Here is a 144,179-nt window from a genome sequence, read left to right as displayed (position 1 = left end):
AAACATACAATAAATCCCAACTGTGATGATAAATGTGAAAGGGGAAAAGGATAATGACCAAAAAGTAAAAGTTTAACACCCATTGCATCCATTACACTCAGTTAAGTATTGTTAAACCACTGCACAAAAAAGTATTTGATGTATTTTGCATCAGTGTACTATACACAAGTGTACTTCATAAATGCACTACAACGTAAGTGCCTATCTGTTGCTTTTCTGCAAAGTCCAAGTTTGCAAAAGCAGAATGAGATTTTTCTGTGCATTGAACATTATGAAGTATCAAAGGGGTAGCTGTGTTAGTCTGGATCTGGGAGGTCCACTTCCTAGATACCATGGTGCAAATAAGTGACTGTCACGTTAATACCACCCTATACCGAAAACCCATCGACCGCTATGCCTACCTTCATGCCTCCAGCTTCCATCCTGGATACAGCACACGATCCATTGTCTACAGCCAAGCACTGAGCTACAACCGTATCTGCTCCAACCTCTCAGAAACAGACCAACACCTACAAAATCTTCACCAAGCATTCTCAAAACTACGATACCCGCATGAGGAAATAAGGAAACAGATCAAAAGAGCCAGACGTGTACCCAGAAGCCTCCTACTGCAAGACAAGCCCAAGAAAGAAACCAACAGAACTCCACTGGCCATCACATACAGTTCCCAGCTAAAACCTCTCCAATGTATCATCAGTGATCTATAACCCATCCTGGACAACGATCCCTCACTTTCACAGGACTTGGGTGGCAGGCCAGTCTTCGCCCACAGACAACCTGCCAACCTGAAGCATATTCTCACCAGTAACTATACACCGCACCATAGTAACTCTAACTCAGGAACCAATCCATGCAACAAACCTTGATGCCAACTCTGCCCACATATCTACACCAGCAACACCATCACAGGTCCTAACCAGATCAGACACACCATCACCGGTCCATTCACCTGCACGTCCACGAATGTAATATATGCCATCATATGCCAGCAATGCCCCTCTGCTATGTACAATGGCCAAACTGGACAGTCCCTGTGTAAAAGGATAAATGGACACACATCAGATATTAGGAATAGCAATATACAAAAACCTGTAGGAGAACACTTCAACCTCCCTGGACACACAATAGCAGATTTAAAGGTAGCCATCCTGCAGCAAAAAAACCTCAGGACCAGACTTCAAAGAGAAACTGCTAAGCTTCAGTTCATCTGCAAATTTCACACCATCAGCTCAGGATTAAACAAAGACTGTGAATGGCTAGCTAACTACAAAAGCAGTTTCTCCTCCCTTGGTGTTCACACCTCAACTGCCAGAAGAGGGCCTCATCCTCCCTGATTGAACTAACCTCGTTATCTCTAGCCTGACTCACTCTTGCTTGCATATTTATACCTGCCTGTGGAAATTTCCACTACATGCATCCGAAGAAGTAGGAATTCACCCACAAAAGCTCATGCTCCAATACATCTGTTAGTCTATAAGGTGCCACAGGTCTCTTTGCTGCATTATGAACACAGGCATGCAATCAAATGTTCATAAATTTGTAAACTCTTAACAGAAAATGTCCTTCTTTGCATGTAGCAGGAACAGAGTATTTAAGTAAGATGCACACTCTCAAGCACTCCTAAATGTATATTAGTAAAATATAGGAACATAGTTATTTTCTGCCTCACTGCTTATCAGTAAATTGGGAACAAGTGAGTAAGCTGAGTTTTAATATTGGGCAACATATTTTTACTCAGGAAAATATACTAGGCAGATTATTATAGGAATTGCTACTCATCACATGTAAAATCAGATGCAAGTTTAGTGTCCTCTGTGTATATTTTACAAAGTGAATAGTAGGCGTGTAGGCATGAGGTAGAGATTTCAGGGGCTGGAAATGGATCCTTTCATCTCAAGGAAGAGGGTTTCTTGTATAAATAACATCACTTGTCCACACATTGTGGTGGGACACTAAAAATTGTACACACAAAGTGCACATTTTAATCATTTGACTATAAACACAGAAAATTCTGTGGCAAAAACAAAACAGTTGAGACATACAAGTAAAAAAGAAATTTCCGATAAAGTTTTTGTAACATCTTTTCTTCAGCTACCTTCTACATTCTGTATGCTCTGTCATGATATTTCACAGCACAGACTGTAGTACTGAATGTAGAGTCAGTTGTCCATTGGGTACAAGAGTATGGCTACGTGCTGGGATTACATAATGGATTTACAAACCCAATGTTGGGTCAGAGCAGGAAGGAGTTAATTGTCTGTCCTGGAGACAGGGATTAAATCAGTGCTTCTCTGCAGCACCTGTCTAAGGCCTGGTCCCCACTAAGCCCCCACTTCGGACTAAGGTACACAAATTCAGCTATGTTAATAACGTAGCTGAATTCGAAGTACCTTAGTCCGAACTTACCGCGGGTCCAGACGCGGCAGGGAGGCCCCCCCGTCGATGCCACGTACTCCTCTCGCTGAGCTGGAGTACCGGCGTCAACGGCGAGCACTTCCGGGATTGATCCAGGATCGATTTATCGCGTCTTAACCAGACACGATAAATCGATCCCAGAACATCGATTGCCTGCCGCCGGACCCTCCGGTAAGTGTAGACGTACCCTGAGTTTCAGGCCTGAAAGGAAGGTCTTCCAGGAATAGTGGATCACGAGGCAATGTAAACGGGAGGCTGGCTGAGGGGACTGCTTTGTCAAGAGGAAGACATGTCTTCCAGGTTGTCGGGGAACTGGATTTGCAGGTTTGAAGATTGCAGATCTCCAGTGAAAGACAAGGGGGTTCCCTGAGAAAGAGAGATCTTCATTTACAGACTGTCTGAGCATTTGCTAGCCTTGGCTTCCAGAGGAAAGGTCTATCTGTGGGTGAAGTGTTTTGGGGCCTGACCTCAGCCCACACCTGACCAAGAGTAGTGGCCCTTGCTTAACTATTGAATTTAAATACAGAATTCTTTCTTTTCCCTGACATTACCCTGGAGCAACATCCATCTCTTCAGCTCCTGCTGTAGCCTGTTGGGTCTCTCCTGAAAGGGTACCCACGTGTATGGGCTCAAATCAAACCCCCAGATCTATATGACTTAGTGTCAGCACTTTTGGAATCCAAACTGACCTAGACTTGAATTTCTCAATTAGCTCCCATCCTTGTAATGGACTAGACCAGGACTATGGATCTACATTTATTCAGACTTGGAATACTGGGAATCTGGAGATCCAAAAGCTCTATCTTCTCTCTGTTTTAGATAACACCTGGGGTGTCAGGTATTTAGTTCATCCCACATTTCCCACTGTGTGGTTCTCATCTTGCAACCTGTAGGTGAATAATATCATCTGAATCAAATTATTTGTGTAAGTAAGTATTACTCCCATCAGCAAGATCTGCAGGAGCATGCCCACACAATTCATGTGCATTCAAGTGAAATGGAAAGACTCAGGTTATTGCCCTGGAGGTAACTGTTAATGGTCGACAGTCTAGCAAAGTAACTAATACTAAAAATAAAGCTTTAAAATAAATTCTAAGGTTCAAGTGTCCCGGTTTACTTTCTTTTAAAAGGAGTCTTCATTGGGTTGTAGAAATTTAAACTGATCTCTTGTTGACTTTTTTAAAATTCCTAGGTAATCAAATTGACTCAGTCTTTACAATAAAATACTTTGATTAAAAAACCACCAAAAGTTATATAAGATTAATATAGAATTACGCATGTAATCAAATAGACTATAATCTAAGAGCTAGTAATTGATAATAAAGCTAAACATATACACAAAAGCAAACTATAATTCTACAATTCCTTACATGGATTTTTATTCCCCACCCACAGAGTTCCCAGCCCATCTGCAGTAGGACGTCTCATCTTTTCATCAAATGAACAACTTCATTAGATTTATTTTTTCGGATCTTCCTTTGCTTTTGATGGAGAAACTTCTGTGCATGCAGGAAAATAGGCTTAGCTCTCAAACAGTTGCATTTGTAGTGTTTTCCTTAACCTCTCCTTTTCAGAAGAAAACAAACTTCAAAACTAGGATTGGATTCTGCCACTGTCACTGAGTGGCTCATACACAAGCAACCCCATTGACTTCAATGTGTGACATCAATGGTATTATTCAACTAAATAACTAGAACTCCTCATGACTGAGCATTGCAGAATGGGGTCATTGTAGTAGCATTGGCTGGAACAAATGAATTTCAAATTATAAAACTACTAGCATGATTTTCTGTTTGCATTGGTTAATCCTAGTTCCTCTGATTCAGCCACAGCTGAGGTGCACTAGAGGCATGTGAGTGAAGCTGAGAGTTATGGTGTAGGAGACTGATTAACCACACAGTGGAGTTAACCACAGACATTTTTGTGACATTTACTTTATCGGATAAATGCCTTTTACTGATATCCAGATATCTAGAGTCAATCACATTTAAAATATTAAAATGTTTATTAAAACACCCTCTAAATATCAATTGCCCAGAACATTAATGATGCCATTTACTTCAGGAGTTCCCAGAGTCATTTGTTCCAGAAATCCCAGCTATAAAAAAACAGCTTCATGTTTTAATAACAACATTTTGTATTTTAAATTGAATATACTGCTCATGAAAGGTGGCAGATAAAAGAATAGGAAAGCCTTTGTTTACCAGTGGAATGCATACTAAATAACTAGAAACAGGGCAAGTGTCCACATCCTGCCACCTCTAAGAGGGAGAGGGTCAGTTTAATTGTGGATCCATGCCATGGCTACACAACAATACCAACTGTGGTTATGACTTGTAAAGGTGGGCCACGGTCCACCAAGAACTGGCCCGCGGCCACCAACTGGCCATCAAACACCCACTGCATTATAACAACTAGCAGTCACTACTGGACTACATTAAAATGGCAAATGAAATGCCATATATGCCATGAGCACTCTTGTCAGCCATTCAGTTCAGCTGATTCAAATTTTTCAAAAAGTTCTAAAATTGTGAATTGAAGTGTCAGCATTTCAAGTCTGTTTCCTACCTTTCAAATGCCTCACCCTAATTTTTTATTGTTACCTGAAATTGGGCCTGCTAGGAAGCTTAGGGAGGACTAATGACCCACCAGAGTTTGGCAGAAAGCAGCATGTTTATTATACTGATAGCTAAGCTCAAAAGAAGGGTTTGGGGGCACACTCACACTCACATGCTCACACTCCCAGAACAGGCACGGCACTGGAGATGTCAGGATCCTTCAAGATAAGTGTCCCACAGCGCAGCAATAGACAGTGCGATGAAGGTAAGTCTTCCCGAGGCACGATGGAATGCAATGTTGCGAACCACTGGCCAGGTGGTCCAGGCGAAGGGCCTTCACGGGAGGTAAAATCTTGTGAGTGCACTCCCAAGCACATAGCCCCTTCCCCTTTCAAGGACCTGCTCCTCATGGCCTGCGACTACAGATGACTTGGCCGCAGCTGGTTGGTCACACTCCACCTCGGGCAGTGTCTATGCATTGGGTGTGTGATTGCTGCCTGATTAGAGTTCCAGACACCTTGTCTACCTGGGAGCTCTTCTGATCTTCCAGCTGCTCAAGCAGCCCATTCATCCCACAAGCATTCCAGGAGGGAGGGGGAGGTAGAAAGCAACTTCACAGGTATTCAAAGAGGGAGAGGAGACAAAGTTGTGGGGGGGAAAGTGTAACAGACCTTTTGAGCATATAGATTATACATAGCATACAGATAACTGCTGCTCCTACAACACTTATGTATCTTATACCTACTACTGGATACCTTCTACATATCCCATTTCACAGCAGCAAAAAAATTGGAAGTCTCAGAAGATCAAGTCTCTTCATGGTCTCTCTCTTATTTATTACACCTGCTTTGTCTTTCAGGATAGAATCCCACATTCAGTCCTTGTAAATTTTGCTGTGTTTATTGCCAGCATCAGATGCAGTGCCAAGAAAATTGGCCTTGCTATGGAAGGGGATTAACTCTGATATTGTTAATTTCTCTAAAATACCCTTGTAACATCTCCAGACAATGCATCTTTCATTGATTATTCTTAGTTTCTATTCCAGACAATGTCATGGAGACAGCAATTCTCCTTGATCAGCATCCTACCTTTCCTGCAGGCTTTCTTAACTGAACATTTTAGCCTACATTTTCATCCTGCCATAGAGTCCTGTAACTGTTTCTTTAATCTGTTTATTTTGGGCCATTTGTTTTCCTTTAGCATGATGCAAATTCTACTGGAACACATACTCAAGGAAGCAATATTTTTGCACTAATCTTGTATTCTTCTTCATCCTTCACACTGTGTGACATCAATTGTTTTTAGTATGCCTGACTTTGGTGAACCAAAACAGATACGGTTTGTGTGAGTTTGCATTGCCTGAAGTTAGCTTGGAATTTGAGGGTTGTATTTGGCTGAAAAGTCCTTGATAACCTGCAGTGAGCAATGCAGAAACTGAGAAATGGTCAGGTTTCATTGGGGTACAACAAAGTGTTGAAATCCCCAGGGTAAAACCAAGAACACATGTGTATCCTGAGGAATCCTGCCATACCATTATTGCTTACAGCAAAAGCACTGTGATCATGAAAACAATGCAAAGTCCACGTGCCCCTCCAGCAAGCTTTGGGAATACTTCAGAGCTTGTACTCATGTATTTATTCTGCAGTTTGCTGTAGCTTCTGCTTTCTTTGAATGCATAGCTGAGAAGCTGATACATGGTATTGTGTTCCAGATAGCTTCTTTGCTTTTCTAAATGCTTCGTTTTTCAGCTTCTCTTTAGCCTGTGTCCTGTGGCACTTCTGAACACGATGTTAAGTTAAACGTTGAAATGGTAGCTTGTTCTAAGGTATTAAAATTCCTACCATTACTGAACATCTATTCTCTACCACTCTCTTGTCAATGCCTTCCTCTTAACCAGGGCCATTTAACCCTGCTCAGAGCATGTCTCCCCCATCACAATAATTAAAATATTTGGGGCTCCCAATGCCTTGTCTATTACTGTGGAACTGCACTGGTGGTACTAATGACTGGAAATTTGAAGCGAAACAGTGGTGTACTGTAGGCAAGGCCATCGTTTGCAATAACTTTCTCAGTAGTCCTCTCAGCAGTAGGAGATTGGTGGAAACAAGTCTCAGACTCATTGTTGAAATGGTTATGAAAATAGTTCTTTATTATCTATGTTATCACTTAAGCTGTTTTCAATACCACTGCATCCTTGCAGCAAATGATATTCAGTAGTGGTTCAATTTCCTAGTGTAGACAATGTTCAACCACTTACTGCACAGATTCAGTCTGTCATGCTGTTTTCCACATTGGGAAGGAAAAGTGACAAGCATGGCATTTGTATTGGTTAGTTCTAATTTCCAGTCCTCCCTGCACACAGTCATAGTAATGAGGCAAGTTGTGTGTGGGCACGTGAACATGATTCTGTCTGTTGTGGTTTGGAGGAACCATTTGAGGAACACTGAAAATACATATTGAATGTCTCTGTGGTACTGTCAAGGAGAGAACCACGTAGCTACAGTCTCAGACTTCTGCTTCCACGAGCATGTAGATGAGATGTGACTTGGTGCCATGCAACAGTATGACATGCAGACTAATGCCAGGAGTAAAATGTATCCCACCAGTAAAGCTTTTACTTTAAGGGAAATGTGTTCTCTTTTTCCCCAGGCTGTGAGAACAATAGGAAAAAAGGGAGACTGTGGGGATGGGGAATGCATGGGAAGAGCAGGAGGGGTGAAAGAGGATTGTTTTCTTGGTCATTAAAAATCCATCAGCATTCCTTTTTTGGAATGCATTTAGGTATTTTATAAGTGAAGCCCTATAGACCTGCCTATTTGTTCTCTCACCTAATGATCCTCAATAGAGTTCCTTCTTTTGCTTCCTTTTCTGCTTCCAGGCACCTTCTCTTCATAAATAATGCTCCTGGCATTTTCCACCAGGTTTCTTTCTGAACCACACACTTGCTTACAACACATTCCATGCCAATGCCCTTCCTGGTTAGGCTTAAAACATCGCTAACTGTATGAAGATTTCTAGAGGCACTAGCACAGTTTAATGTGTCATCATGGAGTACAAGTGATGGAGAAAATGTAAAGAAATCACATTCACAGAACTTTTCTCAAGGCTGAATCTGCCCTCTGATGTATGCAACTCCAATGTGGTGTTAGAGGAGGAAGGAGGAAATTTCAGAGTCAAGGAGTCTGAGTGTGCGAGAGAATTACTTGCACATTCTCTTATCTCCATTGTAAAGGGAAGAAAATCCCTACATGGTGCTGCCCTGAAAGGATGTTTCTTACTTTCATTTTGTATTATTGACATTTATATTCACATGAGAACTTACTTAAATATATACTTAAAAGGAGAAAGAATCTTTCCTTATGCCTTTGAGAACGTGGAGAGTTTGAATTCCGGTTATTCATCAGATATTAATTCTAACCAAGCGAACTTAAAAAAATATATAACCTATGAGGACGGGACTCACCAATCACCAATAGATATTAATGAGCCATATTCTTTCCTAGAGTAATTCAAAATACATTGGTGAAGTTAAAATAAGGATGAATTTGATTCAAAGCGACTGTTGGCACGCTTCAAAAAGCAATATACACACACACATATTCTCGTGCATGCACATAACAATAAACTTTTTAGGGCTATCAATTAATTGCAGTTAACTCACGTGATTAACTCATAACAATTAATCACAATTTAAAAGTTTCATTTACTCTGTTAAACAATAATAAAATACCAATTGAAATATATTAAATATTTTGGATGTTTTTCTACATTTTCAAATATATTGATTTCAATTGCAACACAGAATACAAAGTGTATAATGCTCACTTTATTATTTTATTACAATATCTGCACTGTAAAAATGATAAATAATATTTTTCAATTCACCTCATACAGGTACAATAGTGCAATTTCTTTATCTTGAAAGTGCAATTTACAAATGTGGAGTTTTTTGTTACATCACTGCCCCAAAAACAAAACATCATAAAACTTTAGCGCCTACAAGTCCACTCAGTCCTACTTCTTGTTCAGGCAATCGCTGAATATCAAAGCATGAAGGGACATATGAATCTTTAGCGCATCTGGCACGTAAATCTCTTGCTATACTGGCTACAACAGTGCAATATGAATGCTTGTTCTCACTTCCAGGTTACATTGTAAATAAGAAGCAAGTAGCATTATTTCCCGCAAATATAAACAAACTTTTTTGTCTGAGTGATTGGATGAATAAGAAGTAGGACTGAGTGGACTTGTAGTCTCTAAAGTTTTACATTGTTCCTGAATGCAGTTATTTTTTGTACATAATTCTACAATTGTAAGTTCAACTTTCATGATAAAGAGATTGCACTACAGTACTTGTATGAGATTAATTGAAATACTATTTCTTTTTCATTTTACAGTGCAAATATTTGTAATAAAAAATACTATAACATGAGCCCTGTACACTTTGTATTCTGTGATGTAATTGAAATCAATATATTTGAACATGTAGAAAACATCAAAAATATTTAAATTAATGGTATTCTATTATTGTTTAACAGTACAATTAATCATGATTCTTTTTTAATTGAGTGATTAATTTTTTTATTGCTTGACAGTTCTACACTTTTTGTATGTTTCAACTTTTCAATACAAGAAAAACAGAGCAAGTTTAGCCTGTACTTTTTGTGTGTGTGAAATTTAAAAAAAAAATCATGAAACAATGAAAAGTACAAAAGGTAAATGACTTACAGCTTGCATATGTTACCAAATGCTGCTTGTTTCTTGGGATCTCTGGTAGAATTATGGAATTACACAATTTTACAACTTGTCAAAGCTGCCAGACCGGATAATACTACATAGACATGACATTTTTTTTCTCTTGAAATCACAAATGCAGCTCATATCTGAATGAATATTAACAGGTTTTAGGTGCTGTGTCAAAACCTTTGAAAGGGATTAAGATAATAAGAGAACAGATCACAGGGATGCACAGGCTGTGGTTTAAATAGTTTGGGACCTAAAACAAAAAAGGGAGACAAATATGCTGCCCTTCCTACCTACTTTATAAAGTTGTAGCTCTCTGATTCTGTTTAAGAACCATAGCATTTCCTTTTTGATACACACATAAATCAAAACTCACCAAAGGCAGTCTTGCATAAAGTGACAGCTGTTTATTTAAATTATGCTAGCCTCAATGTACAACCATCTCTCTCTGACAGACATATGTTCAGTTAGTGTATTAGAAATAGATGCACATATTGTTTGCCATAATGTAATGACTAGGGACTGGACAGCACCAGTTGCTCAGACAGTTGTACTATGTTTGGGATGTATTTAAAAAGAAAAATGTTTTTATTTTCTATTTTAATCAAATCAGTATAACATATGTTTCAAGAAATATTTTGACTATGTTTTTGTAACAAGATATGAATAAATGATTACATTAATACTAAGCAAACATGTCAAAAATGTAAATGGCTAGTCTCAGGTTTACTAGTAAGTCAATACCTGGTATGTGTTTGTTGAAAACATGATTTACTGGTAACTTTCATATCTGTTCATATCGATGCATGCAGATTATGTCAGTTGTCCCCATTAGGAAGTTTAATATGTAAGTTAAAGGTGAAATAAAATCTCCATAATTTAAAATAAGTTGTATTGCCTCCTACTGTATTTAGGTATCAAAATTCACCTCCTTATAACACTGTTCAACAATATTTTTCTTGCTCAAAGGACTAGTATATCTGGATGGTTCCATTTCTCAGGGCTGGGTTTTATTAATTTACCCTTTTGTTGGTATTGCCTGAGCTATACAGTATTTGTTTGTCCTTTTCCTTTTCTTGTTTGTGTATGTGAATGTAATGTTAATGAAGGATACTGGATTGCTTGCCCTAGAGAATAAATTGCTCTCTTTACCTACAGAACAGAATCACAGGCAGTGATGATGTAATCTTCCCCACTCTTTTTAGGCAATGTACCTTGCTCCTGACCTTAAGTGGGGAGGTTCTTCTTGAGAGGAGAGGGAGTTTTCAAAATATGAAATCAGCTGGAGTAGATGCACTGGCTGCCCAGCTATTCCTGAGGTTAGCCCTGACAGCTAAAGCTCAGTTTTTGTTACTACTGCTTTTAGTCCCTTATTTGTGTACCTTTTCCTTCTCCCGAACATACCCTTTCCCACTCCAAATACTATACAGAGTCCCAGGCATTATTGGCCAATTCTTTAATATGGACTTATTTGGGGTTAATTCACATTCAGAATAACACTTGGGGTTTGGTGTGTGCAAACCCATACAGGTCAAGCTTGAGGGAAATATTTTTATGAAGCCTTTTGAAATAAAACATCTCTGCTTATCTCCCCTGGCTACCTTTGCTCTTTTCGATTCATACATTGTGGTAAACTGACTAAATAATTTTAGCTGCTATTTTATTCATTGTGTCAATAAAAACTTAATTTGATTACAGGTACATTACTCATTCAGGCGAGAAAAGAATTATGGAGAAATTGGTACTCACGTTATGCTCATTCCAAAGAGCACCTTCTGTATGTGTTATGCCATACTTATTACAAGTGGCTTTCATGATAGGTAATAAGGTGACCGTCTGCACTGATAAAATCATAAAGTTATCAATGGATTCCGAGGTGGGATGGAGTAGGTGGTAATGCATGATCTCAACAGTAACAGTAAAGGAGTATGAAATAAAATGGGAGCTGCTTTTTCGTTGTAGTTAGTAAGTCTTTTTTTTTTTTCTTTTTAGATTCCAACATGCAGCCATCCTAGCTGCACACAATTGCCTTCCAGCTTACCTTTGTCTGCAGGAAGTTACATTATCAGCAGAGAATACAGCAGAGATACTCACACAAAATACAGTGAAAAGTAATAACCTTTCAATCCATTCAAAGTGCTTCAAGGCAGAGTACATAATAATAAACAATGAACAAATATGATATATTTATATCCAAGGATTTTATAAAATACAAAAATATAATAATTGTGCTGGGAAAGAGGCAGAATGTGTCTGTGCAACTGGGCTATTCAATGACCTACTTTTTGTATCATATTTAGCCTCTCTTTCTTCTTCCCTTCCCTCTTCCTCTCTGGTCATGAAGTCAAACACTGTGTAATGTTTTACATTAGTGCCTTCTCATTATTGAGATTTGCTATACAAATATTTAAACAAATTAGAGAGCTTTTGGGGGTTCTCATTCCAAGGTCATTTATATCATAGAGCTACTGCAGAGACCTGTGCAATGTCTTTTGTGGAAATGAAGAAAGTTTTAGTTTTCTCATGATAGCATCGTTTATAGTTCATCTGGCAAAACTTAGATAACTCCACCAGCTCTGCCAACACCAGTTCATCCAACAGCTTGGTGAATCCAGCTTGCTAACATTTGGAAACATTTTTAATATTTCCAGCAATGAGGAGTTTTCTGTCTCGTTCTTGGATACACGCCAGTGGCCTAGACTGGCCACGCCGAGTTTCAACTACCTTTGTTCATAGTAGAGCTGCTCAAAAATTTCAATAGAACAATTTTCTGTCGGAAAATGCAGTGTTGTTGAAATGAGAAAATTTGAAAGCAATGTATTGATTTTGATGCAATTTTTGATGGGAAAAAGTTAAAGCAAATCATTGTAAATTTCTTGTTTCTTTTGATAAGGTAAATATTTCATTTTGAATACCATTTTGATTTAATTTTGGCTTATATAACACTTAATTTTAGTTATAGTATAGCCAATACAACACACAATGTATGTCATATTATGTTTTGCCGTAGTTGTTCTGAATCAAATTGGGGGAATTTTTTGTTTTGTGGGACATTTCAGAATTCAGCTCTTTGTTCCAATTTGGAATGAAAACAAACTTTGAAATGATAGACATTCTGTTTTCTGACCAGCTCTAATCTATAGCCTGTCTGTAAAGTTCACTGAGGTTCTGGAAAAGGTTGCTGCTTTCCCAGTTCCCAGGGTATCAGTTGACCATGAGTTGCCTGAGGCCCATTTTCACGTACACTGGACATGATGCAGGTTGGGGGAAGGATGTAGAGGGCATGATGTTTCCAGTTGTGATTGAGGAGGCCTATCTCCATCTGCTATCAATGCACTATGCAATTCAAGAACATTTCAGCATTGCTCAGGGTTCCTGGAGTCCGAGGTGGTTTCATTGTTAAGAAATCTTTTTTCATGTATGGCTAAGTGTACACTGCGAGCTCCGTGTGTCATTCCCCTGCTAGTGTATACATACTTGCACCAGCTCTCACAGACCTGGCTCGAGTATAAATAGCAATATATCCGTGACAACATGGGTAGAAACAATGGAGGCATGGCCGAGCCATGCTGTGTACATACCCCCGGGTTCAGGCAGGTTTGTGCTTGGCTTGGCTCAGCAGTGCTTCTGCTGCTGCTACCAATGTTATTGTGGCTACACTGCAATTTATATGATGAGAGCTGGTGTGTGTGTGTGTATCGAGCAGGGGAATCACCCCTCTAGCTAATAGTGTAGACATAGCCCAAGTCTTGAGATGATTTTCACCATTTCTCTCAGATGAGGACTTTGCCGCAGGTATCCAGGGCACCTTGAACTCCAGAATGCTTTATCATAAAGCCTTCTGAATTGTGCTGCTTTTCTAAAAACTGCTCAGAAACTACAGCTGGTGAAGAAGGGGTGGACCACTCTCCTAGAGCTAGTAGCTGGTGACACGAGTGTCCCATAATCTGCACTGGCTCTATACTTACTTTCAGGTTCAGTTCAAGCCTTACAACTGAAGTTGTAAGCCCGATGTGGTTTGGGTTAATTATGTGAGAGACTGTCCTTTCTCTGTCACATCAACTGAGACTGCAAAGGGTCAGTTGGCAGTATCATTAGTAGCCTATCAAACGGATTTCCAGTTAATTGAGTACTTGTGACATACTGAGCCCACACCAGTAGAAGTACTATTTCTGAAAGTTAGAGATCTGTGCCTCTTTATTACACTGTTACACTAATCAATTTAATGTAATTCTGCTGGAGATCAAGAAAAAGACCATGACCTTAGCTTTTCTATTTTGAATTCCACTAGGCTAAGTGTGATGTATTCATTATATTTTATTTTTAAATTAAAGGTCATATTTTCAGCCTCGCCCTAACCAACCTCCAATTCTTTTTTTTTTTTTTTTTTTGTCTTCAGTTATAAAAGAGGGTTTTTTAAGATAAGTGTTTGCACACTGGAATTATTTTCAGATACAATGTGTCATTTATAATTTTCAGTCACAAACAGATAGTAAGACATCTATATAGCACAAAATGTGCCTGCAGTTATTTGAGCCAGCAAACTATGAATGTAAAAGATGGAGACTACTGATTGCAAATCATGCCCTTTGTTCACAACAAAGCACCAGGAAAAAATTCCAAAATTCACTTTGTACCACATGTATGTTTTAAGTACAGGCAAGAAGTCTAAAGAGAAACCTAAGCCTATACGAAAAATGAGGCTTTAGATAAGCAGCACAAGGAAACAGGATCCACATTGCTATATGGAGACACTGTAAACCTTCAGGCTATGTCTTCACTGGAGAGTTAACTAAAACTCTAATCTGGATGTTGCCCCTATCTTCCCTCCTGTCCATAAACAAAATCCCCTCACTGGGGTGGTGGTGGTGGTTTCTACCTGGCCTAGTTTGCACAGCTGGGGCTGTGGGCTAAACCTCCACTACAGTTTTCACCCACTTTGCAGTGTGGACCCAGGCTAAATCACTCAAATACTGATAGTCCTCCAATGCCTTCCCACAATTCCCACCATGTGCTCAGAATGAAAAACATGTTTCCCCACAATTCACTGGGAAAAAATCATAGACTTGCTCAGCTTATTGCAGCACAAAGAACCACAGGATAGGCCCCCAGCAGTTCTAGCGACACACACAGGGAAGTGTAGCACCAGTGAGGTCGCAGTAAGTGGCACATCTTTTTGCAATGTGATTGCTCACATCTAGACAAGGCTAACGCAGGAACCAATTACCTGAGTTAACTCGGCAATGAAGACATATCCTTAGTTAACTGGGAGATTGCATAAATTACAATTCATCTTACTTCTCCCTTCCCACCCCCCAGAAAAAAAAATAATTTGAGGCTAATCTAGATAATAAGCACATCTCTATTAGTAAGCAGATATGATAGGTTACAGGCTACTGGAGAATTCCAAAATTTTCAGTAGCTTCCATTGTTAAATGCCTAAATGAGAGCTGTTGGGTGCTAAGCTCCTTTAAAAATCTGACACACAGAGAATTGCCTACATTGGAGACATAGGTATATAATAATATCTAGACTGTGGTGATATCCTTGAGATAAACTGCAGAACCATGTGGTAAATTGCATGTTCCACGTCCTTTTGACTACCTCTTCTGCACTGTGCCGATTTATCCATCTCCCATAGAATGACTTCTAAAAATACCAACTGCTCCACAGCAATTTAGCATGTGTGTATGTGTAACGTAGAAACATGATGCTGTACTAAGTAATGAATGACTGCAGCCTATATGAGATGAGTTCTTATAGAAATGAATTATTTTCTTCTGTAAAGTGTTCATATATGAATAATAGCAATACATTTATATATAAATGCCAACTACAGTGATGAATGCTGTAGAAATGCCTATACATAAATAAAATGCCTCCTATGGTCAAGATATGTTGCAGCTGGGTTTTCCAGTTTAACAAGATAAATTTGATGCCAAGAGTCAGTATTCTGAATAATCCTTGTGAGCAGTACTTTGCAGGAAGGTAGAAGGCCTGTGTGTTTTAAGAATGTAGAATGGTGGGAAAGAGATATTAGGAGCATCTTTAATAAAGGCAATGATCCCAGAAACTCTTGTTGAGAAGACCTGAGATCCTTTAGAACTATCCAATCCTGTTCCCTTTGAAAGCACTGGCAAAACTTTCAGTGATTTCAGTTGGAGCAGGTTCAGGCTCAAAGTGATTAGCCAAGTGATCTATAATTCTGGCCAATCAAATACATTTTCATTTCTGATTCAGAGCATGCCCCTTCCTTTAGTGTCACAGATACTGTATTGCCTTCTAAATATATTTTCTTCCCCATTGGATATTCAGTGCAATAAGGTTAATCATGATGAACCAATGTGTTATTAATGTAATATATATTTTCATATGAACTTTGATAAATGAACCATTGTTGTAAAGTTTTCCCACCTTTCATCCTGCCCTTAAGTACTTTTATTGTATTTTAACATCTACTTCCATTTTTAGGTGTTTTTTTGTATGTTGTCAGGACATGAATAAACTAACACTTCTCAGGTTTGGGGATATCATCCAAGAATTTGTCCAGTTAGGCTGCTTGACCGATTAAATATTTTTCACTACTGTATGGTTTATACTTCAACACAGAGCAGACCCAATAAATCAATACTTTCAAAAAGGTTTTACTATTTAAGCCCTGATCCTGCAAAGAATTGTGCATGCACTTACCTTTACGCACTTGCAGTAAATGAAACTACTGTCAGTGCATAAAGATAACCTGTGGAAGTCATTACAAGATTGGGGCCCATCATTTTCCTTGCCATGAGCTACCAAATGACATTTAAATAAAACCCAAATACCTTGAAAGCCTTAATCCTTCAGATACCGTTTTGCAGAAGATGACAATTTGACTAGGGGTCCTAGAGGCTCTGGTAATACAATAATAAGAGGCAGAGAGTCCCTTCGAGGGTCCTCTAGACATTGCTTGGTGGTTCTGAAGACTTGGTGGTTGAGCACATTGCTGGGATACGCAGAACTGTGAGCCTCTGTCACCTTTCTGCCTCAGCAAGAGTGAGTTTTGCTGGAGATTAGACTGTGTGTCTACTCCCTGTCACACCAAACTGTCGTCCTCATCAGGAAACTCCTCAAGGGTCTTTTGGCTCAACCTTGCTAGCAGGTAACTTGTTTCTTTCCAATTCACAGCCCCTATCACCGTACATTCATAAAGGATACTAAGTTTGCTGCTCTGAATTGGTTTATAGTAAAAGTAAAACAAGTTTATTAACAAAAGAGCATTGATTAGTGATACTAAGTAAAAGAGATAAAGGCAGAGATGGTTACAAGCAAATACAAGTGACAAACACACATTTAATCTACAGAGGGTCCTGTGGCACCTTTAAGACTAACAGAAGTATCAGGAGCATAAGCTTTCGTGGGTAAGAACCTCACTTCTTCAGATACAAGTGAGGTACTTACCCACGAAAGCTTATGCTCCCAATAATTCTGTTAGTCTTAAAGGTGCCATAGGACCGGACCCTCTGTTGCTTTTTACAGATTCAAACTAACATGGCTACCCCTCTGATACTTGACATATAATCTAGCAAGATACAGCCTTTGTTCAAGATGGTTTCTTTTACCCATAGTTTCCTTTCCAGCTTTTTACTGGCCAGCAAGGCCAGGTCCCATCATAGAGATCAAATAATTTGGTTTCTTTGTCTCTTAAGGTAAAGGATAAAGATGGAGACTCTTTCTGTTCCTTATATCCCCAAAGGGAAATCTTTGTCTTACAAATCAGGGAGGGCTCCCGCAGATTCAGTATTTTGTCTCTCTCTGGGATGGAGGAGCCATGTTTATTCTTTATCTTTTAAGTTCAGGAACCTAGTTTATCTTGACAGCTTGTTTTACAGCTAATATGTAAATTGAGGTAAACCCACATTCCTTTGTCTAAGACAAACCTATTTGTGACCTTTATCTGGGCTAGGCTGTCTTGTCTTACACATGTTCTAGTAACACCATACAGAGGGAATTCATATATTCACATATTAAGTTAACACATACATTTTATTAATATCCAGTGCAATATTAACTTTCATTTGATACCTCATAAGGCACAGTTTATACAAATATTGTAGTAATGTGTAAGATGTGAATATAGTTATGCCTAGGGTAACTGTGGTCCATAACAAAATGACAAATAAGATGAACACACATGTGTGCCCTATGGCTAGCTGCTTGGATACCAAGGTGAGATGCACCAGGAAAAAATTCTAAATTTTCCCCCAAAATAATGCTGCTGTAGTATAATCCATAACAGGCCATCCACTATCTAAATTTTACCCAATATAACTAACATATACCATGAAAATCAAATTTGACAAGCAAGATCAGATATAACCATATTTTGGACTAGAATAGCTTTGATCACTCAAAAGAGTAAAAGTAAGAGCTATTCAGAAAGATGTGGCTAATCCTGGTGACAAAGAGAGATTATTATCATTTTACACAGTTTGTAGGAACTGGGTAAAATCCTGCTTCATTGAAGTTAATGGGAAATCTGCCATAGATTCCAATAAGGCCAGGATTTCATCACTATATTTTCTCTCTTCAGAATAAATGGTTTCTGAATTTTGGATTGTCTTATGTAAATATGAGAATGTGAAGGGGGCATATATATGTTTGGCTTCTCTGTGCTTTTAGGAATAAATTGCACCTCTGCACATTGTGCCAGCCCTCATTTGGAACATGAAAGAATAGAGCACACTAAGATCACAGGTTGCTCTTTCTAAGCTCCCCCCTTCTCCCTTGGGTGGAAGCAGTGCTCTGCTTTGCAGCTGGGGGATTGGTTAGGCTGTGGTTGTTTGAACTTACTGACAAGGGGGAATAGAAAGGATACTGTGGGGGTAGAAGAAGACCAGTGAGTATCCAGCCCTAAAATAGAGCCCTTGTGAGGTGCTAGCCAGGTTATGTCCTCCTGGAGTGATGTGGAAAGATTGCTATTAGATATCAACTCCACTTCTCTCTCTGATGTGATTTAAGAATCCTCTTGCTTCTTTTCTTTGTTATTCACCATTATTTTTGAAGTTCAGCTTGGATTGGGGATTTCCAACACACACTATTATGAAAGTAAGTGTTGTTCCTTGATTTAAACACCAAATTCCAACCTTGAACATTGAGAGTTAAGAGGTACGTTTTCCAAGTAGATGCAGTGATGGCCACAGGTTGTCCTTGCCTTGCCCAAAACAGACAGCATATTTTGCTAAATGTACTTTTGTTTGTTTAATAAGCCTTCTAAGGCAGCTGAGCTTCATGGAAGAGAGTGCATTTTTAAAATTGTTTAAAAATGCAACTCCATCCTAGAAGATCAAGTTTTCTGCAGGCCACCTTAGTAGCCTATTAGGGAGTCAGAGATATACAAACCTGACTTGAGGTGATACAACAATACAGTGGAGGTTATGTAGAGGCTCCTCTGGTCTGGAGATGGTTCATTTTAAACTTTATTTCTGGTGCATAAGGGACTTGGTTTAGCCAAATGTTTGATATGTGAGTATGAGGGAGTTGATACACCTCAAAAGATCAGCTATTTGTTAGCCCATCACTAATTCCAACAGAGAAATCACAGAGCATTTAGGAAGATATATAGAATCCATGAGAACTCAGTACAGTCCCAGAACATTCTGTGAAAGTGGTGGGATGAAAAGGCTAAATGCTCATTTAAATCTTTTGAATCATAAAATCTGCAGGATCAGGTAAGATCTGTCAAATCTTTTTCAAAGACCTGGTCTACACTGGTGAGGGGGGATCGATCTAAGTTACACAACTTCAGCTACATGAATAATGTAGTTGAAGTTGACGTACTTAGATCTACTTACCATGGTGTCTTCGCTGTGGTAAGTCGATTGCTGACACACTCCTGCCGACTCTGCCTGTGCCTCTCACCTGGTGGAGTGAGATGGGAGAGTGCTTGGCGGTCGATTTATCACATCTAATCTAGATGCGATAAATTGACCCCTGCTGGATCGATCTCTGCCCATCGATCCAGTGGGTAATATGGACAAGCCCTAAGTGTCTCACAAGAAAGCCTCTCTTGAAATATGAAGCACCAGAAATTTCTTGCTAAACAAGCTTGTGGTTGTAAAACAATGCTGGTGTCAGCATTCACTCTCAAGACAAGAATTTCAGCTTCTCTTTCAAGTTGCACAGAATACATATGAGGACACATGAATAATCTGATTCTTGACACTTTGTTACCCCTTTCCCATATAACACTCAGTGCTTGATCCCCTAGTACAAATATTTACTTGTTGACTTTTTTGTTACATAGCTGAATCATTCTCTGCTTTATACAGTCAAGACTACTCTCTAAGGAATGGAAGACTGGTTATTTCAGATCCAGTATTGCAGTGATTGACTTGGGTGGTTTGTGAATAAAATTCAAGGCACCAGTAGCAGTCAGGGCTTGGTAAATGTCTGGATTTTCAGTTTTCTACTGAAACGGAGCTCACTCCAAAGCACTGAGACTTTACTGTTTCTTGCTTGTGACCTAACATTTGTCCAAGTATGTATCTGGTGTCTAGCAAAGTCCAGACATCACAAACTGTTTAAAAAGAAAAATAATAAATAAAGGATAGAGGCAGTGGAACAAGGAGCTTTGGAAGTTTGTCCAATAATATCAGAGATCAGCAGTTTCGATTTTATTTCTATAGCTTTCAATATTTTTTTCTGAATTGAGGAATGAATGCTGTGTATTTCTATCATTTTCCTTGATTCACTATTCTTGCTTTTCACTCAGTTCTCTTGAATCTTATTGATTCCTACATTAAGAGTTTGAGACCTTTTCTCACCTCTTCCTTATGGCCTCTGCAATTTGATTTCTAAAAATCGATATACTGTAAATAGAGATGTTACTATTCTCAACTTGCCAAATTTAAAAAAACCTATAGCAAATAAAAAATCTGACAGAGAATGAGTAAAACTTACAGAAGAATGTTAAAAGGACATCCAAATATTTTCAGCATGTCAGAATAGTCCTAGGATAACAAATTATGTATACTGTAAAACTGGTGGGGAAAAAAACTTTGACAGGACCATTTTCCACTTGAAAATGAAGTTTTATTGAAATTCAGATGCTTCACAAAACCATGTTGATTTTCCTTAAATTTTGTTTTGGAAAACACTGTCAAAACATCCCAATTCAACACATGTGTGAAGTATTTCACTTTTTCATTTTGAAACTACTTTTTGTTTCAATTTTTATTTTGTATTATATATTATAATTTTAAAATTAAAATTGAGATAAAGCATGTTGAGCATTCTGAATCTGATTTTGTTTTTGAGAATTTAAAATTTTTCAAGATTTGTTCTGAATTGGAACAAACACATTGCAAATCTCAAAATCCTTCATGAAAGGGAATTTCTGTCCTCTGCGCCATTGTGTAGTACACCGCATTTGTCATTCCTGTTTTAGGAGGTGTATATTTGGTTGCAGGCACTATAATTTGTTTTTGACAGTTCAGAAATTTAGTATTTAGACTGTTAAATTAACATTGAGCATCTATCATATAATGGTTGGAGACCCTGTAAATATGAAAAACAAACACAAAACCCACTCCACTCACACTATACAAAAAGAAAGAATCCTATCTTCTGCAGATTCAGGGGAAGTTCTCCTGTCCTAGTGCTAAAGAAAGAGAGGTTTCTAGTTTAGAATAAAAATCATATTAACCCAGGTTTTTTATATATTATTTTATCTCCTATGTAGGGGGATGTTCAAGGTTTTTCAAAATACAAAGGAAAAAAAGTGGAAACATTTACACTAGACTTAACAAATAACTAGCAAAAGTAGCTGCTCGATTGCCCATGGAATCAATAGTGAACATTGTGCAAATCAGAAACCTTAACTCAAGTTCTCTGAGCATTCAGGCAAGCCAAATTGCAATTAATTTTGACTCATTTGTACCCTTAGATGTTGACAGTGCAAAGTGGGGATAACTATGTGGTTTGGGACAAATGGACTTTGATTACCTTGGGTCCTTTTACTGTTTCAGGAAGAGCTATGCACATGACTGGATTAACCCATCTCTGGATCCTAGGGAAACATTCACTTCTGGGGCCCCCCTTCAAATATGAATAACAACAAACAGCCAATAAATGGAAAGAAGGGAAAATACATTTTCATGATGTTCCCTCCCATACATTTCACCTCAGTAAATTCCCATCCCAGCTTGTTCACTTCCTTCTCCAGCAGCAATAAGTTATTTATTTACCAAGTGCTATCTTCTATCCTTTGCTCTGTTGGGAATGGCAAAGTGAGTCACAGCTGTGTGTCTGGCTCTGCCCACTCATCCACTGGTGCAGATGTGTGTGCTTATTGAAAGAAGGTCACTTACTTAAGTGAATGGTGGTGTGATCTTGTATATGAGGTCATAACACCACTTGAATTTGCTCAGCTGCTCCTCTGTCATGATGGAGAAAACCCTGAGCCAAATTTGAGTGGTGTTGTGAGTGCAATCCCATTTGCTAGGTGGCAACACCAGTCACTCAAGTAAGGGACCTTCTTTGTTTTTTTTTTTTTAATAATCACTCTTCCTCTCTAGAATATAGGACCTATGCAATTACCTAATTTGCTTATGAGCTAATATAGCCTTAGTTATGCATACCCACATTCTCAAAAAGAAAAAAAGGGGACCTCAGTCACGTACTGCATAGTTTAGTTAGTGTTCTGACTCTAGTACATAGTTGAATTAATTCCTGATTAAAAAAAATCTTTCACATAGTTCTCAAAATTCCTTGAGGAGACTGAGAAGGGTTCAACCGTTGATTGTTACCCTTCCCAGAATCTCTGCAGTGATCCAGTTAGAATCATTCCACAATAACTAGGTTACTTTAGGTCAGTGGTTCTCAAACTTTTGAACTGGTGACCCCTTTCACATAGCAAGTCTCTGAGTGCGACCCCCCTTATAAATTAAAAACACTTTTTTATATATTTAACACCATTATAAATGCTGGAGGCAAAGCAGGGTTTGGGGTGAAGGCTAACACCTCACGACCCCTCCATATTATAACCTGGCAATCCCCTGAGGGGTCCTGACCCCCAGTTTGAAAACCCGTGTTTTAGGTGGTGTCTTGTCTCAGAACCCTGATTAAAGCCTCAAGAGACTTAATCTGGTTCTTAAATTCCATTGTTCCATACTGACCCCTTTGAACCTCTGAATTATTCCTTTATATCTTCTCTCCTGGGAAGTTCATTGTCTAGAGAAGAACCGATTAATTGATCACCTATAATTCCTAAGATCTAAGGTGCTTGCCAGATACTTTCTGAGACAAACGTTGTTTGTTTTCCACATCATGAGCAAAGAAGTGCAGACTTCCATTAGAAACATCCCTTGGTTGGATGGAAATATTTCTACTCTTCATTAGTGACAGTTAAGGAAGACCGTACAGGTGTTGGCCATGACCTGAAAAAATGGATGTGTAAGAGGATTTTGGTTTGCTTTTTAATCCTAATTTATAGTTTGGTAGTGAGAGAGAAGAGGCATAAATGCACCAACAAACCTATATATTGGTATGTACAAAGGCAGGTGCTTGAATAAACAAGTGGATATGCTGCCAATTATTTTTGGGTCTAATTGAAAATGTGGGACTTATAATAGTGGAAGCTCTTTGGGAAGATGGGCTCAATTAGACCTTAGTTATATAAAAACAATGTGTCCTACAGTGGTGCTTCCAGAAGTTTTAAAAGTCAGGCCTTATCTACACTGGCAAATTTCTGTGCAGTAAAGCAGCTTTCTATGTTGTAACTCCCAAGGCGTATACACTGCCAAGCCACTTAGTGCGCAGAAACTGCGCAACTGCAGCGCTGTAAAAAAAAACCACCCCGACAAGAGGCGTACGCCTTTCTGTGCCAGGGCTACAGTGCCATGGTGCCAACGTAGATACCCTGGTCGATTACAGTGCCGCAATTGGCCTCCGGGCGGTGACCCACAATGCCTGTTCTCACCTCTCTTGTCTTTGGTTTGAACTCTTCTGCCCGGCCTTCAGGTGACCAACTGTGAGTCCCACCCCTTAACTTACTTGGGAATTTTGAAAGTCTCCTTCTTGTTTGCTTGGTCACATGTGCAGTGGTCTCAGTGCATCTTTCCAGGAGACCATGCCTGCTCCACGCACCAGGTGATTCCCTGCTTGGAGCAATGCCAGGCTGCTGGACCTCATCAGTATTTGGGGAGAGGAGGCTGTCCAGTCCCAGCTGTGCTCCAGCTGTAGGAATTATGATACCTATGGACAAATTTCAGTATGCATGCCGTGACCGGGGCACACTGCAGTGCAGGGTCAAAGTGAAGGAGCTGCAGAATGCCTACCACAAGGCATGGGAGGCAAACCACCACTCTGGTGGTGCGCCCATGAGCTGCCAGTTTTACAAAGAGCTGGATGCGATACTTGGTGGTGCGATACTACTGTGAAAGCCACTGTGGATACTTCAGTGGCTCACATGCCAGTTGAGGATGGACCAAGCCAGAAGGAGGAAATCTTGGATGAGGATGTGGAGTGGGAGAGGGACCCAGAGGCAGAGGATGGCTTGGAGGTCAGAGATGCATGCAGCCAGGAGCTCTTCCCTGGAGGAGGCTAGCCTGTCACAGCTGTTGGAACTTGGTGAAGTGCAAACAGGAGAGGAGGCCTCTGGTAAGTGGATTTGATTTTAGGAATTGCTGAAGCAGAGTTGTTGGGGGCAGGAGGGTTGCAGAAAGCAGGCTTGTATCTTTATGATGACATACCACCACATGCCTAGTCTGAGTGGTAGAACAGGGTGTTGATTGACTCCCACACTTCACAGGAACCTGCCTCAGAGATCTCCAGGAAACTCTCATGGAGTTACTGGGCAATCTGCTGCCACAGGTTCTTTGGCAGAGCTGCTCTGTTTCTTACCCCATTAACAGTAACTTTCCCATGCCACGCTGCCTTCACAGTGGGGGGAGGGGGGCACACGGGACCATTGCTGCACACAGACGAGCTGCATAAGGGCCAGGGTGGAAGCCACAGTCTTGGAGAAGACCCTCCCTTGATTCCCTGCTCACCTTCAGCAGAGAGATATCTTCCATAGTGAACACAGCCTGTGGAAAATGTGGGGACAGGAATGATTATAAGCCCACCCCTCCTCCCCCTACACTGCTAGCTCTCCCCAACAGCTACATGCCTAGTATACAGTACAGTCTGGAACACTGATTTCCCCTACCTCTGCAGTTACTCACCACTTTTGCAAGTCTTGTGGCTCATGTAGTCAGCACTGAGGTCAGCCAGTTAGTGGCTGTGTTTTAAATCACTGAATCAATGGTCTCTGTGTTGCAAACAATATTGCTTCTGTAAAAGGTTGTGTTTTGGCTTCATAAATATGACTTTGGAAGCCCATCCTCCCTTTTTGTTATTGCCAGCTGAGGGGCTGTGCAGAATTAGAAAGCAGCCACGAAGAACTAAGGAGGCATTTCAGTGTGATGTCATGATGCACGCCACAGCCGAAAAACAAGAATTGGAGTGGCGGGACAGCGAGAACATCCATCCCTCTGCAGTACTGTACCCGCTGCACTGTACTCGAAAGGAAATGGATATGATACCTGGACATACACAAATATTTAACCGTCCTGGGACCCCACCTCCTCCTGGGACGGGACCCTCCGTTCCCCATCCCTTTCAGTGCTGATGTGTTGTTGTTTTTTGTTTGTCTCTCTCTTCTGGTTGTTGTTTTTTAATAAAATAATTGTTATGGTTTGAAAGCAATCTTTTTTACATTAATTGAAAGCAAAGCCTACAAAGCAACAGGCAATTTTCTTAAACCTTTATAGTGCATTGTCTGCACCAATCACAATCACCTCCTAGCATTACAAGCACTGCACTCCCGAGCATAGCAACAAATATTAGTGGTTATCAGCTTCAAATTGCTGCCTCAAGGCATCCCTGATCCTTATGGCCCCGCATTGTGCTCCTCTACTAGCCCTGGTGTTTTGCTGTTCAAATGCAGCTCCCAACCGCTGAGCCTCAATGGGCCAGCCCTGAGTGCAGCTTTCACCCTTCCCTTCACAAATATTATGCAGCATACATGAATATTGTCATCAGCCAGGTCCAGCTTCCCACATAGGCAGCACCAGTGGGCCTTTAAACAGCCAAAAGCACACTCAACAGTCATTCTGCACTTGCTCAACCTCTTGTTGAACAGCTCCTTACTGCTGTCAAGGTGCCCCAGGTATTGCTTCATAAGTCCCTTCAAAAGGAGTAGCCAGGGTCTCCCAGGATCACAATGGTGATCTTCTGGTCTGGGAAGAAAGTACCTGCTTACAGCATCCCGAACAGGCCAGTGTTCCGAAAGATGCGTGCATCATTCACCTTTCCGGACCAGCCTGCGTTAATGTCAGTGAAATGCCCACTGTGATCCACAAGCTCCTGGAGAACCATTGAGAAATACCCCTTCTGATTAATGTACTCAATGGCTAGGTGGTCTGGTGCCAGAATTGGAATATGTGTGCCATCTATCTCCCATCTGCAATTAGGGAAGCCCATTTGTGCAAAGCCATCCATAATGTCATGTACATTGCCCAAAGTCACGGTCTTTTTGGTGCAGGATGAGATTAATGGCCCTGCACACTTCTGTCAACACTTTCCCACTCCGAATTGGTTAGTGACTGATCAGTAGCAGTCTGAAGTAGCATGCTTCCACAGTGCAATCACCACGCACTTCTCCAATGGCAGGGCAGGTCTCATTCTCATGTCTTTGTACTACAGGGCTGGGGCAAGCTCATCACACAGTCCCATGAATGTGACTTTCCTCATCTGAAAGTTCTACAACCACTGCTCATCATCTCAGATGTGCACAACGATGTGATCCCACTACTCAGTGCTCGTTTTCCGAGCCCCAAAACAGCGTTCCACGGTGGTCAGCACCTCCGTGAATGCCACAAGCAACCATGTGGCGAGATCAATGTCAAACTGCTCTTGCCTTTGTAGTTTATGTAATAACTACACACTGCCACTTGTGACGTGTGAGTGAGAGCGAACAGAATATTAGGCAACAGTGTGGGATCCATTCCTGTAGACCGAAGAGGCAGAGCAAAGCGCACAGTACATACACAAACCGTTGAAAGATGGCGCCAAATGCAGATGCAAGCACAAGGATTGCTGGGATGTGAATCAATGCATCACAGGGTCTTGGGACAGGACCCAGGATGCCCTGCGACCCCCTTCTGCCTTCCCACAACTCTTAGCGCCAGAAGAGGAAAAGATGTTCTGTGGGATAGCTGCCCAAAGTGCACTGCTCTGAATACGGCTTCAAGTGCCACAAGTGTGAACACGCTCCCAGGCAGCTGACAGTGTGAACACACAACAGCACTTTCCCTTCAGTGCTCTCTGAGCAGCGCTGTAACTGCCAGAGCTGAAAATCTGCCAGTGTAGATGTACCCTCAGTATTTAGTAGGCAGTCTAACCAAGTTTTATGCTCCCAACTTAAACTTGTAAAAGGGAGGCAGGCTTGAATTTCATAGGCTCTGCCAAGACCTTTTCCTTTGGTGAATGCCAAGGGATACAAGTCTACATACATAGCTGTACTTCCAGGAAATTGGCTTGCCTCTTTCAACTATTCCTGGCCTCAAGCCACAAAATCTGTCAAGATATATGACTGAGAGTGTGATGCATGTCGCTTGTCACAACTGTATTGGCTTCAAGTGTCCTTTGAAAAGAGAGTGCTATACATGAAATGCAACTTTTGAAGGTTCTGAAGGTGGCAAAGGATACTTAAAATGGCAAGATAGGCTATTATTTTATATCTGACATTATTTATCAATGGGATAAAGCAAGAAATCTGGGGACAAGTATCATCTGGTTTCTTTTAGTTCTGACTTCAGTCCCTCAATAGTCTTAGTCATCAACCTCTCTCTCCTTGGCTTAAAGAAAGCATCCTTAGAAAAGGATATTGTAGCCAGCAATTTTATGTGCAGCCAAATCTAAAGTATGAGGGGAAGAAAAAGTAGGTCATTGATGGTCGATGAGTTAAGGGCAGATTTTAGGACTTAACTAGTGTTTTTGCTTTTGTTGCTTTCTATCAACACCTTTATCTTTACTTAGTACTTTATGATTTAATACTGTACATACAGTATTTGTGAAATATCAAGGCAGCCACAGCATTGCTGAGGGAAGTTTTGCCATAGCCTTTAGGCTAGTGGTTCTCAAACTTGGGCCGCCGCTTGTTCAGGGAAAGCCCCTGGTGGGCCGGGCCTGTTTGTTTACCTGCTGCGTCCACAGGTTCGGCCGATCGCAGCTCCCACTGACCGCAGTTCACCGCTCCAGTCCAATGGGGGCTGCAGGAAGTGGCGCGGGCCGAGGGACGTGCTGGCCGCCCTTCCCGCAGCCCCCATTGGCCTGCAGCGGCGAACCGCAGCCAGTGGAGCTGCGTTCGGCCGAACCTGTTTACTGCAGGTAAACAAACCAGCCTGGCCCACCAGGGGCTTTCCCTGAACAAGTGGCAGCCCAAGTTTGAGAACAACTGCTTTAGGCTACATATCTGCTGAATGTTTCTGCAAAAGTAATAATTCAAGCTGGTTTGTTGCTAAATGGGAGTATTTAAAAATAACTGTGAACAGGCTTCAGTGGTAAATGAAATTAGCAAAAATTGTTTTCTTCCAGTCGGACAAGAGTGGGAGAGGGGAGGTTGTGGGAGCAGTAAATTATTTTATGGAGTGTTTAAGGTATCTGTTACAGGCTGCTTGCTCTCAGGCTGGAGAGCCTGGGGCTAAACAAGATGAGAGCCCCACTTGAGGGGAATCAGATAATTTCAAATGTAGAAGGCAGCAGGAAGAGGTGGGATGGTTGAGAGAAGCTCAGGAATTAGGAGCTACTAACTCCAAAAGGAAGCAGGGCTGAACTCCACTCAGATGGAGCAGTCTGACAATGGAAGAGCTCTGGATGTGGTTGAAGAACTGGAAATAAGTATGAATTCTTCAATTATGATTTTGGACTTTGTCTTGGGCTCATTGAGGATTGTTTGGATTATTTTATGAATAAGGACTCTGAGGTCTAGGTGAACTTTATTTGATATTAAACCAGCACTAGAAGTCTCTAGTGCAGCCCTATTTGGACTGCTTAAAGGGCCCAGAAGAAGGGGCTGGGGGCTAATAGGGACAGAGTGCCTGTAAAGTAATCGGTGCCCCTAAAGGGGCTCTCAATAAGTGACCACAGTGCTACAGTATCATTAGAGTCTAATGTTAACTTGCTGTTATATTTGGCAAGTAATTTCTTTAAATTTGGGGCTAAAGTAAAATAATTCAGACAAAACTGTTTTGTAGTTTAGGTGTTTCCTGTGTTTTGTCTTAACATTTCCAATAATGTTGCCCTCATATAAGAAAACTGAAACAATAAGCTCCAGTGTAAACCAGTTGCCCTTGCTTGATATTATTATCTATGGAGCTATATGAGCAATTTGTTAGTCTGTAGTGCCCCAAATAAATATTTGAATAAAAACCTGAAAAGATAGGTGGGGATATATTTTTCTAATAATAGAAGGAAGGTCATATTCAAACTTACATAATTTTGTCATAGCCTACTCATATGCCTATGTATAGTCGGCCATAATTGCAATAAGATTCACATCTCAGACAAGATTTATATTTTTTGTCACTGAAATACTGAATGAGTGATTAAAGAGAGTATATTAGAAGCTGGTGTGAATTATTTAAGCTTCATTTTGGCTTTATATTTCAGATTTAATTATTCTTCTACCACTTGGTACTACATGGAGTACTGTCATAGTATTGCTTAGAGCTGCTTGAAATTTGTTGACAATTTTTTTCTTACTGGAAAATGTAATTTGAGGGCAATCAAATTTTTCCCATTGGAAAATGCTAATTTCAATAAAACTTTTTTTCCCCCTGAGTGGGGTGTGGAGGGGAAGTGAAAACACCAGAAACCAAGGATTGCTTCTAATCAACCTTTGAAAATTAGAAAAAAGTCTTATTCCACCATTTACCAGTTAGAATAAGTAAATTAAAGTGAGAGTGGATTTGTTTTGGGGTTGGTTTTTGGGGGGGCGGGGAAGGGGGATTAGGGAGGAAAAAGCAGGGAGAACTCCAAAAAGAAATGAAATGTGTCAGTTTTGAAAACCTGAAACAAACAACACATTGGAAAGAAATGTTCATTTGGCTATGAACCAACATTTCAAAATTAAATGAAATGTTGTCACCTATTTCTAAATGTCCCTGTGATGGTGAGGGGGATGTAAATTACACACTGGAAGTGACAGAATCATGGGGAACCAGAGAGCCCAGTTAGCTCATTCTGTGGCACGTGGAAGGCAGGCAGGTAATTAAGGATTAGACCCAGCTGGGGGAAGACCTAAGGGAAGGACTGCATGGCAATACGGGGAGGAAAGTGAGGAGAGAGGTCTTGTTTCCTCTCCCTGGGAAGAGAACCACAGTGGGCTCTGCAGGAAAAAGGAGCTTGTGCCCTGGGACTGTTACAGAAGTGAGTGGGCAGTGGGGGAGAAGAAGGACTCCTTAAGCAGCCCTAGGAGAAGAGAGACTCCAGGGAAAAAATCCTAAGGGTCAGTGGCATAGGAAGAGCTAGGCCTTCAGGAAGAAATAACTTTTTTGTTGTGTTCAGAACAGGGGTGATGAGTTTGTGGAGGACTGAGCCCAGAAAGTGTGGAAAAGTTCTTGATTCTTTGAGTTTGGACATTGGTACCCTCAGGCCTGCCAACAGCAATTCCAGGCCAAAGGGCAGAACAATCAATGGGCCTGAGCTACTGCCAGCTGCGCTGCTGGGCGTGCTCTTCCGACACAGCCAGAGCTTCCATATGCATGCCTGGCTGCCTTAGCCGCCACCGGTACCACCTCATGCGTGCTTAGGAGACCTGCAGCCTGCCCAGGTGATTTTAAAAGGGCCCGGGTCTCCCAGCCACTAACGCAGTGGCCGGGGGGCCCTGGCTTTTTTAAATCATCTGGGGCCCTGGACAATTGCCCACTTTGCTCCCCCCTGTCAGTGGGCATGGGTACCCTGGAAGGGGTGGGACTCTTCATGTGGCACGGCCAGAGGGTCAGGTCACCACACAGTTGGCCCAAAGCTGGAAGAGGATGTATCAGAGGGGCTGCAATGCTGGGTCTAACCACAAGGAGGTGCTCTGGCATGGTGAGTCTATGACAGACCTCTGGAAAACTGAAATTTTCTGATGGGGAAAATCTCAAATGGGAATTTTTCCAGTGGATAATTAAATGGGGAAAAGTATCATTTCCCTGACTAGCTCAACTGGCCTGATGTATCCCAAAATATATAAATCCTTTATTGGGATGTGATTTGGGGTGGCTTTATGATTTGTTGAACCTTAGTTGAGCCTGAGGTGCACAGTAATGGAAGTCAGTGTTGTGCATCAAGGGACACCGAGTGTATCAGTGGTGCTTACTATCCTCTTCCATGTGTCCTGCTGATGGTGAAACACATCAAGGCCATGCAATGAATTTCCTTTTCTTCTGTTTAGTGTCAGGGTTAATGTTAGACTGGTCTGTGGGATGCTAATTTAGTAAAGGTCCTTTTTATGCCTAAAACTTGTCTTTTATCGAATGAAGGCAAAACAGGACTAAGACTTAACACACAATTTGAAACATTCTTAACTATGAATGGCTCTAATGCGAGGTTTCACTGTAATCTTTGTACTTTAGTCAAATCCTATTCTTGGGTGGTTACATGGCTTCCATTGAAGAAAATGGGAGCCAAAAGCAGAATTTGGTCTATAATGTGTCTCCCGTGCAGCATCACTAACATTAACAAAGCTTAATAAATTGAATCTAATCTATTTCTGTGACAAATGCACATTAGAATGTTAGATTTTGAAGAATATTAGAGAAATATACTGTGTATCAAGAGCAGATTCTGCAGGTATATAATAGGATAGCCATAAAATAGTAAGATACTTGAGTTAAGTTAGAATATGGCCATTGCACCATTTTCATATGCACATTGTGCTAGACCTGCAAGACACATTTAACTCTATTCTAACACTGTAAATTTGGGTGTACATTACTCTTTACTATGAGCCTCATTAATGGTTACATGTATTGCTTACGTGAAGAAACTATCCCCTATAACAAATATGCCCACTTAAAGAAAAAAGAGAGCACTTTCTTATTTCAATATAGGGGTTTGTTCTAGAATCCAGTGTTACAGATGTTTGCTGTTTGACACAGGTGTAACTTCTAGAACATACAACTGGATCTGAAAAATCAATGGTTTACTGAAATATTTTATTAGAAGGGTTTGGTTTTCAATATGTGAAAAAATTTCTAGCCTCTCAGAGAAACTTGAAGTTAGGCCGTAAATACTCATTGCTGACTTGTATGAGCTAAGCACTAGCAACCCTTACTAGAATCTTACCTCCATAGGAAACCCCAGATTGCCCTCTTGGCCAAAGAAAGCCGCTCTCCTTTAAAGTGAATACAGATATAATCTGAAATACCGGCAGCCACAGACAGACACATATACCATTTTACTTGGCTGATACCAGTCTAGTAGTATCCATATTGATAAGCAAGATAGGGTAACCTCTCCTCACCAGTATCCTGAATCTTGCTCTGACCAGTGGTTTGGATGCTCACTATGTTGCCCAGGCTCAGCAAGTGGCGCACCAATCACAAGACCATTCCCTACACAGTTAAAGAGTGCTGAGCAAATAGTGGAGCAAAAGATGCTGGGCTGGGCAGGTCAATATCCCAGTACAGTCTACATGGTAGAGAGGGCCATAATAGCATGACAGAGTAGGGTGAAGGGGGGTGAGGCCTGAGAAGTAAATAGCAGACTTTGTTTACCCAGTCTAAAAAGCTGGATATGCTGCTGGCTTTCTCTTTTAACTTGTTCCTAAATTATATAAATTGATCTATATGTCCCAAGAATAGTTATAGGTGAGTAAAATACAGCTGATACTTGCTCTATTATAATTCTTATATGGGATCAGATGGACCTAGCAAACACAACCTCTCCCAGCTCAGTCATTAGGTGAGTGTTAACAATGTAGCTAGGAACATGTGAAAACAGCATTAAAGGCAACGTTTTTTTTCCACATGTAGTGGAAGAATGTGAGCATGCTTGTCTGGACTGAGATAGATATTGGTTCTTGGGTGCCTGATAGCCTGGTGGAAGAGATACTTTGAGTGTAGCCTGGGAGTATTGTGGGTGTGGCAGGGGGTGGGGGTGGAGTAACCAGACCCAGGCACCCAGCAGATTGGGTAAAGGGTATATCTGAAGAAATAGAAAGAAAGGAACTGCCTCTGGCTACAGGTGCGGAGAACTGTATGTGTGGTAGATGGAGTTCTGAAGACAGAGTTTCTCTGATGGAGCTTTGCTGCTGTTGTTGCTATCTTTGTTCAAGGTCGAACAGGAATGCTGTACATATTGTGAATAAAATAGCCCAGGAGGAAATATCCTGAGTCTGTTTCATTTGCTTCTCTTCCAGCGAGGCCTCAACTTGCTCAAAATCCCAAAACTCTTAGAAGCTGAAACTCCTGATAATTATGTATTTTATTTATTTAAGCACCTTGTGGCTGATGGGCTCCTTCAGTCTGTGTGGGAGACCTTCCTCTGTTTTCTGACAATGGGAAACTCGCTTGGCAAGTGCTCTGAATAACAGTGGTTGCATTGAAAACAGTGGCATGAGAGGGCTCATCCTACCTGTCTGTGGTAATTTATCAGATGTATTGAAAGCTTTTATAGCAGCAGAGGAAAGAGAATATTTTCCTCTGAATTTTTTGTGGTTGATGATGAAGATTAAAAATAAATAAATGTCGTGACTTAGAAATGAAGAGAATTTCCTAAGTGTTATTTATAAAGCAATCAGAACATACTGGTAATGCTTTTGATCCAATTGTCATCACATCTGACGTTTGGGGGTTGTTTTTTTGCCCCCCCCTCCTTTTTTTTAAATAAATCTCACTACTTATTTCTAGGATGCTATCAATGTTTTGGGGGTCCTTACATATAACTGTTTTATGAATGTGTACAAAGCATAAGAACATACATCTAAATAGATATGGATAAAGAACTATCTGATTGTAAGATGCTTTTTTTCTTGTTTGTTATACTGCAAGTCTGGTAGCACCATGGAGACATTTTTATACTATTAACACTCCATCTCTGCTTTTCTGAGCTGAGACTGAGGAACACATTGCAAACAAATTTGTGATGTGTATTGTTGAGCACAGCAGCCTGCAATCATTTAATTCATATTCCCTATGACCTTGTCAAGGTCATTCAAAGAGAGATACCAGCCCTGGACCGATAAGAATGTGTTCTCAAAGTGTATTTGTTTTTTCTTTTCTGTAGGTGAGTGTAAAAGGGGGGTGGGAGAGTAATGGTGCTTGCTGACTAAACAGTAAAATTTGTAGCAGTGTAGTGCAGTTGTAGCAGTGTAGGGATAACATATAGATATATAATTACAAGGACTGTGTGACCAATGCACCAAACCCAGCAATTGCTCAGGGCCACGGAATATGACAGCGAACACTGCACTGTAGCAAACGCAGCTTTCAAATTTAAACAAATGAGATTCCATTTTCGACAATGATGTGTCCTGCATTCATTTCAAACAGCCAGTCTCTCATGCTACTTTATCCAATATCCTCTTCTATCTGGAATACATAGATTTTAAAATTAGCTGTGGTCTGTATCCTTTCTCTGTCAAATCATCCTTTTGAAGTACTTCAAAAAACACAGTGCCCTTTATTTTCCAGTGCATCTTCAGTGGCTTTGCTTGTCTTTGAGAATGAGCTTTGCTTCCAGCAGAATCAGTCAAAGCTTCAATCTAATATTCAGTCAAATCCTATTGGGGAAGAATGGGATCAAAATCAGAGTTTGGAAGGACAGCTATACCTGTTTGCATAGTTATGCTTGAATAATGCTACTGGTTTACCACTCTAGAGTGGAGGATGGAAAAATAGGTCCTTTTTTTTTTAAATGATTCAGAACATAACTTTTTCAAGGAAAAAGATAGTCTATACTGTAGATAATTTAAAAATAACTTTTGATGGGATAGTCTTCCCCATAATAGCAAAATGCAGACCTATTAAGTGAGACATTATTGCTTTTCTTTCTATGCAGTATGCCTATGTCTTGTTTGTTTTCATCCTGTATAATCTCTTTCCAGTCTATCTTTTAAAAGCTAGCTCATCTTTAGTACAGTAAATAGTAAATTTTTCAGGCACAGATGAAAACCACTGAGGGACTCAGGAGACCAGACTCCAGCAGGTATGGAAAGCTAACCATTCTTAGATTTTTTTTTTTTTGTAGTTCCAGAATTGCATCTTTAAGAGTGTCCATTCCCCTGCTATTGATTTCTTTCCTGCAAAAACAAGCTGGATTGGATGTCTGCTCTGGTGTTTTTTAAATATAGGCTCTTATGTTCCCAGGTCCTACTCACCCAATCTGAAGCAGGTGTTATGTTTAAACAAAGCATATGAGATCTTTTATAGGGGAGAAGGCAACATGCAGCATTTATTGAGAATACAGCAGTTAGCATATGCTTTTCGTCACACACACACACAATGCACACCGTCCCGCCAGTTGATGTTTATAGTTACCAGTCCAAAGTCTGGATCAATCTAGTGGCCAGCCAGATTGGTCACAGAGCGGAGCCGGACTCTGTTGGTCATGATCCGATGCTCCTGGAGTAGTGGCAAGACGAACCCAAAGCCCCATGGCAAAGCACCCTGTCCTTATAGTCCTTTTTCTCTGTTGAAGTCTATGGATTTTGCTGTTAGTTTATGACCGGTTACTCCTTAATTGGTGTTATCTTTTGATGTTAACATTCCAAAACATCTCTGAGAGGGTCATCCTGTCCCGGAGTGATTTAATCACGTGTCTTTAGGGGTGCCAGCCTCCACCTCAAGGTCGTCAATCTGCCCTTCTTCAATCATGGATGCACGTTGATGGCGCTCTGGCATCAATAAGTCTCAATAATGGCCTTCACACCTTATCTTTTCCTGATGCATGCATTCCTCATTCACACAAACAGTATTTTACAGAGACTTTTGAGAATACAAACAGCAGTATTTTATACCAAGCGAAAAGACATTGTAAATTAAACCTTGCTAAATTTTATAACCAAAACAGTTCACATTGAGGCCCAGGCCTTCAATGTTCCTCTAATCTACTTAGCATAGACACAATACAGGATCCTGTCTCTTACTAACTAAACCTTAAAACAGAGAACTAAAAGGGCCCAATTTGTAATGCATATGGGAAACAAAATCCCATAGTCCCAAAGGGTCATTCCTTTCTGCTATTCAAAAAGGGTGGCTGGCAGAATGAAATCAAATCATACATTAATTCTCCTAGTACAATTATAAAATACTTCTCCAACACAGGGTCCTGCTCATTTTGCCCCTCAGAGCCTGCTGTGTTAATGTTGAATGACACACTTACAGACAATACAGTAAGCAGTTATAGGGGAGACTGTTTCATACTATCCGACTCTGGGACAGACAGTACATTTTGCGTGAAGTGGAGATGGAAGCCAGGTAGTAATTACTGTGGAGAAGGCAGTGTAGGTCCTATCAGTTTTACTTTCACTCTGTAAATGAGCACCTACATATCCCTTGGTTTTGGAATAAAGAGAAGCGGCATCTTCTGTCCTCCTCTACAGTTGTGACTACTGGTAGTCACTTCAGAAGTAGGGGGAATGTTATCCATGCTTGTATCATCAACCTCTCATAAATACTGAAGAAAACCATTGTTGCTTATACAGTACTTTCTTAAAGAGATTATAGATTCCTCTAAAAGCCCCCCAAATCTGGTCTCTTAAAATGTGTAGAACCTTATGAAAAAGGTGATTTCATTTAGTGCTCTCATTTCTGTAAGAATAGTGTCTTTGCCATGTCTTCCCAGTTTAAGATGACAATAACAAAATGACAGTTTAAGGTATGTACATATAGTTAACTATACGTGCCATGTTTGTTCTGCTTACTAATCAAAATACTTTCATCCCCTCACTAAAATCATGTATCCTTCCTACCTGATTCATGTACATACATTTTGGCAGTCAAATACAGTGACAAACTGGGTGAATCTTAAATTACATTACCAGCTGCTATTTATTCATTTTTGTCAATGTTTTGTAAGTTGTATACAGCTATTCTATAGCACTATAAATTTTCAAATTTGAAAGGTGACCACATATTACTGTGAATATACTACCATCATACTCATCACCACTATCATGTTTACCACTTCTGTGCTACTTCAACTTATAAACTATAGTAAGAGAATGTTATTCATAATTAGTGATAGCAGCAGCAGCACACAATCAGTATATATATATTTTGAAGTAAATATTCAACTCTTAAGACAAACCAAAACCCAACTCATGGAGAGACTTGCACTGCTACATCTGAGTTGATTCTGTCTTGAATATTAGTGCATGTGCCTCTGAAATTATTCCAAGTCAAAAAGATAGGAAGGAAGGTGACAGAAGCAAAATTTCCAGCTTAGAAGCATAGTTAAGGTCTGAGTTGGAATCTTGAGATGAACAATACCTATCAGGAGAATGTCAGTCTTTAAAGCATTTAATATAAATTGCATTTCTAGGTTCTTTTGTTTTGAATAAGTTCAATTTACTAATGAAGAAATTGTATCTAAAAGTAATGAAGCACAATTCCAACTTGCTGACAGTGAAATATCCAATTTCAATTGGTCTTCACCCTAGACAGACATATTACCCAATCATTGCTAATAAGTAAGATATTTTAATAAAGGGTTATTGAATTAGCACAGCTTGGCTTGCATATTGAATTATATGCTTTGTAAATGAAGTGATATTTTACATTAATTGGTGCTAATTACTTCAGAACTGTTAACATTAATGTTTTAATTTTGTATGATGGTGACTGAAATTGTACATGAATTTCATGTACATCAATTGCTGTGGTAGTCTTGCATTATATAACTGCTGAGGATGGCAAGACTTTAAAGTTTTGGATATTTGTGAAAGATAAGCATTCCAACAGTAGAGTACTTCTCCATATTCCTTGGATCTGCCAGATAGGGCTGGAAACAGATTTCTAATATCTTTTTGCCATTTGTCTAATGTGTGAAGAACTGTGTGTGTGTGCAATTTGTCACTGAGACACTTTGTAACTAAGGAGTACAGCTGGTTAAATAGTAAACACATTGCGTTGTGTTTAGTTTTTGTTTTTTTACAAATAAAGGTGCCAGGTTTTGGCGTACTCAGATTCATGGACTCCCATTATCATTGAATATTTGGACAACTACAACTATTCATGAAAATACAAATTCTAAAAGTATCTGACATGGAAGCAATACCACATGATGTGGTTGCACAGCTCTGCAAAACAGTAGTCAAAGCAAGCAATTCACAATCAATTGACAGAACTATTTTTGTAAACTATTAAGTGAATTTCAATATTTTTTCATAATTAATCAGGATCTGTTTGACCTGTGCACTAAATAAACAAGGGGCTAACTTAAAAGATAAATGTAAATTAATCAACTTGCTGTACTGGGCTGTACAGACATGCAAACATGAAAATTGTGGGGGAAGGATTATTTCAATTTTTTCAACCTCCATTCAGTTTGTTTAATCTATGTATTTGTTAATTTATCCACATAAATTCTTTCATCCCAAAAAATGTTTAATTTGATCAGTCTCTAAAATGTCAGGGTCCACCATCTCATTTGATAGTCTAACTAATGTAATCATTATAGTGTGAGATTATATCATGTCTTAATACACTGTCATAGAGTTTTCACATAACCTAAATTACATGGTAGGCTTTAAGAATGTACTTAAAGGTCATTTGATTTGCTGACTCAGATACCTAAAAAGGAATGATAAAAGAATATATGCATGGTAAAGAATTTTTGGATGAGCATAGATGATTGTATAGAGATTATATTGGATAGTCTTCTCCTCTGTGTTTTCCCTATTTTGAGACTAATCTGTTACATCACTCTTGTGGCTTGGGCTCTTTGAGAGCGAGAGATCTCTAATTAGTGTTTGATACAGCTGAATGATGATAGTGTTCAGGGAAATATTTTTATTAAGGTAACTATTTGTAGTATTGTGATGTTGTGCATTCTAATATTTATTTTTGCTACCTTTGGCCAGCAACTCATATAATAAACTATTAAGCTTAAGGAGAATACGATGTAAAATAACATAAATAACACTGGTCTACAATTTTTGAGAAGTTGTGTGCTTCAGAGATAAAATGTGCTATTTGTTATGTATTTTGATGTGCTGAACTCAAATATGACAATTACAACAACTGATTGGCTACTGTTTTTAAGATATTTAAGTTTTTAAATTTTATGTCTATGTCTATTGTGTAGATAGTAGAGTTTTAATCATAAATTGTAAACCTAGGTCTTTTCATGTGTTTATGGTTGCTTTACATGATAATATTTTACTGTCCTGTTTATGTAAAACTTTAAAAATCAGCAAAAGGGTTATATAAATAAAATTTATTATGAAACAAAAGGGAAAAAACTATTATGTACATAGTTTAGTCCTATTCAGTGTGTACTCGGAGCTTCTTGGCTTGTCTCTTGTATTCATTAAATGGAGCATCTCTTGTCACTGTCCAGCAATAGTCTGCAAGCATTGATGGGCTCCATTTGCCCTGATAGCGTTTCTCCATTGTTGCAATGTCCTGGGGAAATCACTCGCCATGCTTGTCGCTCACTGCTCCGCAGTTTGGTGGAAAAAAATCTAGATGAGAGTGCAAAAAATGTATCTTTAGTGACATGTTGCAACCAAGGCTTTTGTATGCCTCGAGGAGGTTTTCTACCAACAACCTGTAGTTGTCTGCCTTTTTGTTTCCGAGAAAATTTATTGCCACTAACTGGAAGGCTTTTCATGCCGTCTTTTCCTTGCCACGCTGTACATGGTCAAATGCATCATCTCGAAGAAGTTCACGAATCTGAGGACCAACAAAGACACCTTCCTTTATCTTAGCTTCACTTAACCTTGAAAATTTTCCACTGAGGTACTTGAAAGCTGCTTGTGTTTTGTCAATGGCCTTGACAAAGTTCTTCATCAGACCCAGCTTGATGTGTAAGGGTGGTAACAAAATCTTCCTTGATTCAACAAGTGGTGGATGCTGAACACTTTTCCTCCCAGGCTCCAATGACTGTTGGAGTGGCCAATCTTTCTTGATGTAGTGGGAATCTCTTGCACGACTGTCCCATTCGCAGGGAAAACAGCAGTACTTTGTGTATCCAGTCTGCAGACCAAGCAAGAGACCAACAGCCTTCAAATCGCCACAAAGCTGCCACTGATGTTGGTCATAGTTTATGCACCTCAAAAGTTGTTTCATGTTGTCATAGGTTTCCTTCATATGGACTGCATGACCAACTGGAATAGATGGCAAAACATTGCCATTATGCAGTAAAACAGCTTTTAGACTCGTCTTCGATGAATCAATGAACAGTCTCCACTCATCTGGATCGTGAACGATGTTGAGGGTTGCCCTCACACCATCGATTTTGTTGCAGGCTACAAGATCACCTTCCATGAAGAAGAATGGGACAAGATCCTTTTGACGGTCACGGAACATGGAAACCCTAACATCACCTGCCAGGAGATTCCACTGCTGTAGTCTGGAGCCCAACAGCTCTGCCTTACTCTTGGGTAGTTTCAAATCCCTGACAAGGTCATTCAGTTCACCTTGTGTTAGGAGGTGTGGCTCAGAGGAGGAGGATGGGAGAAAATGTGGGTCCTGTGACATTGATGGTTCAGGACCAGAAGTTTCATCCTCTTCCTCTTCCTCGTCTGACTCAAGTGAAAATGATTCTGGTGCATCAGGAACCAGCAGTCCTTCTCCGTGGGGTACTGGGCATATAGCTGATGGAATGTTTGGATAATGCACAGTCCACTTTTTCTTCTTTGACACACCTTTCCCAACTGGAGCACCATGCAGAAGTAACAATTGCTGTTATGATCTGTTGGCTGTCTCCAAATCATTGGCACTGCAAAAGGCATAGATTTCCTTTTCCTGTTCAATCACTGGCGAAGATTTGTTGCACAAGTGTTGCAGCATATGTGTGGGGCCAACCTCTTGTCCTGGTCTCCAATTTTGCAGTCAAAATAAAGGTGATAGGCTTTCTTAACCATTGTGGTTATACTGCGCTTTTGTGATGCAAAAGTCACTTCACCACAAACATAGCAGTAGTTATCTGCACGGTTCACACAAGTACGAGGCATCTCTGCTCACTTTGGCTAAATAGAAATGTGTCCCTTTGCAAAATCAAACACTGACAAATAAGAGAGCACAACACTGTATGATTTCTAGAGCTGATATAGCGCAATTTGTTCAGCAGAGTGATGTAAGCTTCGTTATGATTGCATCATCCATGACTTCTAGGAATAACATGATGCAATTCATATCCTGTATGACGCAATACCAGCTTCAGATTGCATCATTCATTATTTTGCCTAAAAAAGCAAGTACTGTCCAAACCCAGTCATAGATTTATTCATAGATCCAGTCAAAGATGTATTTTAGTCATTTCTGGTTTAAATTGAGATCCCTTCCCTTTATAACTCACTTATCCTCCGCCATTCCCAACCCAAGGGTCGTATATACTGACCAATAGCATATCTTGAAAACTAGAGCCAATCAACAATTGTAAGCCTCATTTTCGTTCTCAGTGACCCAGAATTAGTAAAGTTTGACTACATTTATTTCAGAAGCATTTTGGCTGTAGAGCAGTGTAATTTTACATCTACAGCATTCTTGCAGAAGAGTAAATCAGGGTTCTTAAGCCTAGGGACAATCAATAAGCATCATGAAACAGTGAACTTCTAAAATTATGTGAAATGTACATGGATGCTATACTAACAAGCTTCACCTTTTCCTAATTTTTTTGGCCTTTAAGTTATGGGTTACAAAAAACCCCAACAACATGCAAATAGAGATTTGAAAAAGAAAATTTGATTGTCATGCTTTTTTTTCATTTTAAAATATTTGTGTTCAGATTCCTATATTATGCAACAGAACAATGGAAAATAATGACCAATGTAACTGAAAGTTGATATCCCATACTACAACTTTGTTTGGTTAGACACCATTTATATATGTGTATCATCATGGATGTGACTGTGTAACTTCATTGTGTATTGAAAGTTTTAGATGCTTTTTGAAACTGTGATGCTAAGACTAACCTTCAAAGTGTTAGAACAGCAAATCTGCCACTGTTTAACACATGCTTGCACACACAAAAAAATGTGGTGGTCTCAATGTCTTCACTTTGAATACTTCCTGGTTTTAGCACTCTTTGCAAAGGGTAGGAGATCTAAGATAGTTGCTTTTGAGTATGAGTAACTGAAACATCTTCTTGCAGTGTGTGATATCTAATGTAGGGCAACTAATGACAGCATTCTCTGCATAATTGCCTGAGGTACAAATGATTATCTGTTTGAAGATTCTAAGCAGCATTAAAAATACAATGGGAGAAACTTGTTGAAGGCAAAAGCTTTTGCACTTTACCGTTGAGTTTAGAATTATAGAAAAGTAGTGCTTATTTAGACTATGAATGTATTTTATCTATTGCAAGAGTCAGTTCTTATTAGATATTTTAAAACTATAAAATCAGCAAAGCCATATTTAAAAAAAAAATCCCCTTCAAAATGCAAGAGAATCTCATCCCCAGCAAAACAAAAACAAAACAAAAAATCCAAAATTATGCATTACGTGCCACTTTCCTATTAGTAGTTTTCTCTAACTGAAGACAGAAGTATGAGAGAGAATTTCTTAGTATATCCTTCAATGGGATTTTTTGCACTTGTTCTGATATTATTCATGGGTAAGTCACTGATTCAGAGAAGTGGCCAATTTGAAAAGTGCTATCATGTAAAGGAAAACTACTATAGTCAGTCATAATTTAAGTTCTACTGAGAAGTTGGAATTAGTTTCTAAGCCTGCATAGCTCATAAAGAAATATATGAAGAAGCCCTAGAAAAATATTTTTTTTTCAGGAATAAATATAATAAAACTTTGTAGCCTCAGCTATAGATTATGTAATAATTATCTTGATTACTTAAGAATTCCCCATTATCACTTTGAGGGTAGATAGGGTCTTGTCCCAAGATCTGGCCCAGTAATATTAAAATTACTATGTAGTTGGGAACTCTGATGTGCACAGTTGTAACACTCACATAATAGGAACTCTTCTATATTTACAAGTAGTTCATTAATACATTTAGCAAACACTTGAACTCAGTAGACTATAGAATATACATCTGCATGTCCATATACTCTCACCATCCCTTGCAGGACAACCTGAAATGTTAGCCACTATCCTCCTCATCACCAGTGGACATTATTCTGGCCTCTTCCAAGGGTTACATCTCTTTTTCCTGCCCCAACAGGCTGGGATGCAACTTTTATAATACGTTGAGGTGTCCTCCTTCTATAGATTAGTATATTGATACATGCAACTACAATTTCAGCTCATGATCATATCAATCACTCCTTGCTTAAGTGGATTTGCAGTTCTTACTTCCACATTCCTTGCAGTAACACTTACTCAAACACTCTACTTCCTGTCATTGAGCAAGCTATCATTAATTCCTAAAATCTAAAGGTAACCATTGATCAATATGCCAAGGGTTGTGGCCTACTTAACCTAATTTATGCTTCGGCTAGTGTCTTACAGAACACTGGGTTTCTTGACTGAAGCTAAATATAATGAAGGCAAGGCCGTGAATATAGTAAAGGCATGCTAGCCCTGTGGGCTACAACTCCAAAAGCAGCATTATATCACTAAAAATGCTAAAATGTTGTTTGTTGGTTCTAAAAATAGTTATTTGTAAAGCTATTTTGAGATTTAAATCCACAAACTTGTATTCAAGCTCTGTAAACATAGTAAATTAAAGAAACAACAAGGCAGCTCTTGTTGAGCATTTTACCTAAAAACAAAAAATCAATAGTTACTTGCCAACGTCTGTCCATTATAAATCTTTCTTTATTATTAAAAAGACAGTCTTTGCTGACCACACACATCTAGAATGTTAAAGTTCACTTTATCTAACTGAAACACTCACTTGTTTTGGTCAAGAAATAGCAGAGGAGCTTTACTAACCATGTTCACCATATGTCTATTGTAAAGGTTCTTTCTAAATCAAGGGAGTGGTGGTGTTTGTATGTTTGCAGACTTTCTTTAAATCCGCTGGAGTTTCTGATGAACAAAAAATCAAAGGCTTACCCCTTTAGTAAGAGATTCATAGCATAAATAACTATTTTCATGAGCTAACACATTGGCAATTGTCTATCCTGCTGTTTCCTATAGATACTGGACATGTAGAGCCAAATGAAATATAATGTATGAATCTGTATAATTAGTCACAAGATTGAATTTACCATTTTACAAGTACACATTTGACTAAGTATCTTGTTGGTTTTCTGTGGAATATAAAACACTGGATCTAAGTTTCTATACTGCAGATTCAATGGCAATTGAATCATTTCTACTTGCACTAAAGCAAGAAGGCCAGACTTCCCTTTCAAAGAAGGGATGCTTCCTAAGGCAAATTTGGTACCTTTACTTGTGGGTTGGAGCACCACAGACTACGGAAAGGATTAGATACTGAGAAAGAATTCTGGCCTTTAAAATAAGGATGTTGTAAATAGTCAGGGGTTGGGGAATAGTGGGGGCTGGTTAGGGCTTGCCTTTCAGGGAGACAACAGCAAAAACAGACAGTTGATCCAAACCATTTTTTCTGTGTGGCTTGAACAACAGCACAATTTTTGCAAGGTTAGAATCTGGGTTTTGTATGACAGAACATGTGCCATGTCACAGTGAGTAATGTATTATTACAACATCCCTGCAAGATAAGAAGGGGTATTTTATCCCCTTTCAGCTATGGACAATTGAGAGAGTGCATTTTTCCTCTGGACTGTATTTAGCTGGCAAAAGCATAAATGGAGGAAGAAATGGCAGCCATGTTACCAGAGTATAGTTATGCAAATACAGGATGAAACCATATTTTAACTGCATAAATTAAAATGCACAGACTTACTGGAAACAACTAAATCCCAATCTAGCTGCTATTTAAGAATGTGGGGAAAATACATATTAATATCAGTGAGAACAGGAGTGGGCCCTGTGTGCATGTAAAGGTCACCTAATAGATCCAAACTTGTTTGACCATGACTACAAATAGCTTAGAGGGTAGAAGTGGCATTGTTTTGCTTTAAAGATATGAGTAGCCAGACTACAGCAGGAGCCCTTTTTCAGTTTTGGGAGGCTGGCACTATTAATAGCATGGCATTGTGGTCATAAAAAATAATTCTCCAAACCCTGTTGGTATCTGACATGGACAGGGTGTGTCTTTCTATCTTTTTGAACAGGGGAGTATAATGTATTGTATGACTGGGACTGCATTTGCTGTTTCTACAGTATTGATTGGTTTTATTCTGCATGGGGAAGGGTAGTGTGACTATTCTAGCAAATCTTCTGCCAGTAACTCCCCTTGATAGGTTCTATTCCTGCTTTATTAAAGCATTCAAACCAATGCCAGCCCAAACTCAATCCCAGGGAAGTTTTAGCCAGGATGGGCTGAGACACAGACAGACAGGTGTAAATTGTGTCTAGGAGTTGTTTCCACATGTTGGATCAAAGCTAAACTGCTTCCCTTGGTACTGGATGATGTATAGCAATAAACCCCAATTTTATTTTTCTCCTGTCAGCCATTGCTTGTCACCAATACAAACCCCACTCCTGTGTCTAAACCTGATGTACTGGAACCAGTAGTGATCTGCAGAACCTTTCTGATAGTCAGCCAGTTCTGGCCACATCTTTCATTTTGTGAACAAGTACTCCATAGAGCAGGTCTTAGAGCTGAAGAACTTCTCTTTAAGAGAGAAGTTTCACAAACTAAGGGATTTATTATAGTTCTATTTTAAACTGCCTTAGTATGTTTAAGGAATAGTTCTTCAGTGAGGTTTTCAGTTTTAAAAAGTTTGATGGTGTTTTAATGTCAAGTCTGCATGTTACACTGGAATAACTGAAGTCACTCCTGGTTTACATTTGTGTAAGTGAGATTAGAATCCAGTGTTTGAAGCTCATCCTTTGGATTTGATCTAAAATATGCTTTTTTATTGATTGACTGTTTTTTTTTTCATTCTCCCCTTCTCACCCACCCCAAAAAGCACTTTAGTTTAAGTCATTGGCACCCTGTCTTCCCATGATACATCTTTGTGGATACACTTTTACAAAATATATGGACTAGCTGATCTTCTATGTGATTAACAGTGCACACAGTTTATCAACCTGAGGCATAAATGCCTCAGCCCTCTGTGTTTGTTTGCTATAAAATGCTGTTTGTTATAAAATGGTCAGGTGTTGTTTGCATGGGGCTAACACTCAGCTTTTTCAAAAAGAGATGCTTACTTAGAGGCTCCCTTTCACAGAACTGTTTTGTGCCAACAGCTAATATAAACTAATTGCCTTTCCAGCAAAAAAAAAAAAAAAAAAAAAAAGGTGTCTAGACATAATAACTTTTAGAGAGGAGTATCAAAAAACTTGGTAGTAGTCCTAATTTCATGGCAAACTTCAACTGTGTCTTGACTACTTTAAACATCCACTGTAGTCTCCTCCATTTGAATGAATTGTTCTTTCCTTGTTGTACAGGGCTACCCAGCTCCATGTTCTACCCCATTTATTATCTTATGGGGATGTAAAGATTTATGTGGTCAATGCTCGTGAAGTGCTTTGGGATCTTTGGATGAAGATGCTGTAGAAGTGCTGCATATTGAAATGTTCATGCCTACCCCTAAATAGGATCAGTTTCAAGTATTGTATCTCATTTATAAGCTGAGTAGCTATTTCCATGTGGAATTATATTTGACTCTGTCCTATGTGTAATCGGACACAGACCATAGTCACCTCCAGCCACCAGTTCTACAAAGTTGTGTTATGGTAATCCAGAAAACATTATGTGCTCATAGCAGATTAGGGGTATGGAATGGCTTCCATATGAGAAGAGACTAATAAAACTGGGACTTTTCAGCTTGGAAAAGGGACAGCTTAGGAGGGGTATGATAGAAGTCTATAAAATCGTGAGTGGTGTGAAGAATGTAAATAAGGAAGTGCTGTTTACTCCTTTTCAGAACACATGAACTAGGGGTCACCAAATGGAATTAATAGACAGCAGGTTTAAAACAAACAAAAGGAAGTATTTTTTCACACAATGCACAGTCAATTTGTGGAACTTCTGGCCAGAGGATGTTGTAAAGGCCAAGACTATATCAGGGTTCAAAAAAGAACTAGATAAATTCATGGAGGATAGGTCCATCAATGGCTATTTGCCAGGATAGGTAGGGATGGTGTCCCTAGCCTCTGTTTGCCAGAAGCTAGGAATGAGCGACAGGGAATGGATCACTTGATGATTACCTGTTCTGTTCATCCCCTGGGAGGCACCTGGCATTGGCCACTGTCAGAAGACAGGATATTGGGCTAGATGGACCTTTGGTTTGAGCCTGTATGGCCATTTTTATGTTCAAAATGGGAGGTGGGAGGGTATGAGTGCACATGTGTGTGTCAATAGGACTGTAGTTAAAGGATTCCTTTTTTCTGGGGAGCCAAAGAAACACGGCCAGCAAATGGTATTGAAGGCCTGAACATGTGGCCAAATCTCTTAATCCAAAGTACTTATATATAATGAAACTGAATCAGCCTGACTACTTTTTTTCATTTTCACTCTTGTGTAGTGCACTCACAGTGACAGGACACTACTCTTGGGGCCTGATCCACCCTCCCTCACACAGGGAAAACTCCCATTGACCCCAGCTCATCGGTGAAATTTGTGTCTGAACATAGGTTTGCATTCATGAATGAATTCCCTCTGCCTGACGTGGAGGGAGGGCTTGGGGTGCTAGTACATCACAGATCCTGACTTCTACTACAGCTGGATTTGGCATTAGCCGACTTGCAAAGCATACATTTGCATTTCCACAGTTTTGCTCCTTTTGATTTGCTGTGTTGTGAGTTGCTGTGGAGCTCAGCTCTCTAGTGTACAGGAAAGTTGTCTCCCTTCATAGCTTCTTCATCTTCTCCCCCTGTGCTGTGAAACATTAGTAATTTCAATTAATTTTGGCCCTTCTGTAACAGTGGAAGAAGGTCTGTAATTTCACCCTAAAATATTCGAAAATCCATAATGAGTTTGGGTCTATAGCTAGTCTTTGGTTTGGTCCAAGCTTTGAAAATCTATTCTTAATATATTTAATTCTTTCCACTTATCCGCATAAATGTTCTGCATAATTAATAATCTCTGTTAAACATGACTGCATGAAAACGATATCTGAAAAACACTTCTTTAATAGGACCACTTGGATGCTATATTGTGTCAGAAAGATGTTTCTCCAGTTTCCCTGTATAGGTTAGGATAACTTTCTGAAAACTTTAATTTTGCAACTCTGCCTCTAGACTAATCTCAGCTCATATTAACCATGAGTCTGTTTTATAAAATATGTGCTATAATAGATTGCATTAATCCATATTAATAAAAGACCCTTAACTGAGTTGTGAACAGACACATTAGGTATTCCATGGCAAGCTGTTACATATTCAGTTTTAAGAAAATGATTTCACTCTTGGGATACTTTATTTTATTTTTTTAGATAAAAGCAAACTGACCTTTGTTTGTCATGGGGGCAGGGGAGTGGAAAATGAGCATTCTGTAGCTTTGATCACTAAGCTCTTCCATCTCCTGTATTTTAGATGGTGTGCCTCATTTCACTGAGGAATGGTGTGCATTTCATTTTTGCTTGTGGTTTTCTGCTGTGAGGCTCAGATTCCCACAGACCCCTTAAAGCCCAGTTCTGGCTTTGATCTCCACACTAAGTTTACTTTGATCTCAGTGAGAGAATCTGACTGAGGGCAGTATCTTGTCCTTACATTTTCACAAAGGAGCACTTGAGACAGCTTCGCTTTCAGCCACTTAGCCCTGTCCGACTGTGGGTGAAGTCCTGGCCCCGTGGAATTCAATGGGAGTTTTGCCATTGATTTCAGTGAGTATGTCTACACAATAAAGAAAAAACAACAGCTGCCCCTGGGCTCAGGCTTTGAGGTTGTTTCATTGCTGTATAGACTTGTGGGCTCAGCCTGGATCCTGGGACCCTGCAAGGTGGGATATAGGTGACCAGGGGGGCAGATAAGGACCTGAGATACTTTATTTTTGTTGGGTTTTTTTACTACGAGGATGTAGCACATCCTTCATTAATACAATTGGACCAAACCCAGACTCATTTAAATGAAGATGATGCAGGACTCAGGAAAATTTCTTGGATAACCCTTTGTTGCCTGTCTCTGTAATGCTGGTGTCTTGGAAGATGAGCTGATTGCTTGTGTGCCTAACTTTAAATGCCAAAAATATCATATGAAGAAAACTGCAAACATTTTTTTTTTTTTCTTTGTTCCTACACCCTGTTAGACCCTGATCGTGCAGCACTGAAGTCAATGGACACTTCGCCATTGCCCTCAATGAGAGTAGAACTGGGTTTTTAGTGGACACCTTGACAGGACTGGGTGGCTTTTTTTTTTAGTCATGAGAATCTTACAATTTGTGCCTGTTTTACAATCATGTAACTGTAATAAATAGAGCAAAAAAAAATTCTTTCTAAAACTTGATCCTTGAAGGTCCTGATCCAGCAAAGCACTTAGCACCGTGAAGTTTTGGCTACCACAGTATGAATTGAAGCGTGTATTAATGTGCGGTGCTGTAACTTCCCTGTATGGATGCTGCAAGGACAGCCTAAAAAGGAAGGTACCTAGTCTGTGTTAACTAAAGAGGACTATGTTAATGTGAACTAGGTAACTTTTTAGTTTGTGCCCACAGTGTTCACATGTTTCAGAGTAGCAGCCGTGTTAGTCTGTATCCGCAAAAAGAAGAACAGGAGTACTTGTGGCACCTTAGAGACTAACAAATTTATTAGAGCATAAGCTTTCGTGGACTACAGCCCACTTCTTCGGATGCATATAGAATGGAACATATATTGAGAAGATATATATACACACATACAGAGAGCATAAACAGGTGGGAGTTGTCTTACCAACTCTGAGAGGCCAATTAATTAAGAGGAAAAAAACTTTTGAAGTGATAATCAAGCTAGCCCAGTACAGACAGTTTGATAAGAAGTGTGAGAATACTTACAAGGGGAGATAGATTCAATGTTTGTAATGGCTCAGCCATTCCCAGTCCTTATTCAAACCGGAGTTGATTGTGTCTAGTTTGCATATCAATTCCAGCTCAGCAGTCTCTCGTTGGAGTCTGTTTTTGAAGTTTTTCTGTTGTAATATAGCCACCCGCAGGTCTGTCACTGAATGACCAGACAGGTTAAAGTGTTCTCCCACTGGTTTTTGAGTATTTTGATTCCTGATGTCAGATTTGTGTCCATTAATTCTTTTGCGTAGAGACTGTCCGGTTTGGCCAATGTACATGGCAGAGGGGCATTGCTGGCACATGATGGCATATATCACATTGGTAGATGTGCAGGTGAACGAGCCCCTGATGGTATGGCTGATGTGATTAGGTCCTATGATGATGTCACTTGAATAGCTATGTGGACAGAGTTGGCATCGGGCTTTGTTACAAAGATAGGTTCCTGGGTTAGTGGTTTTGAACAGTGATGTGTGGTTGCTGGTGAGTATTTGCTTTAGGTTGGGGGGTTGTCTGTAAGCGAGGACAGGTCTGTCTCCCAAGATCTGTGAGAGTAAAGGATCATCTTTGAGGATAGGTTGTAGATCTCTGATGATGCGCTGGAGAGGTTTTAGTTGGGGGCTGAAGGTGACAGCTAGTGGTGTTCTGTTATTTTCTTTGTTGGGCTTGTCCTGTAGGAGGTGACTTCTGGGTACTCGTCTGGCTCTGTCAATCTGTTTTTTCACTTCAGCAGGTGGGTATTGTAGTTTTAAGAATGCTTGATAGAGATCTTGTAGAAGCATGCTAATGTGCCTGCATTTCACACATACCCCTTCCCTGACCTCTCCCCCTCCACCTCCCACTGGGCATTCTGAACTGCGGGGCTTGGTACTACCTAAGATCCACAAACCTGGAAATCCTGGATGCCCCATCATCTTGGGCATTGGCACTCTCACTGAAGGACTGTCTGGATATGTGGACTCCCTACTCAGACCCTACGCCACCAGCACTCCCAGCTATCTCCGTGACACCACAGATTTCCTGAGAAAACTACAATGCATTGGTGACCTCCCAGAAAACACCATCCTAGCCACCATGGATGTAGAGGCTCTCTACACAAACATCCCACATACAGATGGAATACAAGTTGTCAGGAACAGTATCCCTGATGATGACACAGCACAACTTATTGCTAGGGTGACCAGATCACCCAAGTCAAATATCGGGACGCCGGGGGAGGAGGGGAGGGTGACGCGGGGGGGGGGGGGGGGGGGGGGGGGGGGGGGAAAAAAAAAAAAATAACTTCCTCCACAAGCGCTGGAGGGAGGCCCGGGAGACTCAGAGGAAGCGCGGGGCCAGGGTGAGTGAGAGTCCGGCAGTGGCTGTTCTCCCCCCCTGTGCAGCGGGACTCGGGAGCAGCCGCTGCTGCAGCTCCCACTGCCGCGGGGGAAGGAAGCGGCCATGGCGCTCGGCAGCTGTGGCTCTGGCGCCCCTGAAACCCCGGGCCTGCTGCAGGGACCCAGCAGCGTGCACGCTGCGCCCAGCCCCTGGCCAGTCGCGTCTAGGCTGCTGCCCAGCTGGTGCTATCCCACGGCGGCCCCGGAGTGGGGGCAACAGGCCCCAGCCCCCCCGTCCCACTCGGGTCCTGCAGGGGAACGAACGGGGCTGGGCTGCCGATGTCTCTGCCCCGGGACTGCCGCGGGATAGCACCAGCTGGGCATCAGCCCAGACGCGACTGGCCAGGGGCTGGGCGCAGCGTGTGCGCTGCTGAGTGTCCGCAGCAGGCCCTGGCTCAGGGGGTTCGGGGGCGCCAGAGCCGCAGCCGCCAAGTGCCATGGCCGCTTCCTCCCCCGCGGCAATGGGAGCTGCAGCAGCGGCTGCTCCCGTGTCCCGCTGCCCAGGGGGGGAGAACAGCCGCCGCCTGGCCCCGCGGGCCGCCCCCCTCCTCTCCCTACCGCCCAACTGAGTCCTGTCTGCTCGGGGCCAGGCCGGACTCTTACTCACCCCGGCCACGCGCTCCCCCTGCGTCTCCCGGGCCTCCCTCCAGCGCTTGCGGAGGGAGGAGGAATGGTGAGCCTGGGGAAGAGGCGGGGATTCGGGGAGGGAGCCAATCGGGGGAGGAGGGGATGGAGTCGGGGAGGGCGGGGGGTGCGAGCACTTCCGGGCTCCAGGCTCCGGCGCATTTCCTTGTTTGTCCAGTGTCCCGACCGCACGTCGATCGGGACGCGGGACAAACAAGGAAATATCGGGACAGTCCCAATAAAATCGGGATGTCTGGTCACCCTACTTATTGCTGAGCTCTGTGACTTTATCCTCACGCACAATTATTTCAAATTTGGTGACAATATATACCTCCAGACCAGTGGCACCGCTATGGGCACCCGCATGGCCCCACAATATGCCAACATTTTTATGGCTGACCTGGAACAACGCTTCCTCAGCTCTCGTCCACTCATGCCCCTTCTCTACCTACGCTATATTGATGACATCTTCGTCATCTGGACCCATGGGAAGGAGGCCCTGGAAGAATTCCACCATGCTTTCAACAGCTTCCGCCCCACCATCAACCTCAGCCTGGACCAATCTACATGGGAGGTCCACTTCCTGGACACCACCGTACAAATAAGCGATGGCCACATTAACACCACCCTATACCGAAAACCCACCGACCGCTACGCCTACCTTCATGCCTCCAGCTTCCACCCCAGTCACACCACACGATCCATCGTCTACAGCCAAGCACTGAGGTACAATCGCATCTGCTCCAACCCCTCAGACAGAGACCAACACCTACAAGATCTTCACCAAGCATTCTCAAAACTACGATACCCACACAAGGAAATAAAGAAACAAATCAACAGAGCCAGACGTGTACCCAGAAGCCTCCTGCTACAAGACAGGCCCAGAAGAGAAACCAACAGAACTCCACTGGCCATCACTTACAGTCCTCAGCTTAAACCTCTCCAACGCATCATCAGTGATCTATAACCCATCCTGGACAATGATCCCTCACTTTCACAGACCTTGGGAGGCAGGCCAGTCCTCGCCCACAGACAACCTGCCAACCTTAAGCATATTCTCACCAGCAACCACGCACCGCACCATAACAACTCTAACTCAGGAACCAACCCATGCAACAAACCTCGATGCCAACTCTGCCCACATATCTACACCAGCAACACCATCACTGGACCTAACCAGATCAGCTACAACATCACCGGCTCATTCACCTACATGTCCACCAATGTTATATATGCCATCATATGCCAGCAATGCCCCTCTGCTATGTACATTGGCCAAACTGGACAGTCACTACGCAAGAGGATAAATGGACACAAGTCAGATATCAGGAATGGCAATATACAAAAACCTGTAGGAGAACACTTCAACCTCCCTGGCCACACAATAGCAGATGTAAAGGTAGCCATCTTACAGCAAAAAAACTTCAGGACCAGACTCCAAAGAGAAACTGCTGAGCTCCAGTTCATTTGCAAATTTGACACCATCAGATCAGGATTAAACAAAGACTGTAAATGGCTATCCAACTACAGAAACAGTTTCTCCTCCCTTGGTGTTCACACCTCAACTGCTAGCAGAGCACCTCACCCTCCCTGATTGAACTAACCTCGTTATCTCCACACTGATATATACCTGCCTCTGGAGATTTCCATTACTTGCATCTGAAGAAGTGAGGTTCTTACCCACGAAAGCTTATGCTCCCAGTACTTCTGTTAGTCTCAAAGGTGCCACAGGACCCTCTGTTGCTTTTACAGATTCAGACTAACACGGCTACCCCTCTGATACATGATTCATGTGAGCAGTCCCACTGAAGTTTTTGAAGCCATTGAAATCAATGGGATTACTTACATAATTAAAGTTTAAGCACATGCTTAAGTGCTTTATTGGATAGTAGTAGAGTGTTTAGCACCTTGCTGGATCTAGCCCTTGATGCTTATAGCTTATTTATGAATAGGATGACCATTCACTGGGAGATGAGAAACACTTTTTTTAATGTAGGGAGGGACTTTATAGGCTGAGTAACATTGTCCCTGCCTCAGTTTTCTGAGCCTTCTTGACTAACTTTTTAGCAGAGAAACCTTAGACATTAGAAACCTTTCCTGTACACTTAGATCTGTTGCTTCTCTTTTGAGCTCCCTGGTGCCTTTCCCAAATCAGCATTTCTCTCTCTAGACAAAACAAAATATTTTTTTAAAGTAAATATGTAAATAACAGATGCTTTTAGACTTCCTGTTCCTTTTCTGGGCATATTGGGTGAATTGTTTGGTTCTCAATTTTTTTTCCAAAGCAGAACCAGAGGGACTTGTTCACTAGACATTTAACTCTCTCCAGACAACAGCTCAAAGAAGATGTAATTACCAGTTATATCATAATTTATTCAACAGTTAGAATTTATAATTTTAAAAATACTGTTTTTTGTTTAATTTAAGCAAGTGTTCATCCTCAGTCCCTGCTTCACATCTTATTTCTGTACCTCTAATCAAAATAGCTACTAGGCACATGAACTACAAAATAAAAAAAAAAAATGCTAAAAACAAATAAGTAACTTAGGTTGTCTACAGCAAGAGGGGCATTAAAAACTAAAAATGCCTTCCTAAGTGCAGGTAAACCATGACAGATTTAAAATGTGAGTCTTATTGTTCTGGTTTTAAATAACTAAACAAAGCCAAGCTCCCCCCTCCCTGCTGTTTAAATATGGCCTTATATCGTGTAGCCACCCTCTCCAAGCCTAAGCTCTGTTAGACCATCAAAATCACTGAATTCCAAAGTGGGAGGGAAAGCTGATGTAGCATGGTTTTTCTTTGTCTGTCTTCTCCAGACCAGGACTTGGTAAAACACCTCCGTGGTGACAGTGAATTTGGAGTCCAAGCTGCTCTCCAGCAGCCTGAATGAAGAGATGTTCTTCCATTCATCACAACTGAATCCTCTCTTCCCTACTATGAATGAATGCTACAAAGGCCTTCATAGGTGAATGCATTGCTGCTGGTATTAGGTTAATATAAAGTATGCCTTAGCATTGGACTTCCTTAGTGAGAGTTTATAAGGTAACAAGTTCTCTAACTAGTCCTCTGGTGACTGAGTGTCTAGAAGCTATCAACACCTTGAACTGTGCATGGACGTGACCCAGGGAGTCAGTGCAGAGATATGCGAACTTTTGTTTGTACACTAACTGCAACTCAGCACATTCAAGAGGAGAGTAGCTAGATTTTATATTGCCTAAAGCTTCTGGGTATGCTTCAAGACGAGTACCTTACGGTCTACGAATCTGAGCTTCAAGGCAAATAATACAGGTTCTTGTTTGCCTAAAGAAAGTAGTGCACGTCTTTCCCCTGAACAAAAGAAGACAAACTTTTTTTCATTATCAAGGGGGAAAAAACTATATAATGTGCACAATACCACAAATGCATAGTGTTGGATCAAGCACCTTGGCAAAGAATAAATGAATGATGCATAATGACTAGCTCATTATGGAGGCCACCTGTTTCTGCATTGCTTGATCCTCAATAAGCAACTTCAAGATAAATGCACCTCTCCTAAGACCACCTGTCTGTAGAGATCTTTATTTTCTAATCACAGAGTAGCTGTTAATATCAGATTCCACTGTAATTGAAACATCTGGTGGCTGTTCCTCACTATGGATTACTCTTCAGCAGATAAACCTTTCAAAAATTGTTCACCAGGATGACAGTTACCTGTTTTCATTACTTTTTAACTGTTCACTACTAGAACCAATTACTTAAACTAATCAATTATTCCTTCATGAGGATAAATGAATGCCTTAAATGCTGAGAAATAACCCTATGCATAACATATTTGCTCCATTAACAATTCCATCTTGATTTTGGGGGGCAAAGGAGTAACACTTTATAATTCTATATTCAACTGGAATTAGATTGCATTCCAATTGTATTTCTATTTTAATTTGTTACTCAAACAAATGAAGTGGTTTAATTGCACTGCACAGTATATTGTACCTTTATAAGAGTTGAACACTTACTGATTATTTGATTAGGGAGAAACACATTACAAAGATGAATGTTAGAGGAAGTAAGTACTGATTCATTCTCAGTGGTTTAGCTAAGCAGATACAAAAGTTTCAAACACGATAAATAGTGCATTCTAAATACCTTAAACAGCACTAATGTGGGTCATGGGAATGAGTTTAATGCAGATTACTTCAGTTTGAGGACCAGCAAGTGCAGGGAATGGGGTCTGTACAATGGCATCCTGCTTCCCATGGACTAGTGGGTCAGGTTGGTCCCATCACTGCCATGGGATGCTAATCCACATAATTCATGCTGTCTCCTGCTAACTGTCCACTTCCTCCATCCTGTAGTTGTTGTCAAAGGAAAGCAAAGCTGGGACCTACTGGTCCCACAGCACCTCTATTGTGTCCGCCGCAGGTGTTTTTTAAAATAAATAAATAAATAACTGCATACTCCCAGGACAGGAAAGGCTGCTGCTGTCACAAATCCATACCCTCATCTTCAGTCTGCTCCTCTGTGCTTTCCATAGCATTTAGTCTAGCTGTGAGAAGAGATTAAAGATGGCTGCTATTAATTCCCTATAGCAAGAGAGAGGACTGGAAAGGGTGAACTTGGAGAATGTCCTCTCTCTCTCCTAGCTTCAACTTCCTGCCATTGGATCATGTTCTACCTTTCTATGCTAGGTTAAAGAGCCCATTATTAAATGTTTCTCATGTAGGTATTTGTAATCATGTTACCCCGTAATCTTTTCTTTAAGATAAATAGATAAGACTGAAGGTCAATCACTGTAATGCATGTTTTGTAATCCTTGAATCATTCTTGTGGTTATTATTTGAATTCTCTCCGATATATCTTGAATTGTGGACACCAGAACTGGACACAGTATTCCAGCAGCAGTTGCATCAGTGCCTAATACCTCTGTAAAATAACATCTCTCTCCTACTCGAGATTCCCCTGTTCATGCATTCCAGGATTGCAATTACTCTTTTGGCCACAGTGTCACGTGGGGAGTTTATGTTCAGCTGATAATCCATCATGACTCCAAAATGTTTTTGGAGCCTCTGCTTCCCAGGATAGTTTCTTCCTCTCTCTCTTTCTCCCCCCCACCTGTAAGTATGTCCTACATTCTTTGTTCCTAGACATACGTCTTTACATTTTGCTATATTAAAATGGTACTGAGTTTACCAATAGATGCTACATACCACTCCCCCAATTTTTGACGTCTGCAAACTTTATCAGTGACTTTTGTTTTCTTTCAGGTCATTGGGGGAAAAAATGTTAAATAGCATAGGGCCAAGAATCAGTCCTTGCAGTTCTCCACTGTAAACATACCTACTTGATGATGATGATGATTCCCTGTTTACAGTTATATTCTGAGACCTATCACTTAGTTTGTAATCCATTTAATGTATGCTGTGTTAATTGTATATTTTAGTTTTTTAATCAAAATTTTGTGTGGTAGTAAGTGAAATGCCTGAGACCAAGGGTCGGCAACCTTTCAGAAGTGGTGTGCCAACTCTTCATTTATTCACTCTAATTTAAGATTTCGTGTGCCAGTAATACATTTTAACATTTTTAGAAGGTCTCTCTCTATAATATATAACTAAACTATTGTTGTATGTAACATAAATAAGGTTTTTTTTAAAATGTTTAAGAAGCTTCATTTAAAATTAAATTAAAATGCAGATCTTATCAGTTTAGTGTGATCCTTCCTCTTGCTTTTCCTTGCTGAGTTTTCCAATGTCTGGCACATATTTGGATAGTTTAAGCTGCACACGGGCTTCTGAGTTAACCGGCTCCTAAAGGGACAGAGGACAGATTTCATGTGTGAAAATACCTGTTCACACAGGTATGTGGATCCAAATGCTGAAAGCATTGCAAATGCAATTTTCTTCAAACAGTTAAATTTCACTGGCAGGGACGTCCAGCAAGTCAGAATAGAGGGCCCATGATCTCTTTCGGTAGCTTTAAGTGCACTCCGCAGATTTCCAATCTTTGATGCCCACAATTCTGAGCTTTTTAACTGAATGAGTTGCATTTCAAAATCTTCAACATCCATCCACTTATATACAGACAAATCCAAGTAGTTTTCATTGAACTTTTCAGGTTTAATTAGAAAAGAAAGTGTTGGGCCAAATCGCTGGAAATCTTGAAATCTGTCAGAAAATTCTGATTCCAGTTCTTGCATGTACATTCCAGTCTCATCGACACTGACAGTGCAACATGTTGATAGCTCTTTTATGTGTTGGAAGTAGCAGAAAGTCGAAGTTCGAATATCCCGAGAAAAAAATGCTAGTTTTACAACAAATGCCTTCCAGATTTCATAAAGATCCAGAACTGTTTGCCCTGCACCCTGGAGACAGAGGTTGAATTCGTTTAGGTGAGCGGTGATGTCAGTTAGAAACATGAGCTTACACAGCCATTTGTCATCATCCAGTTCGGGGTAGTTTTGTCCTTTTTCCGACAAAAAGGCCTTGATTGCATCAAAACAGTTTACAAAGTGCACCAAAACCTTGCCATGACTTAGCCACCAAATGTTGCTGTGAAGTGAAATGAATGGGCATCTAACTTTGCTTTCTTAGGAGCTGACATTTTGTCAAATATACCCCTCAACTTACAGTGTGGCAAAAAATTGCTACAGATGGCATGCACAATGTCAAACGCAAATGTGCTGTACCACATGACATGATAGTTATGTAGGCAGCAAATCAGGACTTAAAAATATCCTAGTACAGTGGTGCTGGGACAGTTTTTAAGGTGGGCTGAGCTGCAGTGGGCCACAGCTGGGGGCGGCTGCAGAGCCCCGGGCCGGCAGCCGGGACCCCAGGATGGCAGCAGAGCGCCCGGGACCGGTGGCCGGGACCCGGGCAGTGTGAGTGCCACTCAAAATCATCTCGCATGCCACCTTTGGCATGAGTGCCATAGGTTGCTGACCCCTGCTTAGACAAGTCTAAGTATATTACATCATCACTGTTACCTTCTTGCTCTGTACTTCAGCTAACCTAGGAATCCCACTTGCAGTGCAAACCTGTGGGTGTTTAGGCTATTAAGTGTGGAATAGTAAAGCTTTTCTGCACAACTGTCTTTGTATCAGAGACTCTTTTTTTTTTTTAGTTTATAAAATGCCTCATACAGCTAACACTAAGTGTCTGATTCATACTGTAATACAGACACAAGGATGGAACACATACATTCACCCTGTTAAATCAAGATATGGAAAAGTAAGCAATGTGTATTACTATACCTGGCTGTAGATGACTGTGGAGATATGGACCGAAAGACCTTCAACCAGCTGACATGCTCCATGGACTGATATACCTCTTTTCATAGCTTTTGGCTAAGTATGTTTAAATATTGCAACAGACTGCTTGGAGCATTAACAGTATTGGAAAATGTCTACGTGTTCTCTGTATTACAATTGCAGACAGTTTCTAAAGAGAGCAAACTGGTTAGTTTTTAGATCATTAAATATAGAGGAAAAATGGAATCAAGTATGGGGGAGGATAAAGAATGAGTAAATATAAAGTAGGAAAACATGTAATTGGTATTTGTTCTTACCTTGCATTGCTTTGAAGTCATTTCATTTAGTGGTCTGATGTAATTCCTCAATGCTAGGCTGTGAATTTGTAAAGACAGCCTGATTTCCCTCTCACCCTGCACTTAATATTTACGTTTTCCCCCTTATTGGGCGTTAATGCCCTGATACTGCAAACAGTTATGCCTATGGGTAAAAGGTAACCATAGGCATATGAGTAGTTCCATATTTAAAGTTAAGTACCTGCATAATTGCTTTTAGAATTGAGGCATTAGAAAATTATCTGAGTTTAATAGATGGAGATATACCCATCTCATAGAACTAGAAAGGACCCTGAAAGGTCATCGAGTCCAGCCCCCTGCCTTCACTACCAGGACCAAGTACTGATTTTGCCCCAGATCCTAAGTGGGCCCCTTAAGGATTGAATTCACAACCCTGGGTTTAGCAGGCCAATGCTCAAACCACTGAGCTATCGCTTCCCCCTAAAGGGCTGAGGTTCTAGACACCCATCAGAAATACCAGATATTGTGCAACCAAGGCTATAGCTTATTGTCTTTCCAATAAATCCTAGTATTCTTAACAGGAATGCTTCTCAAAATGTATCTTTATGGTATACTATTTAGTTAGAATATTGCCATTTCAGGAGAAGGCTGCACATTTTAATTATTTCATTAAAGGTTGTGAGATCACATTATTTCTGATCCCCAAAATGGCCTTTCCTTTGTTGTTGGCACCCATTTTAGTTGATATCAGGGGAATATATTGTGTTTAAGCTGAATTGAAATTCTGCACCAAGGGCCCTGGACTCTGTGGCAAGCACGTGTAGCAGGATGGAGATTCTAAGGCAGCTTGCTTTACATTTAAAAAAAATTAAGTGTTCAATTAATGAAATAATAAAATAATCAATGCAGTCAATACTAGACCCTCTTGTTTTTTTTAATGTTAAAATTCAATTTGGTTTTAGGCACTATAACAAGGGTTTTCAAATACTTGAGATTTTAGCATTGGCAATGAATAACTTTGTTTCAGAAGCAGTCATTGGGAAACTGGAGTCTTTGGGACCTGGGGAGATTGAGTGTGGGATAAAAATGTTAGCCAGATGGTGTTTCATGCTGTTTCCACACTGAAAGGCATTGCTGCATGAATTTATGTGGGGCTGATATTTGAAACATTTTTTTAAAAAGCTTATCAAGTGAACAAATTCCATCACTGAGACACAAGAAATTTGGAACAAATTGCTGGTGGTTTTTTTGGTTGCTTTTAAGGTTGTTTTCTGAGTAAAAGGACTATTTTCTTCAAACTTGGCTTTTTTAATAGATCTTACTGTTTTGTAGATCTTACTAGTAAATTTTTGGAAAGCTTTTGTGTTAAGTGTCCCTCTAATCAGGTTTGCAGATTCAGCAAAGTGAATTAGTTGACAGATGTGAGCAGCTCCATCAGCTAATCTTGCAAACACATAATTAAGCTGTGACTGACATGTGAATGCATACCTGTATTTTACCTAATTTTAAAAGCTGGAAAGTATAGAGTTGTGATGCATTAGAGGTTTGCAGATTGTGGCAACTATAGTTTGCATAATGTGGACAAAAGGAACGTTTTTAAATGTTTCCTTTTTAGAAATTAGTAAACATTTTTAAGACAAATGTAATTGTCCTTTTCCTAATTGTGTAAAAGTTAGAATTAGATGTATTTTTCTGTTTCAAATGTGTTTTATAATGTGTATATACAGTTTGTACTCAGATACACAATTTTATGAAGTGTAATTTATAGCTATTTAATTACATTTACCTACACTAATACACAAAATCCTAGATTTACTTTATTAACTATTAAACAGATGCATTCAGCTTTCTGATTTTTACAGAAGTTATTTAGCTGAGCATGAGCCACACACTTCAGATCAAGGTCAAACTCCAAGAGTGTTGAGACCTGGTGTTCAGTTTGGCCTTGTCTCTATTTATAATATGTGTATTGCTTCCCCTTAAAAATTTTAGTTTACCAATGTAAACTGTAAGCTGTGACTAGATATGTGAAGGTAAGTGACTTCACTTTAACAAATTTAATCACTTGCTATTAGTAAACAGCTTGAGGAAGACTATTGAAAAAAAAATCTAATTTATCAAGTGATATACTACAGTATGCAACACTGGAAAAAAAGGGAATATTTTAAACCAAATATAGGGCTTTAGTACAAAATTAACATTTTGCATAAAATGTGCCTGTTTTGAAGTGTTGGCTTCAGGGAGCCAAAGTAAGTCTAAAGTTTAAAACATGGTAAAATACTACCCTCTGCTGGCATTCTAAAACTCTCTTTTCTTAGCTGTCTTTATAGTCTCTCTGAATGCTCTGTATTCAGTGTGAGAGAAGCTGTTGTTTGTAGTTCATGGCCGTCTTAAATATTGTGTATCATCTATTGTTTCTAAGAAGAAAATTTCTGTAAGTCCATTTGCAGAGCTAGTAATATATTTAAGTTTCAGATCATATTAGACAGAAATCATATACTGATCATTTAGTTAAGCAGAAGCAATGAAGAATCAGATATATTTGATGCAGTTGTATGTTTATTAGATTAAATGTGATCATTTAATGTAAATTCTTGATAAGAAGATATAGATATAATTAGGAAGAATTTAAAGGATCTATGTTTGAGCTGGACTTTAACCTGTATAAGAGACACTCACCTTTTTGGCTGACAGTGAATTTACCCATTGTCTGTGTCCTGACTAGTCATTCCATTGTGAAATAGCACAGCCTCTTCAATAGTACTGCCAGAGAATTAAGCAATTTTGTTGTCTTTATTGTAGCTTTTTCTGGTATAGACAACCTGATTTCATTCATAGTATTAACTGAGATCTAGAGGTCTGGATTTAAAAGTTTCTTTTCTAAGAGAGAGCTGCTTTCATATTCAGAGGAGTAATATACTTACATTTTATCACTTCCCTTTTAGTTACAGAATGTGCTGTGAATTTTGTTTTTTGTTTTAGTTTTTCTTTTGTAGACAATGTATAAGGCGCTGGAAAGTGTGAGCTTGGGGTATGCATACCAACACAGGGAAATAAATGCATTGTTAATTTGTCTCTGTTATGATTCATTTGGGAAGCTATATTATTTGGCAGTTCTAGTCTCAGTAAAAATTTGTAGTCACTGACTAAAGGGATGGTGAAAATGGATAATCAAGTACATCACAAGAGTATCCCTTTGAGGAACTTTAGTTGTCAGGGCTAGGTTTATTTGGTAAGAAAAAGCTTTGCATTAGAAATCTCATCATCATCTTCTGGTTTTGGGGTAGAACATTTCTTTAACTACCATCTTGACTTGAGAGACGCTTTATATGTAGAAACTGGCCGTCTCTCTTAAGAGATGCAAAACCTGATTTATATTTTCCTTTTATTAATGTTTTATGAATTTGCACTGTTATGTTAACAATATACCTGATAAATCTGATTATTTTCTACAGAAAATAAACAGCTTGTATCCCTCTTCAGATCTAACACTGTTTTATTCTGAAATGCTCACTACAAAGCATCTATCATGATTCATGATCTAGTCTGTGGCTTTTTGTAAACATTCTTTCCTATATTTTTTGACACTTCTATAATGAATCATCAGGCATGAAAAATGTACATTGTCATACACTAACACTAAAGAGTCGCTAAAGTAATAGGTTACTATTCTGATTGCCATAAAACAGAGCCAGTCAAGATGACACAGTATGTTGCATAGTATATATGCTGACAAGTACAAATTATCATATGTCGCTTCCAAGGGGGTTGATTCATTAACCTGTGGAAATCTATAGCAAGCCTCCTATTTATGTCATGAGTGCTTTAGTTTTTAACCCATTTCCCCTTTGACTGGCACTGAAGTGATAGGTGATACAGCACCAGGCTGAGCACACCTCTCCCTGGATCTGCAGCTTTCTAACATGAGGTACTGAAAAACTGGAGTAACTCAGTAGTGAATCAGACATTGCTTTCCAGATTAATAAAAACCTTGATGGGAAACCTTTGGGACTTTGGTTTGCTTGAGCAGCCAAAACTGGAAATAGGGGGAAAACAAGACATGTTTACAATGTTAGACTTGCTCTTTTTGGAAAACAATGATCCAATGCATTATCAAGCTGTATTTGGTACTGTATCAAATAACCATACCTATGTAGTGATTTATTCCTTGCTTGCATATGTTTTCATGAGACACTATAACCATTTTGTACTTGACAGATTGTTTGGGTTGGGATTTGTCACGGGAAAAAGTCAATTAAAATTTGAAAAGACTTTTTATAGAATTTTAGTCACCTGGCCCCTAATGTGGAGAGTGATTAACCTTTGAAAATTGATAAATGAAGATGGTAACTCCTTTGAAATGTCCTAATGGCAACCAGATTGGGTGTTGGTAAACATGGCAGAGTACCTAAGTATCTCAACCTGATGATGAAAACATTGACAGCAGCCTCTGCCAACCATAAAGGAATTGATTTCTACACAATTTTGTGGTCCTAATCCTCAGAGGGAGGGGTTGGAAGTCAAAAGACAAGCCAAGAAAGAGATTGGTAGAATCTGAACTCTCTGGACTGAGAACAACCATTTGTTCTACTAATCTTTAACCTTTGAGACTTAGCGTCATAGCCAGCAGTACCACATCTCTTCACAGCCTGAGACTAGACAAGAGCAAACATAAATGTGTTTTGTTTTCATGTTTTAGTTCAGTACTGAAAGGGGCAATATTTTGTGTAACTGGTGCTATAATTTGGATTGGAGGGGGAATGAGGGAGTACAGGTATTGACTATATATCCTGGGATGATTTCCTACTAACAGCTTGACAAACTTTTTTTTTGTCAAACTCTTTTAAATGAAAAATTGAGGTAGGAGTTGAAAAAAACATTTTGTGAATTTGTGTCAAATTTTGCAATTGTTTTGGTTGGAAATATTCCAATTTTCTAGTCAAAATAAAATAAAATCATTTTGGGTTGACCCAAAAGGTTTTTTTTTTTTTTTTGGTATGGCCAGTGAATCAATTAATCTCACACCTGGCTATCATAAGGGTAAAGAGAATCTGTGGTTCCTTCTTATATAGAAATATACACAATACACTGGGGTTCTTTCTATGATAGAGAAATATCAGATATGGGACATTGAGCCATAGCAGTATGCTATTACAGTGTCAGTTCATTTTATTATAGAAATGTAGGTTTTGCTTTATTATAACCAACTCAGTGGGCTGAATTCTGAAGCCAATGAGCTTGCAGCGGTGTGACTTGGAGGAAGATTTGGCTGTGTACTTCTAATATAAAGCCCTTTTTCAGAGACACATAGCGTGACTGTAAATAGAGGTTTGGGGATAAAGAGTATGTATGCAAGGACAGGTGAGCTGTATGAGTGCACTGTTTGATAAATTAACATCCCCACGCCACTTTTGTCTGATTGCTCTTTTGTATCAGACATCTATACTGTCTGGGGATAACCCCAAATAACTTCATTTGAAAATTGCCAGGCTTTGTTCTTTAATGTGAAGTGTGTCCCTTTTCTGTTCTTTTTAATATTTCAAATGAGTTTGCATTTTTTCAAAACTTACAACTCGATATGTATGTTCACTCTTTTCATATGTCGCTCCATAGTCATGTTGTTGCTGCACAATATAAATAAACATGAAAAAGTAGACGTTATGCATTTTAATGAAAACTCTCTAAATATTTGAGTTCTATAAATGTTTAATAATTAAGCTGGAATCCAGCTAGCTTTGGGGTTTATCATCAGTCAGAAATCCAATCCATGTTCATGCTCCTTGCCTGTTTGCAGTAACCATGTGCTAATATATCACTTAGCTCTGGTTTTGGCTAGGTTTCCCTTTGAGCTTTTTAGTTCATTATTACACCTGAAACTTAAAACAAAACTCAGGAAGGGTTAAACCATTTGAATTTTAATGGAGAAAAATGACTTGTGTGAACCCTGCTACCAAAAAACTATTCATACAGCAATTTTTGAATCCAACACCTTTCATTCTGGCAGAATTGCCAGAGACCTTCAGTAGGAGTTTTACTTGAGTTAGAAGTATAAGATTAGGCCCACATGTTGACATCTCTTATTGACTACATGCAGTAAAACAAGTTTTATACAGTGCCTAAATAAATTTATATAGATACTAATGGCACTGGATTAAATATACCACTAGTGTTTTGAAGAGATGTAATTTCACTTACTGTAATATGAACCAGTCAGTTGTACAGTGATTTATGACAAAAAAACACTTGCCTTTTACATAATTTAACCACATTAACCAAGAGCAGAACAATAAAGCTAACTGACCTGCTAGAAATGTTTGACTCTCATTTTTATCAAAATTCCTGGATGTGTATTTGTAGTGGCATAAAGAAAACACAAAGGTCTGAGACCTCAGAATGTACAGGAATGATATTTTTTTCAGTCAATTTGAAAAAAAAATCACCTGGATATTTAACATGAGATAAAACAGAAGTCAACATTTTAAAGATCAAAAGCTAAACATAACAAAACTCTTTTGCAGATTCTTTCCCAATTAGTCCGATAGAAGTACTAGCCTCATGCCCAAAAAAGGAACATCCTTTTAAATATTTCAGCATACTTGGAAGAGGTTAGATCTTATTTCTCCAGACCAAATGGGGAGATAAATGCAGATCATTTCGGAAGTAAGCATAAGCTGAATGGACCTCTAGTTTTTTAGATTATTAAATACTGTTCATCTTAACTATTATTTCTCATTTTTAGAATGTAGCCTTCTAAACAGAATGAGAAGTCCAGTGGCACCTTAAAGACTAACAGATTTATTTGGGCATAAGCTTTTGTGGGTAAAAAACCCACTTCTTCAGAAGTTTTTTTTTACCCATGAAAGCTTATGCTCAAATAAATCTGTTAGTCTTTAACAGATTCTGTTAGCCACCGGACTCCTCATTGTTTTTGTTGATACAGACCAACACAGCTACCCCTCTGACACTTGGTACCTTATAAACAAGATATTCAAATCTTTCCTTTCAGTACTGAAGAACATTAAAATGAGTTCTTACAGTACGTGTCTAAATCCCAATTTTGTTACATAAATTCAAATTTGTGTTTATTGCATTTGCCATATGCTAGATGCCCATATTTGAAAATTGTATTGCACAGCCATTTTATTTACCTAAATTTACCATATGTCCCAGACATCAATGCAAAAGGCCAGTGTTCAACACTTCTGGAAAACAGTCCACTTAGTCATCTACACCTCTATTTATACACTTAAACTGTACAGACAATTTGATGTCTAAAGTTATCTCCAATGACTTGATTAATGTATTGAAATGGGCAAACTGCCTCCTGGCTTTGGCCGGTGGTTTGGTTTTATTTGCTGGTTTGAATAGTTCATAGATTCTAGGGCTTGAAGGGACCTCGAGAGGTCATCGAGTCCAGTCCCCTGCCCGCATGGTTCTCCATTTTATACTGGAGATGTTGTAGTGAAAATAAAACCAACAGCTGTAGTAAAACCAAAATAAAAGGTGTGGCAGAACAGTCAGAAGTGTAACTGATCCTGTTATGTAGGAATGCTTAGTCAATAGCCACAGCATAAACTAAAATGTCTGACATGTTATTCCAATCTAAATATAATAGATGAAAAACAAGAGACTAGAATGACAGCTGAGTAAATAACTGATTTTTTTGGTTTGTTTCGGTTCTCTGGAAGTTCTGAAAAAAAATGTCTCTCTCACATCAGGCAGAGAGAGGGTAGGGAAATTTAAATGTGGGTCTGCCACATCTCATTGAACTAAATGTTATAAAGGAGACAGCATTGCCACCTTCACATCCTCCTGTTTCAAGAATGGTTCCTTGTGAATCTACCCTGAGTTTTTTGGCCCAAACTCTTCAGCAAATTGTCAAATCTGTGAATAATTTTGGGTTCACTGAAACTGATTTTTTTGGCAAATAAACTATTTGAAAAAAATTGCATAGTTCTAGAGTTGATGCAGTATCAAAACAAAAAGAGTAAGAGTATCAAAGCAGCATTTTCTTGCTTTAATGGTCAGTTGTTGATGGAATGACATTGTTCTTAGGAACTGATTCCTTGGGAAGTTTGAAGCAGTTTTGTAGGAGGAAAGACTTTTTAAAACATGTGATCCCCATCCCTGTGATCTTATGGGTAATTTGTAAGGTGCTGACTATTCGGGCATTGTTTTCATTGCTGCAGATAATTCTCACCCCATAAATAGCTGATGCTCTCGCTATATATAAGGTGCAATAATACAAAATGAAAAGCAGTTGATAAAATCTACAGGATGCTGGAAATTACCTCTAACCCTGTTTTCAATGTTCAAGCTGTGAGGCCTTCTCTAGAAATGTAGATAATCTTGGGGTTGGTTTTGTTTGTTTGTTTGTTTTTTATTTGGGGGTGGGGGCGATCTACAGCCCAAAGAAAAATCCCTGGCTTAAATGTAATCTCTCACCTTATTTTATATTTTCAACATGCATGTAATTATCCCTTCTTTTCTCATTGTTGTATCAGTAATTTCCTTGCTGATTTATAGAATGATAGGAAGTATTTTCCCAGGAGAATTGGAATAATGCCAGGATTTGTGATGAAGTAGTTTTGTTTTATGTGCTATCAATTGATGTTTTAAGTTCAATTGTCATATTGAAAATCCATCAAGACATCTGTATCATACATATCCTTTAGACTTTGGATTCCGGAAAGGCTAAAATTTAACAAGGAGACAAACTTTACCAATAAAATAATAAAATGGGGGGGGAAGACACCTTACAGAAAATGGTTATTACCATATTTAACAAGCACAATGAGATTTTTTTTAGGTTTTTTTGTTTTAGCTAGGTACAAATATTAAAAAAAAAAAAAAATGAGTGGGCAAAGTAGTAGATAATACAAATAGTGCATGCCGAATGAAAAAAAAATCAATGAGCTGATGTTTTTTATTATTATTAAGGGTGTGCAAATATATATACTTGGTAATATCATAAACAAAGTTACCTTTATACATCAGCTTTCATTCAGCAAGTTTCACTAAAATTGCAGTAAATGCATGTTTATACCTTGTGTTCAAAGGAGTATTATACTGTGAAAAGTGTAATTATTATGAACCGTTTGTACAGTTTAATTCTCCTTCAGATGTGGTTAAGCATCCATTACTGTAATTTAATGGATCATTCAAACACATTTAATGCACAAATACAAATTATCTTAAGATTTGCTATGATTTCAAAAAGCAATTCTTCCAGAAATTCAATAGTTAAAAAAACATTACCAACCAACATCAATGTATTGCAGAAAAAATCGAAGAGACAATTTATATGACTGCAGGTAATGTGCCTTTTGTGGAGTCTGCAGCTGCTGCAAACTAGTGTTGTTTTTCATACATGAGCATCTACTAGTTTGAATAATCCCATGAGTTAGACCTACTTATCCTACCATAATGGGCAACGTAATTGTATAATTCCATTTCGTCATTTGAGTTCAGCTTCCCTCTGCTGGACTTCAGAAAGATTGCTCTCCAAACCCAATTACTCTGCCTCCATGACATCAGGCTCACTGTTCTCCACAATAGGTTTTCCTAGGGCCTTCTTTAAAAAAACAAAAAATATTAGCATGTTGAGTAAGACAAGGACCTAGAGAGTTATTACTATCTCTTCCTTGCACTCCCTCCCACACGTGGGGCAGGACAAGTAAGAGTTTCTTCTAACATGATTCCCAAAACAGCACTCAGACATTGTTTTCCCTAAGGCAAACAATCCAGCAAAGAAGCTGAATTCGATCTAACAGAGGCAGGAGAGAAGCTACCCACTAAAGGTAGATATTTTTAAAGGTGGGTAGAGGCAGTGAAGAGGAGGGGATGTCTGTATCAGTATGACTTGCCTTAGGCATGTCAACCTGCCACTGTGCCAGTATCTGCAACATTCCAGGACTTGTGTTACTTACAACACAGTGATTATAGGCCCCAGAAGCAGTTATTTTGTATTGATGATTTCAGTTCTTGAAGGAAAAGTACAAGTGTACATGACTTGCAGTTTAAAATGTGAACATATTCATAATACTCTAGGTCTACACACATTGTGTTAGTGATTAGGAATCTTTAACTGCTTTATCTATAAAAGCTTTACAGCTCATCTTTGAAAAGGAGCCTACCTGCATACAAATTGCTTGTGGCAATGGGAGCTTTGCAGATATTCTTTCTGTTTAATTTTCTCTTCAAGGTTGATATATGGCAGAAGAGATGTTATCTCAACAATGCTATAGCTAATATTATATCTATATTTCTGAAGATTTGTAGAGAGATGTCTATCTCTGATCATTCTTTTTTATAAACTAGTTTTATAGGGCTATTCTAACCCAAGAAAAGTTTAACAACCATCTCAGATGCAAGACTGACTGATTGGCACATTCAAATTCCTGACCCAAAAGACATTAATATGTAAATTTGCTTACAGGAATTATTTCCAACAGTAATCTAATCACAAAAATATTTTTCTTGCTGTTATTTTCCTCATCTGATGTAAACAAATACCTTTTGGAAAGCTATCAATAATTCCAATTAACACTTTTGCAGTAATTTCATGTGGACATTTGCATAAAAAAAACCCATTGAACTCAATGAAAACCATGGATTTTCACATTTTGTTCAAATTGCCTGACATGTTTAGTATGAAATGTAATTTGTGCTAATCAAGCTGAAGCAGAGGCAGTGAAAAATTTACTTAAAAGGTTAATTTAAAGCTTTGCTGCAATTAAAGCCTTCCTCTGCAAATTCCAACATGATAAAAAACTAATAGTGGAATATGTTGCTACCTTGTCGTCTTTCTTCCATTGTGGATCGTCATGTCATTTATTTTTAAATTTTGGTTATGCTTAGTATCATGTATTAGAAGAAAGATTGCTCAGATTCATATAAACTTATACCATTTTTCCATTGCTCTAAGAGTTTCCAAAAAGAACTATGGTTTTCTGAGTCTGCTGGTGGATAGTTGGTTACTGTCTAATTTGTGAATAGTTGTAGAAAATGTATCGTTGAAATGAAATCAGCTGAGAAGAATTGAATTCATTTGAGAAATATTGCCAATAAAAAGTTCTGCTCTTACTCATTATCCCTTTACTTGAGTTGTAAACCCCAGGCTGACTTATGATTATCATGAAAACCAGTTAATTTAGAAACACAGAAACATTCAATTTACTCCATGTTTCTCCACAACTTGAAACTGGGTGGAATAAGGATTCTTTCACACACTTCTCTTTAGCCCGGTATGATCTACAAATAAAAGTCTATCTGCAGCGCAATTGGCCTTAACTGCAAATAAATTGCTGAGACACTAATTATCTTTTTCTATTCTAAATCTAGTACACTATAAATTCAACTTGTGTTCCATAATAACAGCAACAAATTAGATATGCTAACCCACCATTTCACTCAAGTGGCTTCAAGTTCTATTCTTGGCTTCCTCTCATGTCAAATGTTTGTTAATTTTGAGATGATTCAAGTGATAAAATGTGGGCACAAAGACCTGCTTTGGCACATGAAGAAAAAGAAGAGTAACTTCATTAGAACATCCATTTAAATCTATGTTGACAATATACTATTCACAGGTAGTGAACCTAATCTATCTAAGTCATTAACAATACCTACCTGTGTCCCACAAATAGCTCTATATAGATCTATATTATCAAGGGCAATCTAAAGTGATACAAAGGTTTCCGACTGTAGCATAATTTATTTGCATTTTTTTCCACTATAGACCAAAATCATGCAAATACTTTCATGCATGCTTTAGTTTGTGAATTTGTCTATTGAAGTCAACAGGACCACTTACTTGCGTAAAGGGAAATATGTACACAAGTGCTTATAGGGTCAAGGCTGTATTCCTTATCCTTTTATTATAGTATGTGTTGAAACTCTATGGCAGCCTTACTTCAGTTTCCCATCTCGTTATTTCTTTAGTGGATAAACCAGTATTTTTATTATTGCTGCGATAGTTCCACTGTGTACTGGAGAGTGTTATGTACCTTTTATTTTGACCAAATATGTTTTTGATTTGGTTCTCTTAGTTAACGTTAACAATATAAAAGAAGTGAAAGAATAAATTGCATCCTAACTTCTGAGACTACAGTACACATTTCAGAATCTGTCAAAACTCTGATTTGAACCTTATTTTTAAAATTTTGAGACAAAGCAGAAGATGCATAATTTGTCTGAAACAGCATAAAAATAACTGTAGTTTAAGTGCTAGTCAGAAGACTTGGCACAGTAATTAAATTAAAAACATGTCCAATTTAATTGAAAACTAAAGTCAGTCTGTTTACTAACAGTTGAGTAATGGAAAATATTATAACCAAAGGACATAGGAGCTTTTCAAAAATAGGTTTTGATAGGCTTGAACTGCCTACAAGACAAGGCACAAATCCTCAAAGGAAAAAGAGTGAGTTTTTTGAAAATATGAAATAAGATAGGAAAGACATGATGTGGGCTGGTGAATTAAGACTGTATAACATTGTGTAGTAATTATCTTCATTTTAGAAGGTACAGTATTGGATTGTTTCTTGTGCATGAACTTAGCATGAACTTCTAACTCAGTCTGTTGCCACAATTGCTCAAGGGAGAGTCTTTGGGCTTTTTTTAAAAAAATGATCATTGCATCTCAGAGAATTAGGATGTGAAACAAGGTTACAGCAGTGGAGAAACATGCATAGTTGAGGCCTAAAAATGTTCTTTTCCAGGCTCCAAATTAATAAAGTGGTAGTATTTTAATGAGGCACTCCGTGAGTCACTAGCGTCAGCCAGAGAAGGCAATTTGTCAAAAAATGAGCTGAAAGATTGTTTGACATTATTAACACTGAATTTCTTTGATAATGGCAGTTACTGGAAAAAATAAAGAACATATGATAGAAATTGGACAGCATAAAAGATGAGAATCACATATTTTGATAGTCATAAATTGTTTATGAAGTTTATGGAACCTGATAAGATCCAAAGCCATAAAAACTGCATCATTCTGCTTCTGCATTAGGTTAAAAAATATCTGATTGTTTACAGGTTACTAAGGTTTGAAATTCTAATTACAGGGTCTGCTTGGATTTTTATCAGACTTGCCTTGGACATCTCTAAGTTACAAATATGGGGACAAATAACACAAAACAGATAACTGCAGAGTAGGCCAGTAGTGTGTGTCTTGCTGGGAACTTGGTTCTGTACAGTTTTTGGAAACTTGCAGTTCAATAAGAAGTAGAGCCATTAGGAGAAACTCGCGTGAATGGACACAGGAAGGAAGAAATCCCTTTACTGCTTTTGATGAAGTGGAAAATAATATAACTAGCAAGTATAATGGAGTAAATGGCTATGATAAGTTTTTTGCATGTGCACTTGCCTAAGGCTGATGATGTGTTCATAAAGGAACGTAAGGTGATTAGCATAACAAGCATTGCTTATTAATGTAGATAGCTAAATCTCTGTTGTAGGATTTACTAATCCGTATGCTAAGAATTTGAACGATGCAGTGAGAATTTGAGAGCGACTGCTATAGCAGCTATAAGAATAACATTTCCTATAGGAAGTCCCACATGCTAAGCTATTGAAGCTGTTTTGGGTCATTCTCTGTACAGTGTGGGTCTTGAGAACAGCAATTTGGTCAGAAAGTGAAGACTTACTCACTCTCGCCATTAACTCAGCTTTTTTAATCGCAAATTAATTTATTTAATTGTGATTAATTGCAGTGTTAAACAATAGGATACCAATTGTTTTTCTACATTTTCATATATATTGTATTTTGAGAAAAATTGCGGGAGTAAATTGTACCTCAAAAATATATGTATTTATTGTAATCGAGGGTAGCCTTGATTTAAGATTCTGACTATTTCTGAAACCCAAGGTTTCCATTTTTCATGAGAAGCAGTAAATGGTGTCTCCACTACCACTGAAGGTTAGCAGCTATTTAACTCCAAAAAGTCTCTGAAAAACAGACGTCAGACTGAGGAGGATATAGGTTCTGAATATCTTAAAAGCATATGAGAACTACTCAAAGGATGAAAGGTAGTTCTGAACTTCCAGCCACTAACCAGTTTCATCTTCCTCTGAAATAATTCCCTTAGAAACGTAGGGCTGGAAAAGGACCTCAAAAGGTCACCAGGCACGCCCAGCCCCCTCTGCTGAGGCAGGACCAGGTAAATCTAGACCAGGGGTCCGCAACTTCTGGCACACGGCTCACCAGGGTAAGCACCCTGGCGGGCCGGGCTAGTTTGTTTACCTGCTGCATCCGCAGGTTCAGGTCTCACTGGCCGCAGTTCGCCGCTCCAGGCCTATGGGAGCAGCTGGAAGCTGCGGCCAGCACATCCCTCGGCCCACGCCACTTCCCGTAGCCCCCATTGGCCTGGGACGGCAAACTGCTGCCAGTGAGAGCCACGATCGGCCACACCTGTGAACGCGGCAGGTAAACAAACTGGTCCAGCCCACCAGGGTGCTTACCTTGGCGAGCCACGTGCCAGAGGTTGTCAACCCCTGATGTAACCTAAATCTCCCTTGTTGCAGAATAAACCCATTACTTCTTGTCTTATCTTCAGTGAACAAGGAAAACTATTTGATCCATGTCCTCTTTTTATAACAGCCCTTAACATATTTGAAGTATTCTTGATTCACCAATTCAGTCTTCTTTTCTCAAAATTAAGCATGCCCAGTTTGTTTACTTTTCCTCATAAATCAGATTTTCTAAGCCTTTTATCATTTTTGTTGCTCTTCTCTGTAGTCTGTCATTTTTTTCCACATCTTTCTTAAAACATGGAACCCAGAACTGGTCACAGTACACCAGATGATGTGTCATCAGTGCCAGGTAATGCAGGACCGTTACCTCCCGTGCCTTACATGAGATACTCCCGTTAATACACCCCGGAATGGTATAAGCCATTTTCGAAACTGCCTCACATTGTTGACTCTCTTGTTCAATTTGTGATCCTCTATAACCCCAAATCCTTTTCAGCAGTACTACCTGTAGCCACTTTTTTCTCCATTTTGCAGTTGTGCATTTGATTTTTTTTCTTCCTAAATGGAGTACTTTGCACTTGTCTATACTGAATTTTGTCTTGCTGATTTCAGCCCAATTCTCTTACTTGTTGAGGTCCTCTTGAATTTTAATCCTATCCTCCAAAGAGCTTTCAACCCCTCCCAGCTTGGTTTCCACCACAAATTTTTTAAGTATATTTTTCACTCCATTATCCAAATAGTTAATAAAAATATTACATAGTAGCAGACCCAGAATTGACACCCTTCACCTTCCAATGGGACCCACTAGATACATTCTCCCGGTTTGACAGTGGGCCGTTGATAAGTAATATTTAACTACAAACTTTCAGCCAGTTGTGGACCTACCTTAGTCATTTCATCTAGACTGCTTTTGCCTCATTTTGCTTATGAGAATGTCATGTGGGACTGTCAATAATCTCACAAAAACAAAATATATATCACATTTACATCTTTCCCCCAATCTACTACATTAGTAACCCTGTCCAAGAAGGAAATAATGTTGGTTTAGCATGATTTGTTCTTGACAAGTCCATGCTGACTATTCCTTATAACCCTATCATCCTTTAGGTGCTTACAAACGGATTGTTTAATAATTGTTCCCGTATCTTTCTGTGTATCTAAATTAAAGTGACTGGTCTATAATTCCACATGCTATCTATCCAGTGGAAAGTAATTTAAATTGGGGCTACCAATATTGGTCATCTAAAGTGTTCAAAGTAAGGTATTAATATGACTACTATTAGAAGTCTTACAGCAGAGCTTAGAATCCCCAACTGAGACCAGGCTTATGTGTTTATACAGTAAATAGGAAAAGAGAGCTTATGATCTAAATAGACAAGAAAAAGGGGGGGTGAGAGAGTATTATCCCTGTTTTACAGATGGGGAACTAAGGCGCAGAGTGTGTGTGTTGAAAAGATAGGTGTGTAAGCAAACTCCAGTACCTACATGGAACTCTATTGATATCAATGGAAATATGCATGATTGTCTCAGTAACTTGCTCAACATCACACAGGAAATATGTGGCAGAGATGGATAGTATCTTTGCCACCCGGCCACCTTTCCTTTCTAGACCAGCCTTATGCATATATTACATTGAAATCACTCCAAGAAATTGAAGTTGATTCTATAATCCAAGATCCCTTTCTTTTTCTTGGGGAGTGAGGGTGGGGGAGAGGGGGAGGAGAAATTAGTCAGAGTGGAGGTACCAGAAAACAATGCAGAAGGTGGAAAATTCCAGGATACCATGGGGATGTTCCTAAAGAACACAAACAGGCTGGCAGAGGGCAAATGGAATATTGGAGCACTTAAAATCCATGTGGAAAGCTAATGAAGCATTGGAGAAAGGGAAGTGCATGGAGAAGCCTGGAGAAATGCAGACAGGAAAGCTTCCAGATATCACTGGAGAAGGTTCCAATATAAAAACCAAAACTCAACTTGCCCCAAGTTACTCACTGATTGAACACCAGTCCACTTTAAAATACAGGTCTCCTGACTGTATTGCACTGTAAGTGGTACAGATGCTCCCTCTAAACTAGTTTAAAGAAACCTATAACGCTACCACTAAGGTCTTACCTATTGCTCTACATTTGTAGATCTCAAACTCCTTTACCAAGGAAGTAAGTACAATTATTCCAGTTTCCCAAGTGGAGAAATTTGTGGGGGAAGTGACTAAGTACTCAAAGTCACCCAGCAAATCGGTGGCAGAGCATAGGATTACAACCCATATTTGAGCTTTACAGAGTGCGCACATTGAGCCAAATACCATTTGAAACTGATGTGGTGCATATGTTGTATATGCTCAGAATAACAAAACAAATAGAAAACAAAGAGATAGTCCAATAGTAAAAATATTATTGCAACCATGCAACAATAAAAACTTTGATTTCGAGCAAATTTAGAATTGCTAAATGGGGTACATTTTTGTACATGCTGCACAAGGACCCAAACAATCATTGCTGGTTATTAGTTGAAATTTCACACTTACCCGCTTACCACTCTGCAAAGTTACCCAAGAAGTGTAATACACAAAATCAGAGAACTTCAGGTGGAAAAAAAGTTCTTTATTAAGCACCAGAATCTTTGTCTATGCAGTGAAAATATAAAGTAGAGAACCGATTAATCACAATTTTCTAGGGCCCTATCCAATTTATATCCTTGGATCATTGTAGCTACAAAAGCTGAACATTTCTTATTTTGAAAGGTATATTTATCTGGTCCTCAGTAACCACCTAATTCCCATTTAGGAATGGATGTGATTTCTTATCTTGATAAGCTGTTCTGCAACTCTGTTGCACAGAACAAGGCTTCTTCACCTTCCTCATCAACTCTGCCATTCTCCCAAATAACTGGCTTGTATCTGAGCCTTGGAAACCCAAAGCTGCTTGCTGCTGGATTTAGGCCCAGCATTGTTTTTGTTGTGTTTTTTGGGGCTGTACTCAAGGATAAAACTTTTCATCAGTGAATGTCACAGGTGGTTTGAAATGATGTCGTTATCTCCAGGGCTGCATCAGGACATGATTATCCCTTCCAAAAGACCTCTAAAGAATGTACATAATGTATATTGGTATAGTTTATCCCTCTGGCTGAATCATGTCTTTCACACTCAAGGGAAATGCAACTAGCCAGAGCTGGAGTTGGTATGGATCTTACTGCTTTGTTAGCGGGGATGAATAATGTACAGTAGTTGCCAGAGAAGTGTTCAATGTTTTGCCAAAAATTCAGAGGCTTCAAATTTATTGGAGAAGGATGAGAATAGGGTAGCATTGCTGATGAATGAAAAGCTAGAACGGTTTAGGAGTCAACTTGAAAACGAATGTGTAAGTCTTCTTAATGTAGCATAATACTGTTTTTATTGTTTTGTGTTAGATTATTGATATTAGGGTCAAGGACATAAAATATGAAATGTTGAGTATGTTGCCAGGCATCTCTGTCCACTAGCCAACACGCTGGCATCTTTGTGCAGAAGCATTGGGTTGTTTCTGGGAACTAACTTGCACTGAATGCACTTTTGGAGACTACAAAGGACGTAACATGACATCCTGATGTGAGAGCTCAAATTGCTGGCATAACAGCTCAAATGTAAACATTGAACTTCCTCTTTTGAAATTGAAATAGGTCAAAAAAAAAAACCATTCTGTCCAAATCACTGAGAATGTTGGACATTTAAGCAACAGAAGGTCAACTCACTTCAGTCCATCCAATGAGATGAAAGTTGAGTTATTCAGGGAGCAAATCAACTAGAAGTGTTTAAAGTTGGTGTGACACTGCATGGGGTTGCAATATGTATCTTTGTGGTGCAATGTTTTTTTTTTTTTTTTAAGTAATGATTTATATATGACTGTGTTCTACTCCTTGGGTGAGAGCTACCACAGCAACTCCAGGAATGAGTGTGTGTGTGTGTGTGGTGGGGGGGAGGGGAGGGGAGGAAGAGGTTAAGGCAAATAAGCTAGGTTGTGTGGCCTCAGCCTCCCCCCCCCCCCCCCCCCCCAAGAGGCACCACATCTCAGTGAGGCTCACATATACCAGCTGAACCTGGATTCTCCAGAGACCAACAAAGGACTTTTGGATAAATATCCTGAGTTTAAACTGACTTGAGGGCTTCTTTCTGATCCATAAAATGGACAGGACCTGTTGCCCAAGGTTGGAGGAGAGAGGGCAACACTTGCAGAGGGGTTGGAAAGACTTTGGCTTAATAGGGCCCTATAAGACTGATGGGTGACTTCTGGTAAGCTGTTAGCATGCACATAGGAATGGCTGGGGTTTGTTTTGTCTGTAATGCTTTTATTGAAGAATAGATGGGTGTGCTAAGAAAGAGCAACATGGTGATTTGTAGCTGCTGATAATTACACTGTTCATAGTCCTCTGAGAAAAAGCAAAGTGGAGGCACTGGCCTTTCTGGGCAGACTGGCTTACTGGAGATATCGCAGTAGAAAACAGGAAGCATTTCAGTCATGAAATCCCTGGCAGAAGGGAGTGTGATGCGGTCTCTGCCTAAGAAAGGTGACAGCAGGGAGCTGAAAATCTTCTAAGTGGGTGCCTTTAATGGACTTCTGTGGGGAAATACGGGTGCATGATCTCAAACAGTGACAGCAACAGAACGCCTGAACTTTGATGGAAGAGAGAATGAAGAAGAAAATGTAAATAGGGGCAGGTGAACCACAGCTACCAAAACTCTGCAAAGGAATTTTACTAGTATATTTACTTTGAATAAATGACTTTACAATATCTATTGTTTAATCAAGATTTGAATAGAGGCTACAAAATTATTTAAAATCTTTAAAGTCCCATAACAGCTCTGCACCCAACTCATGCTTCAGGTGTTTGGTTCTAATTTCGACCACAATCGACTAATTACGCAGCTTTGTGCTGCATGCCAACTGTCAGTTTACTGATCACTGAAGTCAGTTCAGAAATTTCATTTTGTTCCACCAAACTAAATGCTTCTAAAAAGGTGAAGTTGATAAAAATGATTTAGACATGCCAACAACCAGTGCTGAGAGTGTAGCTTGTGCTCTCTGTCAACTGGTGAATGATTTTACATGTATACATGGACAAAACTGATGGCAGATATTGAAGGGGAAAAATCATTTCAATAAACCTAGGGCAACAATTTGGAACTTTTCAGATTTATAAGTTCTTTTTACTTAGGTTTTAAAAAGCTAATTATTTGAGTAGTTTTCTACTATGGCAAAATTTTGTCTACTTTTAAATACAGTGAGGTAAACAAGCTTTTGTTTCAAACTCAGTGTTTCCTTTATGCTTTAATACAACACCTCAACCCTAGTGCACCCCCTCCTTAAGACCCTGGTTATATATGCCCATGTATAATGTGCTATTGTCATGGTCTTCTGGTGAAGCAATCCAAACCAGTGAGGAGTTGTCCCCTCTTATCCTGTAATCTTGAGTGCCTCATGATGCTTTGCTACTTTAACGCTCTGTCTGGAACACTCTCTGTCAGCAATAAGCATGAAGCTCTCACCCTGAGTATCTGTGCTATGCAGCCAGTCTTGGTTCAACAGCTGTGACCCCCAGAAGCCTGGCTACAGCTCCACTCTGGCTTCCACCAGCCTTGGGGTCAACTTACTGGCTGGAACCAACACACTCCCAGTCCTGAATTTCCCAAAAACGGAGAGTCCTGAAGTGTCCATCCATCTCCTAGGTCACTCGGAGAAGAAATAAGGTTTGTTGCCACTTTAACTGGAGTTAACTAACACTTTAATTCAAACAAAGCACTGTTGGTTTAAATTAAAAGTAAAACAAGTTTATTAACAAAAAGAAAATAGGAGTTTAAGTGAGATCAAGTACAAGATATAGATCTTGTATTGATTACAAGCAAATAAAAGTGAAATCATGCATCTAAAAGTTTAAAACTTAATCTAGAAATTTACAGGCTTTGTTCAAAATGGTTTCTTACACCACTCATTCTACTTCCCAGCCATGGCTGACTTTCCCTCATGACTTTCTACAAAAGTACAAGATGCTGGATTCCTTTGTCTTCCTAGGTGAAAGATATTTGTCTACGTTGGCTTCTCACATATATTCAGTTCTCAGAAGCTTCAACCCTCCCTTCGTTGAAGGACTCATCTTTCTCAGCTTGAAAGAGCTCTGGCCTCTTGTGTCCATCTAGGGATGGATGCCAAAGATGGCTTCTCTCCTTGTTAATATCTTCCAGTGTTTAATGACCTTGTTTCAAGAGGCAGGATGACCTCATATTATTCTTTCCCTCCTGGGGTCTTCCCATTCCCTGCTGTTTCCTATGCAAATTGGGCTGGCATTGATTTTGATGACACCTTGCTTAATTTATTTAGCTGCCCTCCCTCCTGTCTCTATCTTCCTGTGTAAGGGAAATCCTGTCTCTCCCTTTCTTTGGCCACAGACTGTAAAGCATAATATCAATGTGTGTCCATAAATCCTTATGTAATTTTAATACATACAATTCACAATGATATCACCATTGTAATAGATTTTCATAGAAGACCTCATGATGTGCACTTTTATAATATAGTAATATTGTATACAGTCAGTCGATTCAATTGCTTATCACTTGAGGTTCAGCCTCCCAGTCTTTATAGACTAGTAAAACTTGGCAATGTATTCTTCGAAAAGTAAAACCCAGACCAAGTATCTCTCTCCTGTTGAGTATAGACACCATGCTGTCTCCTCTCCCATTTGCTTGATAGCTTCGTTGACCTAATAGGTAAACAGACTTTCATTGTCTTTGCCTGATGACCGGGGTCCTCAAAGAAGTAAATACACATTTCTTTGCCTAGGGCAGACCTGTTTGCCACTGCCCCTGATGTGGCTGGCTTAACCACATTTTAGGTGTCATTCTAGTATATATCTAGAACTCTTAATACACACCACATACATACATCATGCAAGAATATTAATTATCAGGAAGTTGTTAATTTTCCAATGACATGACATGACACCTTTTAGACACAGATTATAACCATAGTGAGTTGTGGTACATTCAATTGGCCAGACCAGATGAAACTCATTACCTGATACCAGTAAACCGCCTGCCCTCTGACACTGGCATACTCTTAAGGTTACACTGCCCCTGTTACAAAGCTGCAGGAGGGTTAGCCCTTGACTGATCCAGAGGCAGCAGGTCAGAGCCCTTTTTCCTGGACAGGGCATCTGCTACCATATTTTCTTTCTCCTTTGTATAGGAGAAACTAGTTTTGCCATCTTTTTTCTGTTTAGCCTCCAGGACATAATAAGAAAGTATCCATAATTTCACCTACAGAGTTGTTACATGCACTTCAGAGAGACACTACTGACCAGTGTGGTGGTGGTTTTCAAACTATATATTGTATGTCCCCTTTTAAATAAATATGACACCAGTGTGTGAGAGGTATAATGAGCATGCCAGGCCTGACCAGAGTTGATGGCACATCTTAGCCCTGGTCTACACTGGGGGAAGAGGGAGAAGGGGAATCGATCTAAATTACACAACTTCAGCAACATGAATAACGTAGCTGAAGTTGACGTACTTAGATCGACTTACCATGGTATCTTCACCCCGGTGAGTCGACTGCTGCTGCTCCCCCGTTGACTCTGCCTGCACCTCTCGCGGCGCTGGAGTACAGGAATCAATGGGAGAGGGCTTGGGGGTTGATTTATCGCACCTAGACAAGACACGATAAATCGATCCCCTCTGGATCGATTGCTTCCGGCAATCTGGCGGGTAGTGTAGACATACCCTTAGTGAATCACGAATGCGTCTCTGTACCAAAACATAGTGGTCGGCAATCTTTATTACAGTCTAGACATTTTGTTTAAAGCATAAAGTAATGCACATTTTTATACTGAGGAGATGGGGATGTCAACAATTCATTAATTGCAAGCCTAGCATATTATAATTTATGGAAATAAGAGTTTATCTTTTCAGAGCCACAAAGTGCTACTGAGGGCCTACTGGCAAAGATACAGCACTGGCGCATGAACTGTAAATTTGCAAAAAAGGACTGGATTGTGTACTACACATATTCATTATAATGTTTATTGGGTGGGAGAAGGGAAGGCAAAAATGAATTGATGCTATATGTACTTGGAAAATACAGTTTAGAACTTTGTCTTTTCTTTTAACCTTATCTCTAGTGTTGTGGCACTATTACGAGATGCAGTAACTTGTTAGTGAGTTGTGTATTTCAGATGCTTGAAGCATATTTTTAATGACTTATTTTAAGTTCACATATTTCATTTTTTATTCCCAACTGCTTAAATAAGTCTACTTTTTCCCAAATAGTTAAATAGTATTGCAAATACAGAGAGTTGAGATCAGGTCTCCCTGAACAAAAGTTTTACTTCCATTGTAACAGAATACATGCATAAGATTTTATTACTCAAGCAATACAAAATGCTAATGATAAACTGCTGTGAGACACTTATCTAAGTAAAACACGCTATCCTTTGTTTTAAGTGTATATTTATGGTTTTGGGGGGCATCAAAGGAACTAGAGCATATGGAATGTGTGTTAAATAAAGCTGACATACAACTCACAGCGTACAGCTTAACATTGCAGGGCTTCCCACAGAAGTGTTAAAAAGAGGGTGGTGGGTTTTCGTTTTTGTTGTTTGTTAGCGTGAAGAAAATCTTAGTCAATATGAAGTGGTTGAAACGAGAATATACCAAGTTGCTCATATTTATGTTCACTGCAAGCTTTCAATGCATTGTCAGAGTGCTCATTTCTGAAATTTTGAAATTAGAAATGAAAATAATCATTTAATCAGTTAGAACTATTTTCTTTTCTGTTACAAGAAAGGCTTTTGGAAAGTCTTTGAACTGTTCTTCCTTTTTTGTTCTAAAACAGAATATAAACTATCTAACAGTAAGTTACAAATAATTGCCATCAAACAACCTGAAAATAAATTATCTCAAGGTGATTGATCCTGCTTTGATGAAGTCTGTTCTCGACACTTCCACAGATATGTGCTGTAATTAATCTAATTTAGGAACTGAAGTAGAAGGTGGAGGATATTTTATACTGTATAGGAGTATTTGTAATTGTAGTTAATACTATCAGTTCTTGCTTATTGTTTTGTTAATGGTGGAAACCTTATAAGTTTGGCTGCAATTCTGCAGTACATTCCTATTTAGTAAAATATTTAATATGTGCCTAATAGCTTTAATGAATAGGTGGGGACTTAAAAGCCTTCCTGAGGGCAAATGTTGCCATTATTGTAATATAAGGGAGGTGGTATTACATTTTATTATTTTGTCTTTAAATTTTTGCTTCCAGTGGTCAGTGTCCAAACTTAGTTACGGTTATAAATTTCCTTTTAATCTCAATATGCAGAAATCTGTTACCTATAAGACATAGAGCTAAAGACTGCCATCCATACATTCACAACCTCTCATTGATATCCTTGAGAGTTCACTCTGTGGATTACAAATCCTGTATAATAGAAACTGTGATGTGAAGTGGTAGCATCAAACTGATCTTCCTATTGTAAATCCTAAAATTGTCACTGTCTTGTATATAGTTTACATTTTATCTATTTCTCTGTATTTTATTAAATAGCCAAAAAGTGAGTTAGTCTCCCAAAATTTAGGAGTAAATTAATGAGGAATAAATAGATTCCATAGGAGGATGGGGCAGAGAGGGAGAAACTTTGTCTTATTAAAATTTGGATATTTTCATTGTAGGAGCATATGAATATATATTATAATATAGACTTACATTAGCATTCTACAGTAATGGTATAGTAGTATCAGAGCACAATAAGTAAAACGTGCAGTGTCTGTGGTTGAGTTTTAGGCTGTCTGCTTGCTAAGACCCAGGAAAGGATGCAGAGTTCAAAATCACTCTCTGTGTAATGGACCCGTAGTTTCCTGGTTTTGAAACCCTGCAGTGAGTCTCTGGTTCATGTTGTAGTTGAGTGGGAGTTGGAAAGGTTATATTTCATTCTGAAAGGGCAGTTTAGCTACATTGCTCAAATATGCAGAGGTTCATCCATTGTTTCAAATCTTTTTCTTGGTGTGAATGCCTCAACTAATCAGCGACCTCTCCTTTTTGTGAAAATTATTGGCAGTGCCTGATAGCACCAAGTACATCTGGATTGGATAGGCTGGTTTGAAATCTCTTATTATTTCATAGCACTGAAACCGTCTGACTTAATGGGGCTGTTTTTTCCCCTTGGTAACAGAGAATACAAGAAATGGTCTTTGCAGATTTCTGCTCTCCAACTTCTTTTGATAACTCTGATGATCCATGTTTGAAGATGCAGTACCTGGTGTGGATGGGCAGGCTACTCTTAGATGGTTGTGTTCATTCTTGAAGGGAGTAGAAGGGTTGAACTTCCAGGACAGCTACGGATACTTCCATCCCTTTATCTGGGCTTCTACTTTTAATGGAATGTAGCACAGTTCCTTTCTTTCTCTCCCCTCCATCCCCCCACATGCCAACCCATTGCTAGTCAGTATTGATTCTTAGCTGGTGGAGGTGGATTATATTAAATGCATAGGCCATGGTATCATCATTATGGCTGTGTACCTTGTTCATTATCAAAATGTTATGGGGCAAAATATTATAAAAATTATCTAGCTGACAGTTTTTATTTGAATCATAGAATCATAGGGGTAGAAGGGTTCACAAGGATGAGAGATGCTGGTTAAAACTCCACCCTGACAAAACTGAGGGTGATGCTTGTGGTTAGGGAAAAGTGTTATGAAAGCTTGTTGCAATAAAATGCGTATATGTGGAATATTTTCAGGTGAAATAGTTCTAGAAATAGAAATGTCTCTGTTTCAAATGAAAATATACAATTGCCTTCTTCAGTTTTTCTGGATAATTCACTTTCTTTGGTCTTGGACGTGGAATTTACCAGCCTCCGTTATCCATATCTTCTGACATATTGGATGTATTCAACAATGAACTGATCCAGAAACTGCAGCTGTTAGAGAATATTTTCATTCTTGTTTGCTGGCTCCTGGGACAGAGGTGTGGGAATCAGAAATGCTCACTCTTGGTGATCTACGTTGGCAGATAATATGCTATGTGGGGACTAGATATTAGTATATAAATAATACTTTATTATAATCTTAAATATGAGAACTGATTCTCTCTCTCCCCCCATGACTCTACCGGGCTGTTATGGTTGTCCAGGACAGATTTTCTCCTGACACCCACATTCAGTCAGAATTGGGCTGGAGTTAGGTCCCTCTTTGAGGAAAATCCTTTCCCGTGGAACTTAATCCCAGAGAAAATCTGCCAGGTATAACACATGCATGACTTAGTGTGTTTGGGTTCCCGGTATTTTATACAATAACTACTTATCATATATTTTTCTAAATATATATAAATAAAAGGTGGAAAAATGATTAAATATTTATTACTTTCCATCACTAATTCAGGGAATTGGTTTGCTATTTAATGTTAATGCTAACAAATCCGTAATATTCCGTTTCATCTTTGATTATTGAAGATATGAAGTAAACAATGATTATATTGTCAGAGCCCAGTCTCCCTTTGTTATGCACACAATTACTTGTGCATGCTTGTAAAGTAACAGTTGTGTGTTCAACCTTTACCTTAGCACCCATCCGCAGCCACATGTTAAACTATTTAAAGGACACACAGAGATGTTAGCTGTTATATGGGGTTTAAAGAACCAATATTAGCCTAAATAAATTATAGTTAATTCAGCAACTGAATAGATCTCCTCTAGAGGAGGAATAGCAAATGATGCAAAATAGCTCTTAGAAACCCCAAATCACGGCATAGAAAGAATGTTAGGGTGAAACAATTAGGCTGTTTCAGAGAGTTAAAAGCGGAGGAAGAAAATATTGAATTTAAGGTCAGAAAACCTGAAACTAAGCAAAACATAGAGGGTATCAAAATGTTTGTATGAACCCCTGACAACAGAAAAGGGTGTTTTTCACAGCTGTGTTGCCTGGACTGTAATTTTTGGCAAATTAACCATTTTCTTACAGTAAGAAATTAGAAGCAAGTGTAAAGTGATTAGGTTATTATTTTTCATAAAAATCTGAATATTTTCAATTGTCATCAGCTTCAATCACACACACATATTTTATACAAATACCCCGGCAGAAAATATTCAGAAACAATGATTAGTGGTCAGGATTTGGATATTATCCCTGCACAAACATAGATTCTACAATATTTATTTTTTTCTTTAAATATCTTGTATTTAAACCCATTTTACAGCCAAATTTTTCTTGCTTCCAAAACTGTCTCCGGGAATGTATTGTCTTGTGATATGCCTCATTGAGTTGTCAGGTCCATTTACATCACATTACTTGATGTGATGGCTCGTATGACTGAACTGACATGATAAATGTTTTACCCATAAATAAGTCTACATTTTAAAAGTTTTTTTTTTCTTTGTGCTCAGTGAGTTTATTTTGAAGTAAGAAACAGAAGCATTGAAAGAAAAATAACTAGTAACGGTGTCAAGGTGTATTGAAGAAGCCACCAATTAGTGCATTTAGGCTAGATCCTCACTAGCCCTACATCACCCATACAAGGGAGTTAAATGGGGTAAAGATCGCTATTACTCTCTTGCATTGACTACCTCTACCATGGATAGCAGTGCTAGAGGGAAAGCCAAAGGGGACATCGTAACTGGATATTAACCCAGTATACTGCATCTGTCACAAAGATTCGGTATAATTATAGGGTAGACACCAAATACAATGCAAGTCCTGATTTTCAGTGGGAGTTGTAGATACTCAGCAACTTAGGCCACAAAAATATAAATTCCAGCCAGCCAAGTACACATCAGCCAACACATCAGCCAACAACACCCCAAAATCTGACAAGGGCAAATTTTGAAACTTCTTTGGCAAACTCCCTACCCCACAAAATGATCAACCTACAGTTAGTACAAACAATGCAGGAAAATAAGAAGCTACTAGTGGCAAAAACTGGAGAAGGTCAAAAAATGGTGAATAGACCAACTGAAATAAATGTGACTTGCAAGCAGTGTAGAGGGATAAAGTAGTGTCTTGTGCACGAGTTTCCTACTGGTCAGAAAAGAAAGGCTCAGATAAGGGATCTAGCTGGCCAGATGTCAGGGAGCTCAACAGGAGGCAGGAGATGAGGCATGGAGAACAGTGGAATGGCTGAAGACTTTGTGTATTTCCACATATGCAACTACGTGGAAGGAGGTCTGGCAAAGATGAATGCAGAGAGCTGAAGCCAGCACATTGGTTCTCTTTATCTCTACAATAAATAAAATTATGAAGCCCTTAAATACTCTGCTTCAGATGGGTATGCTTCCCTCCAAGCACCCTTCCCCCCAGAAGCTTCAACCCATTTGGTTCTTCTTTGCTTAGCCAGCCAATGTAGTTCTGAAAAACATCCTAAACACTTTTAAAATAGTTCTTCTGTTACATCGTTGGCAGACGTGCATGATGGTGTTATATGATTTTAAAGGTTGCATAAGCATTCGTTTGGAATAGTCTGTGTGATTCACTGGTGGTCTTGCAAATATTACAATTAGAAAGCACTTAAATGAGTCGTTGTGATATAGTGTAATACAGGATGAGCACTGTAATGTGTGAAATTCTGCATTGACTTACTTGGAGTATTATATTCTTGCAAGAGGAAGGAGGAGGACAGAAATGGTTCCACAAAAAGTTCAAAGCAAAGGTTTAAAGCTTGGCTCTGATTAATTGTTTTTCTCCCATCTCAGTTTATTCTGTATTGCCCCTGAATAAATACTGTAAAAAGAGCTTAAGAACAAAGGGAAAGTCACAGGAAATTATCCAGGTCACTTCTTTTGCTTTTTCTATTCCTCGTTAGGTGAGAGAACACAAAACATTATTAGGATATCTCACTGTTCATTATGAACTCATGAATAGAATAATTTCCTTATTCACACATCTCTACAAATTACCTGCTTGATTTCCTGTCATCTAAAACTACAAATGTGTTTAACAAAGAAAATAATGGAATCATAATAATTACTGCAGCCATTACAGTAATCTGCAAAGCTCATTGGTTTAATTGAAAGCTGATTACTTCAAAGGGAAAGGTCTGGGATGCATCAACCAGAAAGTATAGGGGAAAAGTACTTGGCAACTTCATGTTCAAAACTTTAAAGTAAAGTTTAGAAAGAAGGTAGGAGCATTTATTCATTTATTTAATATATATATATTCAGTTTATTTATTTATACATATTATTTATACTTGGTTTTTTGTTGTTTTGCCAATATTATTCTAAGCTTTGTTAAAAGAATTAGCAAAAACAATAAAAAAGTTATGGAAAAATGACCTAATTCTGCCTTCATCTGCAGATATGTGGCTTCCATTATGTCTATAGGAATCCTACATGCATATATCATGACCGAAGACAGCCTAAAATATGCAAAGGCTTCACCCTCCAAGTTCCTGAGTAATCTGCCCCAATCCAATATAGCACTGAAACCTGTGCTGAACGTTAAGCACATGAATAGTCCAATGGATTTAGGGGATTTGCTGATGACCACTGCAGGATCAAGCTCTAAATGCAGAAGTATGAACTCTTTAAAATACTATCTTACTGTATTTTTAGTAATTCAGAAGGACAGGTGTCCATAGACATCAGCGTTAGTCCTGAACTTGTACTTTGAAAGCCAAAATACTGTCCTTCATAAACATATTAAAATCATGCACACCTTTCCTAGTTAAAGCTTTTGTTAGCATTTCCATTGTGTAGATCTCTTTTCTGGGAACTACAATGACAATGACCATTTGCCCGAGACTTAAACTTTGTTAGGTCTCAACAACTTAAGCCAGTTCCCAATTGCTGATTGAGTTGATATTGCAGCACTGGCTGGCTAGTTGCAGCCCTCCTGAGTTAGGTGTTCTTGGTGAATACTGACTAGAGCTGTGCAAGTAACTGACCTTTTTTGATTTGGCCACTGAAACAAAAAATATAAGGGAGAGGGGCTATTGTTTTGATCAACCTGAAACACATGTTTTTGGATCTTTGGCAAAGCTACATTTTAAAAAAATCATTTAGATTAGAACACAATAGTTTGTTGGGGGGGGGGGAGAAAGTTTAAAATGTGGTGGTCTGGGTTTTTACATAAAATTGAGGGAAATTCCAAAATGAAATGTTAATTTTTGATTCATTTAAAAAAAATCATTTTGGAAAACAAATCTCTTCTCCTCCATCTTGCCCAGTTGCTGCAAAATGTATCCCCCCCCCCCCCGATAGATTAATGATTACAAGTGTCAAAATTAACTTTTGGTACATGGGATTTTGTTGTGTACCTCAGATTACCTGATGGTTATGCAGATTGTCAGGGTAAATTGGTATTTTGACTACAATAACAGATGGTATGGTAAATTTAAGGCTTGTTTTTTTTCACAAGATCATTATTCTGGGTGGCTTCTACTGGCATCTGAAGTTAGTTAATCTTTGATAGAATTGGAATTATGGAATACTGGGAGATGGGGTATTGCTTTTTCTTGTGAATTAGGCATCAAGCCACTTTTTCATGCTGAAGATGATGGAATCTGCAGGCATGCCTGAATTCTCATTGCAAGGTCTAGGGTTTCCTTTTGCAGTACTCTGCAAGGGGGTTGCAGGCTTGCTCTTGGAATTCCATGAGCATAGGAGAGCCTTGTGTTTCAGCAAAGTGTTTAAGCTTTCAGTAGCTGGAATGTTCAGAATCTGAAAAATAAAAGAAATGAGCTAGGCCACTGACAGTTTAGGGTAGTTGTTGCTTCATATCATTCACTGCTTTGACACTTGAAAACCATTTATTTCCATAGCAATTGGGAAGTAAGAGGCAGACTCCTCTTCCGCCAGCCGCCCCCCTTCCCTCAACCTGTGAAAATATTTCCCCCCAGTATGCACAATTCAAGACCTTTGATCTTCTGTCTTTTTCTGCTAGAAAGTTGTAAAAGAGTGAGTGTAGTATGCAGTTGGCTGCAGCTAGGGAGAGTTGGGAGTACTCTTTCAGTAAGGGTGTATTGGGTGGGCAATTTCATTAGCTTTGTAGCTTTTTGACTGCATAGTAGATACAGAATTCCTCTGCTTCTGAAAAATAGAGCTAAAGTTAAATATTTTCTCTACCTTTTTTGAGGACAGTATGAATGTGAGGCTTCATCTTTGAATATTTACTCATTAAGGATCACTGGCGTGGCGCTTCCTGATGGTCTCGAGGAATTAGCTCCTTCCAGCCTGGGAGTGCCTCCTGCTGGCCAGTTTCTCCCTACCTGTACCTGTTTTCTCATCTCCACAACCTCTGGCCCCCTGTACCTCCCAGAGCCCCTTTCATTGGGGTGCTGCTCCCACATTCTGGGTCTCCCCTCCCAGGGGAACCCCCTCCCCTATGCCCACCTTGCCTCAGTGGCTACTGCCAGTCGTCATCTAGCCCCCTTTCTCTGGGGCAAACTGCAGTCTGTAATGGCCACTCATAATTGGCAAGGAGGTTGGACCTGCTGCCTTTCTAGTCCCCAGCTGTCTCCCTGCAGCCCCAGTACCTCCTTAGGCCTTCCTGCCAGGCCTCAGCCTGGGAGGTAGCCAGGCCTGAGCTCCCCAGCTCAGCTTGCCCCTTCCCCAGCACTGCTCTGCCAGAGGTACCCTCTCCCAGGCAGCTAGGTCCTTCTCACTCCAAGGCTAGAGTGAGACTCTCTTGGCTCCTTACTCACTGCCCTGGTATCAGGGCCAGCTGTGCCCTGATTGAGCTGGCCCACCTGTGGCCAGCTACCTAGCTAGCCTTCCTCAGCTGCTCTCACTCCTTTTATCCCAGGAGCAGGGTAACTGTCCTGCTACATGTATGTTAATGTTTCATTGTAACTGTGCCTTTAAAAATTTAAATCCCAAAACCACACACTTAACTAAAAGTCCAAATTAAACAAACAGAAATATGAAGCTGAGTTTTTGGGGAAAAAATCCCACTCTTCTCTATCTATGGTCCTTCTCTCTCTGCCCTTTCCTATACAGAGTCTTTTAGATGAACTATGGAACACCGCAAACATCAGCTTTGACATCCAACTATGTGTCATCTCTGGTAGAGATACTACAAGGTATTGACGTGGTGTGGTGTCTGCTATAAAGTAGAGGATTCTTTGGGGGAGAGGAAGGGAGAAACAACCTGGATAAAAATGAATTAAACCAACTCTGTGAATGAGTTATGAGTTAACCAGAATTCTGCTCAGTAGAGCACTTGTCAATGTTATTTATATCAATTTCTAGACAAAAATGTAATAAAATGAACACTCTAAGAATAAAAAAGAACATTACATACCCCTCAGGCAATCAAAATTCCCTGACTTTCTCCAGCAGAGTTCTTTAGAGCTCACATTGATAATAAAGTTAAACAATTCTTTGATCAGATTTATCAATTTTGATCCCTTAGAGCTTTGTGATTTAATGCTCTGCAAATTCAGTTGCACAGAATTGTATCACAGTTTGGTACTACTCCCATAAACGCAAACACAGCATCCCTGTAGCTGGGTCAACTGGAAATAAGAGTGCAAAATATTGAGAGAGAGAGAGAGAGGTCACTCTGGTGGGCTCTAATGAAATAATGAATACACTTTCTGCTTATGTTCCAATTGGACTTCTGCAATGTAACATCAGAGTCTAAGAGAAATATGTAATGTTTTTTAAGGGAAGAGGGATCAATATGGTCCAGTCCTACAGTTATTTTCTGTGCACAAAGAATAGATGGAGATTTCTAGTCAGAATTAACAGTATTTTAGATTGTAAATGACAAAGTGGGATGTGGAAAGACAGAAACATACTGGCAGCCTTATTCTGTACTCAGAAATGTAAAGCAGAAGGTCTCTCAGATTCATTCATCCATCTCTTGTCCCATTCTGCGGAAGATTCCAGATAATCACTGTTATCTACCAAGAAGCAGTGAGGCAAAGAATAGTGAAAGGTGGAGGAAAGATAAGGGTGGGCCACATCCCCACAGGTAGGGTTACCACACATTCTGATTTTCACTGGACAGTACTGAAACTACATGTACCGTACTATGTCAAATTGAGACTGTTCACGTCCTAATCTTGATTAAAAGGAACTTGGTGATGTTTCAAAGCCCTGCTGTGCATGCATGGGGCTAGGGTAGATTTGGGGATAGGTTCATTAGTCTGTGATGGCTGCTAAGTAGTGGAATCCGTAGGGTGATGGGAGACCTTGCCACCAGCTGTCATCACATAGTCACCTGGCAGCTGGGTGGAAATCCAGAGCTGGGTTCTTTGACTCTTGGCTGTCACATGATGGTAAAGATGGTGTTTCCCTGCAGGTGGGAAGTGGGAAAGAGAGAGAACAGAATGAGTTGCTCAAAAGGGGCAGAATGTGGGGGAACTTAATTCACTAACACTGTCAAGCTAATCCCTGCACTAGAAGTAAATCCATACCCTTTTTAAAAAAAAAATGGTTTAGGGAAGATTTCTCTTTCTCTGCTCCTGGGTGGCTAGTTTCCCTTTGACTTTTCTCTTGTTCTCCCTCTCTTGCAGGAGAAGGTTCCTGCACAGACACTGCATCTTTTTGACTGTATGTGGTTGCCCTTCCTGCTTCTCAGACCTATCCAGTATCTGGGCGTGCTACTCCTGTAACACTCTGTGTCAAGCTAGACAATGGTTTCTTCAGAGTGAGATTATGCTGAGGAACTGATCCTGAAAGGTGACTATTGCATAGAAGGGGTAGGAATAATTTTCCTGCAAGGGAATTTGGAATTATTTTCATAGAATCATAGAAGATTAGGGTTGGAAGACACCTCAGGAGGTCATCAAGTCCAAGCCCCTGCTCAAAGCAGGACCAACCCCAACTAAATCATCCAAGCCAGGACTTTGTCAATCCGGGCCTTAAAAATCTCTAAAGATGGAGATTCCTCCCAAGAGGGAGATTGCACCCTAGGTAACCCAGTCCAGTGCTTCACCACCCACCTAGTGAAATAATTTTTTCCTAATAGCCAACCTAGACCTCTCCCAATGCAACTTGAGACCATTGCTCCTTGTTCTGTCATCTGCCACCACTGAGAACAGCCGAGCTCCATCCTCTTTGGAACCCCTCTTCAGGTAGTTGAATGCTGCTATCAAATCCCTCCTCACTCTTCTCTTCTGCAGACTAAATAAGCCCAGTTCCCTCAGCTTCTCCTCATAAGTCATTTGCCCTACACTGGACTCACTCCAATTTTTCCACAACCTTTCTGTAGTGGGGGACCCAAAACTGGACACAATACTCCAAATATGGCCTCACCAGTGCCAAATAGAGGGGAACAATTACTTCCCTTGATCTGCTGGCGGTGCTCCTACTAATGCAGCCCAATACGTCGTTAAGCTTCTTGGCAACAAGGGCACACTGTTGACTCATATCATCTTCTCATCCACTGTAATCCCCAGGTCCTTTTCTGCAGAACTGCTGCTTAGACAGTCAGTTCCCAGCCTGTAGCAGTGAATGGGATTCTTCCATCCTAAGTGCGGGACTGTTCATTTGTCCTCGTCGAACCTCATCAGATTTCTTTTAGCCCAATCCTCCAATTTGTCTAGGTCACTCTGGACCCTATTCCTACCCTCCAGCATATCTACCCCCCCCCCCCAGCTTAGTGTCATCCACAAACTTGCTGAGGGTGCAATCCATCCCATCATCTAGATAATTAATGAAGATGTTGAACAAAACTGGCCCCAGGACAGACCCCTGGAGCACTCCACTTGATACCGGCTGCCAACTAGATATCGAGCTGTTGATCACTACCCATTGAGCCCAACAATCTAGCCAGCTTTCTATCCACCTTATAGTCCTTTCATCCAATCCATACTTTTTTAACTTGCTGGCAAGAATACTGTGGGAGACGGTATCAAAAGCTTTGCTAAAGTCAAAATATATCATTTCCACTATTTTCCCCATATCCACAGAGCCAGTTATCTCATCATAGAAGGAAATCAGGTTGGTCAGGCATGACTTGCCCTTGGTGAATCCATGTTGATTGTTCCTGATCACCTTCCTCTCCTCAAAGTGCTTCAAAATGAATCCCTTGAGGATCTGCTCCATGATTTTTCTGGGGACTGAGGTGAAGCTGACTGGTCTGTAGTTCCCCTGGTTCTCTTTCTTTCCTTTTTTTAAATATGGGCATTATATTTGCCTTTTTCCAATTGTCCGGGACCTCTCCTCATCGCCATGAATTTTTTGGATGTGGATTAAACTAAACTGAATTAAATCCATTTCACGTATGAAAGTCTGTCTGCACAGGGGTTTCATATAGTTCAGTTATTCCACTTTAACACCGTTTAGTTAAAATTCAGATGAACTTCCCTAACTCTCTCTTGTAGACAAGCCCTTAAAATGTTGTTATTCTAAGCTATCAAAGATGATAACTTCAGTTATTGTTAATGCTTTTGATGCAACTATGATCTGTTTTGGAAGCAACAACCATGGGTTGCTAGTCAGGTCAGACCACTTAGAGCTTGAATACATAATGCAGTCTACCGGAGTGTGATTTCTAAAGTGCAGTAATATGCTGCACATTAATTGGGCCATATAGACCCTGCTGGTGCACACTAAAGGTTCCCCAGTGTGCTTTAATGTAGTACCATTTCAAATAGCACTACATGAAAGTGCAACAGCAGGATCTATACGGACCAATTAATGCACAGCACATTATATCAGACATCATGCCCCTGTAGAGCACATTACCCCACCATGTAGACAAGCCTTGAGGATTATGCTAATTTTCTATCATTCAGCTGTCACCCATTTGGAATATATTGCGGAAACTGAATCAAGAGCTGATGTAGCCAGACGTCAGGGTGTTCTTAAGGAGATATACAGGTTTGTGAGCATGTGGTTTTTGCCTGTCAACTTAGTGACTGAAATATCTCATACTTTTCAAGGAGAGGGCTGTGTTGAGTCAGTTCTGCCTGCCTGTCTGTCACTGTGGTGGGGGAAGCTAGAAAGGTCCATTCTCTAATTGCTAGAAATGAAAGACAATCCGAACCCCAACTGTCAATTTATTCTTAAGGATGGCAAATTTAAATAATTAAATAAATAATGGTGTATATTTAGCAGTAGAAGTGGGTAGAAAATGGACATCTCCTTCCCACAAAAATATGTCGTGCTTTTGCAAACTGAGATTGTGGAAGTATCATGTTCTATCAAAACAATCCCATGTGCATGTATGCAGTAAAGCATGATCCATGACCTGATGCAGATTCAAGTGAATGAGAGGTATGCAGTTGCTTTCCAAACTATTTCCTGTTGGCTTGAAGGTATACCAGAAACAAAACATTTTGATACAGGCAAAGTTAGCACTCTACATTAACAACAGACACCACTAATGGACTAGAGCTCTTCTGTACAATTTAGAGCTGCATTTTAAATGAGGAAGACATAATACATGATATTACTTAGGTATTAAGATTATTTTATTTGAATTTGAAATAGCTTGTTATATAACCTCAGTTATTACTTAATATTATACTGATGTTAATGGCTTTCCAATTTATAGTAAAGCAAAGACATAATTAAACACGTATAACCATGTGAGAGTCTGAGACTAAAAACAAGAGAATAAAAATGAGAAACCCTGGCACAACTGTTCAAAAAAGACCAAGTAGAATTCAGATATATTTCAGATATTGAGAGCAACCACAACATTATATTTTAATGAGAAAGCCTGTCCTGGTATAAATCACTGATTTCAGAGGAGATACTTTCACTTGTGCCAGTTGACAATCTGCCCAGTGAGCTGACAGTCCTAGAATTGGGGCTACCATGTTTTTTCTTTTTGGCAAATCAAGTTTGAAATCGTAGTTATCTGTGGGCAAGTGAAAAGGTGGGTTTTTTTGTTTTGTTTTTTTGTTTTTTATAAGGATGAAAGCTATATTGTTGGAGGATTGAAATAATTTGTTGCTGAGAAAACGTCATATGAGACATGATGTTTTTGTGTCATCAGAATATATCATATCAAAGTCTTGTAACACTGTCATTGTTCTGTGAATACCAACGGTATCCAGCATTCCTGTTTTTAACATTCCTAGGTCCTAGTAAGTAATTTAAACTAGCTTCCATAATCAGTCTTCAGAATCTGATAACTAAGACAATGGTGCCAATTTCAATCAAAAATGCAGGTAATGGTGTAATTCTGTAACAATACATTTCATCAAGACAGGACATCTCTTAGTAACTCTTTTTATTTAGGAGCTCTTACTGCTCCTGTTCACTTTCAATTTTGCATATATCCTGTTTCTTTTCACAGGATTAAAATATGTACAGTCTAGAATTCCCAATAAGCAAATAGCTGCTGCCCTGACGGATGTGTATTTAAATGTTCCTTATAACTTCTCTTGGATACTATTCTGCATTATATCCTTTTCTACATTTGATCACCACACCTGGGAACATCTTACACCGCAAGCCATTGATTCTTCCAAAATACTTGAAAATAATCAGGTAACCTGATATACGTGATACCTGAAAAACTGCAGATGAATTGTTCTGATATCTGAAATCAATAACCATGAAAAACTTGCTTTGAATTAATAGAAAATAAGAACAAGTAATAGTGAGAGGTGTTTGTGTGGAGGGCCATCTTTGTATTTTTCAGAATTTAACATCTTTAGAGATGCCCGTTTTGAAACCACAACTAGCTGTTGATATTCTTGTTGAGTGTGGTATTTCCGGTGGTTTAAGTCTGAGTCTTCACTGAAAGCTTTTCACAGTGAAAGTCAATGACTGTTAATCTTGTATCCTTTTTCATGTGAGGGTTCTGTGAGCAGAACTGTCTTTGAGCCAAGACATCAGTTCTAAACTTTTAGTTTTACAGAAACTAAAATAGGCAATTGAGGGAATATCCAGACTCATCTGTGTTTGCAGTTAGGAATGGATGTAGGTTTTGCTGCAGGTGGTTAGCTGTACAAATGACTAATTATATAAGTGCCCATGAACAGGAGAACTAAGAAAGTTCCCCATCTACTAATTCTCAGTTGCCTTTATGTGAACAATTATGAACACAAGCTGAAATCATGACTGAATTCTGTTTCCCAGATAAGTCTGGAGAGTGGCTAAACATGTTTCCCAAAGACAAAGGGCAAGTGACGACCCAAGCAGGTATCGGCAAAGCTGATGGCCCATCACCTATCAAGTGCCCATTCTTTGTCAAGAAAGGGGGACGGGCACAAAGAGATTTACATCTTAGCAAAGAAGCAGCATGAGGTCTCCTTCCTCCACCAGACACCCTATCTCTTGGTTCTTATCTGGATTTTTTTTTTCAAAGAGGGGCTAGAACTATAAAAAGGAGGGATGAACACTCCAAGACACCCCTCTTTCTCTCCCTGCTTATTTCATTCTCCACACCTGAGAAGACAAAGGAAATAGCCATTGAATTCTGGGGGAGGAGTCCTGACCTAAAAAATTTGGTCAGTAATGCTTCTGGAAGCATGTCATGAGAAACTATGCTTTAAATCTACTATAGTTTGTTAGGCACTGGAAAGCATTTTATCTTGTAACCATTTCTGACTCTTATGCCTCATTTCTTGTACTCACTTAAGGGTGCAGCTTGCATGCTGGAAACCTGTTTGTGAGTGGCCCAGGTGGGAGTTTCTTCAGCATGTCATTATAAGGCACCCAAGGTTGCGGGTGGAGGGCCACACAGTCTCCCCCCCCCCAACACTCACACACACACACTGGTCTGGATTGTGCCTCGGTATATGTGTCTCACACACACCCTTCTCAGGTGTCTGCTATAGTTCAATGACTTCTCTTGTCGTCATGCTATGACCAGCTTAGAACATAGTAAAAGAGAGACTATCATTGCATTGCAGTTACATTCTAGGAATAGCAAAACCACAGTTTATTGCCATGTCCCTGACAGAGAAATATTGATATTTCCTTTTTAAGGTAGGTCAATGCACATATTTACAAATAGTCCCACTTTAGGATTAGCTCAGAATTCATTAAGGTTCCATAGTTTGGTATATGACACTGGATTCTTCTGTCTCAATTGTTTTGATCAACAGGGTGATTACCATTTGGGATTTCCCCACTCTGTTATGTAAGCCTCCTGGATTTAAAGAGAAATGCCTAATATTTATCCTGCTAACCTTAGGTTAACCTCTGTGGCATTCTGAAATATGCCCTGTTCAGCATGTTTGAGTAAGCATTTAAATAAGAATAGTGTGAGTTAGATAAAACAGAATTATGAGAAAATGTTAAAAGCTGATGTGTGCAGCGGACAACAGCTGAATTGTTTAGTTATCCTAAGCCTTTGGGGGAAGCCTGACCACTTAAGCCAACAATGACCTTGAAGAGGCCAATCCAGACTAGCAGGAGACTAGTCTGTAAAAGGAAGCTTACTGGAACTGGTGAGGTTTTATTTGTATTCAGTTTCTTAGACATAGACTTGCGTGTTCTATTTTATTTTACTTGGTAATTCACTTTGTTTGTATGTCACTACTTGGAACCACTTAAATCCTACTTTCTGTATTTCATAAAATCACTTTTTACTTATTAATTAACCCAGAGTATGTATTAATACCTGGGGGGGGGGCGGGGGGCAAACAGCTGTGCATATCTCTCTATCAGCAGTATAGAGGGTGAACAATTTATGAGCTCAATTTATAAGCTTTATACAGGGTAAAACTGATTTATTTGGGGTTTAGACCCCATTGGGAGTTGGGCATCTGTGTGTTAAGGACAGGAACACTCTGTAAGCTGCTTTCAGTTTGAGCCTACAGCTGTTCAGGGTGCTGGAGTCCTAAGCTGCCAGGGCAGGAAAGTAGGGGAAGAAGTAGGTTTGGCACATCAGATGGCTACCCCAACGGGGTTTCTGGGAAACAACCCGTCACACTGTGTTTTCCTAAAGGGCTGAATTTGAAGAATCCACTTATAAATATATAAAATTGAAGATTGCAAAAAATGCGTGTACTGTAAAAGATGTGGTTAGGGTACATTAGGGTCTTGTCAAAAATGCTATAGACTGTGCTTGACAGCTGATATTTAATCTAAAAGTGTAAAAAATTACTTTGATCCAAGAGATAAATAACATTGCTGAACAGAATAGTTACTTAACACTGACACTGTAGAAATTAATGACAGGAAATAGGAACCCATCTTTTGCCTGCCCATTAAAAAAGTGTTTGTGATAAGCTGCTATACAAGAATGCATTGTTAATTTTTCTAGGTAAGTATGGGTAAACTAATAACATGATTCTTTTTCCAGTTTCATGCTGACACACATTCTTGTCCCCGCTTTTGAGCAAGATCAAGTGTGCTTGTCATTGATTTAATTTCGTATAAATTAAACCTTGTTCATAATGCTAAGACTTATAGTTATACAGACACACACAACTGATAGTAGCTTGGGTTTAAATGCCTTCTTTTCTGCAGCTACTTATTGATGCTACAAAATCTGTAAGGAGATATCAATATACAAGATAGGATTTTGTTTTTCTTGTCTTTTTTAATTTTAATATTTAAAACTCAAGAGACTCCCATTAAAAAGAAGAGAAAAGACAGATAGAGATGGAAAACCGTAAAACCCTCAGGGTACCTTGTTTATGTACTAGACCCCTTACAATCCTCACCATGATCTGATTTTATTCTCCTTTACAGCTTTATGTATGCCCTTTTACAACTTTATGGGAGAAAGATATGTTCGACTCTTATGTATCTCTAGAATTACAAATAAAGAGATGTGATATGTCAAACTAACACAGTACTCAGAGATCATTTAAGTACAACAAAAATGTGTTCAGAAACATGCTATCTCAATCCAACATGTAATTGATTTTCTATGCACAAAAGTTTGAAGAGTGGTGGGTGTTAGCATGAATACCTCTATTTGCTTCTTGCCGTGGGTATTTGTGCTATTCATTATTCCTTTATATAAATAATTTGCAATATAGGAACAAAAATAATGATGGGGAGTGGTGGTTGTTTAGTAGTGTAGTATCACACATTGGCCCAAATCAGGATTCAAGTTTTGTTATTGACTTGAATGGGCTCCCCAACTCCTAGCTTACAGTGTAAACATGCCATTTATGTGACCATTTACACAATGAGAATAGCACATACTTGAAGTAAACAACTCATAGGTTGGAAATTTTGATATACTTGACCAAAGAGTTCTGACTAACAAATACACATTAACAATAAGTCAGAAATTGTTAATGAAAAAAATGGGCTACATTTGAAGGGACTATTCATTTCAAATCATTTGACCAGCAGGACTGCTTAGAAGGCACCCAAACCGAGAGTTCCAACATGACACACAGGGTCACAGCACCACTCTAGGGTTGCTAACTTTCTACGCTGACAAATCCGAACACCCATGCTCCACCCCTCCTCCAAGCCCCACCCCTGCTCACTCCATTCCCCCTCCCTTTGTCACTCACTCTCCTTACTCTCACTCACTTGCTTATTTTAACCAAGCTGGCTCAGGGGGTTGGTGTGCAGGAGGGGGTGAGGGCTCTGGCTGGAGGTGCAGGCCCTAGTGTGGGGCCAAGGATGAGGGATTTGGGGTTCTGGGCTGTGGCAGAGGGTTGGGATGCGGGGGGGGGGTATGGGTTCTGGGGTCTGTCTGGGCATGATGGGTTTGGGGTGCAGGAAGGGACTTTGGGCTGGGATTGAGGGGTTTGGAGGGCAGGAGGGGAATCAAGGCTGGGGAAGGGGGTTGGAGCACAGGAGAGGGTCAGGGGTGCATGTTTTGGGTGGTGCATACCTCAAGCAGCTCCCGGAAGCAGCAGCATGTCCCCCCTCTGGCTCCTACGCGGAGGCATGGCCAGGTGGCTCTGCACACTGCCCCATCCACAGGTGCTGCCCCTGCAGCTCCATTGGCCACGGTTCCCGGCCAATGGGAACTGCAGAGCCAGTGCCTGTGGTGGGGGTAATGTGTGGAGCCCCCTGGCTGCCTCCACCGCATAGGAGCCGAAGGGGGGACACGCCGTTGCTTCTGGGAGCTGTGCAGAGCCACGGCAGGCAGGAAGCCTGCCTTAGCCCCGCTGCATCGCTGACTGGACTTTTAACGGCCCGGTCAGCAGTGCTGACCAGAGGCAGCAGAGTCCCTTTTTGACCGGGTGTTCCAGTTGAAAACTGGACACTTAGCAACCCTACACCATTCAGGTTTGACCTGGCTGCTCCACAGGACAGGAGCCACCGCTATGGGGTGAGTGCAGACAGGCTTGCTCTCAAACAGTGCCCATTCCTTCTGCTTTTGCAACCTTGGTTTTGTGAAAGGATGGGGTGGGGCTCATTTTCAAAGTTTGCCCTGGGGCCCCCAAACCTTTGTGCAACCCTATTGGCCAGTTTGTAGTCACACGAGTAACCTTTAGGATAAATGCAAGAAAAGTCAAAACTGTCTTCTATATGATTTGCCTGTTCTGTATGCGTATGTGGTATGTTAGCTTTGTGTCAAATATGATTTGGTGGCTGAAACTCAAGCCTAGCCTTACAAATTCTCTTGACCCTTGGTATTTTTTTTTAAAATACTGTCAATCAGAATTGGCAAACTAAGTAACACATGCACTAAAAAACAAAAAATAGTAGAGCTATTCAGTGACCTCTTTCCCAGTACCTACCCCGATCATGCAAACAATTTGATTTCCAAACACATTTCTGGATTTATTTGAGCAGGGGAAAAAGCAGAGTCAAATACAAGTTTCTGCAGCAAACCAAAGAAACTAAGGGACTGGTTGTTCCAAACTTCACCAAATCATCCAATCAATCAACCAGCCTAAAACAAGCCATCTTTGGATAAATGCTCCAGTCAGAGAAGACAGAGATAGATATTTATTCAAAATAGCAGCAATGGCAATAGAAGGTATCCCCACTCTATGGCTCAGAAGAGACATGTCTGTGATTACAATGCAGCTAAGCAAAATATGCATAATGCATGATGTGTGATAGATCACAGCTCAATTAGATAGTCCCAAGACTAGTTTGATTAGTGAGGGGCTTAGTTTAGGAGCTACTTGTAATGCTAAAGAAATGATTCATGTTAATTAAAACAAAAAACATGTACAAATCTCTAGAAACCCAATTGTTTCTCTAAGTTTTATTGAATTTGTTCCCCTACCAAAGTAGAATTAAAATGACTGTGCTAGGTAAAGGGGTCTATCAGAATGGCGTACATCTGGTTGGTTGTTTGCTTTCAAGTCTAACTCAGAGTAGCAGCTTTAGAAGAGTGTAAATAGGTCTTTGAAGGCCCTCTAGGGTCAGTTGTTAAGGTGTCACTATGAGGAAATGAGAGCATCCGTCACGCTAGCAAAATAGCGCTACTCATGTCAACAGTCTTTATCTGCAAATGATAGCAATTATGTAAATATTGTCAGTGGTTCAGTACCCAAAGGTAACAGTTTTTCATCCCACCTGCCATTATTTGGCACCAATAAATATTAAAGCTCTGATATTTTAGACTTAGTTGGGTACAAACCCACAGCTGCTGCATTTCAATGTTGCTAAAACTCCAGTAATGTAATCCATAAACAGTGTTTTTACTTTTATATAATATTTGCCTGAGCAAAAAGGGAGTGTCGCCACACAGTTGCCTTTTTTTTTTTTTTTGTCCCCATAAAGGGAAGTCTGTACAATAAGACTCTTTTCTCTCTTTTTTTTTCTTTTTCTGCCAAAATGTAACAGTGCTTATATTGGAAATTTGAACTATATTTTTAAAAATAAGCTTCAGAGTAAAGTAATCAGATATATGACATCCACCCAATTTCTTCTGCAACTTTTTGCAGGTTCAATGAGCATTCAGATAAGATGACCTAAATGACTGTGTGTGTGTATGGGGAAAGGGGTGAGGGGAAATACTTGGTTCATTACTTCACCAATAAACCCAGCAGACAGCAAGATCACCTAGTACTCAATTGAGATTCTCAGTTAGTGGTATGGCAATGGGAAGAGTGTGGAATTCACAGGTAACACTGCATAATGTACATGACTCTGTCCCTGATCCTGAAATCCTTTAGGCAAGTACATAATTTTACTTGCATGAATAGTCTCTTGGACTTAAATTGGGGCCTGACAGGCTTTCAGTTCTCATGTAAGTTAGTGTGGTTTGCCTTTATTTCTTTGCTGACTTCAGTGGGCTACTGATGTGAGTGAAGTTATGAGTGTGTCTAAGTATTTGGTCTTATAGGCTTTTCTAAACACTGCAGAAAAATTAATGTATTTATCCTTATAGCACTTCTTTGGGGAAAGGAAGTAATATTGCCACTGTACAGATGAGGGATTGAGATGCAAAGTAAATAAGTGACAGAGCCAGGAATAGAACAAAAATCTCCCCAGTCCCAGAATAGTGTCTTAAGCACTTTGTTCCTAATTCTTGTATCAGACCTGCAAGGACAGACCTTTTCACCTATGTAGATATGATTGCAGGATCTGGGCCTTACATATGAAGACATGTCTGTGTCTCAAAGAGCTTGCAATCTGTTTGTATAGCTCCTAGCCCCAGTCCTCGTTAAGGCCTCTGGCACTATAGTAGTATATATGTTTTCCCCAAAGCTGTCTAGTCATGTTTGCAGTCTATACAAAACCTTTCCCACAAATTACTGAATTGGCCAATATTTCTTTCTTGCAAGACAGATTTTAATGAACTTGACTCATCCTAAATCTAAGCATGAGCAGAAGTAGATCAGTACTTTTTGCATTCTGACCACATTCCAGCTGTACAAAGTTAATGCAGAGGTCAGTGGATTGTTAAAGTGCCATCCTGTTTCATTATCTTTTGTGTTCATTGGTATTTTCCAATGGCTGTTTGAGAGGAAGGCAATGGTGGGGGGGAGGAGGAAGTAGTGTTAGAGAAAAACGCCATTTTCCAAACAGGAAGGAGCTGAATATCTTTGCCAGATGCTCAACTCTAGCTTAATTTGTAAATTACATTTAATGCTTTAAAAAGAAAATGCATTTAGATATGGTGTGTAAAATCAATATGATTATTATGAGCAATAAAATGGCTATACTTGAGGCAGTAAAAGTTTTTTTTTAGGATTTCAGTAAAAACTTAATGGGATTACAGGAATAATAAATGACCACACAATTTAATCACTTTGTAAATTGCAAGAGTAATCTTTGAATAAAGATCACATCACTAATTCAGCCATGTCAGCTATTGTTGGGAAATTAAAGTGGTGCTGATTCAGAAATTTATCCATAACTTTCTTTTTCTGCATATGAAATCTCAACATGCCTTTGTTACTGGTACAACTAGATCAACAGTTATACCTTGTTCTATGGTGGGGAGGGGCTTCAGAGCCTGACCTGCTGCTTCAAAACACTGGCTACACAGTTATTTTGAGAGAGATTATGAGAGTCCCACTAGCCCAAGTCTATCAACCCAGGCTCGGAGGCTCCCTTTTTCAGGCTCTGTAGATATAGCTTGAGGGGAAAATTATGGCTGCTTCACCAACACAGGGGGCAGTGATGATTTGGATGCTGTGCATGAGGGAGTGCAAAGTGTGTTTGGGAGTGTGTGTGGATGTGTGTGGTGCCCCTGGCAGTACTTGTGGTACCACTGGAGATATGTCTGAGTAAGACCTTGGAACCCTGGAATAATTGTGCCAGCATGGAGTACAAGCTACACCTGTTGCCTGGGTGACGCAAGGGCAGCCTTTCCTCGTGTTCAGGTGTCATTGTTCCCTACACACCTCCAGGCATTGCCTTTGACAAAGTACCTTGTCTTTCCTGGTAAGCTCATAACCAAGCCATAAGGGCTGTATGCTCCATGTATCTTTACATAATTTGAAAGAAAAATATGGTCCTAAATGTATGACTAATTCAAAATAGGGTGCATATTCTTCTTCCTAGTATTTATTGTGCTTCTTGGGTTGCTTGCCTGCAAAGGTGATGGTGTATGAAGGGGAGGTATGTGTGCAGTACCCAAGGAGCTAAAGTAGAACAGGAAGAAGTGAACATTTTCAACTCTTCTTTTAAAAATATTTGAGATCTCTGAAACATAGTGTGTCAAGGCTGTATCCCCACTTTGAACTTTAGGGTACAATGTGGGGGCCTGCATGAAGACTTCTAAGCTTAACTACCAGCTTAGCTCTGGTCTGCTGCCACCATCTCAAGCTAATTCCCTTCCCTGGGAAGCCTTGAGAAACCTTTCACCCATTCCCTGATGAATACAGATCCAAACCCCTTGGATCTTAAAACAAGGAGAAATTAACCATTCCCCTCCTTCCACCAACTCCTGGTGAATACAGATCCAACCCCCTTGGATCTAAAAACAAGGAAAAATCAATCAGGTTCTTTAAAAGAAGGCTTTTAATTAAAGAAAAAGGTAAAAATCATCTCTGTAAAATCAGTATGGAAAATAACTTTACAGGGTAATCAAACTTAAAGAGCTCAGACGACTCCCCTCTAGTCTTAGGTTCAAAGTACAGCAAACAAAGATAAACACTCTAGTAAAAGGTACATTTACAAGTTGAGAAAACAAAGTAAAACTGAGATGCCTTGCCTGGCTATTTACTTACAAGTTTGAAATAGGAGAGACTTGTTTAGAAAGATGTGGAGGACCTGGATTGATGTCTGGTCCCTCTCAGTCCCAAGAGCAAACGAACAACCCAAACAAAGAGCACAAACAAAAGCCTCTCCCCCCCCAAGATTTGAAAGTATCTTGTCCCCTTATTGGGCCTTTGGGTCAGATGCCAGCCAGGTTACCTGAGCTTCTTAACCCTTTACAGGGAAAAGGATTTTGGAGTCTCTGGCCAGAAGGGATTTTATAGTACTGTACACAGGACAGCTGTTACCCTTCCCTTTATAGTTATGACATTGTGTCTACTATAAAGTTGTTCCTTTGCTGCTGTAAAGTGTGAAAGAATGCCCCTCATTTGTAAGGATTCACAGATCCAGAACCTGGTGTTTTAGGGTCCAGGGCAACCGATGCCTCCTTTGTGAATGGAGAGCCAGGCAAAGCAGCACAAAACAGTTACTGGTGAGCTAGGCACTACAATAAGTACTGACTGGAGAGGCCAGAGCAACAGAACTATTCAGTCATCTGGTTGGTCCATACTAGCTATTTAAAGTTACCCAGGGAGCTGTCTGAGCAAGAGTGCAGCTTTGCTACTGCTACAGACCTTGCTTTTTTTCTTTTTTTGGCCCAATCTTGCTCTTGACTCTTGCCTTTGGCCAAAGTCGAGCTTGACCTTGGTACTTGTCTCCTGGCTTGGCTTGGTAACTAGTCCCAACTCTTGCCTTTGATCCTGGCCTAGCAGACACCATTGGGTCAGTCACCTTTGCCCTGGCCATTAAACCTGCATTAGCAAATGGCTATGCACTGTAGGTTTCATTGAACTGGATGGGTTATACAGGGGCCACTTTCACATGGATTCATTTATGCTGAAAATGTCTTTAGGGCATTTGGCCTAATATACATTCTTCTAACACTAGCCAGCCATACTTCTGTTTTTACATCTGACCTCCCACACCAAAAAAGGGGCATTTATTATGGTCATCTGTAATTCTGAGTATCTCTCTCAACCTTCCTTTTTAAAAAAATTGATACCATAGACTTGTCATCTTTATTTTTTCCCCAGCAATAGCTTTTCATTTTAGGTTGGAATGAGGATTGCATATGAAGACCCAATATTCTTGTTTCATCTTCCAAGATGACTATTCTTTAGTAGCAGTAGCAGATGAGTTAGAAACAGCAGATTTGGTATGTGTGAGGGAAGGGTTATTACAAATAACAGGAGTTTAGGAACATCAGCCAATAGAGATTACGTTGGAGCATAATCAAAACCTTTCCCTGAATGCCAGCACTTCTTCTACAGAGCCTAAATGGTGCGGGGGTAGAAGGGAGTCTCTTCTAGGGTAACATAATACCAAGTGAAGTATACAGAAGAGGGACCCTTGAGCATCTCCTGTGTTAAGTAGTAATAACCCAAAACCAGTTCTTGTTTTTTAAATACATATTTGAAATGCATATTCAATCATCTGAAATTCGTGTTCAATCATAGGAAAGTATGATTTAGTGTTAGAACACAGGACTGAGACACAAGTCCAGAACTTATGTTCTTGGCTCAGCCATAGACTAGTCAGAAAGTATCGGGCCTATCCAGTGCCTTTAAAGCTTCTGGGTTTGGGGAGAGGGGGTACCTGCTATGAAATTATTGTTCTACCCCAGTTTTACTGCAGATGGAAACACTGTTTAATATTAATTTAAACAAATATAATTTTCTCTGTTATAATTGTTTGTATACCAGTAGTGCTGGTGTTCCCCCTCTAGCTACATGCTTATGCCACAATCTTGTTTTTGTCCCTATATAAGAAGTGTGTATATTTCAGAGAAAACAACTTCTCCTAGTGCTTCTTCCAAGTGCTCTTTTGCTGCTCTTTTGTAATGATTTCAATTGACAGCTTCAGAGCAGGACCAGACTAGAGCACTAGGTGATTTCAGCAGCTTCTCTTACACCCAGCTGAAGCAATCAAAGAAACTCAGCATAAAAGAGCAAAGCTTGTCAGGCACAAGCTAATATATAAACAGAAAGCTATGCTTCTATTTTTTAGGAGAAACTGCAGGCTTGCAAATCAGATTTGTCAAATAGTCTGCTCCAATTCTTTTTTTAAGGGGGACCACTACTTACAGTTAGTATCTCACAGCAATCTCTTTTCTTATGATGATCTTCCCTTGTTACATTTTATGGTTTTGATCTTCTAATCAGCTTCTTAAATGTTTGCTTAAAATTAAAAAGGATACCGAGAGATGGCCACAGCCAAAGATGGGTCACTGGATGGGGTGTGTTGGTGCTCTGAGGTGGTATTGAGAAACCTCTCTCAGGTACTTGTCGGGCTGGTTATAGCTCATATGCTCAGAGTCTAACTATAATTGTCTTATGTGGAGTTGGGAAGCAATTTTCCACCAGGTCAGATGGGCAGGGTTCCGCTTCCTCTCCTATGTGGAGGTTGTGCCACTTTCCAAGACCAGTTCCCTGCCATTGCTGGGGCTTCAGGCATTGGTGCATCTTGCTCCCTCCTGTTCTCTGCCTGTGGCACACAATACTTTAGTCTCTTAATGGATGTAATACTTTGGTCTAATTGCAGCAGTTGTATGGATGACAGAGTAGTGTCGGTGGCCTGTGATATACAGGAGGTCAGACTAGATGTTCTGGTGGTCCCTTCTCACCTTAAACTATACAAGACAAATGCTTGTTAAATGTGAGCAATTGTACAATAGGATGCAAATGGGAAGCAGCATGGCCCAGTGGTTAAAGAAACAGAGTCCTGGGTTCCATTATCAACCCACCCACTCTTTAATCCTGGACCCATCTTTGCCTTACTTATAAATAATTGTACTTCATCTTTTGAAAGTGTTTTGACATCCCCAGATACAAAGACCTAGAGGATTATAAAGTAGTAGCATTGGCATTATAACATTGCCCATATTCAGTAGGCTATCATTTCAACCATGTCCTTCAGTCAGCATTTTTGTATATTCATACCTGCAATACTGGCGATACATTCTGCTATAATTTAAATGACTTGTACCTTCAAAAAATAAACTTGCATCATTATTATCTCTAGTGTTATTTTCAACCAATCCTTCTCATTTAAAAACAAGCACACAACTACAGTAGGTATGGCAATGACCCTAATCACTAGTTTTACTTTAATTACTTTCATTGCTCCATGCTTTCACAGTGGTTTACATCGGTTTTGGTGCTCTTATTCACAGATGTCAATCCTGAAGCCAGAGGGAATAGGGAGCTCACTATTCACATCGGTTTGTAAACGGGTGGGGGAGGGGAAAAACAACCCAGAACTGCTTCAGAACTTCAGGTGGGCAGGGTTCCTAAAGAGAGGGTGCTCTCTGCCCGCATCTGTTGGTGAGCAAGGGGAAATGACTGAATGGGCCAAGCCTTGCATTTCTGTTATTTTACAGTTTGTGGCATTTGGGTCAAAATTCAGTTACATTTTGACTTTGGGATAATAAAGTGCTATTATTCCTGTCAGGAAATGAAAGGCAAGAGAACTGCAATAAATGTGCCTGGATTTCGGGGGAGGGTGTTACCCTGCCCAAAACCTCTTCCATCCCTGGATTGTGAAGATGGATCTATCCAAAGTCCAGACTCCTCCAGCCTGGGGCCACAAAGAGTGAATGACGTTGCAAAGGCGGGGGAGGAGTGAAGTGGCTATTGTAGGAGCACATTCCTTATTGGACGATCACACCACAAGCAGAGTACTGAGTTTGCCAAGCCATTCTAGGATGTGGGAGTCTTACTTTATATAGTCAGATATTGTTAAATGACTATTTCAGGCTTTTCCAAACTTGTGTGTTCCATTGCTACTCCAAACAGTGTAAACTCTTCCAGTGTGTGCTGTCTGTTGCAGCATATACCTAAGGACTTTGGTCGGCCAGCGGATGATAAGTGGGGAAGAATTCTATTTGCAGCCATGGAGCTCTAACAGAATCGTCATCCACACTTCACCCAAGTAACATTAGGCAAGATTTAACCCTTAATCAACCATTTCAGATGGCACCATCAATACTATCGTAGTTTAATTACAATCTTTTTTTAGAGAAAAAGTTCACAAACTCCTTGAGTTCTTTTCAGTTGGACAGTGCAAATAAAAGGAAGAAAAAATCAATATAATGTAGTTGACCGTTTAGTGTGCATATTACTTAATCATGGTTACTACATCACTCATAGAATTTGTGGAGAAATTGGCTGAACGGTATCCATAAATGGAATTTTCCAGGACTACACATGGTCATCTCAAAATATTTATTAGCAATTGTGTTAGCAATAGCATTTATTGTTTGGCTATCATCAAGATACTTTACTGCAAAATTGCCTACATTTCTTCTTTATATTCACAAGAAGCTTTTTGTTAACAAATTCAAATACTCCTGGCAGGATTTTTGCCGCCCAAAGCAAAAACAATTTTGGCCGCCCTGCCCCCTTCTTTAATCACCCCACCCCCGGCCCCGCCTCAACTCTGCCCCTTCCCCAAATCCCCAGCCCTGCCTCCTCCCCCCAGGCTCTCAAGCCTAGGAGGGAGGGAGGGGGAGAAGCGGCGCCCGCGCCGAGGCCACTCGGAGTCTCCCCCTCCCTCCCTCCCTCCCTCCCTCCCTCCCAGGCTCTCAAGTCTGGGAGGGAGGGGGAGCAGCGGCGGGCGAAATGGCCACTCGGGATCTCCCCCTCCCTCCCAGGTTTGAGAGCCTGGGAGGGAGGGGGAGACCCCGAGCCACTGCGGCGTGCAAAACAGCTGATTTGCGCGCCACTGCTCCCCCTCCCTTCCAGGTTTGAGAGCCTGGGAGGGAGGACGAGTAGCGGCGCGCGAATCAGCTGTTTCGTGCGCCGTGGCAGCAGCAGTGGAGGTGAGCTAGGGCGGCCGGGGCACATTTTTAGGGGCGGCATTCTGGAGCCGGCTATGCCGCCCCTAAAAATGTGCTGCCCCAAGCACCAGCTTGTTTTGCTGGTGCCTAGAACTGGCCCTGACTCCTGGCATGCTATGCTCTTCAGGTCTGCAAACGCCCTTCATTAGTGGACATAAAGTGCTCCATAACTAGCTGGATCTCCTATTGGGCACAGGCTAAAAAGAATCTGTTCAAGCCATGGATTTCTGGAGGAATTTCTTGACATAATAGTAAATGGCAATATCAGTCAGTTTATATGGTTTGCAACTTTCCTTTTCCAAAACTCGGCAGCTGTGTGATTTAGATACTTCTTGATATTCAAGGCCATGGCTGCAAGTAGTAGCAGCTGCCTCTTCTCAAAACAGTTTATAAGAGAAATGTTTTGTTTTTCTTTATTACACATTTAAAGTTCTCTCTGTGGTGTTAGTATACATACTTAGAATGGCCAGTGTTGTTATGAAAGGTGTTCCCTTGATTCTATCAGCTATCACACCTTCTTACTGCCACCTCTGAGGCAATGAGAGCTCCACACACACACACTTTGAGGGCAGAATCTGGCTGTGGTGGGGTGTTGAAAAGTATGGGGATCTTTTGAAATTAATAAAAAGAAAGCTTCAAAAGCTATTAAAATGTATTACTATAGTAATACCATGGTATTATATAAAATACAGATAATCAATTTACTGCTTACTTGTGCTCTGTAGTACACAGCTCTGGCCCCTGATTGGGTTCTTGGGTATTAACGCACTGAAATTAGTAATATAAAATGATAAATGGCAAGAAAAAATGATTCACATATAAGCCCTAAATTGAGTATAGACAAGAGACCAGAGACATTAAACGTAGAAAGTTTACAAAAGTTTCAGGAAAGTGAAAACTCATGAAATATGAATCCCTCTCCTCCAAAAGAAGAGGCAATGTAAAAGTGTGTCAACCAAAATGGCAATTACGGTATATGTCCTGAGGAAAAACATTATCACAAATTCTTTCGGCCTGTGAAAGGAAAGAATATGCATAATTAGACATTTAGGTAGCCAGAAAATAACAATCATATGCAAATACACACCTTACATGGAGAAGGATTTTAGCTAATTGGGTCTTGGATCCAACAAACCTTGGGAGCAAACTAAACACTTCATTTCAGGCAGTCCTTAAGATCAGTTGTGTGGTCAGCAGGATATGTAGAATAAGGGTCACTGTCTTCCCTTGCTGAATTGTATAAGGTACAATTTGCCTCCTAATTTAGAGATTTTTTTTCCCTTTCATTACTTAACTAAGGCCAACAAGTTGAACCTCTGCAAGCCCCACTGAAATTGATTAATTTCCATTGAAGTCAATAGAGAGATGTAGGTCCTCAGCACTTTTCATGGTCCCATTTGTACTGAGATGTTTTTTGTCCCATACTTATGAGCACATTTTGGTTGTGTCAGAAAAATATATACACTAGTATATAATGCACTGTATTTCCTTCCAGAAATAATATCTATATCTATATCTATATATAACAAAATATGTGTGTTCAGGTGCTAAGCATTTGAGCTACTCTTCGAGTACCAGGCAAAGCATGTTATTTGATTAGCTATACTCTTTTCATGGTGTCTCTTGGGTATTCCTTCAAATCTCTTTGTTTAAAGCTACTGTTGTTGAATATACACTCTCTCTCTCCTTTTGCCTTGTCGTTTTTATTGTGAATATTGTACTTTTTTGCACAGCTGAGTTTTTTGTTTTGTTTTGTTTTTTTACTACACAGCCATCATACTGCCTTGTTTTGATAAATATCCTGAAGATCCCAAGTATCCACCATCTTCCCTAGGCTGACACTTCTATGGAACTGAATGTGAATTCACATATATGCTCAACATCGATGTAAAAGTGTGTGTGTGTGTATTTTATATATATATATTGGGACTGTTTGCTGGCAGATGGTGGCAGACAGAATTGTTGATATGTCTGGCACTTCCTTCTTGTTGTTGTGACTCGTAGCATGAATGAATGCTAAGGAAGAATGACACAGCATGAACATTTTCTTGTCAAACTGCTACCAGTAGAAGCATTTGTTTACTTTGGGCAGGGGAAGGACAATGTTGACAGTGTGGTATTTCATTTGCTTTTTAAAAATCTTTTAGCATTTTTGCAGTAGTCACTACAACAGTAGTCCTGCTGCTACTCTCATCTTGAGCTCTTGGAATCTGTTTCTTTATGGAGACAATGTGCAATTTTGCATGTCCTCCTTTGCTTGAGGATGAATATTCAGCTGTCATGTCTGTGAACTGATAACCAAAATCTGCAAAATAACATGTAATTAAAAAAACACTTTACAAATCTATAGTAATGTCTTACCTCACTAAACATGATGAGGAAAAAGGACTTAGTCTCCAGCACTTTTGAGATGAGTGGTAGCAGAATTAAAACTACACTGATAAGAACATCTATAGAAATAACTTCCTTCACCTGGGAAAGAAAACACCTTGTTCTGAATGCAGACTAAGTTTTTTGTAAACAGCAGTGAAACAGACAACATCAGATATTGACATAAGGTTTCTCATCTCAGTCTATAACCAGCAACCTCCAGGCTCACAATCTAAATATGATTTCTCTGCCAATGTTTCCTCACCTACAAACCACTGTGGAGGGTATCCAATGAACCATGCAGACTTCCTCCATTGCAAATTCTTGTTTTGTCCTTTCTCTTGTCTCTTTTTGCTAAACAGCACTATTTCCCTTCATTGACTCATGACTTCATTACATTCTGGGTTTGGGGAGAGAGAACCTTCACAGACAAATGAAAAAGGAATCATACAAATCCTGTTAGGACCAGAAGTGCCAGTGAAGCACAGCTATTGTTGTTCATAGTTGAAAACACAAATTAGACAAAGATTTGGGATGGTAATGAGTCTTTAAGGCTTCCACATCCCTAACTTTCTATTTGCTTTTTCCACAGAGACTTGTGGTTAAATTTGCATTAAAGGGTTTGGTTAAATATATTCTCTAGAATTTTGCTATGTAACTATTTGAATTTTTATTCTTCTAATCTTCAGCAGAGCAAGAAGTATGTAAAGTGTGAAAGGTAAGCTGTCACCAACGTTCAGGGAAAACCTTGGAAAATTATAAAATACTCTGTAATCATGTAGGCCACAAATCTAAAACTAAAACTTCTTTACCTTGTGTTATATCTAGTTTCATTGTAGATAAATAACAGTTGCATTTGGCTGCTTTTTTGTCATGAAAATGGCTTTCATGAGAGTGGATGAGAGTTGTTCCATTTTTTTTCCTTTTGATATATTGCACTTGTGTGTCAGTGAAACTTATTTTATTCTTTGAAACATCTTTGATGCCCTATTGTAGAGAAGTGAAATATATCCATTGTTGCTGTGTGTGTAAATATTTAAGGTACATTTTTTTAATTGCCTCAAATTATTAAAATGAAATCTTGATTGCAAAACTTCATGAAACAACATGGACTATTGTTATTGTCATTTTTCATTACCCAATTCTAACTTATCTAACCAAATATGCAGGCAATACATAGGTAAGAAACTTCATGCAAAAGTCTTGATGTTTTAAATTTGTGTGTATAAAATAAAATGCAGGTCTGTGCGGCGGTCATTTAAGGATCTCACAAAAGGGAAGAGTGGCTTTGCTGGTTCTTGTGTGGCACTATAGGCTTCTCCAGCCAAGACTTGCATGGAGTCAGGGACCTATGAGTAGAGAGTGGCAGAGCAGGTGCCTTATACTCGCTATCACCTGGACATTTATCCTGTAAAGTTAACACAGTGTAAACCTGTATTTACCTGTCCTCCAGAGTTCCTGTCCTCTGCTGCACCCTGCAACACCTCTCAAAGGGGCAGTGGCAGGCTGGGGGAGCTATGCTGTCAGGGACCCAAAATCAGAAAAGAGGGCCTTGAAGAGAGTGTGAGGGCATAGATTCTCCTTTCAATTAGGTTTAGGCCTGGTCTACAGTACGATTTTAGGTCGAATTTAGCAGCATTACCTTGATTTAAGCCTGGACGCGTCGACACGACGAAGCCCTTTTTTTCGACTTAAAGGGCTCTTTAAATCGATTTCTTTACTCCACCTCCGATGAAAGGATTAGCTCTGAAATCGGCCTTGCCAGGTCGAATTTGGGGTAGTGTGGACGGAATTCAATGGTATTGGTCTCCGGGAGCTATCCCAGAGTGCTCCATTGTGGCCACTCTGGACACCTCTCTCAACTCAGATGCACTGGCCAGGTAGACAGGAAAAGGCCCACAAACTTTTGAATCTCATTTCTTGTTTGGCCAACATGGCAAGTTGCAGGTGAGTGCAGATCTCATTAGCAGAAGTGACCATGATGGAGTCCCAGGATCACAAAAGAGCTCCAGCATGGACCGAACGGGAGGTACGGGATCTGCTCGTCCTATGGGGAGTCGAATCCATGCTAGCTGAACTCCGTTCCAGTAAACGAAATGCCAAAACATTAGAAAAAGTCTCAAAGGGCATGAAGGACAGAGACCATAACAGGGATGCACAGCACTGCCATGTGAAAATTAAGGAGCTAAGGCAAGCCTACCACAAAACCATAGAGGCAAACGGAAGATTTGGGGCAGAGCTGCAGACATGCCGCTTCTACGCTGAGCTGCATTCCATGCTAGGGGGTGCAGCCACCACTACCCCAAACCTGTGCTTTGACTCCATCAATGGACTATCACGCAACACGGATGCAGATTTTGGGAACGAGGAAGACAATTATGAGGAGCTTGAAGATAGCTCACAGCAAGGAAGCAGAGAAACCAGTTTCCCCAACAGCCAAGATATGTTTTTCACCCTGGACCTGGAGCTAGTAAACCCTAAACCCGCCCAAGGCATGCTCCTGGACCCTGAGGGCGGACAAGAGACCTCTGGTGAGTGTACCTTTGTAAATATTACACATGGTTTAAAAGCAAGCGTGTTTAATGATTAATTTGCCCTGGCATTCATGGCCAGTACAGCTACTAGAAAAGTCTGTTAACGTGTATGGAGATGGAGTGGAAATCCTCCAGGGACATCTCCATAAAGCTCTCCTGGATGTACTCTCAAAGCCTTTGCAAAAGGTTTCTGGGGAGGGCGGCCTCATTCCGTCTGCCATGGTAGGACACTTTATCACGCCAGACCAGTAGCATGTAGTCTGGAATTATTGCATAACAAAGCATGGCAGTGTATGGTCCCAGTGTTTGTTGCATTCAAACCACATCCGTTCCTTATCTCTCTGTGTTATCCTCAGGAGAGTGATATCATTCATGGTCACCTGGTTGAAATAGGGTGCTTTTATTAAGGGGACATTCAGAAGTGCCCGTTCCTACTCGGCTGTTTGGCTGTGGCTGAACAGAAATGTTCCCTGCTGTTAGCCACGTGGTGGAGGGAGGGGTGAAGTGATCATCCCAGAGAATTGCGTGTGTGTGGGGGGGTTATTCGGGTTTGTGCTGCACGCTAACCCACAAACCACAGCCCCTCCTTTTAAATTGCCAACCCATTTTAAATGGCCAACCCAATGGCTGCGTGGTATGGGAAATGAGGGCGCTGCTGTTTGAAACCATTCCCACATGTTATGAAGGTTAAAGAAGCCAAAAGACTGTGGCTTACTATGGCTGCCTGCAAGCCAAATTCTGTTGCCTGGCACTGCGTGAGTGATCTCTCACACCAAACCGGCAGGCCCTCAATATAAGAGGCAAAATGCGACCTTGTAACGAAAGCACATATGCTGTGTAATGTGAACAACAAGGTTTAACGGGAAAGAGTGATCCTATTGTTCTCTAAAATGTGTCTTTTTAACTACCAATCTCCCTTTTCCCCCACCAGCTGCAAATGTTTCTCCTTTGCAGAGGCTAGCGAAGATTAGAAGGCGAAAAAAATGCACTCGGGATGACATGTTCTCAGAGCTCCTGCTGTCCTCCCACACTGACAGAGCACAGCAGAATTTGTGGAGGCAGAAAATGTCAGAGTGCAGGAAAGCACAATATGAACATGAGGAGTGGTGGCGGGCTGAAGAGAGTAAGTGGCGGGCTGAAGAGGGTAGGTGGCATCAGCTTGCTGACAGAAGGCAAGAGTCGAAGCTCCAGCTGCTGGAGCATCAAAATGATATGTTCCAGTGTATGGTTGAGCTGCAGGAAAGGCAGCAGGAGCACAGACCGCCGCTACAGCCCCAGTGTAACCAACAGCCCTCTTCCCCAAGTTCCATAGCCTCCTCACCCAGACGCCCAAGAACGCAGTGGGGTGGGCCTCTGGCCTCCCAGCCACTCCACCCCAGAGGATTGCCCAAGCAACAGAAGGTTGGCCTTCAATAAGTTTTAAAGTTTTAAAGTGCAGTGTGTCCTTATCCTTCCCTCCTCCCCCATCCCACCTGGTGCGTCCCTCCTCCCCAACCCCTCCCGGTCTACCTTGGCAGTTACCCCCTGTTTGTGTGACGAATTAATAAAGAATGCATGAATGTGAAGTAACAATGACTTTATTGCCTCTGCAAGTGGTGATTGAAGAGGGGAGGGGAGGGTGGCTAGCTAACAGGGAAGTAGAGTGAACCAAGGGGGGGGGGTCATCAAGGAGAAACAAACAGAACTTTCACACCGTAGCCTGGCCAGTCATGAAACTGGTTTTCAAAGCTTCTCTGATGCGCACCACACCCTGCTGTGCTCTTCTAACTGCCCTGGTGTCTGGCTGTGCGTAATCAGCGGCCAGGTGATTTGCCTCAACCTCCCACCCCGCCATAAATGTCTCCCCCTTATTCTCTCAGGTATTGTGGAGAGCACAGCAAGCAGTAATAACAATGGGAATATTGGTTTCGCTGAGGTCTATCCAAGTCAGTAAACTGTGCCAGCGCGCTTTTAAATGTCCAAATGCACATTCTACCACCATTCTGCACTTGCTCAGCCTATAGTTGAACAGCTCCTGACTACTGTCCAGGCTGCCTGTGTACGGCTTCATGAGCCATGGCATTAAGGGGTAGGCTGGGTCCCCAGGGATAACTATAGGCATTTCAACATCCCCAACGGTTATTTTCTGGTCTGGGAAGAAAGTCCCTTACTGCAGCTTTTGAAACAGACCAGAGTTCCTGAAGATGCAAGCGTCATGTACCTTTCCCAGCCATCCCACATTGATGTTGGTGAAATGTCCCTTGTGATCCACCAGTGCTTGCAGCAGTATTGAAAAGTACCCCTTTTGCTTTATGTACTCATTGCCTTGGTGCTCCGGTGCCAAGATAGAGATATGGGTTCCGTCTATCGCCCCACCAAAGTTAGGGAATCCCATTGCAGCAAAGCCATCCACTATGACCTGCACATTTCCCAGAGTCACTACCCTTGTTATCAGGAGCTCTTTGATTGTGTTGGCTATTTGGATCACAGCAGCCCCCACAGTAGATTTACCCACTCCAAATTGATGCCCGACTGACCGGTAGCTGTCTAGCGTTGCAAGCTTCCACAGGGCTATCGCCACTCGCTTGTGAACTGTGAGGGCTGCTCTCATCTTGGTATTCTGGCACTTCAGGGCAGGGGAAAGCAAGTCACAAAGTTCCAGGAAAGTGCCCTTACGCATGCGAAAGTTTTGCAGCCACTGGGAATCATCCCAGACCCGCAACACTATATGATTCCACCAGTCTGTGCTTGTTTCCGGGGCCCAGAATCGGCATTCCATGGCATGAAACTGCCCCATTAATACCATGATGTGCACATTGCTGGGGCCCGTACTTTGTGAGAAGTCTATGTCCATATCTATGTCCTCATTACTCTCGTCACCGCACTGCCGTCACCTCCTCGCCTGGTTTTGCTTTGGCAGGTTCTGGTTCTGCATATACTCCAGGATAATGCGCATGGTGCTTATAGTGCTCATAATTGCTGCGGTGATCTGAGCAGGCTCCATGATCCCAGTGCTATGGCGTCTGGGCTGAAAAAAGGAGTGAAACGATTGTCTGCCATTGCTTTAATGGAGAGAGGGAGAAAGTGGGGGCCTGATGACATGTAGCCAGAATCACCCGCAACTGTTTTTGCCCCATCAGGCATTGCGATCTCAACCCAGAATTCCAATGGGCGGCGGAGACTGCGGGAACTGTGGGATAGCTACCCACAGTGCAATGCTCCGGAAGTCTACACTAGCCTCGGTACTGTGGATGCAGTCTGCCGACTTAATGCACTAGACCATTTTGTGTGTGGACACACACAATTGACAGTATAAAAATGATTTCTAAAAACCCGACTTCTATAAGTTTGACCTAATTTCGTAGTGTAGACATACACTTAGGAGGCAATTCACCAAACCCCTAAGAACCATGCCTTCTGGGACATGAACCAGTGGGTTGGCAAATCAAACCATGCTTCCTTCTCCCAGTGAAACAACCTGGGGAAACTTGGGAGGGAAACTTAGTGAACCTCCATGTTCATTCTGTTATACTATTGCAATGGTCGCTTGTTAATACAATATGAAGAATGAGCCATTAAAAATGGGAAGCTATGGAAGCCAAGGCCAGAAGGGACCATTATGATATTGGCATAGAAAGTACGCTTATTAAGTTTGCGGATGATACCAAACTGGGAGGGATTGCAACTACTTTGGAGGACAGGGTCATAATTCAAAATGATCTGGACAAATTGGAGAAATGGGCTGAGGTAAACAGGATGAAGTTTAACAAAGACAAATGCAAAGTGCTCCACTTAGGAAGGAAAAATCAATTTCACACATACAGAATGGGAAAAGACTGTCTAGGAAGGAGTACGGCAGAAAGGGATCTAGGGGTTATAGTGGACCACAAGCTAAATATGAGTCAACAGTGTGATGCTGTTGCAAAAAAAGCAAACATGATTCTGGGATGCATTAACAGGTGTGTTGTGAGCAAGACACGAGAAGTCATTCTTCCGCTCTACTCTGCTCTGGTTAGGCCTCAGCTGGAGTATTGTGTCCAGTTCTGCGCGCCGCATTTTAAAAAAGATGTCGAGAAATTGGAAAGGGTCCAAAGAAGAGCAACAAGAATGATTAAAGGTCTTGAGAACATGACCTATGAAGGAAGGCTGAAAGAACTGGGTTTGTTTAGTTTGGAAAAGAGAAGACTGAGAGGGGACATGATAGCAGTTTTCAGGTATCTAAAAGGGTGTCATAAGGAGGAGGGAGAGAACTTGTTCACCTTAGCCTCTAAGGATAGAACCAGAAACAATGGGTTTAAACTGCAGCAAGGGAGGTCTAGGTTGGACATTAGGAAAAAGTTCCTAACTGTCAGGGTGGTTAAACACTGGAATAAATTGCCTAGGGAGGTTGTGGAATCTCCATCTCTGGAGATATTTAAGAGTAGGTTAGATAAATGTCTATCAGGGATGGTCTAGACAGTATTTGGTCCTGCCATGCGGGCAGGGGACTGGACTCGATGACCTCTCGAGGTCCCTTCCAGTCCTATAATCTATGAATCTATGAATCTATGAATCATCTAGTCTGACCTCCTGTAATAACACTGGCCATAGAACTTCCCCCAAAATAATTCCTAAAGCAGATCTTTTAGGAAAATATCCAATCTTGATTTAAACATAGTAAATGACGGAGATGTTAGAAGATGACAATCTACCACTACTACTACATGGACCATACACTAAAGTGAAATGAGGCACACACTTTTTGCCAGTGGGTTTCTCAGACATTTGGTGACTATAGAGGAATGCTGAGACTCAAGAATCCTGAGTTCTATTCCAGGTTCTGAGAGGACTGTACTCTACTGGCAACAGACCCTTCTGTACCTAGCTCCTGCAGCCTTTCCTTGCCCTTGTACCCTGCTCAGCTCCTCATCCATACTGCTAGGTTTTGAGGAAAGGATGCTTAATCCTGTCTGTAACACCTTGCTTCTACCTTGAGGAGTCCTAAATAGGATTTCCCTTCAGACAGCTTTAGAAGGGAATTGAGCTTATTTCTGAAACCAAGACGAAAGTAGGAAACGTTCTGTTGGAGTCACAAATTGTTACCCCTTTCCACCCCCTCAAGGCAAAAACTGTTATTTGTGTGGCAATCTTGAGTATAAATAACCACATCAAGTAAACTACATTTTTATTTTTTCTCTCACAAAACTCTTAAAGCTTGTTCTCTGTATCTGTGATGAACCCCTCTAGTCTCAAATTAAACTGAAATATAGTTTGAGTGCTTTGCCAATATCCTTTGTGATTAGCAGTTTAAGCTTGTCAGTAAAAAGAAAATATAACATGGTAACAAACTCTAAAGTTGTCATTTCACTGAGGGCAGCCCTGTCCACTCACTCTCTCCCAAGTTATACAGAAGTATAGTGTAGCACAGGTCAGCATTGCAGAACAAGATTTCATAGAGCCCTTTCCAGACTAAAATTGTCTTCATGAGACTCCTTAAAACAAAACCCCCCACCTGCTACATCAAGGTGGGGAGAAGAAGTAAGCACTCATAAAATCACCAAGTTAAGGTTACTTTGGTAACACCGTCATCCCCTTGGCACACATGTAGCATTTTCTATTATTTTTTTTCTTTTGTAAACTATACATTTTAGTAGATTACGCTTGGTTAGTCACTTATGCCATAAAATATATAGGCTGTGGCCAAATTAATGTTGCCAGTTCGTTTTGGAATTTCCCAGACTTGTGCTTCTTTGCTTGCTTACTCATACTTGATGTTGCAGTAACAGTAGTTTCATTTACTTATAAATATTTATACTATAGGTTTAACTAGAATGCCTTCAGTCATATTGAAACTACTATGCTCTCTTGTGTATTTTTATTAAGATTTTTATGATTTCCTATGCATATTTTGTTTTAAAATGTGAAAAATTCCTAAAGCCATGAAGTCATGTGAAATTTATTTCAAATAATCCCAGTATTTCAGAATATTCTCTTTTCTAAATAATAGTTTGAATAACATGCACAATTCTGGAGATAAATTGGACTATGGTTGTGACTTACATTTTGTGGGATGATGAGGTGAGGCAATTTTAACAGAAAATCACAGCTTTACCTAGTGAATTAGTAATCCTGTAGGAAGACAAGGTAAATAACAGTGCTGCAATATATCCTTTCTATGAAACTAGAAACCAGGGGATAAGTAATGCAGGCTCACAATGGTAAAAAACAGGTTTATGCACTCAGACAAATATTTCAGTGCAAATGTCTTTGAGCCAAACAGTTCTAAACCCAATTTTAATTGTATTGTGCACTGAAGACTGACAGTGCCCCTATTATGGACTTTTAGTGCATTGTGCTAAAGTATATTGCCACTGTAGGATGACTACTAGTGATAAGAATATTTGAACAAATTTAATAGCCTTTACAAATATACAATAACCTTGAGAGCAATGGCATTTTATGACCTATGCCCTAAAGTCAGAGATCCAATGCTGAACTATATAGCAGTGATTCTGTTGCAACCTGAACAAATGGCTTATACAAACTTCATGCTAATGGAAGTAACAGTGTTTTGCTTGTCATGGAACTGGCAAAAAAGTAATGTTCAATTTGATGGTGAAAATCTTTCCACACATTTCTTCTTAACAAAACCCACACATTCTATTTTTCAAATTCTCTGCAAAGCTAAGACTATATGCCAAGTTAGAGATCAAAGTAAATATCAATGACCAAATTATAAAACTACAAAGAGAAGTCTTAACCACCATCACAAAGCTCAGTTTCCCAGTTTGGTCCATGGACCACTGGGTAGGCTGCAGAGAGTTGGTTGGTCACATAGTGCTGGTTGTTTTTGTTTCAAGCAACTAACTTGAATAAAAGAAACCAAAAATACAATATATACTCTTCCACATAAGCAGTAGTTTATAGTGGTCACAGAGGAGCTATGCAATAACAAATAGGGGGAGTTATGAATGAGAAGTTAAATGGTCCATGAGATAACTTTATTTATTAAAATGCGATACACGCTATGAAAAAGTTTCACAGTCCTGATACAATGCTTTCCACCCTAACAAGATACTGGGCAAAAGAAGTGCAACTGAATATTCTTTACCAAGGACTAATTTTTCCTGAACCCTTTTCATTTCATGACAACTTACCATTTCAGTATATTTAAAATATATCTAAGGTAGCTGGGCGACAATATAATGAAAGATTAATGTTCAGTGAGAAAATGTCATCCATATAAAACAAAGGTGAAAAAGGAACTATCACTTTTGAGACTTTAGTAAATCAAATTAATCAAAGGTCAGGTTTCAGAAACTCTGACTACAGATCTATATCTCATCAGACACTAAGGGTAAAATTAAAAAGGGAATGAAATAAGGAGTAACATATTACTGACACAACTTGTTTTTTGTAGAAATTGCTCATAAGAAACATTGTAACAGGAAAAAAAGGTTGTGCCACCTTGTATAGTAAAGCTGTAGCCACTTGACCACTGAAGCTGCAAAAGACAGTGTAGATATGTGATTGTAGAAAATATGGTACACTGAGTTAAAATATTTTCCCCAAAATCCAGTGTCTTCAGAATTTTCAATATGTCCAGAAGATATTTTAACAGTGGTATGCTGGATGGTGTACTTTTCTTTACTATTAATCTCTTTGTTTTTTTCTAACGGGAGGTATCTAGCAGTGCGACAAGACTATTTTACTATTGTGAGAGTGGTTTTGTTGTTAATTAACTTTCATCAATTTTATTGTTCGGTGTGTGTGAAAAATTAGCATAAGAGAAAAGGCTAAAAGATTATAGTGTACAAGGAATAGCAACTAACAGGTAGGTGAAATGATTTCTGTGGTAGATACCAATTTGAATCCATCTTTACCCTAGGTATTAGTATAAGCCCAATACTGCAAGGCCTACTGAATCTCAACTTTAGCCACTAACATAGGAGTAGATGTGTGGCATTTCTCTATCCTTTTCTAACCAATTGACAGAAATTTTGGATTAAAGTGACTTTCTTTAAGACTTGAGGTAGAATGATCACTCTCTCCTTTCTCTGTTCTTGTGCTAGCAATCAACTCGTTGAAGTTTTGCCTCACCCTTGATCACTCACCTGGATAGCCCATTACTCTGTGCTTAACAATCTGTTGGGTTTTACCCTCTGTATCCTCACAGGATTTTTGTCTTTGTCTGGACTCATGGGGAAAGGGGGCTCCTTTGAAGGTATCCCCACTCCCTTGGATTTGGGAGAAAGGATATAGCTTACAAGAGGGGGAGTTGAGGGGCGAAGCATCATCTTTGATGGTGGGCTGGCTAGTAGAACTCAGAGTAAGATGTATAAATCCTGTCCCTGTAACCACAGCCTCATCTCATGGATTAGCATTTCACAACCCTGGGATTATTAAGGAAGGAACAGTACTGTACTGTATGAGCTGTTGCCGATTAGTTACATTAATACAGCCGAGGCCTAATTAAACCACATACCTTGCACTTGTCTGTTTTATTGCATTTCTGAGACCATATGCCTTTGGTTCATTGATCAACAGGGGGAATGTGCAAGTTTAGCTCCTTTTTAAAGTATTTTTGTGGATAAGTAGTTCCTGAGCACCATATGCTTGGCAACACCACTTCCTCTCTTTTGCTTGGTTTGTACAATATGTTGATATAGTACAGTATTTTATCAGTTCAGCCACCACCTGTCATCAGTGGTATAAATATCTGTTGTTTGAAATTTTGTGGATACAGGTAATGCTTAAATTTGAAAGTAGTGTTCCCTAACAGTTTACTAGTAAAAGCTTCCAATGTAGGCTGAATATCAGGAATCTCCTTCTGCTAGTGGTATGAAAAGAGAGTCCCAAAGCCATGATGACTAGGACTGGCCCGCATCATACATGATTAGGATTAATCGTTGTAGCCTAATATAGGAGAAGTGATGAAGTTGGTGACCGGTACCTTAGTGTGTCCTGAGAATCTTGTGAAGATATGCCGGGCTTCCAGGAATTGAGTTACTGTGTGTTACCCATGTCAGCCTCAGCAAGTGAGAGCTTTGCTGCTACTTACCTATGTGTCAGCTGCCTGACCAACCATCTTGTTTGCCTAGCCAGCAAACTCTTCAGGACTCTGACAGTCCAGACCTTGCCTAACAGGTAACAATCAGTAAACCCCAATTCCCAAGTTCCTCAGACACATCTTTTTGCAGTGCACAGCTCCTTCTTACAGTAACAAACACAAAACCTTATCAAGTTTGCAGATACTTTAAAGAGATGGTGCACAGCAGCTTATTACCTTAACTGGGGTTAACACTCTATTTCAATCAATGTACTGAGTTGGTTTATAGTAAAAATAAATTGTTGATTAATAAATGGACATAGGTTTGTTATACCCAGTATCAGGAAAAAAGATAGAAATGGTTACAAACAAACCAAAAATATGTTTAAGACTTTAATCTAATTTAACAAATTAGAGTCCTTTTTCAAAGAAGTTTCTCACCCGTCTTTCTTCCACTATGGCTGACCAGTTTTTTTTAGCCAAGACCCTTCACAGAGTTGTGGGGGCGGGGGTTTGTTTGTTTGTTTTTTTGTTGTTGTTGTTTTTGTCTCCTCGGGTGAAGGAAAAAATAGGGGTTCTCCTCCCCCCAAAAATACTTTTTATAGTCCAGGAAACACTTGAACTGTATTCTTTGAAAAGTAAGCCCTGAAAAAGCTTCTCTTTCATTCTGGAGTGCAGACCCCATGCAGTCTTCTCCCCTCCTTGATAGCTTTATTTATCTTGTTAGCTTTGTTTATCTTCGTTTTCTCTGCCTGATGACCAGGGAGGTCAGACAATTCAATACACACTCATTTCTCTAGGGCAGACTGGACTTATGCGTTGCTAGCCAAACACACTTTAAGAAAGTAATTCCAGCACGTATTTATACCTCTTCAGACAAACGCTATACAGATATCACACAGTGATTTCAGGACCAGTATGTTACTGGTTTGTATATGATCCCTTACCTGACACCTCTTAGATACAGTTTATAACAACAGGGAGTTGGAGGACACTGGGCTGGTCAGACCAGCTGAAGCTCACTACTAGGTACCAGGAAGCCCTTTGTCTTCTGGCATCGGAATGCTCTTAGTGTCACAAATCTGTAGACCAGTTAGGTCTGCGCAGATGGCTGTTAATGTAAGTTTACTTTTACAGCACGCTTTGAACACAATCTCTGATCCTGCAATGGGCTGTGTGTAGATAGGTTCCTGTGCCTCATTAGTTCAGTAGGGCTCTGCACTGGCACAGAGGGTCACTCCTTGGGAGCTCATTACAGCATCAGAGCCATAATAAAATATTGTACCTGCCCTGAAGAACTTGCAGCTGCATGAGACACTGTAAACAGAGAACCCTACTGAAAGCATTATTGCTAATGATTACTTTGACTTAGTTTTTAATGAGAATTTGCAGTGCTTTATGGTGAGCCTGATCTTGCATTCCTAATATATGACTGACTATATAGGCAAATAAAGGATTGTGTCCAGAAGTTATAGCAGTAACACTATGATGTAGCTTGTTTTTAGCAAAAGTGTGAGATTTAATATTCCACCTCTGTATTTATCTAGTGAGCCAGACTTTTTCTGTCACTTATAAATTATTTTTTTCATTCCTGTCAATTTTTCTGCAGATTTAATGAAACACAAAGTACAGACAAGTATTTGTAGGTAATTTCCTTTTAATAAATCTTCCTTCAACTAATTAGTCTCAGCAACAATGAAGAACGGTGCAATAACTTAAAGTGAACAACATGGCAGGGACTCTAGATAAGAGTAGTATACAATGTTCCTCCAATTCCCAGAAACTGGAACAGGAAATACTTAGGTCTTTATAACTTAGTCACATCTGCCTAAACTTTGAAAAATGTGGGCTGAAACAGCCTACCAGGAAACCAAGAGTGTGTGTGTGTGTGTGTATATATTTTTGTGTATTATTTTTCAATAAGAAATGAGTGCCCACAACAAAATTTGGTTTTAAATCATTAAAATTTTCCTTCACTGACACAGGGCAAAAAACCCAACACTGATCAGCTTTTTGCTTATTCTACAACCATATGGAAAAGAAATGTGAGGGTCATGTTTTAGAACTCTGTAGGCCACATTTGTCCCAGAGACAGCACTTTGAGCATTTCTGGTCTAGTAGAAGCAAATGGGATTATAACGGATCAGAAATGTATGTAGATAATTTTAGCTCATCATGGCATATTGCAGCAGCAGATTCACATGCCTATGATGTAGCCATGGTGGTATGTAGAATGGACTTCCATCTTGAATGGTCCCTTGCAAGTCTCCTTCCTTTGGCAAGAGTCCACCTGGAAGGATTTAGGCTTCTTAAATCCCTGAAAGTTGCAACTTCCAAATTCATTGATGGCCACCCTCACTATCTTCCTTCAACCTCTGCTGTATAAATCTTTTGTAAAAGCATACCTTATTCTGCACGTTGGACCTGGCCCCAACATTGCAGTTGTCTTGTTCTGAACTGGTGCAAGACTGCAACTTGCCAGGATCATCTAAGTGTCTAATTTGTGACAAAATCAAAACACTGGATGTTAAGAATACACTGTAACTTTTGAGACTGGAAACTGTAATTTCCTCTCCTCATCTGTTTTCAACAGCCATGTTTCTGCTCCAAATAACAGTTTTGTCATTACCACCTCATTGAGTATTCATATCTTAGTTGTCACACAGACATCTTATTGCCCAAACAGAGGCCTCAGAAGATCTGAAACGTTATAGACACAAGGCCTATCGAAACAGGTGATTTCTTCCATTATAGAGACACGTCCAGTCAACTGATTAACTAGATACATAAACTATTCACCCATTCAAATAAGTATAAAAACCGGCTTGTGTATGTTTGAGTATATTATTATTTGATGTGCTTTTTAGCTTAATCTATTTGTGGACATTTTGCTATGAAACTTTGGAGACTTAGTTTACTAATTTCTTTGAAAAAGGTTGGTGATTTTATTAATTTATTTCTTCATGTGTGTTGAACATATTAATGAGATCAGCATTGCATCAGAAGGCATAACTTGCATTTTCCTAAAGCTTGTGATAGTCTCTCCTTGTATCTCCATGAAGCTGTCTGAGAATAGCCAAAACAATTTGGATTACAGATAGTAACCTGAAGAACTACCTAGAGATTGTTCATAAGATGTTTCCTCTTCTGTAGATCTTCGGCTGCAACCCAATTTAAATGTTTAATACTCATTTTAATTTTAAGGGAAATGCAAAAAACAAACAAACAAACAAAAACCTGTTGAAGAATATGTTATTCAGTGGCGTCCAGCTGATACTCCGGGATGGAATAGATAAACCTACAGTGGCAAAGGTTAATGGTCTGTCTTTTAGACATCAACTGATTCCACACCTCCTTTACAATGCTATGCAACAACTTCAAGCCTGGAGAAAAGGCCCACGAGATGGAGATATTAAAAATGGAGGTAACCAACTTCCAAGCTGGGTTGCCCTGCAATAGTTTTCTTTTCCCTAATGTTCCATTGATTTTTTCTAATTAACATTTTATCTTGATTCAGTTATTTATTTTTACTGCTGTTTTGTCTAACTTGTTGTTGGCCTTTAAAAAAGAATACATGCGTAGTAGAACATAAGTAAAGCCAGATGGGAGTGAGGATACAAGAACCTTTTTTAACAGAGTAAATACTCCCAATGTATTATAATTTTGCAAAGAGGAAGTTTGTGAACATACCACAGAATTCTGAATCTTTAGGGATTCAGTCTTTCATCCACAAAATTTCAGTACTCTGAAGGCATTAACTTTGTAAAGAGTTTGGTATATGAAAGAGTTGTCATTCTGACAACCTTGAGACAAAAGGGGAAAATTCCCAAGAATTTATGATAAAAGAACATTAAGACTTTGATGTAAATAAATAACACATGCATATTTATGTGTAAAATTTTACAAGTTTGACAAGATAGCAATGAAAACAAATAACTGAAACAATATAAGATGTTAATTAGGAAAAGGAAAACGAAACTTCAAAACTTGACCCATGGGATATTATAGTAGAAGATATCAGCCTTATTGGAAAAGGTTCTGCATCGTGTCCTTAGTTAAGATTAAGTACAATATCTATAAGAGTTGCTGGGTTTTGCCATGCTAGGAAACAAATACCATTGTTTGTTGAGGAGTGAATATTTCCCCCTTCCATCTAAAATTGTTTTTTTACTGAGAGTAATATTAATGAATGTCTACCATACCTTACCAAACTAGTTGTCTTCAAATTAAACTCATGTACAAGGTCAACATTCCTGTGTTACTAGTATAGTTACTTTTTTTAAAAAAAGTTCCATTAGAAATAGAATTCCAAATTGTTTTCAAAGTCTAAATCCTTGAAGACTAGTAGACAGGTAGACAGGATCAATATTGCCATATAAATACCTCCATTTGAAAGTTCTACAACATATTCCAGTAGTTGTAATCGGATAGTTTTATCTGTCCTTGTTACATGCCAAGTGATTCACTACTGTAAATATAAACAACATGTAATTAATAGCACCAATTTAAAATAGTCATTATAGCTTTAATCTTTACATCTTCAGAGTGTGATCCTGCATAATTTTTATATGAAAGCAATTTAAATGTGGGATGCAACAGCAACCATTAGTCCCAGCAGGTGAATTAGAACCATCATAAACTTTAATCTATTTTGAAAGCTAGTGCTGCACTTATCAGTTGGTGAAGCACAAAGAGCTGCAGTGGCATACATTCTCATTACTTACATTGCTGTAACAGACTATTTATATACACATCAAATTGAATGTATTAGTTTCTATACAGTAACAGATTTTAGCTTCTGGCAAATAACATTTTATGTGATACAACCCTCCTTCTCTCCTTCCTTCCCACCCACCAAACCCCATAATTTCTGCTGAGGTACAGTATATCCTGTTTTTCTGTAAGATGGGTGGACATCTCTTTGACCTTAGGCTTTAAACTAAATGTCTTTGTTCTACCTCAGTCTCTAATGATTAAGTTGCTTCACAGAAGCCACCCGTCATATAGTTTGCCATAATTGAGCCTCTCTAGTAGTCCTTGATCAGGAGCCTAAAGGACTAACCCACAGTAGCATGGAAATCAAATTGCCTCTTCATGCTACTCACGTTCTCCTGCACTTATAATATTCAGACTTTGGGGAGAAAAAGTGGTAAATTGCCTTGTGTCAAGCCACTGCAGTTTGTCAGTTTCAGTTGCCTTTTTTTTTTTCTTTAGAACCAATTGCTTCCAATTATTATATCTCATTATGACAAAGTATTCCAGAATTGTTGCTAGATACCATGGCAGTCTTGACTCAATTAAACTGTATGAAGAAGGATCTTCACTTAATACTCCAATAAATTGAGCTTCTTCAGCACAGCCGATAATCCTTTATAATAGAGAACACATTGTAACTTACTGTCATGTAGGACCATATTCTCTTTTACACCACTGAAGTCAGGGTTGCACAATTGTAACTAGAGAATTTGGCTGATTAAATATCAAGACATTTTCTCACATTAGTGCAGTAGAAAGTTACTTGGAGCTTTGTTGCACAGTGTCTTTAATATATTTATTAAAAAGATATTTTACAGGAACTTATTCTATGCTTTTCCACATTAATACTTTCATTAAATAAATACGATCTAGAACATGTTTGCTTGAGTCCTATATGAAAACAGAAAGCCTGAGACCAGAAGCTTCTTTTTAGGACTAATGAAATCAAGTATGTCATCAAAGTGGGCATGGAGTCTGAACCATCAAATCTTTTTAAATCACGCATGAAACTATGCTATGTACTGTTGAGCTTATCATCCTGGCACATCACTGCCTGCTTCACAAACTAAATCCATTTTGAAAGCTTTCCAGAGCTTATTTTCTCAACAGAAGACTCTTCATTAGATAATACCTTGGAGAGAGGCATTGCTTAAGAGCAATGCCCTACATTCCCCCAACAACTGAGCACTTGTCCCTGTTATTCTCTCAGACCTTATGGACTTCATTAAGTGTCAGTTGCTGCTATATTGGTAACACCAACAGTAAGCTAAGCATTCTATTTATGCAAAAGAAAGCATAGACATCATAAAACACACATTATTTTAAATACTGTGCTCGGGTAAGGTATATTACTTAGTTTCCCATTGGGATTGAGGGGATTTTTGTCCTTTCTTCCTCCCTGAATGCACTTCTTGAGAAAATTAATGTTCTCTTGCCCTCAACTCATTCCAAAAGAGGCACAGTCAATTTTAAAAAAATCACACTTCTGTCTGATTTTTATAACCTATTCTTGTTGTTATTGACACTGTTTGCTATAACTGAAAGGGATTGAAGAAAGACAATTTCTTTATTTTATTTTATTTTATTTACTTTGTACATTTGAAAGTACTTTGTGTAGTCAGTTTCATTGCTCTGCTCTCTCTCTATAAATTAGTCTTACCAGCTCATGTGGGTTTTTCAGACAGCAAAAGGAAAGGAAAACAGTTAAAATGGGAAATGTTGGCTGTATTTCCTCAAAAAAGTGGTTGGGGGACTACAGAACAGATATAGACAGATACTAAGTAAATACATTTGAGATAATTTAAACTCATTTTTTTTTAAATTGAGTAAATATCTACTTGTATCCCTTTACATTCTCTAGTGGCTGATATCAAAAGAGGGAACAAGATTATATGACAGCTTTTCTTTCTCTCTCTAACCTCAAGGCAATATTTTAGTATGCAAAATATCTTGTATCACACATTAGTTGTACAGTACCATGGTACAGAAGATTCTCTGGAGTGATCCCTCTAAATATATGATTCACAGCCACAGTCAGAGCTTCCTCAGCTTGAACTAACTCAAAAAACAGAACTGAAACCATTATTTCAATTAACCAGAGGTAATAAATCTTAATGCTTGGGTCAGAATTCCAGAATGGTCATCACCTTCACAGAAAGCCAATATACTTAGTAAGACACAAGGAGTTCACCAGTCTGGAATGGACTATGCCTAAGAGAACCCTGGGTTATCCCTGGGCAGGTTCCCTGAGAATTCTTCAATTTCCTGTGTATTACAAAGAAATTGAACCATGTTCAGATTTAAGACTAGATAGGGATCTCCTAGTATCTTTGGTACTCATCAGAGAGTGGACTTCTACACAGCACTTCCTCTTTGATACTCCTGAGACAGCATTGATGTCTGGAAGATTACATATAGCCTAGCCCATTGTCCTTTGGATCTGGCCTAGTATCAGACTTTTACACCCAGTTTGCTTAAAGGAGAGCTCAGTGGGTTTGAAGATCTGTGGAACAGTATCAAAGGGCAACACAGACAGTTCCCATTTAGGTTTGGAAGGGCTACTAGTAGAAACTTGACATGATAAAACAAATATGTGCATATCTTTGTTTTGTTTTACCATGTGTGATGTACAAAAGAAGCTATTCCAACAGAGATGCTGTCATTTACACCTAAGATGGACCACCCTTAAGATCTTTCCTACGCACACCATGGGGAAACTGTGTTCTCTATTAACTACACCAGTGGTGAAGGTGAACTAAGGTATTGATGAAGATTCGTGTATGAAAGGGACTGTTGATATTCTAAAGTAGAACTCTGAAATGTCAGACCCTGAAACTTTTGCAAATTACACAATGGAACTATACCACTAAAAGTTTATTTTTTGGTATTTTTTCAGATTGCTATGGGAACAGTAAATATTCTGAATTTGCTTTTGTCCCCAGATAATTTAATGTAAGTCTTATAGGTACATCTTTCCTGATGATTTTCATTTTTACTTTTATTTTTTAACTGAAGGGATATAATATGTGTTCTGTGTCATTTGGGGCATGGGAAAAGATATGAATTTAATTTTAGCAAGGGTTTGTTTTATCATGTGCAGTCCTTTAGAGTAATTTGCAGGCCATTAACAATCACACTAGTATTTCACAGCCCTTAATACAATGATTTCCTTTATATTTGTTTGGGTGGGAAAAACTGGAAGTGCGTTGGGGAAATGAATGTATCATCTAAGGCCCTATTGAGCCATTGCACTCTGGGCCCTGATGTTCTTCCCCAATAGGACTTTCTGGAGGAAAAAATGGAGTTGTAGCAGATTTTTGTTTTAATTTTAAATGGTGAGAAGTTGAGGTTCTGTAGTTAACAAAAACATCTGTATTTCAGTTGATTTAATGCAATTATTTCCAGAATGTTGACTAGTGTTAAGAAAATGAAGTTTGCCTTGTCCATTCTTGAACTGGCATATACCGATTGTTTTTAATGCTGACATTAGAGTTTTGTTCTATTTTCAATTACTCTTGTGCAAAATAATTGTCTGAATACTTATGGTACATCGGCAAGTTTCTTTCCTTAATCTTTGACTTCTTGCTTAGCTTTTCAAACTATTGTTGGGAGCTTTCCATGCTATCTCATACCACAATGATAACCTGCTTAGTCCCCTTCAGGCCTGCCAAGTCTCAAGGTTTCGCTGTGTGACACATGGATTCCACGTCACTCACACAGTCACTCACTGAAACCAGTATCCGTGACCTGCTGCTCTGTTCCTTAAAAGACCTCTGGACTGTTACAGTCTGTCTCTTCCCCAGTTGCTCTGCTGCTCCTGCATGTGAGATCAGCCACTAGGGCAACAGAGTGGCTAGGGAAAAAGAGAACAGATTGGCACATTGCACCAGCAGCCTTTGGTGAATCAACTGGTAGGCAGAAGTCTAAAAACAAAAAAAACAAAAAATCATACAAGCAATGAAGGATGCATAAAAGTCATGGACAAGGAAAATGAGTTTGGGGATCCACTTGGAATGTTCCTAAAGGATGCTTCTCTTATAAAGAACTTGTGATATTTTGTCAAAACCAAGAAAACCGGATTTTGCTTTTCAAATTGTATCCTTTTCATCAACCCTGTGCAGTAAAAATCTTTAGTCTCTAGGTCTGTTAATCTGGAGGGAATATATTTTTTTCAGTGGGCCTCAAATAGCCCTATAATGTATGTACATTCCCCCACGCACAATCTTGTAGGGATATTTGAGGCCCACCTAAAAATGCTTGCTTTCTCTTTACCTTTTTATTCTTTTTGTCATCTTAAAAGTGTAATGGTACTCCATGTTCTGGCACCACTTATGGTTGTCATGAAATGAAAAAAAATTACATGAAACCACTTAAACAGTCTCCCTGCATCCCCAGAACTGGATGCCACCTTTAAACATAATGATCCCACAGTAATAAATAATGCTGTCCAACCCTCATCCTCTCCACTTGCCAAATACACTGCAAAGGCAAACTTTTCATGGTTATCTGGGAAGGTAACACATTTTGACTCTAGTGGACCACATCTGAGGAGTCACATTTGAGTGCTGAGCCACCTTCTGGAAAATACTCTGCTGGCAGCTTCAAAGCTTCTGTTGACCATGGCTACAGTATTACATCATCTGAAGGAAGGCAGTTTCTCAGACAACCAAATCCAAACCATTTGACATTAATAAACAGCAGGTTTAAAACAAATAAAAGGAAATATTTCTTCACACATGTACAGTCAACCTGTGGAACTCCTTGCCAGAGGATGTTGTGAAGGCCAAGACCATAACAGGGTTCAATAAAAGATTAGATACATTCATGGAGGATAGGTCCATCAATGGTTATTAGCCAGGATGAGCAGGAATGGTGTCCCTAGCCTCTGTTTGCCAGAAGCTGGGAATGAGCGACAGGAGATGGATCACTTGATGATTACCTATTGTGTCCCTCTGGGGCACGCGGCACTGGCCACTGTTGTAAGACAGGATACTAGGCTAGATGGACCTTTGTTCTGATCCAGTAGGGCCATTCTTATGTTCTTATGTTAAGCACCTGAGTTTTGTACTATGACATTTAATAATGGGGCTGTGCATTCGGATTAGCTTCAGCTTCTGAATATTCTGAAGGTATAACCCAAAGTACAGTACATTGTAGCAGTCAATTCTCAAGACATGCATGTCCATAGTAAGGCTTGCATCCACAACAAATGGTCATAGTTACTTTATGATTGAAGGCATATTAGATGAATCTGTGTTTTTTCAATTTGTACTACCGAGGCATCCAGTTGCAAGTTTGGCACTGATAAATTGTGAAATAAATAAAACTGGTGGTTTCTTACCAGAGCAGAACCTTGCAATGACATGCAAAAAAAGAGACCTTGGAATTTCAGGTCATCAGCAAATAAATTATGATAAAAAAATGCCTGTGGTGTTTAAATACAAGATAAACATGATCATTCAGTGATCATTGTAGCACTAATTGTTTTCCTTCTGTCACTACCAAATGTTTGGGCTTTTAATGCCTAAGTACAGAAGGATGTACCTGATCCAATAAAATATGGACTGGAATACATCTGATTTATGTACCGTTCTCTACTAATGCTTATAGTGAGATGGCTGTTCCAGGTTATACAAGTATATCTGATCAAGCATACCTAGAAAGATAAGAAGTTTCATAACTATTGCTTACTGACTCTTTGGGCCTGATAAATTCAAAATTGAGAGTCCAGTTTGCATGCATTATTAACAGGGTCAGTAACTGTAGTTCAAAAAGGAATGCTTGTTCTTAAAAATCTGTCTCTTCTATTTTATACAATAATAATCTAAAATCACCAAGTTATGATCTACTCCTCTTTCCCTGTCTTCCAAATTAGTGATGCACTCAAAAAAACTCAGGTAGATTCTTCAGACATCTTTTAATCAAGAAATATTGTAAACTGTCAGGTGATAATTAAAGGTGAACCCCAGATCCACCAAAACAAAGGAGCTCCAAATTTGCTTATAAATTTGCTGAAAGTTTTCAGTTACACCATTTCCAAAGCCTGCCTATGTACATATATACGTGTGTGTGTGTGTGTGTGTAACACTGACGTTCTAAAATGAGTACTTATGTTGCAGTAGAGGACTCTGAAGTATAATTTTTTTCAAATTGAATTTCTAAATTGTCACTCTTGTTTCTGATTGACAACCAATATTTCCCACACAACTCAAGACATTTAGAAAACCAGTTACTATGAAAGTCTCTAGTGCTGGCTTTCCTGCTTCCCTTCTTTGAGAAACCTAAGTCGTATATCATTTTGGCCTAGTTTTTATTCCACTTTTGTGTTCTAATTTTTAAACTATCTGCTGAAGTATGATCATAAAGCTTTTTATAGTTTCACTTACCTGCCCCAGGAAAATTTATCATAATCTTGAGAATATGACCTTCAGATTCTCTCATGAATACTGAGGCAAAGTACTTATTTAATTCAAGCTCTCCGCAAAATCAAATTCAACTGTCACTATCTTCTTGGAGTTCTTGAATTCCAATCTTCTTCCTGGCTTGCCTTCTTGATATGTGCTACTTAGGACCTAAATTTATAGAAAAATACATGCCTAAGTGCAAAGGCAAAATGTGTGTGAAAATGCACGTCTATTTTGTGTCTAGTCACAGTAATTTTCCATACAGATTAGGTGCACAATTAAGTTTTTAAATTACAGATGTGCAATACAATTTCTAAAAAATGATCTCTCATTGTTATGGTATAATCCTATTTCCCATTCACTGCTTTTCCTTATGTTTTCACTTTTTAAAACTCATTTTGTCCCCATATGTTGTTTACAAAAACATTTATTTTTTCATACATGTCCATTCATTCATAATTGTTGAAATGATCTGGCTATGAAATGTGCACATGCTGTGATGGCTGCATCTATTTGCTTTTCATTATTACCATTGAGACTAGTCACCTTAATTTCTGAACCATGATGGATGATGTAACTACAATAAATGGGGGGACAATGCAGATTCTTTCAGGAAGAGTGTCAGAAAAGTTTGTGGAAACTAGGCTGACAGAATTAGGGGATTTTTTAAATGATACATTCAATGTCCTCCTTTCTAGGCCACTGGGATCTTGCTGGGATCTTGCCTGACCTCCACTTCTAGAAAAAAACAAATTGTTCCTTTAAAGGTGAAAGTGCCCACATACACAAAGCAGATTTATATATACCAGTTTTAACCAATGTGTGTCCACAAGGAAAGTTGCACTGGTTTAAATCAGGGGTACTCAAACTGGGGGTTGGGACCCCTCAGGGGGTCATGAGGTTATTACATGGGGGTGGCGCGAGCTGTCAACCTCCACCCCAAACCCCACTTTGCCTCCAGCATTTATAAAGCTGTTAAATATATTAAAAAAGTGTTTTTAATTTATAAGGGGGGTCACACTCAGAGTCTTGCTATGTGAAAGGGGTCACCAGTAAAAAAGTTTGAGAGCCACTGGTTTAAATAAATCACTTTATCATACCTTTAGTTAAACTGGTGCAGCTGTTTAGGTTAAAAAAAGGTATAAAAATCTTGTTTACATTAGACAAAGTTGTGGGTCATTGGGTGCTAATCAGATGAGCTGATGCCTTGGTTCCCCCAAATTGACTTAATAAGGAGAGAGAGACAGAGTCAGCAAGATCAAAAGTCTCAATATGTCTGAACTTACATTTAGCAGGCAGACTGCACAGAAGAAAAACTAGTAGTGCTGTCGGACCTTTTTCACACTCATGTTGATGATGTTGCATTCGATTACAGAATAGTTCTGTTAATCTGAATCCTTATATCTGTTACATCTGGAAATGGAATGGTCCCATTTTCAACATATATACACACCCACCAAAATATTTTGCTGCACATTTCTCTAGTAGGGAATCACTTTGTATTCCCTTGAACATCTGTACTCTGCTGTAGAAGTGTTTGCCTAGTTGAACAAGGTAGGCCCCTGGGTACTAGTCTGTGCAGTAGTGGAATCAACCATAGCTATTCTGCTGAGCACAGTATCTGGACCAAAATGTATGCCTCACTTCTAGGGGAAACATTAATCTGTTCTGCATATAGATTTAGAAATAGCTCTATTTTTATTTTAGAGGATGTTTGTGGGAATCTCAGCTGCATAACAAAGTGGTTGTACAGTAAAGTTGATATTTACCCCTCTGTAGAGAACCTTAATGCAATACAGAGGTTCATAGATCTTGTGAATTTTACCCAAGATAAATTTCTTACATCTGTCTTCCCTCCCAAAGAAAGCTAGTTGTTATATACTTTTTATCAATAGCACCCCTTCCTTCTTTAAAGTTTAGATGGTAACTTCACTGGTGCTAAAACATTAATGAATTACATTGCTACATTTATTTTCCCAGTAAAATAGACATTTTTATTAAGTGTAGATTTTTTCCCATTGGCATGAAAGATGTATTGTGGGCATTGTATGTTTATACAACATAACACTGCCATCTTCATCTTTGTTTTTTAATAACTTCCATCACAGTCTCTTGTTGCCTTGTGGAGTATGTAAAATTGTCTCAACACTTCCCTTCCCCCCTCAAAAAAAGTAGGTAGTACATTTTTAATTAAAGTTTCCTTGACATTTTAAGGACACTGAATATCTTTGTCATTTACACAACAGATAACAAAGTAATCCAATTTTCTGGACTCCCACAAATTATCCCTTCAAAGAATACAGCTCTGGCTTCCCATGTTTTAAATAAGCATTACCCTTAGCCTAGCAACCACTGTCAATTACTAATCTTTTATTATTGGCTCCAGGGAAAGATTAAAAGAAAAGCTGAAACATAGCTGACAGTTTGGTTATCGCATCTGGAGTAAATGAAAAGCATGGCCTGAATCCATCAGGGAAGATTAGGTAAATGTGAGAAAATTACTGATGTCCTTTTACGCATGTAAATTCAAGCTGGTTCAAAAATTGAGGTATCTAACTTTTTACAGCCCCCTTCTATTGCTTATTTCACATAGGAGTAATGTAGGAGATGATAAAGGTAAAGGCAATAATTCCTTCCCATCGGTGAAACAATTGTAATAACATTGCTTTACTACTCACCTCAAGAGAGACATGAAAATGCCAACAGTATATAAACTGTAGTTACTCTTAACCGACACATGACAAAGGGAATGGTTTAAAGTGGTGCTGGTTATGTTTCTTAAAATGTGGTTAAATGAAATAATTAGACATGATAGAAAAACTCTTAATGTTTATATAGTTTTGACTGTTGAATCATTCTACATCAGGGGTAGGCAACCTATGGAACGCATGCCAAAGGTGGCACGTGAGCTGGTTTTCAGTGGCAATCACACTGCCCAGGTCCTGGCTACTGGTCTGGGGGGGGGGGGCTCTGCATTTTAATTTAATTTTAAATGAAGCTTCTTAAACATTTTAAAAACCTTATTTACTTTACTTTACTAGTTTATTTATATATTATAGACTTCTAGAAAGAGACCTTCTAAAAACATTAAACTGTTACTGGCACGCAAATTAGAGTGACTAAATTAAGACTCGGCACACCACTTCTGAAAGGTTGCTGACTTCTGTTCTACATGTTGAATTATTTCCACAATTATTTGGTAAAATGGCATATGATATGTGAAAAAAAACATGTTTGCAAAATGTCATAAGTAGAAAATCAGATCTCTTGAACTGCACGCATAAGTAATGCTTAAATTGTTTGGGGAAAAATTAACATTCAGGTTTTGGGTCTAGATTTCTAGCTAGCAGCTGTGAAAGTTTAAGGATAGTATGGCTCATCAACACATTGATCTGGCACATGCTATCTGGGAATAATATTAAATTAATGGTAGAAACACTGTCATGGCCCAGTAAACGGAACCCTGAGGAACACACCCTATGCACCAGTCATTCTTACTGTTCTTATCAACACAACTACAAATTTAAGTACTAGAAAAAATGTACAGCCAAGTAATGACATGGCTACTAAGATGGTGGGAAATGGTTATCCAATTTGTTTGAGTATTGTTTTTCCAATAAAAAATGTAATATAAGGTAGTGATATGCAAAAATAGATAACCCCTTATGGGATCTTGCATCCAGAACGAGTTACCATGAGCTGCTATTTCCATTAGAAGAAGTGAATGTCATTATTTGAATCATGAAGCATTAATGGTTGAATGCAATCTCCCAGTAAAGGTCCCATTAACCTATGTCACTACTGTGATGTTATATTAAACTTGCTGTGGTACTATAATAAAGGCATTGCCTTTGTTTTTAATAACAGATATTTCAAAATTACTTATTAATTTTTAGAAGGTCAACTTAGCTGTTGTTTTGAAATAGAGATAAAGGAAAATCATTGTTTAGCAAGCCTACTGTGAATTAAGCTCATAAGACAGGTGATATGTTATAAACGTGTAGAAAAGGGTCCTTTACTCAGTTCTGGTGAGCATCGAGGTTGGCTGGAAAGCAGTGGTTCTGACTTCTGAGATTTTCACTTCAGTGTGCAAGCTGCATGCAGTGTGCATTTTCTTGATTTAGATATATATACTTAAATTCTGTCAGGAATTTGATTTTGGGGAGGAGGGGAGACCCACAAAGAACATAAATAAATAAATTACTTTGAGCTGTAGCACAGCTGTAATGAGTTCTTTTGTTGTATACAATTTTTTAAGGGATAATAAAATTAAATTCTTTTTTTACAACAGAAATACATCAGAGAGAATTGTCCATTGCATTATCTCCCAATTTAATAAACTTCAAAAGTTTAGATGACATGACTTCAGTTATGCTTACAAAAAGATATACTGTAGAATTAATGGAGGTCATCTTTCCATCTAAGCATTGTAGCTAAGTAGGAATCAAATATGAATGACAGAAATTTTGATCCAAGAGGAATCCGATTCAAGAAATCCCCCAAATGGATTTAGATCCTTTCTAAAAGCTTATCTTTCTGATTTTTTTCCAGAACTTAAAAGAACTTTAAGTTGATAATAAGACCTGCAGATTCTGTCTGTCAAAGATGAATGCATGTCAGAAACACTGTATAACCTGAACTACTGAGGTTATTCCAGTATTTTATGGAAGATGTACCTAAGCATCAGAAATAAATATGTTTTAGCTGTTATTTATCTTTCATTTATTCATCATGAATCAAAGCCTGGTGCATTTCAGGGGGTTTTGTTCTTGATTTTTTAGGTAAATCCATATTCTTTAACTGGAGGGACTCTTAGGAAAAAGGGCTGTAATTCATATTTTTTAATCCTTTCAGAAACATCTTTATCTCAAAGGGATTTAGTGAGGCTTTTACGTTACCTTGTCCTGCTTCTTAAAGTTTTCTGATAGACTAGTCTGAATTTCAGAGAAAATTAATGCAGCAAAGCTACATTGTGTCCATTATATCGCGGTCATAGGAGGTCCTAGCACAGGGGTCGGCAACCTTTCAGAAGTGGTGTGCCGAGTCTTCATTTATTCACTCTAATTTAAGGTTTCGCGTGCCAGTAATACATGTTAACATTTTTAGAAGGTCTCTTTCTATAAGTCTATAATATATAACTAAACTATTGTTGTATGTAAAGTATATAAGTTTTTTAAAATGTTTAAGAAGCTTCATTTAAAATTAAATTAAAATGCAGACTCCCCCGGACCGGTGGCCAGGACCCGGTCAGTGTGATTGCTACTGAAAATCTGCTAGCGTGCCGCCTTCGGCACACGTGCCATAGGTTGCCTACCCCTGTCCTAGCAGAAGACTACATAATGATGATTCATTTTCTCTAACATAACCTTAACTTGAAGGTGGTAGATGCTTACAGAGAGTTTCCCTAAATGTTGCTGAGCAGACTGTCTTTTCATTTAAATATTAAGAACAGATATTTGTTGTTGTTGTTTTGGTAGGGAAGTAATGACACATCATTGCACAGACATCTGTTGAGTGTTCTGTGACTTTCAATACAAAAAGCTCATGCTCTTGCAGATTAGTTGTATCAGTAGCTAACCAATTTTGAACCAGACACAATTATGTGAAAGACTGTGATGTCAGTAAAATAAATAAATCTTAAATATCCCTGTGAGCTAGAAAGAGGTTTCAAGAAACATGGTTGAAAAAAGCCACAAGTAGATTTAACAGTAATATGAATAGAAATAAATGGGTGTACACACATATCTACACACTCACTTTTTGAAAGCTTAAAAATCCTGGGCGCAGAACCAGACAGAGTCCAGAACAATAGTTAATATGTCAAGTTCACAAGTGAGATGTGTATGTGTAAAACCCATTATATTGTTTCAGTTAATGAAGTTGGTTCTTTGATGCCATCTCTTCCTAGAAGAGGAACACATCAGTGGAAATGTACCTGTGTTTAAACAAATGTATGTTTAGGTATGTAATCAGAAAGAGGCAAAAATAGGTGGATTGACAATGGGTGCATATTGTCCTTAAAGATGTCCAGACTCTGAGCAGCTCTAAATACTTTCTGTTTAGTGGGACCTCTGCCAAGTCTCATTGCCCACTTTCTCTTTGATATTCAGATTAAGTGCCTTAGCATGACTTTGAGGCATCTGTCTCTAGAGCAGCCAGGTCCACCCAAGTTGTCTGTGACAGGCAGGCTTGTTTATTAGTTGATTACTATGACATTTTTTGGGGTTATCCAAGGAGTTTGGGGTGAACCACTGCCATGTTCTACATAGCAGAGGCATGTCTACAATCACCAGGGGGAAAGCCGCTCCAATTACTGGCAGTTGGCAACACAAGCACTCCATGTTCCAAAAACTCTGCTCTTTCCCAATGCAGGCTAGCAATCTACATACCCCACTTTGTTACACATGAGTGCCCAGTCCCTTGTCTTCTGGACACCTGTAATGTACACTGATCCACTGCCTCCAGGGACGCAGTGCACCACAGTTCACCACTCTTCCTAGCCCAAGGCATTGTGACATTACCTAGGGGGTACAACCTGGACTGTTGAAAGCTGTGTCCCTTCAATTCTCCAACGTGGGGTGTTTTTTACATTGTTTTGCTATGAGAGCAACCACTCCTGTTCAGCCAACACACAGCCTCCATCATGTAAATCACCCCTAGCTATACTGTATCAGTGCTATAGCCAGTCACTGATGAATTACTTTACAGATAAACACCAGCAAATTCCCAGTCCCAGACTTCCCCCAGAAATGTGTGTCTTGTACTGCCCAATACCCTCCCGGACAGTACAAGCATATATAAAGTCTGTCATTTCTAAAATACAAAATGATATGCACAAATCTTATCTCAAGTGTATTTTCCCAAACACACTGGGTTTAGATAAAACAAGTTTGTTTAATTACAGAAAGATAGATTTTAAGTGATTATAAGTAATGAGGCACAAAAGTCATAATTAGTTACAAGTGAATAAAAGGTAATATGCATCTAATACTGAACTTAACAAGCTAAATTAATTCAAAGCAAAGGTTTCAGCCGGACCACTCCCCGAGTTCAATGTTGATTTCCTTGTCCTTCAGGCGGTGTTGATTTCATGAGTAGAGATAAAGGGAGATATCATTTGGGGCATCTCTTACCCATTTTTATATCTTTTCATCCTCTTCGAGAATCATCTCCACCTGGTTTCAGAGTAGCAGCCGTGTTAGTCTGTATCCACAAAAAGAAGAACAGGAGTACTTGTGGCACCTTAGAGACTAACAAATTTATTAGCGCATAAGCTTTCGTGGACTACAGCCCACTTCTTCAGTTGCATATGCATATGCATCCGAAGAAGTGGGCTGTAGTCCACGAAAGCTTATGCTCTAATAAATTTGTTAGTCTCTAAGGTGCCACAAGTACTCCTGTTCTTCTTTTATCTCCACCTGGGGTTGAGGAGACAGTCTGTGGGATGGGAACTTCCAGCTGTTTCTTTGCCAAGATGTATATTTCTTGCTCACAAGCTTTTTTCTGCCAAAGAATGGCAGCTTAACCAGGTGATAGTCCATTTGATTTTGTTGACACCTGGCTGAGATGTCTGTTTGCCTTTTTTCTTTGAGGAACTAGTTTGTGCCTTCTTTTCTAAACTTGGAATGCCTCAGTAATGATATACAGTAGAATCTTTATCTACAATGTTGCCACACATTTTACCAGGACAATAATGATCACATTAGGTTTTCAAATAACTCACAAGGCATACTTTGTACCAAATCCTTTAATAGTTTTGTACAAGGATGAATATAAGGATACAGACTTTCAGATGTATATGGTAAAACTACACTGAACTTTAATAACAGAAGTTGAGATACAGATTGTAATAAAAGCAAGCAAGGTACAGTGGCTTGGAAACATAAGATTAGAGGTAAAAAAATAAAATAAAACACAAACTATGACCTATACTTGCTAACAGCTTACTTTCCTGTCTAATAAGATATTTCTCACTCAGTGGTCAATCCTTACAGCGCTTGTCCAGTTCAGAAAGCTGGGATCTACTTTTCATGAGACCACCCCACTGGCAGACTCTCTCCTTTGTAACATATAACAACTTGGGCCATTTCTTCTGCTCTTACAGTTACAAGCTATTGTCTTTTAGCCCAGGTTTCCCTTCTTCAGAGAACTCCCTTGGATTCATTTGTCTTTGTCAGTGCTCAAGCGTGCTCCTGATCCAGACAGTAAACAAAGTGCTGGCTCTACAGATGTCAATTATTCTAATGTTGATTGCTAACCCTGAGACCCCACTTCACTTCAGGTGACAAGTCTCACTTCAACAGTTTTGCAGCCTAACTTTTTACATTCAATATATCTTTTCCCTTATATCCTGTAAATTCTTAGGTTCTATTGTATGGTTTGGCAGTTTTGCACTGCTCTGGCGATACAAAGCACCTATAAACCAAATTTAATTGGCTAGTGTGCTCTCTGTGCATGTATTGCTTTGGTGAACCAGTGATGAATTTGGTTAACTGGCTATTTTTAACAGTGTAATCTATTTTTTAAAAATTTTGATACTGCATATCTTTAGAATCAGTACAATTCTTTTGAGTTTCTTGTTCAGTGTTTGAAATTTATAATAGCTTTTAAAAATTAAAGAAAATTCTAAACAAAAAAGTGTTAAGGTGGAGTGATGGTGTTGAGCAAGGTGTATCAGTAACTTAAAGGTTAAAAAAATGTGCACAACAGTTGTAATTATTCCAAAAGGAAATATTATAACCTAGGAATTCATCTGATGTTACAGTTAAGGTATGGTAAAATAAGAAATAAACCGTTATGTCACCAAAACTATGCCCTGCAGTGATTCCATGAGGGGAAAATATATACATAAATTGTAATGGCTTTAAAAATAAATTTAATCTAATGTTGGGACCATAAACGTTGAAATGCCTTTAATTATAATTGCATGGTTATTGCATGTTATCACTATAGAAGATTTATGCTCTGGAG

Source organism: Trachemys scripta, chromosome 9 (assembly GCF_013100865.1).
Source record: "Trachemys scripta elegans isolate TJP31775 chromosome 9, CAS_Tse_1.0, whole genome shotgun sequence".
Taxonomy (NCBI): Eukaryota; Metazoa; Chordata; order Testudines; family Emydidae; genus Trachemys; species Trachemys scripta.
This window is presented reverse-complemented; position numbering follows the sequence as displayed.